This window comes from Malus sylvestris, chromosome 13 (assembly GCF_916048215.2).
Source record: "Malus sylvestris chromosome 13, drMalSylv7.2, whole genome shotgun sequence".
Classification (NCBI taxonomy): Eukaryota; Viridiplantae; Streptophyta; class Magnoliopsida; order Rosales; family Rosaceae; genus Malus; species Malus sylvestris.
This window is the reverse complement of record NC_062272.1, coordinates 12,062,920-12,184,087: the sequence shown is the minus strand read 5'-3', so window position 1 is coordinate 12,184,087 and position 121,168 is coordinate 12,062,920. Positions and strand designations below refer to the sequence as shown.

Here is a 121,168-nt window from a genome sequence, read left to right as displayed (position 1 = left end):
CTGAATTCATAGCTCATTAGTCAATCTAGCCGGAGTCACTATAATGACCTATACGACACTACACTACACATAAGTCGGAACCACTAAAAAGGGGTATGTACGACATATTGGGTGTAATATAATTATGCTCAATACTACTTTCTCATGATAGCTGGGCGATAAATCGCTAGTCACCTACGAGTCGAAACCACTTATGATGGTCTGTACGACAAGACTGTGCACCTAAATTGGATCCAATATGAGCATATGGTGCAGAAGGTGACATTAATAATAGGTATGTACTCTATCTCTAGCTAAATCACAATCACCCTAGGTGCATGTTTAAGAGCTCAATGTTTCTCAATTAATCACAACCGTTATTCACATTCACAATTCCTAAACTCACTTGGGCCTGAGCGTCCATAGCACCACAATTCTATATTATGCATCATGTATCAACTCATATACAGAATATAAATTTATATGCATGGCATTTCAAGACATACTTTCATTTAAACACATTTTCTGGGAAAATATCAAGTATATAAGTATATACTAAAAACCAAAAGCCCACTCACTAGTATGTCGAAGGGTTGTAGCCCCCGAGTCGCCCTTGACTGCGCTCGTCCTCGGGATAAGCCTCCCTTATGTGCGAAATAACTATAAAAACGTTAATTTAAAGCACATAACCAATACTAGCTAATAACTTCTCATACATTACTCAAATGGGATGTTTGAATATATCAATGTGATCTACATAACCTCACAAACATCCCCATATTTTTAGAAATTTTTTCCAACCACCCACGCGCGGGCACGTGCTAGGCACACTGACGGTAACCCTAACGACGTTAAGGAATATTCCGTCCAAAAACAAGCATATTCCGTCAATTATTAACGGCGTCATCTAACGCCGTTAGCACATTCCGTCAAAACTGACGGAATATACCCTCATCTTCTCCAACGAGTCGCGGGACGCCGTGACTTCGTCGGTTTCTGGGTTTAATTTCGAAACCTTATATCTCTCTTGTTTTAACACCAAACTTCATGAAACTTGAACCATTTTGAAGATCTCATCAAGACGAACAAAACCATACTGAGTCGAGTCCGGAAACCCACTAGAAAAAGCCTTAATATTCCGGCAATTCTTAAAACTCGTGGTTCTCGATAGTCCGATGTCCAAAATCTTCCAACGAACCACTCCTAGCCTCGTGAGGACCTCCTTAAGCTACCTATAAGCTTGAAATCCCCAAAAACACAAGATTTTACGATGGCATGAATAGTACCTAAATCGGAGTTTGAGAGAAACTAGGGTTTTCGAATGAGTTCTTACCTAAAAATGGTACCATTCAACTCGTACGAACCTCAGGAACATGATGGTGTCCTTTAAACCCTCGATCTGCAACTTTCCACTAGTGTTAATGTTGATCCGTACGTGAGGGAAGGAGAGAGAGTGAGTCCAAGGGAGAGAGAGCACGGGAGAGAAGAGAGAGGAAGAGTTTGTGTGTGTGTGAGTGGTTCACGTAGGTCACCAACCAAAACCACAAAAACTAAGTTCTAATTTGGTCCAAAAATTAAGGAAAATGTAAGTTTGGACCACCACTAACATGCATATTACACACCACCACACCACGTCCAAGGGTAAAATGGTCAACTCACGTCATCGATAATTTATTTCGGGACAGGCTATGACACATTTAACAGTTTATTTTAATATGTAAGATTAAAAAAAAAACATTAGTTTCTAGTTAAGTTTAGTATCTCGAGACACAATTGGTTATAAATCAGCCATATAATATATATGTATGTATATTCCTCACTTGAGAGAAAAATATAGTTGATATTAAGGGGCCTATGTTTAATATATGTGATTGAATGTGCTAAAGCATTAGAGTGTTTGAAAGTTTTGTTTTGAAATATGTTGGAGTTTTGAATCATCTAGTATTCAGGATAATGATTACCTTGAGCTTTTAGAAGCATGTTATTGTTGATGCGTAACTATATATATATATATATATATATATATATATATATTTGACCTTGAGTTTTCAATAAATATTTAACCCAAAAATTAGAAACCGATTAAATGGCCTGGATCGATGAACATATCTTTCTAAATAAAAATTCAAATATTTTATCAAGTAGCAAACTAATGCGTAGTGTTATATATATATATATATATATATATATATATATATATATATATATATATATATATATATATATATATTGAAGAATATTAATTGATCTACAACCATGCATGATTCTTGTTATAAATTGACCATCAAATAATTGGGAGACATCACATATATTCATAAATAATATCGCCGTTAATACGATAATGCATGTTAAATGCATTTATAACTGTGTTTAATTGTTAGAAAAATAAAATTATGACAAATTTCTTTTTTAATTTTCAAGTTGTTTAAAAAATAGGTAGACAAGTAAAAAAGAGAGTAAACGGGTAAATGGGTACACAATTATGGTTAAATGGGTATGCGGTTATGAGTATGTTATACCGTTTATAAATGGTTATGGGTATGGGTATACCCGTTTATGCAAATACCCAACAGGTAAACGGTTATGCGGGTAATAGCTTAAACGATTATGGGTAAATAACAGCAGTTATCCGTCCACCGTAACCATTGTCCATCCCTAGTTATTCCAAATATGTAATGATACACCAATGTGAGTTTGCATTTTAGCATGTCACAAAGACATAATTTCATATAGGCTCTATAAATGAGAAATAGGTTGGTGTTTTGTGTCATAAATGGAGTTGTAGATGCATATGCACTAAAGAAAAATAAAAAATTTAAGTGTTTGTACTAAAGAAAAGTAATAAACTTGTGAAAGATATGTTAAAATGAGCTAAATAACCCTAAACACAAGTCATGTGCGAGTCACATGACTTATATTGGATGGTAAACTTAACGGAATTAGGGTGAAATGACAAATTAATAATTTTGTAAAGTTGGTATGACAAATTGCTTAAAATTTTAATTTATATGACAAATTAAAAAATATGAACAAGTTAATATGACATTTCAAAAAAGTTTCCAAAATTTTTTTTTTGCTAACTTCAAAGGAGACGCTCTAATAAAGGACTTAACAAAAGTGTGATGTTTACACGTATAATCCATTAAAAACTATTATAAGATGTTAGTATGTTTTGTTGGCTATATTGTTTCGGAAAGAGATCATCTCCGGATCTCTTCCACCAAAACCTTCAGATCAAGTGATTCGAACCTTTGAAATTTGATCCAACGGCTAAAAACGTAGGCCCTTTTTAAAAGTTATAATAATTTTAGTCGTTGGATCAAATTTCAAGGATCTAGATCATTTAATCTGGAGGTTTTTGTGGAAGAGATCCGAAGACGATCTATGTCCTATTGTTTCAAATGACATGCAATATTATATATGTAATACACACACACACGCACACGAATTCACAGTAAAAAGAGCAAGAAGATCACCGCTTGCTTGTTATTGACTATAAACTCATCATCGCTTACTTACCGACAAATATTATATATAGATATATACATATCAATAAACAAAAGAGACGTCTGCTTTGTAGCTAAATGGCATTCAAAATATGGCAAGGGTGGTGTTTAGATTAGATGCATGATGCCTTATCCTTCTTGTTGCGGGCGGTCGACTGTGTTTGTTTTCGCAAATTAAAGTTTTGGTTATGCTCCCATTCATGTCGGTTCATGTATCTGATATTATATAATATAATAATAATATAAGACCAGTACATATATATATTTATATTATACTCATAACATTCTTGTTAGTGATTATTTTAATATCGGTATGTACGAATAAGTGTAATTATACAAGTGATCATTTACCACAGTGGTGAAAAGATATTGAATCATTGCATGATGGTGTAGGTTTAAACTTCATCGGTAACTAATTTAACAAAATATATCGTTTGACAAAAAAAAAAAATGCAATTATAGGATATGATTACGTAAGAATTAATAAACTAAGTCAAGGCAGGACATATAATATGGCAGGAAGGTGATGGTGATGACAGTAATTATCGTAGTGCGGGATAAACTTATGTTATAGGATAATAATCAGTGCTTTTACATTAGAGCACTTCTTCCCCTAACAAATGTGCTAGCCTAAAGTCTATTTTTTAGGTTACCCTCCAAAAAATCTACTCCACCCCATCCAATAGGCTGGCCCAAAGTGGAGGCCAGCTTTGAGCCCAGCACATAATGGACTGAGTAAGAGACTAGCCTACATGACGCCAAGTTGACATCAGGCATGTGAATTTTTTTTTTGCCGTTGGCGCATGGGCGGGTGTTTCAGCATTAAAAAAAAAAGTCAGAATCTTACCATGGGCCACGTGTCCACTTTTGGACTGTTGGATTTCATTTTTTAAAAATCCAATGGTCCAGATTAATAAACTTAATAAAAAATTATAAAAAATGTTTTAAAATATAGAAAAAATTTAAACGATTATATATATATATATATATATATATATATATATATATAAATACCTAACCATCTTATACAAAAATTGTACTTTCGAAAAATGACATGTGACGTAACAAGATTGAAAATTCTATCAAAAATTAAAAATAATTTTTTTTATTATTTTATAAAAAATTAATAATATTTTAATATGAATTGACTAGACTTTGGACCAGCTCATTTTTTAGGAATGGATATGTATTTGGCCAATTACTATTCAATTACTATTCATTTGGGTGGATTATTGGATTTTGGGCTAGCTCATTTTTTAAGAATGAAGTAGCTCTTAGGAGATACACTTTTTCCGTTATGTATAAACAACGTATTTTTATTGTAAAAATTTAATGTAAAAATGTGATTTTTCGTTAAAGTGAACAGTACCAGAAACTATTCGTTAAAGTTCCCTTAAAATAATTTATTCAAATTAGAATTTAAGAGGATTTAAAAGATTTTTTAAGCGGTATATTCGATAGGATTTGTAGAATAGATCCAAATATACTTTTGACGATTGTGTTTGATATCTTTGTGAACTTTGATAGATTTTCAGAGACTTTCTTTGTCATTTAAATATCCAAATAAATTTCTTATACCATCCCAGGACCGGATAAATATGATCCAGTCCCTCTGGAAATGGGACCCGGATATTGAGAATCAGATGGAATAATTTGGAAGATCAAACAAGTTTCTTTGACAACCAGGTTGTCCAATGGTAAATGACAGATTGCGAGACTTCCTTCAAACTAAAAACTAAAGGTATTAGGTTCGAAATCCGTTGCTGGTGTGGACGCCAAACTTGTGGCCAAGAGAGGCTAAAATGTCTCAGTGGATCTCTCTGGCCCCTGGAAAGAGTGAATAATGTGGCTTGCCACTAATTATCTCATTTAAAAAAAAAAAACAACAAGAAGTTTCTTTGGCTTCACTGACAAAGCTGATTGAGACTGTACATGCATGCATAAGTTTATATATCCTGACCTCTGACGAGGAAACATGGAACTAAGAGTTGAACAGAAAGTGTCCATCTTGAAGGGAGTAAAAGATTGTAAATTTCTTGAAGGGAGACTGGAGAGAGGAGGTGGTGCTGCTGGGAGGAGGGCTGAGAATTGGGTGGGGGGTCAGGTGATGATTGGTAGACGTGGACAGCCGCCGGTCAGGTGCGGTGGGGAGGGGAGGAGGAGAATTCAGTGAAATCTTCGGGGAAGGGTAAGATGTTCATAGACTTTGACCAAAAAGAAAAAAATATCCATGTCCTCCGTACAAAAATGAAAGAATAATTATTGAAAAATCATTACAAGCAGAAAAGTACATCCATCGCTCCCAATTTAGAAACAGGAAGAAGAAGCTGTTGAGCGTTTACTTGTCTGCGCTTACTGACCGTTGCAATCTAAGTGACCAATTTGGACACGGGATCCGGTAAAAAGTTGAAACCTATGTGGATTCTCTACACCAACATTATAACATATCGTATAAAAAGTATGAAGTGGCAGAGAATAGGTGAAGAGTTTTACTTTGAAAGATTTCCATTAGCATTTTCCTTACCATAGGGCAGTTAGTCGTCATGCCTAACAACCCATTGACACTTGCATACCCAAAACATTTTTCACTCAAGACTAGGTTCCTTTTGCCACCAATGGTAAGTAGTCAAATGGTTTCCCCATTTTTCCTACGAATCAAGGGATACCTTTTACTTTTTCTTCCTCTTTTAGATTTAGTCAAGGAGAAATGAAGATGGTGGAGGAAAGGGGACAGTAGAAAAATTGTGAAATGATTCATCTAAAACGAGTACATTATAAGAAAATTAGACCCTGAAAACAAGTATGAAATTTTCATTCTCAAGTTGTTATACAAATTCTCCTACATTCCTACCTCTAACTCCTCAATTCTCCATCTCTCGTACCTATTACATTCCCTTTTATCTTTGACCACTTAGACCACTTAGAACTACGGTCTAGTGGTAGTCTTTTTCATTGGTAAGTGAGAAGTCTTAAGTTCGATTCTTGCCAAAGGCGAATTTGAACCACATTATTGCTAGCTCATTATGAGGCTGAGCCCAAACCCATATCCCATAAGTACGAGTGTCCACTAATACCTATATAATTTGTGAAAAAAATATGAAATAATTAACTTCCAATATTGGAAAAACACACGGTCACAAGAAGACTTGTCAATCTTAAAATCAGTCAAAATGAACATAAAAAGGTAATTTGTCTTGTATTACCCCCACAACAAAAATAAGAGACAATTGCTCCCAAATAAAAGAAAACTTAGAAAAGGGCTTAAGTATTCTTAATGGTAACCATCAAATTAGATCACGAATTCAATAATTTGGTACGACTCACATCCTATACTAGTAATGTAGGTTAGAAAAAAAGAAAAGAAAAAGGAAAACGACAAAACACTCTATGTTTCTTCTTTTACACACTATGTTTAATCATATTCGTTGTTTTCGCTTGATTTCTTCAATTCGATAATCATAAATAAACAACATATAAAAAAAGGAAAACTAACCAAAAGTCCAAAAAAACTTCCATTTTAATGAAAAACCATTTTTAAAGGTATAGTGAATAGTACTAATTAAAGGTAAAAATATGATTTTTCGTTAAAAGTGAACAGTACCGAAAATGTTTTGTTAAAACTTCCTATAAAAAAAACTTTAAAATGTATGTGAAAATCAACTTCCAAAAAACTATTCCAAAGTCAGTTCATGTACACGCAAGTTGGTGAAGCAAAGAGGACAAAAAGATAAGAATAATGCGAGCTCACAAGGAAACATGCATGAACCAAGGCAATACTCACGTCATTCAAAATCAAAGTGGGGGGCCTTAAAGCTAAAGATTCTAAGACAGTTGACTAACATTGTGACCTTATCCACCATTATTTTGTTGTTAGTTTACGGTTAATCGAATACAATCATTACTGAAACTGTTCTTTTGAAGACGAACAAAACGCTGCAAAAGTCACATTTATGATATATGTTTATGTCACCTGTCTCGGCTCACCTTCTCTGAACAATTATCACCCGCTTCACTACCAAAGGACTTATGGAAATTAAAAATACCATTAAGTTTAAGTTGTCAATTAACTAATACTAATATCACCAATTTGCAAAAATAGGATAAGAACAAGTCTTCACAATTATCTAACAAAATCAACATATAAAGTATCGTTTGATAACTATTTCGTTTTCAATTTTCAAAATCTTAAACTGAAAGCTGCTTTCATAGTACGATACAAACTGCCACAAACTACATTATAATGTATGAAGAATGATTGCTCAAAACTGTTTAGTACAAGCAACAGGAACTCTGTAAACATGTATCCCTTGCTGGTAGTGACATTCAGAAACAATGTAGAGCTCAACGTAGGACATTACAAAGCCTATCCAATGGTTGAAGCGGCATCGTTAATTTAGAAAAACCATCCACGAAACACGAAAAAACCACAAATATAAAATCTAAAGCAAAACAAAATTTCCTTCACGATGTCATTCAATTTCAACGTGTGCATCATTTCTGTAATGCCATTTATTTGGATTTTTCCTTATAAAAGGTTCTTAAACAAATAACAGCAAAAGGCAGGCTGCTACTTTTCATCGAGGAAAGCTCCAATGACAAAGCTAACACCATAGAACAAGATAAGGGACCATAGAAAAAGAAATAAAGACGAGAAGCCATCATCAACTTGCCTCCCATTCATCCCCCTCTGCCCTCTGTTGGCTTAATTATCCACCTACACCTAGTGAGATCTATGACACCAACTTCTTACCAATGATTTCAACCACAAACACACACTTAAAATCATGCTTCTAGAGTCGTGATAAAACTAAACTATTCATTCGCTTTCTTTATTTACTTCTCAGCACCGTGCGGCTCGACTTGTAAGCTCTAAGACTATTCCTCTTGCTCATTGGATTTTTCCTCACCGTCCTATCCTACCCTATTCCTTTTACTAAAAGAAAAATCTATGCAAGATCGGTGTTTGCTATTTCTAAAATTTCCATCATTCTAAATCACAGCAATCATAATATACAGGAAGAGTAATCGTTTTTAATATCAAAAGCCATACCTAAAATCAGATAGAACAACACTTCACTCCAATACTACGCACTTTCAAACCCATATGACATCGTAGATACTTGAATCAATCTATAGTGCATATCAGACCTAACTCCTAAGATACCAATACCACAAAGCAGCTCTTGTCAAGACTTGCCCATTCAAATTTAAACAAAGAGGTTACAGTGAACTACTATCGTCGAGAACCTAACCTAAGAACAAAAACCTAGACAAAAGCATCACCAGGACTGGACCTAAGTTTACCATAAGCACGGCAACTTGTTCTATCTCCGCCTCTGGATAGGGGTCTAAAGCTCTAAACATCAGCTTTTTACCCTAAAAAGTCACACTTTGAAGTGCTTACCCTCAATACTTTCCAAGAAAATCTGCATAACTTATCATCACAATCCTCTGGCATTATACAACCCCAGTATGCTTCTAAGCTCCACCTCGGGATGAAGGTCTAAACATCAATATCTTACTCTAAAAACTCACATTTTGAAATGCCTACAATGAATCAATGTTTTTTCGAGAAAATCTGCGTAATCTATGTCCCAATCCTCTGACATTGTACCAGTCAGTATGTTTCCGCCTATTTCGAACACAGAACTTCATTTCATATTCCTAAAAGTTAGCATTAACTCATACTTACACAATCATGAATTTCGAGCAGAGATCTTATTCAAAGGAAAATTAATTATTAACAGAATCAGACCACCTATTCATAACACCAATGGCAATATATGTACAATATATACAAATTCGAGCATCGAGGAAAACCAAACTAAACGCATAAATTAGAACCGAATTCTTTCCCCAATCCATACATTAAGCATTGAGAACGAAACGGTACCAAATCAGCATACCGAAGTCAATCTCATGGGCACCTTCTCCCTGTGGGCGTCTCCCAACCCATCCGCCAATATTCGAATCACCCTCTTGAATGCGAAGTGCACGCAATTCGAAAGCGCAATCCAACACATCACCTCGTAGACGAAATCGAACGCCGGATCGGACGGCGAAGACGACGAGGGCTCATCCCAACTATTCCCTCCAAACCTATCGAAATTCCAACCCCCGCCGCCGCCACCTCCACTGCCTCCCCATCCTCCGTTGAAAAACGGACCATCGCCGCCGAAAAACCCGCCGTCTTCCTCGCCTCCGTCGTTAGAATCGTCGCCGCTCGAAGGTCTCCGTCTGGTGCGGCGTTTTTTGCGGAGGAGGGTTCGGGTTGCGGTTCTGGTAGAGTTGGGCCGGGCACGCGGCGGAGCGACAGCGTTGAAGGAAAAAATAACGGCGTAGATCTGGGGGACTCCATTGGAAGGCGAAGGCTGATCGGGATGAGTGTCGGTGATGGAGATTTGATTGTTGGAGGTGAGGTCATGGCGACGAATTAGGAACTTGGCGAACCCTAGGCCCTGGGCGGTGGTGGCGACTGTAACGGTGTCGTATAGAAGAGAGATATCCATCGCCGATGACTTCGATTTGTGGGTAAAGTGAATTTGGCGGAATCGGTTGGGAATTTTGGAGTCTAAAAGGGTGTGAATTTTGGTTGGGAAAATTTCCGGGAAAGTGCGGGAAAATAAGGACGGTAAAAGGGAAACGATGGGAACTTGAGGAAGAGTAGAAGAAATTGGCGACAGCTGTGAACGGCCAGGTGTTATTCCTTGGCGGGTGGCTACGGTACAATTTTGACGTCGGCGATGGATTTCTCGATTGAGTAAATTGCATCCAACTTGGATTGGGTTTGATGACAAAAGCCCGAACAATAGATTGGGTCTCTGAAAAAGAAATGTTAACATCTCTTTTAAAAGTGATTTTTTATGAATTTTTTGTTATTTCACAATTTAACGTATAAATATTGTAAAATATCATGTCAAAAACATGAAGTGGTATACAAGCATACATTTAAGAGAGTTCTCTTAGCATTTCTCTTTTTAAAATAGACTAAAACATAGTATGAAACTAATGTTGGCTCTTTACGACTCGAGATGGCTTTACATTTCTGATTCCCTAGTTTCTTCATTTCTATTTGAAATTTATAAAAAAAAAAAATTAGATATACTAATAGCATGTTTATATACATAGAACTGGAATAAGAAGAATGTAGAGTAAACAAAAATTAGCTTATAAAAGAATCATAGTGAGCATGAAACGAAAGTGAGCATTTGTTGTTGAATCATGATAAAAGGGCATAAGTAATGGCTCGACATAGGTGGTTCGAATCAAGAAAAATTAAAGGTATTCGTTGGCATCCGAAATGCTAAAGATATACAAAAGAGTGTCGAAAATTAAAATTGTTGCTTAGATACATTGAATAAAATAAAAGTAATTTACATTAAAAAAGGGATTTGTCGTTTTCACTTCATCAAATCATTATGGACTCCTCGAAATGTAATTTATCTCTTATCATTCCGTAAAAATTTAGTGCATGATGATCTTTTTGCAAGGCAAAGTGAGTAAACACTTTCCAAAAAAAAAAAAAAAGTGAGTACACACACCGACCAAAATTACGGTTTACCCGAACCTTTACTATGTGGGCTAATGGGCTCAAAGAACTGGGGCCAATATATTGGGCTTTAGGGAAAGTAGCTTTGGGTCGATGGTAGCCCACATTTCCAAAATCGTAAACAACTCACTAACTCAGCCGCTTAAAACCCTAGCCTTATATACTCATCCCCGACCTCCGATACAGCCTCCAACTCTCCTCTTTCCCGTAAAACCCTAGAGGTAGCAGCAATGGTGTCGCTGAAGCTCCAGAAGCGGCTTTCCGCCAGCGTCCTCAAGTGCGGCCAAGGAAAGGTCTGGCTCGACCCCAATGAGGTCAGCGAGATCTCCATGGCCAATTCCAGTATGTACCCCTCTTTTCATTTTTAGGGTTTCTTCCAATTCGTTTCAATTCGAGGTTTTTTGCTTATTTCTTGGGTTTGGATCTGGACATTTTGGAATACGATTTGTTCGAATTTGGATTGTTGCACCGAGTTGATTTCGATTGGGTTTAATAGGAGAGTATTTATGTTATAAAAACGGTGTTGAGTTGATTAATTTACCCAATTGATTAGTATAACTAATTGATTTAGTTTAGCAAGAGAAATGATTCGAGTGTATACTGCATATCGTCGATTTTTGAAATGATCGATTAAGACCATCCAATGTGCTTCCGTGTTATTTGTCGAAAAAGTTTGCGTTGCGGTCCGCCTTCTCACAGTTAAAATCTGATTGTTTGATAATATCTTCCTGTAATGTTCCGAAAGCACTGCACTTTATGAGATTAATTGATAAGTTAAAGTCCCGGCTGCAATAGTTCCGCTATATTTGTGATTGCACTTTTATCACCATTGTATACACAACCGAAGTAGTGCTTTATACATCTTAGTTTTTTCCATTTCTCCATTTCTCCGCACTGGTTTCTTTTGCCTCTGGGTTTGTTATAGACTTTGATGTGATTGATGATAATAATAACCGATTTTCAGGGCAAAACATCAGGAAATTGGTTAAGGATGGGTTTATCATCAGGAAACCAACAAAGATCCACTCCCGTTCTCGTGCTCGGAGAATGAAGGAGGCCAAGAGGAAGGGTCGTCACTCTGGTTATGGTATGTTATTCTTCAATTGATTCAGCAATTTTTTTGTCATATGATGGTCATATTTCTTTCTGCAAACCATCTTAGTTCAGTTAGGTTTCTTTTTCCCATACTGTTACTAGGAAGGACATTGTAAAGGATATGACGCGTTCTTTTAAATTTTCCAGGTAAGCGCAAGGGTACCAGGGAGGCAAGGCTGCCCACCAAAATCCTCTGGATGAGGAGGATGCGAGTATTGAGGCGCTTGCTCCGTAAGTACCGAGAGTCCAAGAAAATTGACAAGCACATGTACCATGACATGTACATGAAGGTGAAAGGTAATGTCTTCAAGAACAAGCGTGTGTTGATGGAGAGCATACACAAGTCAAAGGCCGAGAAGGCAAGAGAAAAGACTCTAGCTGACCAGTTTGAGGCCAAGCGTGCGAAGAACAAGGCTAGCAGAGAGAGGAAGCATGCTCGCCGTGAAGAACGATTGGCACAGGCAAGCTTAGACATTAAGAAAATCTTTTGATTGCCCTTTTTTGTGCTGAATTCATGCTGATAGTTTGTAACACACGTTTTTGGACATTAATTTTTATTTCTGTGTCTGGATGTTGCAGGGACCTGTAGAGAAGGCAGCACCCGCAGCCGCACCCCAACAGTCTGAGTAAGTTTACTTGAAATCTTGTGTTAACGCTTATACATTTGTTGGACACAAGGATCATGAAATGAAACATTTCTGTTCGTTTCTGCAGGGGAGGTGCGAAGAAGGCAAAGAAGTGAGTAGCGACGGGACCTTTACTCCGAGCACTGAAGAACCAGAAGTCTAGACATTATTGCTGTTAAGTTTTATTTATATACAGAAGTTTTATTTTGTGAGCTACTCTAAAGAAACCGTTAAACCTTTTGAGATCGAGTAGTACATTTTCTTATATGTTGAATGCAGTGTTGGTAACTTTGTTGAATATATCAGTCAACGCGTATGTCTGCTAATTTTCAGAATGCAATTTGATTGAGAATGGTCCTCTTTCCGGGCTAAAGAATAAATGTCATTCTTTCTAGTTACATTAAGCGGTCTAGATACAAATGACATCTCATGTGAGTCGAGGAAGGGGGGGCGGACATCATCGGCGTCGATGCTGTCTGGAAGGAGGGATCGATGCCCATGTTGTGGTTGAATGTTGGGGGGTAAAATGTGTGTTTCTGTGCTTTGTTTGGTAGACTCAGCAAATTTTATGAGATTACACTATAACTCCCCTTTTTGTTCCTTGTTAAATTCGCCTGCGATTTCTAAACTATTTTTACCGCTGATTCCGATATTCCAAAGTTAGAAAACGAAAGTGCATTTCTTGGCCTCAGACCATATCTTAAAAAAGGTTGAACATTGATAGGACTGCATTTCCCACATTTGTTTCTGAAACATGCACAACATTCTAGTAAGCACCAATAATTTGACCAACAATCTGGACCAACCAGTCTTTTATAATTCATTTTGGACTGTTAGATATAAATCCCAAACCAAATCATTACAAGATTTGGGTTATCTGATAAATTACATGGTAAGGATAAGATTAGATTACGCCACACGATGAACCAGCATGCTCGTTTTGTACTCTTTTTAGCACTTTTGCTCATGTACTTTGAAGTTTGTAACATAACTTGCATATTCGAAATTTGGATATAATTTGAATAATAAAATGAAAAGCGTTTTATTAGGAAAAATGTTCTATTCCCAATATAGATAGAGGTGGTTTTGATGATTTGTAAGTACTTTCAATTATTTCTAAATCGCTTCTAAACGTGTCACATAGATATTGAACTCTACATATATAAAGAATGTAAAAAGATAATCACAAATTGAATTTGATATAAACTATGGATGGCAATTAAATTAGATGGGACATGGCACACATAGTCATAAGTTGGTTGGTATTGTTGGAAGCGTATACAAAACATGCTTCTTATTGTCCGATTCTTAAAGTCGACTCCCCACACAACTCCACACGTATAAACCAATAAAACTCGAAGTTTCCACTTTTGAGGAGAATTCGACTCCCTCCCTCCTTTTTTTGACCGAAATAAAGACTCGTTTCTTTTTACATGTTTGCTTGTGGCGAGTGGTGACTCCCCCCAATTCCGTCTCGTTATTTTGTTTTACTTTTCGTTTTATCATTCAAATTATATCCTGCAACAAACAAATTACAACAAAAGTGGATCAAATTTTTCAGATCAATCTCCAAGTGATCGAAACCGGAAAATGGAATCGGAGCAGTTAATCTCCGGGGGCGGATCCCGCTACCTCCAAATGCGATCGGAGTCGGCCATGTCGCCCTCCTCCTTTCTCTGCCGTCTCTCGTCCTTCGAGCCCGCTCGGATTTTCGACGAGTTGCCCAGCGCCACCATCGTCTCCGTCTCCCGTCCCGACGCCGGCGATATCAGCCCCGTGCTTCTCTCTTACACCATCGAGTTCCAATACAAGCAGGCACGCAACTCCGATCTCTCTCGCTCTCTCTCTCTCTCTCTCTCTCTCCACGCTTTTGCCTGATTCTCTGTTTCTGAATTTCAGTTTTCAATCTGAATTATGTGTTTGGATGCCGAGAAAATTTGGATAAGAGCAGAGAAAATCCGATATCAGGATGTTAAGTAAAGAGAAAGTCGTTAACTTTTAACTATAGAGAATCTTCTAGAATCATTGCATTTCTGTTTACTTTGTAAAATTGAGGTGTTATTTCCTAATTGGGTCCACTCATTTCGAATTTTGGCTTCAATATCAAGTTGTGAAGTTGCTAGCTTTGTAGATTACTGTTTAAGATTATCATGTACTAATTATGTGCTTTTATTTTCTTTTAAACCTTAGTTTAAGTGGCGATTAGTGAAGAAACCATCACATGTATTCTTCTTGCATTTCGCATTGAAGAAGCGTGCATTTTTTGAGGAAATTCAAGAGAAGCAAGAGCAGGTCTGTGTTTTTTGATCTTATCGTCTGAGTTTGTGAGCGGAAAGCCAGTTTGCATTTTCACTCTTGTATGCAATTGGCAGTTAACTGCTTATTTCGGAAAGTTTGGGATTTAATCTCGTTTGCAACATTATATTAAAGGTTAAAGAATGGCTTCAAAATCTAGGAATAGGAGATCACACTGATGTGGTGCAAGATGATGAGGATGATGAGACTGTTCCCCTGCAGCACGATGAAAGCGCTAAAAACAGGTCACTACTTGTTAAATTTATATTTGTTGTGTACGTTTTTCTGGAATTACTGTCATAAATCTTATAGTTGCATCTTTTGTTCAGAGATGTTCCATCTAGCGCTGCTCTGCCAATCATCCGGCCAGCGCTGGGTAGGGAGCAATCCATTTCGGAGAGATCTAAGGTTGCAATGCAAGGGTATCTAAACCACTTTCTAGGAAACATGGACATTGTGAACTCTCGAGAGGTGTGCTTGGTGCTGTTCTTTCTAAATGTCAATCACATGTGTCGATTTAAATAATTAGTTTTGGAATTGAAATTAGCTATAATTAATGGTGGTTTTTGAACGTCCTCTGCCTGCTATTTTCAGTTTGCTTATTAAATGGCTAAGCCTCAATAATTATGTATTGTAGGTCTGCAAGTTCCTGGAGGTCTCTATGTTATCATTTTCTCCAGAATATGGCCCTAAGCTAAAAGAAGACTATGTGATGGTCAAGCATCTTCCGAAAATTCCGAAGGATGATACTACCAGGAAATGTTGTGCATGTCGTTGGTTCAATTGCTGTAATGACAATTGGCAAAAGGTAAGAAGTCCTTTTGATAAGTTATCTTTTATATTCACTTGTAACTTGAGCACATTGGTGACAAAGTTATGGTGGTCAACTCTCCAGTCATATTAGTAATCTGTCTGTGAAAGTTTAATTAACTCAGAGACCTGTGATTTCTTAGATACTCGACAAAATATAGGTTTTTTGTTGGTAGGAGTCCAAATGTAGATTTGAATCAAATGACAGAAGATTCTATTATTTTTAGACAACAGATATACAAGCTTAAGAGATATCATATGCATAATCTCCTCATCCTTTTTAAGTCTTTAATTTAAGGTATGTTTCTCACTTGTTATCTTCGTATTACCATCTAATTGATCCTGTGCAGGTTTGGGCTGTATTAAAACCAGGATTCTTGGCCTTGCTGGCGCATCCTTTTGATACCCAACCTTTAGATATAATAGTATTTGATGTACTACCAACCTCAGATGGCAATGGGGATGGCCGGGTATCACTGGCAAAAGAAATAAAAGAGCGGAATCCTTTACGGCATACATTTAAGGTCAGTGTTAGTTGGCTTTTTTTTTCCTGGGGTTATATCTGATGCTCCAGATTTGTTAAACTGCAGTTCCTGTGATTTCTTTCCTGAAATTCCAGTTAGGTCTGTGTATAAATGATTCTATCAGATGGTCGTGCATATTGCTTTTACTCTGGGCAATCTATATATTATGGTTTATTATCATTTGGATGTGAATTCTCTAGTAGAATGCAACCATATGAGTTATGGTTAAAAACTCAAAAATAAACTAGGAACTTGGACTGCTAACTTTACCCCTGTAAGAATATTGTTCTTAGTTAATTATAAATAAAATGCACAAGTTGCTGGTGCTGACAAATTTCTATGTTTGCAAGTAGACCTTTCCCCCAATTTTGTAGTCTGTTGTTGCGGGCACTATCTGCCTAATGAATGAATATCCAGACAATCTTTTGATAAGTAACGTTAAACTTGAAAAGGTGGCTTGTGGAAGCCGGAGCATTAATTTGAGAGTTAAGAGTGGTTCCAAAGTAAAAGATTGGGTTGCCTCAATCAATGATGCTGGACTTAGGCCTCCAGAGGGCTGGTGTCATCCTCACCGCTTTGGCTCTTTTGCACCTCCGAGAGGCTTGACTGACGATGGCAGTCAGGCTCAATGGTTTATAGATGGTCAGTCAGCATTTGAAGCTATTGCTTCTGCAATTGAGGATGCAAAATCAGAGGTATGTTCTTCTCAGTTTGCTGGGTACCTTTCAGATGTATATCATAAGTATCATTTTTCATTTTTCTTCTGTTTGATGAATGAAAGTACCATGCAGATATTTATTTGTGGCTGGTGGCTGTGTCCAGAACTGTACCTGCGGCGTCCATTTCATGCTCATGCTTCTTCTAGACTTGATTCTTTACTGGAAGAAAAAGCTAAGGAAGGGGTTCAGGTGAACCTTACTTTCAAGCAATCTTTAACTCTAATTCTTTACAGGATCGTCATCTATGAATTGACTTCAAACTCTATTTCTTTGCATGTCCATCAACTGTGAATTGACTTAAACACGGTTCCTTGAAATAAGGTTTAGACGTTATTTCTAATTTTTTGACACTGAAACATGTCTGCAGATATACATTCTTCTCTATAAAGAGGTAGCTCTTGCTCTGAAAATCAACAGTGTTTATAGCAAGAGAAAACTACTCGGGATTCACGAGAATGTGAGGGTACTACGTTATCCTGACCACTTCTCAAGTGGTGTTTACTTATGGTACGCGCTGTATTTGCAAATCAATTTGTAGATTTTGTATTACTTATTCAGAAAGTCTCTTGGAACTCTCCTATCATGTAATCTTTTTCTGCTTCTGATATTAAATACTTGTTACATATAGGTCCCACCATGAAAAACTTGTCATTGTTGATTATCAGATTTGCTTTCTTGGAGGATTGGATTTATGCTTTGGTCGTTACGATACTGCTGAGCATAAAGTGGGTGATTGCCCTCCTTCGATATGGCCTGGAAAAGACTATTACAACCCAAGGTGAGCTTCTTGTCTACTCTGGGATTATGCATTGACAACTATCTGCAGATAATGACAGAAACATGATATCTGTATTTATACATATTTATTTTTCTTTGCTTTGTATCTTTTATTAAGGGTTTAAATTCATATGTTACCTAGCTCTAGATCTTTTCTGAAATGATTTCATTGTCGTGAAATATGGTTTTTGAAATATAACCCTGTCAGGGAATCTGAACCAAATTCGTGGGAGGATACAATGAAAGATGAGTTGGATCGTGGAAAATATCCTCGTATGCCTTGGCATGACGTTCACTGTGCCCTTTGGGGACCACCCTGCCGTGATGTGGCTAGACATTTTGTTCAGCGCTGGAACTATGCAAAGGTTGATATCCTGCTAGGATGGTATGATTTTGATTTATAATAAGTTATGTGCTAAGTTGGTATTTATTCTTTCAGAGAAATAAGGCTCCAAACGAACAAGCAATTCCACTACTTATGCCGCAGCACCACATGGTCATTCCTCATTACATGGGAAGAAGCCAAGAGGTGGAGATTGAAAGTAAGAACGCTAATAATCACAAAGAGCATAAAAGGACGGATTCCTTCTCGTCGATATCATCCTGTCAAGATATTCCACTTCTTATACCCCAAGAAGCTGATGGGCTGGATTCTCCAAATGAACACACAAAACTAAATGGGATGGACTCTCCCCATGATCTCCTTGATCAGCCAAGCAGGGTTAGCAACAATCTTGCTTTCCCTTTCCGGAAGTTAAAAATTCCACCAGTAGGTCCTGATACGCCAATGAGAGGCTTTGTAGATGACCTAGATTCTCTGTCTCGACACGGAAAAATGGCTTCTGACGGGGTGGCACAGTCTGGCATGAAAGATCCAGAGTGGTGGGAAACACAAGAACGGGGCAACAAGGGTGGTTTCACAGATGAATCGGGACAAGTTGGCCCTTGTTGCTCGTGTCGATGTCAGGTGAACCAAAACTCCTTTGTCTTTTTGAAATTCCATATTATTGCAAATGTCATTTCTGATTTGGCTTCTAATTTCTTATTTCCCATCTTCCTATTTTGATGTTATTTATGTAGTGATATATCTGTCATAAGTGTCAAGTTAAATAACCTTGAAGAACCTACTGCTTAGAACAATGTTGTAGGAATTGAACCAGGGGAAAGAAGGACTATAGAATTTTAATCAAAGTTAAGTTTCCAAGGGGACGTGTACTCTATAAACCTCCGGAGGAGGTGATATTCAGAAATGTCAGAGGGTTTAATCATTTAATGCGTAGTAAATGTTTCTGTTTTCTTACTGTTTGATTGTGATAATGGACCTTGCATCCTGCATGTTCCTAACAACATCTCACTTTTAGGTTATTAGAAGCGTCAGTCAGTGGTCAGCAGGAACAAGCCAAGTTGAAGAGAGCATTCACAATGCTTATTGCTCTCTTATCGACAAATCAGAGCACTTTATTTACATTGAGGTAAATTTCTTTCTCATTTTTCTTCACTTTGCGATGATACAAAAGTAACGAAACCCATACCTAATGTATTTCAATGTTCTTATGTAAGTATGTCTTATGTAATAATTTAGACTTACTGATATATCATATATTTCAGGAAGTATATGCTCAAAATAAAGAGTATTTTAAGCCTTCTCGACAATTTGACAAGCATTATTGCTGCTTGAGATTTTTATTTCAAAAAGAAAAATTCTGCTTGAGTTGAATTTGCTAGTAGTCATGTATGATATTTCTTGTCCATTCGTCAGCGTTTAGTCTATATTGAGAACTCCCCTTTCTTTGTGGATACATTTTTGCACTATGCAGTTTCTGCTTTCTGATCTTTCTGGATATCCTGCAAGGGACTTTGGTGATAACTATTTTTCTGACATCCTTTTACTTTTTTGCAACTTCTTCCCAGAACCAATTTTTCATATCAGGTCTTTCAGGAGATGAAATTATACGGAATCGTGTTTTAGAAGCATTATTTCGCCGTATCATGCGAGCATACAATGATAAAAAGCCTTTTAGAGTTATAATTGTGATACCGCTTATACCCGGCTTCCAGGTTCCAATTCTTGTCAAAGTCCATAACATATTGTATATATCTGCCCATATATTCCTTGTGCTGATTTTGTGGTTGAACAGGGGGGTCTGGATGATGCTGGTGCAGCATCTGTAAGAGCTGTTATGCATTGGCAATATCGAACCATTTGCAGAGGACATAATTCAATATTGCACAATCTTAATGAAATTCTTGGTGCAAAGATGCATGATTATATTTCCTTCTATGGCCTTAGATCTTATGGTAAACTCTTTGAAGGCGGTCCGTTGGCCTGTAGTCAGGTATTTCCCTATCATCAATGTAACTTTGTGCCTGCCTATGCATCTCTTTCCCATCTAAAGATATTGGTAACATGTTTGTCAAATTTTATAGCTTCCACCTCATGAATACGTCATCATTATATTATTATTGGCACTGCAGATCTATGTGCATAGTAAAATTATGATTGTCGATGATTGCACAACTCTAATTGGATCAGCTAACATCAATGATAGGAGTTTGCTTGGTTCAAGAGATTCTGAGGTATCTCTTCTGCTCTGGTTTCTCCTGCATTATCTTATTATACATTTGATGGTGCTTTAAACCTTAAAGATGCAGAGTGTGTTTGTTATGCTATGAAGTTATGCATGGCCTAAGCGCACAAAATGACTTGTTAAAGCATTTATTCTGAATAAAATGCAACATAATGCTGACTGAGCGTATAAACCCAGAATTGTTAATGTAGTACTATTTCAGTATATACCGTCTGTTGCGTAAACATGACTTTTCTTGTGCTCCTCTTCTACATGCATGGTTGCTTCCATTAACCGTCATTATTTTGTATCTTAGATTGGTCTACTTATTGAAGATAAAGAGATGATTAATTCATTTATGGGAGGAAAGCCATGGAAGGCTGGAAAGTTTTCATTGAGTCTTCGCATGTCACTGTGGTCTGAACACCTCGGTATTCGTGCCACAGAGGTTAGTAAATCTTGTTTTGTTCACTTCTTTTCTTCTTCGTCATCGTTAATTCACAGCTGTAACGATAATGATATTGTGAATCTTAAGATACCCTGTGTCACTTGTCTGATTGTCTTTGTACGTTTTTCATTGTGTTGTCAGATGAATCAAATAATCGACCCAATTGTCGATTCAACTTATAAGGACATCTGGATGGCAACTGCAAAGGTGAAAAAAACAAGGAGAAAAATATCTTGACGAGCAGATGAATAAATAATTAATATATTGGAGTTTAATTTTGTTGAAGTTATATATTGCTTTGTATCTGCAAGTAATAACAATGTGCTTTTTTGTTTCTTTGTTAACAGACAAATACCACAATCTACCAAGATGTGTTTTCTTGCATACCAAACGATTTTATACATTCCAGGTACATGCATCTTATGTCTTCCTCCTAATCCCTTATATTTTCTCACTTGCTAACAAATTGTTTGCTCCATCTGGCCACGGGTGACTTCACGCAGGGCTGCATTCAGGCAAAGTATAGCCTTCTGGAAGGAGAAAATTGGGCACACAACTATCGACTTGGGAATTGCTCCCGAGAAGATAGAATCATATCAAAATGGGGATGTGAAGACGGCAGAACCCATGGAGAGGTTAGAATCTGTGAAGGGCCATCTGGTTTCTTTTCCTTTGGATTTCATGTTGAAGGAAGATCTACGACCTGTGTTCAATGAAAGTGAGTATTACGCGTCTCCTCAAGTATTTCATTGAACACCATTTTGAAGTAATTCGAGCTTTTACTATCTCGGGCCGCCCTCCAACATTGGATACGTGCACATATTGCTTTGTGAAAGGAAAATATTTGTCGGGCGAATTTGTAGATTAAAGTTATAGAAAAAGAGGAGAAGGCTGAAGCCCTGCATATGTCACTGTTTAAAGAATGTAGTTAGGAACAAAAGTCTAATAAAATCAATTGATTCTTTCCGCAGTTTCTCGTCTTTTGTACTGATTGAGCTAACATACTGCTTGTTTCCGCAGTTTCTCGTCTTATGATTTGAAATACTTGGCTCGTGAAAACTAATCAGAACTTTTACCAATTTATCAGGAATTAATGACTTGTACTAGTTTTAAATTATGCGCATGTTCAGTTGGTTAAATTGTCCTTTAAGAGTTATTGGAGCCCCACCGCAGAGGGCGAGGCTTTCAAAAATTGACGAGCACGTCCACCGAAGTAGGGTGGAACTAGCACGCACAGAGTTGTGTGTTCGAAATAATAGGTGTTGGCACGACCCGCCGTCACTTTCGATCATTGACGAGTCATCCTTCACCCCTGACAGGACAGGTTAGGAGTAACGTTTTGCGTATCGCTTTACTTATAGCCAACTTGTTAACCTTCCACTACATCACCTCCCGATGTGGGACAAAGTTTGTCTACAATTAAGAATGTTGGAGTTGCAACTGTTTCTGTTTGGTGTGTTATAATGCAAGTACTTCAAAGCAAAAACGTTGACAAGGGTTGTGATTATTCTAAAACCGTGGGGTGTGGTTACAATGTCCCGCAGTATTGAATGCCCCAAATTTGTAGCCATATGATTTTATCCTTTTAGTAGCAATTAGATCTCAATGTTCAAATATGGTCATTCATTTTCTGGGGTATTGTAGACATGGTTCTAAAAAACGCTAGGCGCTAGTCTGACGGCCGGCTGGGGCCTAGCGCATACGCGCCTGGACAGGACTAGGCGGATTTATAATTTTTCATAATTTAATTAAATTTATTATAACAAAAACTAGTTATACTTAATAAGATGTACTATTTTATTAACTCAAATTCAAAAATTAATAAGATGGTAAGCATATATAACAGCCCACCCCACCTTTTTTTTCCTCTTCTCCTCTCTCTCTTCTGCAACATCATTTCCATCTATTAATTAAAAAAGCCAAATCATGCAGCTTATATGCTTTACCTCTCCCTCCCTTTAATTATGGGTGCCTCGTTTTCATCAACTAATTATAACCACATGAGCTGTTTTATACTATCATACCTCTCCCTCTATTTCTTTTTGGTATTATAAACATCTTCGTTTCCATCACCTTCTCTCTCTTCAACAAAGATGTTGCTTGTTCTTCTCCTCTCCCTCTCTTAGAACCAGGTCGTTATCCCCATCAGATCTCTCCCACCGCCTCCACAAGCTCCTCCAAACCTCCAACTTTCATTCCAAAAGCCCGAAAGAATTCCAAAAATCCCAACGAACAAACAACGTCCAAAGAAATTTAAGGTAGATTCTTTGAACAATCAAGTGGGGTTTGTATGTGTCGCTGAGATTTCCAGTTTACTCTCTCTCTTCTCGTCAGATAGCATCGAAATAGAGAACCGACGAGGATCCGAGAGGCCGCCTAGACCGCCGCCTACCACCTCCGAGACCGCCTAAATAGCGCATAGGTGGCCAACTAACTCCTACCCAATTTGATGAACGTTTTAGCATAAATCCCGGCAGCACTCGACTGCCCAGGGCCTAGGCGGCCGCCTAGGCCAATTTTTAGAACACTGATTGTTGAAAAATTGCAATCTGTGATGCCAAGAAAATGAGGCAAATCCTACGCCAAGTGGATAATTGACTGACCAACTAGCTCTTTGTCTAGTATTATTTCTCTTCTTAATGTTAAAAGATGTCTCAAGCTCAGTTTCTAACTCACCCCATTCAATAATAAAAAAATAAAATTATGTAATAAGATTCCTCAATCTTTATCCTTATGGGTACCATTTTCAGAAGGGTGGAAGTGCAACAAAAATGTTGTTCATTCTAAGCCATGAAATTCATATAACACAACTTAACAGGAAAGTCACAAAGGCAAACTCATAGCATTAAATCCTTATGCTTCTTTCAGATACAAATTGTTGCTTTCGAAGAATCGATGTATCAGTTTCAAGTTCAAAAGCATTAGACAAGGCTGGGTTTAGGTCTTAGGGTTAGCATTTAGGGTTTAGATTTAGGGTTTAGGGATTAGGGTTAGGGTTTAGGGTTTAGGGTTAGACAAATTATTTGATGTGTGGTTTCTAAACCCTAAACCCTAACCTAAACACTAAATTGTAACCCCTAACCCCTAACCCCTAAACCTAAATCCTAAACCCTAAAATCCTAAACCCTAAAATCCTAAACCCTAAACCTAAACATTAAACCCTAACCCCTAACCCCTAAACCCCAAAGCTTGGTATAACAAGTTATTCCACACTTTGTTCTCTCTTGGGTTTTCAAATTCTCAATCTGACTGCTCATTGTTTGTGAAGTTTCAACCATTACTGGTCCTAATCCTACGTTTGCAAATCTTTCATAACTAAGCTTAGCCAACCTTTTCCAATAAAATACTTGGGTGCTCTACATTACTTCTTAGGCTTAGAAGTACATAGGACTTCAGATGGAATTTTTCTTTCTCAAAACAAGTATGCACTAGATCTTCTTATCAAGACACATATGGAAGGGAGTAAGCCTTGTACTACACCTCTTGGCACTCAGAAACTTGATCATAGTGATACTATGTTGTCTAATCCACATAAATGTAGGTCTATAGTTGGGGCTTTCCAATATTTAACATGAACTAGAACTGACATCTCTTTCGTAGTTAATCAACTATGTCAGTTTCTTCATTGTCCAAGGGACACTCATTTTTGAGCTGTGAAAAAAATGTTAGGATTTTTAAAAGGCTCTATTGATAAAGGTATGTGGTTTTTTTTTTTTTTTTTTTTTTTTTTTTTAAAAAAAACAATCTTCATGTCACTACTTTCTCAGATGCAGATTAGGTAGGATGTGTTTTTTACAGAATAAGTACTAATGGCTATTGTGTTTATCTGGGCAGCAAGCTTATCAGTTGCAGTGCAAAGATGCAACATACTGTTGTTCATTCATCCACTGAGGTTGAACATAGATCTCTTGCCCACACTTTTAGCAGAACTCACTTGGATATGCAAAATTTTCAAGGACATTGGTTTTCCTCTTTCTAAGGTTCAAGTCTTGTGGTGTGACAATGTCTCAGCTATCTCTTTGGCATTGAATCTTGTTTTTCATGCTCGTACCAAACATGTTGAGATCAATTAACACTATAACAGGGAACTTGTACTTGCTCAACTTCTGAAGGTTTAGTTTGTTCCCAGTCACAACCAAATTGTAGACATCCATAGTAAATCTTTGTCCAAGGCTAGATTTTTGTATCTTCAATCCAAGCTTTCTCTTGGTTTCCCCCCGTTCAGCTTGAGGGGTTATAAAGACACAGATAAGCAGCCTAGTCAGCAGTCCATGTTAGCAGCATGGTCATAGCTTAGTGCAGTTAGTATGTTTTAACAGAAATGTAACTAATCATAGTTAAAAGTTAATTAGTTACATTTGTTTAGCTTACTAATCATTTATTCCGAAATGTATAAATATGCCAATGTAAATTCATTTCAATCAATGAAAGATATATTTCTAAGAACAAGCCCTTTGCCCAATCGCCCCGTTGTTTTGGAACTGCTGGAGCTTATTTCTTCAGCCCAAAGACCGTTAAACCCAATTGGTAGGGCAGTTGCCCTACTGCTGGAGATGCTCTTAGTGGATGGATACCTCGTTTATCTTGATGCCTTCAATTCATGGTTATGTGCTTGCTCACAAACCTGCCTCGTTTATTAGTAATGGGCAACTTCAATCATTTTGATGCACCAGTTATGATTGCCTCACTACTTTGATGCCTCATTGGTGGTTTTATTGCTTCTCGTTTCCTTGTTAGGCCAAAAAATGGAAAGTACATTTCTGTATGAGATTCATATTGCCCAGGTTAGTTGGAAACCTTTGAACTGGATTTTATTGGCTTAATTCATGGTGCTTGATGCTTTGATTCACTCGTGTTTCAGGATTTGATCTAAGAATTTGATTAGCACAATTGTATTAGGCTGTCATATTATGTGGTTGATAGCACTCTACATCAACTAGGAGGGCATACACTTATATATATACACACAGCGATTATAGGAACCGAGGATACAAAATCCTTATTTACCCCGATTCCTCCACTCCAGAGTATTTTGAGACCAAATGGTTGGCTTGTGGCGGGGATGAAGCGTGAAAGAATAGGCAAATAGCTGAGATGTCGTCCATTGCGATGCCTCGTTTCTTAGTCTTCCATGCAAGAGAGGCACATCCCACCAGTCTTTTAGCTGTTTTTTTCCTATCTGGACATGAGGAAACTATTTCAACAGCTTCTTGGTTGGAGATGACATCCCATACCTGAAATCGGGAAATGCAAAATGAGATGAAACTTTCATATGTATATATATAGTTTTTTCTACTCATCTATGCCATGCGATTTTATCAAACTTCTAAGACTACCAACCATACAATTACTTGTCATTCGTGCAACGCTTGACAGAAAATACTACTGTTTTGTTTAATTGATTGCAGATTTGTTCAAGGCACTCGCTTTCTATTCGCATCTCCCTACTCACAAGAGTAGGGTATGAATCTGCGACCGTTACTCGTGCGTAGGGAGATAGAGGACAAGGGGGTTATGAATCCGGGATAGTTAAGTTTCTGGCATATTTTGAAACCAATAATTCCATCTAGCAATTTGGTCTTGTTATTCTTAACCAATTTGAACAAAGTTAATGGCATATTTAGAGGAAATGCATACCCCATCTGTTGCTAGAATGACAAACTGGTCGCTGCTGGTTATGCGTCTTTGAGTCACGTCAGGCATTGAGATGAGCCCGAAGTCCTTCACACAGTAGTCACCAAATGCTCTTGATATTGCCAGTCCTGGTGTTTTACCATTTGGCATCCACACCCTATAAGTCCTTGGTTCATCTTGTAAGCAAAACACTCGCCCGTTCGAGCTATTTATTCGCTCAGCCTCCTCTGTAATGGAAAAGGACCCTCGAATATTAAGAATATTATGCTCATTTGTATATCCATGAGACAAATAGAGAAAAAGAGAGCTGACGAGGTAAGTTGGGTTTAAAGTCCACTGTAAGCTGGAGGGCTGCCAAACTGCCATCTTCAGAAACGGAGGCTAAAACAGCCCGAGAATCACCGATGTTTGCAACGATGAGATTTTCACCCTGAAAGATCATTGATCGGGACATTTTTGGGTTACTTCTAATTGAATTCCTATAATCGAGATGGCATTAATCTAAATCCTATGTTGAGAAAGCATTGTAGTCTCTCGTGTCTAGCTAAACTACCCGTACATGCTTTTTTTTCTCTTCCTAAAAACAGTACCAAACTACTCATATACAAAGTTCCTATATTTGACACTAGCTTCAGCCCTAGTTGGAGAACCAAGGATATCTCGTAGAGATGCTCGATGAAATATAGACATGTTTGTGAAGATGTGCTACCGTGAAGAGAGAATCGGAATCTTCTGATTACCTGCTTAACAATTGTCAGTGCCGTAGTGCCACTCCAGTAGGAATCGAGTTTGGAAGAATGCTTGAGCTCCGTGTCAATGGCAGCATAGGTTTTCAGAAAGGATTGCTTCCACATATCGAAACCATGGAGGTTTCTGTCCATCTCCATTTCAAAATCCAGGTCAAGTGATGTTGAAGTGAGAGTCTCTTGCCAATTGCACAACAAGGAAGCAGGCAAGGATTCCCTGACCCTTTTGCTGACAAGATGACCCCATTGGCCATGTCCATCAAATATCCCACAAAATATCATGTCTTCTTGGCATCCAAATTCCTGCAACAAAAAATCCAATTTATCGAAAATACTGAAAATGGTACGCCTTATGGATACAAACGATATACTACTTTAAACTCATCTAAACTAAAGGAGGGGACTCCAGCTTGGATGCATATGGGGAGCACATCCGCTCTAGCTGATGCAGCTATGACCGCATCTGCGAAAATAATGTCACGTGACTTTGGACCTACCTTCCAAATGGTTAAGCAATCCTGATTGATCCCCTTCCGGCCTCTCTTGGAGCAAACGGAGGAGAGAGTGTTGGACCTCTCAGACATAACCATGCCGGAAGAACTCGAAACGCGTTCATTCTTTTTGGCTTCCTTTTCCAATGCTTTTGCAGTTTTCCTCGCAACATCGCTAGGGCAATTCTTCGTTTTCTTGCCCGATTTCGTTCTTCCCAACCCCTCAAGAAGAGATGGAAATAACACCATAGCCCCTAAGTCCAGATCGATAATTACACACTTGAAAACAAAGTATCTATAATTCTATAGCTTGAATAGAATAAGGTACAACAACTCTAGGCTCTCATCAATCATCATGCTTTGTTTAAGAGACATGCAAAGGATTTGGAAAGATAAAAGTGATTGGTTGCAAATATATACCAATAAAATCCGAAAAAATAAAAATCATTCTTCAACATTCCTTGGCAAAGAAGAAAGAGAAACAAAGCCTTCAATATCGATAAGTTCTTACTTTGTACGGTATGAGTTGCTGGAATATGATTTCCGGCCGGCGATCGTCCACGACGAAACAATCAAACAAACACTTGCAAGAGGCGATGGTCCACGACGAAACAATCAAACAAACACTTCCTCTTGCTTATACTCCATTTTCATGTACTTCACCTTCTTCTGTTTGCAAGCTCTAAGTAGACCTACGCAAAAGCATGCTTTGAGTGCAAAATTACTATAACGCCAATACCGTGGCCGCCATGTCATGCAGTTGTCATGGCTCTTTTGGACATTCTAGAGAGAGAGAAAGAAGAGAGAGAGAGAGAGAGGGTGTTACATCAACGTATTCACATACATCATTTGCCTGCCCACTTCAGCCATATGATATGCTTTTAGTTTAAGCTATCACAAACAAATAAATAAATATATACTGCATACGTGTGGCTATGTGGGTTTGGAAGCACTAGCAAGATTATCATTAGCTAATCAGCAATATTCTACACAAAGTCGGTCTTAAACAAATGGAAAAAGACCTGTTCGCCGCTGTGATTAGAAGAAATCAATATTGATGTGGAAGAGATTAGATTGTGATTAAAGATGTATTATCTTGAAGATTATTTAAGTGCAAGAGTTCATTACAAAGTTGTGATTGCGAAAGTAAGTTTATTAATCAAAGAGATTAGGTGAATTGCCTAAACCGTCCAATGAGATTAGACTATATGACTCTATATATGATTATGCAAGTGATTAAGAAACAAAAAAAATATCAAACCAAATCCAAGGCTATTAGAGAGCCACTTGTGCTGGGGGACCAAATTTACACGTCAAAGATAGTGGTCAAACGAATTACATGATCGTGACCATACAATACAATCAACGTATAAAGATGTTAACACCTACAAAAAAATGGTTTTCTTTAGGGATAAAAAAAGGGTTATTTATGGGAGAGTGGATATGTGCATGCTAGATTCTTTTTGTAGACAAATTTGTAATGTTCGATGAAACCAGGGTGTGGTGAGATTGCTTTTTCATGGCAAGTGTAAGATCAAATTATTCGTCATATTTTCTCCAATCCGGTGAACTACAATTTTTCACGTTATAAGAATATATGGTGCATGCTAGTCGATATTATTGATATTGTTGATATTTTGATCTTAAAATGATTATCGAGTATTGTTTACAAACTTGATTGAAGTCCAGTTAATTGCAACATAAAATGACTAACTCATCACAGCAGAAAAGAAATACAAGCTTATTTTGGGATTTAATTCCATTCTACCTATGTGGAATTGAAGAAATCACAAATCTTGAAGGAAATGAAGGAATTGGTGTGCACCAAATAGTCATTCTAATTAATCTGATTTCTTAATTTTTCAAGTATTGAATTACAAATCTTAATGCATAATACACACTTTTTGTATTCCATGCATTAGTAACCAGAAGTAGTGGTGGTTAGTGTTTGGTGCAGTGCGCTTTTAGGGTAAAATCGAAATCGAAACTGAAATTTATTTCGGTTTAGGTTGTTGCAGTTTTGGGGTAAGAACCGAAATAAAACCAAACCATTAGTTTTGGTTCAGTTCGATTTGATTTCAAACGATTTTGGTTTTGATCTATGCCTCACCGGTAGGCCCATTAAAAGATTTGCATTAATACAAGTATAAAACATTCAAACAAATTACAAAGTTCAAAACCTAGTCATTTGCAAACTAAATGCTTTATAGCATTAATACAACCCAATTGAAAACAATTCAAGATCACCATCACCATACTAAAATTCAAACAAAGTTCAACATCAAAATGCCTTATTCATTACTTTAATACAACCCAATTGAAAAAGTAAACTACCATACTTAAATTAAAGTTCAAACAAAGTTCAACATCAAAATGTATTATGGCATAAATATTAGTACAACGAAAAAATAAATTGCTCATGCAATTCACCAACAAAGTTTTGATGCTTTAAATCGCTCAACCCTTTATTTTTCCCTTTCCTTTTAGAGACTTTACTCTATGAAGGTTTAGGAGGCTTTTAAGCTTGTGAACGGGCTTGAGAAGACATTCAAGTTTGAGAAAGCAATACTTGGGAAGACCTTAGACCTTGTGAAAGTGAAACCGATGGATGAGAAACCATTGAACCTTACCTTGTGAACCAGAAGTGTAAGATTACCTTGGAACTTGTCATTCTGGTTGTGATTAAGAGTAAGAGAGGCGATGCCTAAATTCGAATGAGTCAAGGCCAAGTTACGATGTGGATGAGTCCATATTAAATGTATGGACTCAACCAAATAACCAATTATATTATGACACCTAATTGACTATTAAAATAAATATTTTTTTATACTATATGGTGTGGTTAGTTTTCTGTTCGGTTCCAGATATTAAGAATCGAAATCAAACAGTTTCTTAAACTTGCGGTTCTGTTTTATACGTGTATCGGTTTTGGTTTTCAATTTCAAGTGCCCACCCCTAACAAAAGGGAAGTCACGTATAAAAATCTGATAAAAATTTTGATATCGACACAATTTTAGTAAACAGAAAGAAATAAAAAATCCGATAAAAAATTCAATATACTTAGAGCAACTCCATTGTTGCTTATTGCCTTGGGGATAGGCAACCCAATCCACACCCCTCCCCAAAACACTCCAACTCACTCGAGCAATTGAGCTCAAGGCAAGCTCAATGAAAAAGTCAGGCAAGAATCGTCTGGCCCAGCACCCTACTTATATGACGCAAGGTTGAAGTCATCATGACATCAACCACAATTTAAATTATTAAAAAATTAGAAAAAGTTATTACAAAAATATATAAAAATTTATAAAGAAACTAATTAAAGTATAAAAAAATTATAATTATTTTCTATAAGTACCTAACCATGTTCTTCCGCTTTACACTATATTTCAAATACTTTCAATCAATCTTTTATTATTATCCGAAATTAAAAATAAAAGTTATCTTTTATTATTTTATAAAATAAAAAAATACTAATATTTTGGGGTTAATCTTTGTTTACTACATGAAGTTTCATGGTTTTCAACATTTAGTACATAAAGTTTTTTTCATCCCAGAGTCATACCTAAAGTGTTAATATTTGAAACTGTCCCAAAATTAACACTTTAGGTATGACTCTGGAACGAAAAAAATTTCATGCACTAAATGTTGAAAACCACGAAACTTCAAGGTAGTAAACAGAGGTTAACCCAATATTTTAATAAGAATTGCCTAGGCTATTCAATTTAGAAGTGAAAATACATTTGACCAGTTATTATTACTATGCATTAAGATAATTAAGATGCCTATTATCCAGGAGAGCCTTACCGCACTGGAAGTGCTCTTATGCTTTTGCAAACCTTTTTTTTTCTTTTCTCTTTTTTTGGCAAACCTGTTGTATAAAAAATCTGAAATTGACGGGACCTTAAAAATCTGAAAATGTCGGGACCTTATCCTCCAATAGAAAGAAAGATAATGGTGGGGCTGGCTGGGGATTTACAGTGCTGAATCCGGATGATTTTCAACTTGCAAATTTTGTGGTGGTGGATTCTTTGGATACAGAATAAGCATCCAAGTTGGGTCTATACCAAGCATGTGCGGAAGCTTGGCCCCAATAACATCATTAACAGCTTAAAGTAAAATGGCTGATTCCAAAAGTGCTTCTGTCATTTTAACTTATCATGGATGTGGATATAAGCAGTTATACCCATAGAACAAGAAACACGGATATAAAATCTAACTGTGCAGTGTGCACTCAGATAGGGCATGCAACATAAATGATCTTGCATTGATTTAGTCTTTTCACATGATACAATTACTGGATTCATCATTTTCCAGTTCCCTGATCAACAATTCCATCATTTTCTTATACATAGGCATGTAGTGATCATTAATCATCGTTCTAGAAAGTCGAAGCTTACTGTACAGTTCTCTACGTGTCTCGTATATACGCACTCGCTCTTCAGCCGGTGGCCCGTTGTCATCTAATTTAGTAGGATAGGATGAAGGGACTGATATAATGTGCATGATTCTGCCAGGGGGATAGAAACGATGGTTCTCTGAAACATCCGAGGAAGAGATCGGCGTGCTGCTTTCTGCAACGTCAACTAGCATATCTTCTTCCTCGGTTATTTCCTTCACTGCGGCAGCTTCTTCCTCTCGGGCCTCGACATTGACTTCATGCTCCTGCCTCTTAAGCTCCTTCTCCAGTTCATACCACAACTCGCCTTCAGTAATGTCTTCAACAGAAGATGTAGCAGTATTTCCATCCACTGGCAAAAGCTGCTCCTCTTCATCGGTATCATCATGGCCTGATCCACCACTAGAACTAGAGTCTGAGTTATTCAGCATTGGGTCTACGATTACTCCATCGTGAGATTCAGAATCCTTTTCACATATAATAGAAGATTCTTGCAAATCGTCTGCTTTAGAGTTTGGTAATTGGCCCACATTACGGCGACGTGCACCCATGCAAGACCATGATGATATAGATGAATGGGTTCTCACAACAACATTCTGTGCACGCTTCATCACAACCTACAAGTTGCAAAGCATAGCCTGTTATAACACAAAGTATGAGCAAGATTGGGATACAAAGGATGCAGGGTGGACACTGGACAGCAGTAACTGATGTTCAATAATGATTATTAAACAAATAGACCAGTATAATATAATTCAAATGAGCCAATTAGCACCATTTCAGTAACGGTTCACAAGTACACTGTACAAATTATGAAACATAGATTTACCTGTGTGGTGCTGGATACTGGTCGCAATAGTGCACCTGCACCAGCAACCCTCGCTTTTGCACTAGCAATAGAAGGTAGACGAGAACCCAGAGCAGTTGCAGAGCGATAAACAACATTCAAAACTCTGGTCCTCTCAACTTGATCCCGCAAATCATTTAACCATGAGGAAGCTGTGACCTGATAATGACAAATTCTCATAAGAATTCTGGAAATGTCTAACAGATGAGAATCAAACTATACTCATTATTAGAAAGAATGAATGCTATATGCATCCACTTGAATATGGTAAAAATAAAATACCTCAGAGCGGAGGTCATCAACAGAAGCTGCTGAGAAAGTAGGAACCAGGTCGGAGCCATTGATTATAGTAGTGATGAAGTGCTTGCCAGATTCTGCCAACTCCCATGTTATACATGCAGCTGAAAAATGAAAATTAGGTAGGTACTTGAGCATTTTCTACCAAAGCAGACAAAAAAAGACTCAAGGAAACACTTTTTTGAAGCAAAGCACAGATACCAATACACCAACCTATAAGCATAAAACGACACCCCTACCCACACACATTATCTGTTCTTCAAAAGTAACGACTCAAATTTAATACCTTATATCTATTGAATTTATATGTGCATTTCCATGAACAAATGGATATGAGAACCATTAACAAAGAGAAATTCAGCAGACATACCTGGAGCAAATGTAATGCAAGTGCTTGAAGAGAACTCTTTTTGTTCTCGAAGAATATATGTTAACAACGCAGCTGTACCACCACCCAGTGAATGCCCAAGAACCTGATATGCACATATCAACATTACTTAGGCATAAAACATGTATAAGCAGGAAAGCGATAATACAGCTTTTGATCAATTTTGAAATGTAAAATCAGTGACCAAGTGGCATGCTTTATTTAAATTAAAGTAATGGCATTTACCTTTACTTTGTAATCAGGATATTCACCAACAGCCTTAAGCAAGCAAGGAGTACTAATCTTAGCAATCCAACGGGCTGCAGCAACCATCCCACAGTGAGCATACCCTAGGATTAAGTTGCTTATTCCACCATCATGCAATACCGAATGGTGGAAAGGGGCCACTGCACCAGTTGCGGCAGTTAGTGTATCTTTGATGCTATGTGTACCACGTATTAATAGAAGGAAGCATTTTGAATTCTTATCATGTATAATTGTGAAGGCAGGCTTCAGAAGCTGCAAGCATATTGTTCTAATTAATAGATGAATCAATCACAAATTTTAAAGAGAATAATAAAACCAAAAGCTGCCTTCTCACAGAAACATAGAATTGCGAGCACCATTGTTTGCCACATGACAACTATACTCCAAACACAGTGGTTAATATGAATAAATTCTAGGACAAAACTCAATTCTCATTAATCGACCACTGAAGTCCATCTTTTTTGAATTTTTAACATCGTCACTCCATTATCACAGATATCCTTCTTTCATTTTCTGCATCAACTTAGACTCTTGAACCTGTTTCACTCTTACTTATGAAGTTGAAAAATTCGGTTGTGATCAAACGAAGGGCTTGTGAATATGGTATTGCTATGAGCCTATGACGATTTTGAATGACCAAGTGGGAAATGATGGATTTTAAGAATGTGGGCAGCTCTTGTTTGAATCTATGGATTTGCGGAGTATACTATTTTGGAATTCTATAATCCAAGGATTTGTTTGTATGTGTTACTTGCTTAACCACAAATTTGAGCGCTTAGACAGTTCTGCGGTACTAAATATCTACACAAAAATGTCTCAAAATATAGCATCTGTAGCTCGAATTTACGGAGCCAACCTGCCACTACTCTTGGTACCAAAAGGAATACGATCGATCCACATCAGTCCGATTACCAGTAGAACAATTTTGAATAAAAACATAAGCAAATGTAGACAAGTTATGAGCTTACTAACCCCGGCCTTGGGCTTCTGAAGAAGAACATCTTCCTGAGAAAAACCCCCGGACTCTAAAAACACCGGAAACGGTTTCTTCGAAAAGAGCATACAAAGCGTCAGCAACTTCAAGTAATAATTTAACTCCTCAACGATTTCAGACCCTTTGAGCTGCACACTACCACTACCAGCATACACACTCGCAACTTGTAAGTTACCCTGCGAATTAACCAAAAATTCAAGGACTTAATACTCAAATAACGAAACTTTTGCAAGCACAAGCAACAAAAGAGCGAAAATTTGCAGGAAAGGACTCCAATTTTGAGCGAATTACTCACCTGCCGCCGCATGAGGTAGTTAATACCGAAGGCCAAGTCGCCGATCGGCCACTTCCCGAGCGTTTCGGAGTAGGTGAACCGGAGCGTATCGGACAAGGTGGTAAGCGACTCGACCCACGTGGCGGGCGCTTGAGCCGGTCGCCGAGAAAGCCGTTTCCTCGCCGATCTCATCTTTAAGAGATTTCCACTCCGATCGCCGTCGTCGTCCCCGTCTTCCACCCCGCCCTCGTTCGTTGCCATCCTCCGATTGAGCACGCAGTAAAGAATCACGGTGGCTCCGGCGGCGGTCGCCATTGTTCCGCCGCCATGGAATCCAACGGTCGAGATCGAAAGCTTAAAAGATTGACAGCACTAGCAAATTAACTCCGGAGAAACCAAAATTGATAAAATTCCAATAAATTGATCAGAAAAAACAAAAAAGAGAGAGAATAAAGAGGGAACTGCGACGGTGAAATCACGATTAAGCCTCTAATAATTGGCGGGGTGGTGCAGGTAACATATTCTTTTGAATAGGGGTATTTTGGTCACGATAAGTTTTACGTTTTGGGGCGGAGGAAGGGCGCGCTGCGCGCACGTTATGGATAATGGAGTAATTTGGGTTTTGTTTGGGGTGGGTAGATTTGGCAATTAGGACAAAAGGCAAGGCATCAGAGGATTTGAGGCTAGTCCGTGTTGGATTTTTTTTTTTTTTTTTTTTTTTTTTTAACAAACGATATTATATATATTAAGAATGAATGATAAACTTAATTTCATAATGGGCTAGTAATAATACGGTTTAAATTCGTCTTTGACGAGAATTGAACTTAAGATTTTTTGTAGAGCAAAAAATAATCAATAAAATTATAGAGGTGATACATGGACTTTTGGATTAAAATGACAAAATTACCCTCGAGGCACATTGGGATTCTCACGCGCATGCAACGGACAATAACGACTCAATCAAGGAAGAGTTAAAGGTGATCAAAATGGTATTTATTCAAATCTCTCTCATCACCCCTCATCAAATCCTTATTCAAAAGGTCCCAACTTTTCCTATTTAATTTGGGATTAATTACCAAGTTAATTGCAAGATATTATTTCACATAAATCTTGCAATTACACTCACAATTTGACCATATATCCTATTTTTCAAATCGGGCCGGTCACTCTCCTATAAATATTCTTATTCTCCCACTAAAATTCTAAGTCATTCTCTATCCAAAAATTCCTAACATACATTCTTTTTCAAATTCTAACTTTGGCATCGAAAATTCTTCGGCCAAAGTCCCCCCATTCATCGTGGGCGCATGAAGCTTTTGGCCTTAATCTTAGGTGTTATTATTTTGCAAGTGCATTTTCATTAAAGGAGAAGACGGCGGAAATTTGTATCCACAAATTGGTGCTTTCATTGAGAGCTTGATTCACAAGCTCGAAGAAGACTTTCGCATTCAAAGTTTCTAATTTCTCGTTCATTTGTAGATTTTTCATACGTTCTTGTTCCTAGAATTTTCTATAAAATTATTTGAATAAACGTAAAAGAAAAGTACAATGACTAGAAATTCAGAAACCACAATGAATGGAATTTCATATGTTCAAGGATTTGGACCACAATGATCCACAAGGATCAACGCAACGAAGAGTGGAGCGACACCACCCCTACGGGGCATCACTATGGCAGCCACCACGGTAGCAACCATGGCAGCAACCCTTGGCGAGCCCACTGCCCACGGTGAACATGCCACATCGCAACAGCAGGCCTAGGCACGCACCACAAGACAGCCAACCCAGCGCAAAATAACCCATATTCAACAGGCCTACGGTGTTGCAATGGCAACTGAGGCCCAAGCAACTGCAGCAATTGGAGCAGCCTAGCATGCTTCAAAGCCGAGCCCAAGATCAGCAGGCACAAGCCACGCCGATGAGAGATGAAGCCTAGTGCACACGCACTCTCGCGCCCCAATCCACGATCTAGCCCACTCTCGTGGCCCTCTAAACAATCAAAACTAGTTCAACTGTCCCAACTTCAGATTTCTAGGCCAACGATTGAACCGGCGGTATTTTCACCTCATTTCTCTGCAGATTTGACATCTCTTAACTCAAATCTCGCGCCTAGAGCCCATTACACTTCCATTAGACAAGGAAACGCATACCGTCCAAGCTTTTCCAACCCAAATGGTGAACAACACTTGTCCCGACAAGTCATAGAGTTGACAAGTGCCATCGCGCAGCAGACGACCTTAATGAATCAACATATAATGTCGTCTTAGCGCACGGATGAACGTACACTCTCGGTTAGGCCCACGGATATTTATACATTCATGGTTGGGACCACACTTCGATAATTAACATGAGCAACCTTCTAGGCGAAGCTAGGCCCACAAGGAGCATCTTCCACCTGACATAGGAGTAAGTAGCACGACGAACAGAGAGAAGCAGTCACTCAATCCGACTCAAGTTCAACCGGCAGCCTGCAATAAATTTACTCGTCTACTAGGAACATACCACGTGCACCGTAACAGCGGCATAGACGAGCCGAATGCATGGAAGAACAACCTAGACCAACAGGTGATGACCAAGGGCAACCGAGAGCTCCGCTACCCCCAACAAAGGTAAATTCAAGAAGAATTATAAAGGCTCATAATTGAGCGATTGAGTGATTTCTAATGCAATGAGGTCACTGATAAGGCACTACGATGAGACATGACCAACATAAGCAGGTCACCATTCACAGACGAAATCGAGCAGGCAGAACCCCCAAGCAAGTTCAGCATACCACATTTCACATCATTCAAATGGGATGAAGACCCAGAGAAACACCTGAAGCATTACTGAAACACAATGATCCTTTATCAAAACAATTATATTCTCATAGGCAAGATATTCGCCATCACTTTACAAGGCGAGGCATAAGATTGGTTTCATACCATGCCGCCACAATTCATCTAAAGTTTCGATGAGCTTACCTTGGTTTTCACCAAGGAGTATTCATCCTACTGCTCGATCAAGAAGAAGTCGGACCATTTGTTCAACGTCAAGAAGAACCCAAAGGAGTCGCTTCCCTACTATGTGAAGAGGTTCAAAGCAGATAAGGTAAAGATAGTCGAATGCGATAACTCGATAACTAGTACAACTTTCCAAAAAGGACTTCCAGCAGACCACCCACTATTCGAAGAATTGATCATGAAAAAATATTTAACTCTCGTAGACTCTTTCGCTCTGGTAGAGAAACATGCATTTTGGGACGAGGCTCGACGAGCAAACAAGGCACCTGAGCTGCCTCGAAAAGAATCGGCAATAGCTCAAAAGAAGGAAGACATGAAACTGTACAACAACAAAAGCAGGCATGAAGCCAAACGTATGGACTGATCCCCAACTAAAGCAGGCCCGGCACCCATGAGTTCTCAATCCCGATCCACTAAATCCTCCACGACATCAAGAACGAACCATAGTTCAAGTTGCCAAAGCAATCAAATGGAGATACCTCCAAGTTATACCATAACAAGTACTGCATATTTCATCGAGGTCCCGGTCACACAACCGACGACTGCTCCACTTGGAGGAATTACCTAGAAAAGTTGGTGAAATAGGCAAGGTCGACAGATACTTGGACAAGCCAGCTACGCAGCCTAAAATGAACGCAGACATTGATGAAAACCCGTCAACCAAGATAATTCGAATCAATAACATCTTTGCCGAATCTGAGCACTTGGGGGCCACTAATAACTCCAAGAAGAGGAAGATTCAGCAGGCTCTATTAGTCTACCAGGTCCAGGTAATCAACACCCAACCTGAATCTATCTTTGGCTTCACCGAGTAGGATGTTGAAGGCGTCAACTTCTCACACGACGATGCACTAGTGATATATGTCTAACTATCCCATGCCATAGTCGACAAAATGATGATGGACAACGGCAACACAGTTAACCTACTCATACTCTCAGTTATTCAGCAGATAGGCCTAGAAAACATAATCATACATCGAGCGAAGGTACGCACTGGATTCAACGGTCACACTTCAGCTGCTATCGGTAAAATAACACTCGACATGAGAACACCCAGTGGTTTCAAAACAGACGTTCATAATAGCTAGTGACATGTCTTCCTATAATGGGATTCTAGGTCTGCAATGGCAAGAGAGACTGGGTGCGGTAACCTCTATTGAGTATCAGAAAATCTGATTCCAAATCCCGGGAGGAAAAGTCGGAGAGATCAAGTCAAACCAGGCCACATTTCAACAATACATTGTGCAAGTACTAAATGAGTGAAATAATAAGTCATTTACCCTCATAGAGGATACTGAAATGTAGAAAGACAACTTTACCTTAACCGAAGACGGGTCAAAAGACACTGATCACATATTTCTTGACCCAAAGTAGCGGTCGGACCACATCAACAATTTGGAGGAGGCAACAAAGCCCAACCTCGTTGATGCACATTCAAGCTAAATCCGAGCGATCTTGAATATGAAGTCCTCTGCTACTCTAAAGGAGATTCAAGGTCTGACCAGACGAGCAGCCTTACACAACCATTTCCTCTCACGGTCCATCGATCGATGCAAGCCTTTTTTCAAAGCCAATAAGAGGGCACAACGAGACAAATGACATGATGAGTGCGAAAGAGCTTTCCAAGACCTAAAGAAGCATCTAACATCACCTATCTTACTATTTAAGCCGGAAGTAACGGAGGACTTATACATCTACTTGGCAGTTTCAGAAGTAGCAATGAGCTCTCCGAGCCCCACTACATGGCTCACGGCTGCTACCATACTTAACATGTTTCACACGCATCCCAGATGAAATAGTGTGCCTATATGCTTCAAGGAAATCTCTGAACAAGTCATCGAAGCTAATTTTGAAGTAAGTAGCCTTGAAGTAGCCCACTTTACTCAAAGAGCTGCCTTGGCAATACAATAACGACACACCATCATCACTCTTATAGCTTGAAGAAGACATACTCGAAGAAATGCTACAAAGACGCAAGGAAGAATCGTTAGATGACTACACACAAAAAAATAAAAATTAAGCATCAGGCCCCACGACCCAAGGACAGTAGTCAAGGGAGCCCAGCCCGCGCTGGCTCTCATCTCTCCCTCTTGGCCCAACACGCCAGGCATTCTCTCGGCCCAATCCAAAAGGATGAGGGTTGGCGCCCCCACTCCTCTCTCTTTCTTACCTCTCCCACACTGGCCCAAGCCCAGTGGCCTAAAGCTCAGCACCCCAGCACCTCACAGCCTCGACCCAAGCCGAAAAGTCCTGACCCGAGCTGAGCCCTAGCTCGCCCTTATGGCCTACGCCATTGCACCCAGACCTCAACCCACGCCGAGTCGCCGCCGCACCATACCACCCACGGCAACAGTGTCATGGCCCTTCAAGCCACCTTTTCACACATCCTCGACCCCCGTCGAGCCAAATTTCAAGGCTCGAGGCTCCAAAAAATTACGAAGACAATGCAAAATTAATTTTTTTTCTTACCTTGGTGCGGCTTGAAGATGAAGAAAGCAATGAAATACGATCCTTTGCACGGACACGTGTAGAAGATTGCTAGGGAATGAGGAACAAATATCCTCTAACTTTCTCTCTTGTAGGGTAGAATAAATTGCTCCCTGAAGTTGATTTAATCATCTACTTAAGTTAGACTTAAATAGACTTTGGAAGTAATTTATTTCCCTTTCCTAGAAGGATCTAATTTCCAATTAATGTGGAAATCTACATCAAAATAGGAAACAATCTTACGTTTCCTAAAGCAAGGGAAGATTTTTGCACCTGCTATCATTTCCTGTGAGCAACCCAATAAGTGTGGGGGTATTTCTGGAGCAAAAAATAATCAAGAAAATTATGGAGGTGACACGTGAACTTTTGGATAAAAAGGACAAAATTACCCTAAAGGCACACCGGGATTCCCACGCGCATGCAACAAACAATAACTGCTCAATCAAGGAAGAGTCAAAGGTGATCAAAATGGTATTTATTCAAATTCCTCTCATCACTCATCATCAAATCCTTATTCAAAAGGTAACTCCCAATTTTTCTATTTAATTTTGGATTAATTGCCAAGTTAATTGCAAGATATTATTTCACATAATATCTTGCAATTACACTTACAATTTGACCATATATGGTCGGCCCTTATTTTCCAAATAGGGCCGATCACTCCCCTATAAATAGCCCTATTCTCTTACTAAAATTCTAAATCATTCTCTACCCAAAAATTCCTAAACACATTCTCTTTCAAATTCTAATTTTGGCATTAGAGATTCTTCGGCCAAAGTCTCTCATTCATCGTGGGCTCGTGATGCTTTTGACCTTAATATTAGGTGTTATTATTTTGCAAGTGCATTTTCGTCATAAGAGAAGACGGAGAAAATTTGTATTTACACTTTTCACTTAGAAGTAAAGAGAAATATCACTAGATAGTAGTATTAAGTGATAACAATGCGTGTTGGTTTAGATGGAGAAATTTTTTTTCAAAGTTGTATTATTAAGTGTGGAGTACTATTTAAACACTCGATATTTAGAAAAATAAAAATTTTACTTTATTTATTTATTTGTATCATCTATATCATATGTGTTGATGACTTTACCTTTATTAGAAAAAATGGTAAAATAAAAAGTAAATGTAGTACTACTCTTAAAAATCTCTCGTTAAGATGGGCGGGGTAAAGACAAAAGGATAATGGGGCCCACGGGTTGAGGAAAGAGATGGCTGGATCTGGATCCAACCCATCTCAATTCTCATGTGTGTGTAATTTTGTGCGCCATGGAGGTGAATGTTTATTTTATGAGGTGACAAGGCCCAAATGTTGCTAGGTTTGGTCACCCAATTTGATCCTACTTTGATAGACAGTAACTTACGTGTAGAACAAATACAATAGAACGATTTGGTTTTGATTCTTTTCTAACAAAAATCATTGAGGAAATCGAACCACATTACCATGTCAAATCAATTACTGTCGGTTGGTGTTCGATAATTCATACTTGCTACACATTTTTTGCATTTCCAACACGTGAAGTCATCCTACAATTCAGCATGTCATCAAACTTCAAAGTTCAGTAAGCCCTTTAAGGGAAGAGATTCTTATTTAAAAAAAAAAAAAATAAGGATACTCTGTTGACCGTTAGATTTAGTTTTAATGAAATTTTGTGGTTGAGATTAAATCACAGGCCACATAATTTCATTAAAGCCAAATCTAACGGTCCAAAGGGTGTTCCCATTTTTTTTTTAAATGAGGATCCCTTCTTTTAAAGGCTTCCAACTAATATATTACATCGCTATGTTTAATAGCTTTGAGATTCCATTATACATTATTATAGCATCTCCAATGCACCACCAAAAAATTTGGATTCAAATCTTATATTTGAGTGTAAAGTTTTCCAATACACCACAGTGGTGTAAATGTGTTGAGTTATTGTATGACGGCGTGGATTTGAACCCTGTCAGTGACTAATTTAACATCTAATCTAACAAAATCTATCGTTTGACAAAACAAATAATATGAAGACCACTTGATTGTGTTTTCTCCTACAATTCAAACATTCAAATCTTAAAACTCAAAATGAGTTTTAAAATTTTAGTCTTTGCATTGGAGAATGAAACCAAAATACATAAATCCACCATCTTTTTGGAACCCAAATTTAAGAATATATGTCTAGAATTTAAGTATTTGCATTAGAGATTATCCAATAATGAGTACCATACGTAAATAAAATGATAATGTTAGAGAGACTAAACTTGGAGATAAAATTTACAAATTAAATTATGTGTCACTAATATGAATGAGCGCGTTTATCAACGCTTAAGTAATAAAACAATCATTAACTTTCATGTCTTTTAGAGCATCTCCAAATGAGTCCAAATGAGATGCCAAAATATTCACATAAGCTATAATAGTAAAAAATGACCAAATTAATGTTCTCAAACTGAAATTTCAATTTATATGTGACGATGACATAAATTAGCAACACGGTTCTCATCGGCTTCATCATGGTGATGTACAACTCGCTTGTCCTCCAACTTCAAGTTTCAGCTAACCTCGCCTAACAAACACAAATCAAGGCCAAAAACTTGTCGTGTTAGGTAAGTAGTGCATGTTAGAGTATGAGTGTGATTCTCACAGTTTAGTAATAATCATTATTCTTTCAGATTGGTATAAAGAGGTCTTAATGTGTTTATAAGAGTTAATTCAACTTTGGTTTGGATTGAAACTCTACTGTTGGCTCAAGAATAGAACTCATACTTGTACAAGGATTTGGTCTTGTATTCCTTGTAGGATTATTATAGGGTAATCCAGATTTTGTAGTATAAAAACCATAAGCCCCTGCTCTCACAAATACACGCTCTTATTGTTCCAATTACCTATAACTTGGAGAGCATTAAGTTTTGCATAAAGGAGAAGGTTGTGTGTAGAGGGTGTCTTGGTATGTGTCCATGTGACAATTGAAGAAGATTGTGTGCAAATTACATATGGCCTCTACATTTACAAACATGTCTGCAGGTATACTCTTCGATCAACATGTTTTATATCTTATTTGTTTCTTGTTTACATCGTTCAAGTTTTGTGATTTACTTGATCAATCCTTGTGTTCCTGGTGATTATATTAAATACTTGTTTAATCTTACATGTGGTAGCAGAGCCAAAGGTTTTTCATTTAAATTCAATCTTGAATGAATTTTTCGAATTTGCAATGAACCAATTGCGGACTAAGTTGATAAGTATAAACCTAATTTATGTGACGTCGTTTTGTGTGAATAATTTTTTATTAAATGACTCTTGGCTGCCCAAAAGAAAACTCGGTTCTTTAAACTATTTTTAAAAGTTTTATGACAATTATCGATTCAAAAGAAGAAAACAACCAGCGATCTTTTGATCATGTCTGCACACATCTTCATCTTGTTTGTCTCTAGAAGATCCGTGTAACTGATCTGTTAACATCAAATCTCACCAAAATATAATTATATATTTCTGGTCACTATTGCTTCCGTTGCGTTGTTAATGATGTCTGCAACTTATGGTATTTTCTGTTTTTCTGTTCTCTCTTGTATTAATAATGGTCATAAATATAGAGATATGTTCTGGGTTCTCAAACCATGATGTTGTACAATGCTTATGAAATATTTACATACTTTATTTGCATTTTATTGACCCGCATGCTGTTTCTTTTGGTTTTTGATGTTTCAATTGAAATCGCGTCTGTAACAATGGCAATTCACTTCAATAATCTGCAATGGTACGAGGTCCATGGGAATTTGGAGTGATAGCAATCCGCGTGGTTGGGTCTCGAGCATTGATAGATAATTTGTTTCATTTATTTGGAGCCGAGGAATTGCAATCGGGTTGACGAATATGGATTCAATGATGCATTCAGGTAACTCAGTTCATTGTATCATGCATGGTTAATTGTTCTCTTATATGCATGATTATAGTGTGATGAGTTTGAGCATGATGAATTAGGGTTTTTGCGAGTATGCCTGTTTAATTATATATTGTGAGGGCATGATTAAACTCGAAATCCCTATGGATGCCAACTTGTGATTTATGTGGGATCTCTGAAATCATCTTTTGCTGCATAAATAAGTTAATGTAACATTTAGTCTATGTATACTCTTTATTTTTCATTAAAGAGTCTATGGTTCTGATTAAATTAGTCTTGGTGGAGGATAAAACTTGTTCATATATAGCACCTATCGTTCTCTTTTGTCTGTTTGTTTTGGGACATATATGATGAATATCAATTTGGAATGGAATCAATCTGACTGCACGAGTACTCCATGAATTGATATTGTCTGGGCAAGTATGCTTAATGACCAAGCGGTTCTAATATTAAACTAATGGAATTTGGATGCCATTGTTTGTATTTATGATACATATAATTAAATGCATTGGTTTGTTTTGAGTTATAAAAAAAAAATTGTAATTCATATCCCCAGTTTTGGTTAGACTACATATAATATGTTTTGGGGGGTGTTGCCGTATATATGAATGGTGGAGTTTGGAATATTTGGATTCGATGAATGTCAATCTTTGCAGTGTATAACTGAAAACATGTGAAGGCTCTTGTATTTATACCTTGTATGGAATGACATAAATTGTTTTGGTGAAACCTTGTTGGCAAGAATGCATTCTATTTCGCTGTGATAGTGAAACTCATCGATTGGCAAGATTTGGTCTGGAATTTTCATTTCTCGTTTGCTTCCGCTACTCTTAATGAAAATTTGCTGATTAATTGGTATGTATCCTTTAATTCATATCTGATGCGATCTCAAAGTTCATAAGATATTAATTTTGAAATTTTGACAACTTATGGGTTTTCCATTGATTGGAATTGTTTGAGATTTTGAAGCGTCAATTAGTATTTTTGAATTGATTTTTGGACTAGATTGAATTATGATACATGTCGATCTTGTTAAAGAATTATTATATGTAAATCATATTGTTGAAAAGTTGAGATCTTGATTATCTTGTTTTAATCAAGATAACTTGTGCTTATATATCCAAACATTATCAAATTTTGGTTGGTCTTGCTTGATGGATATTGAACTAGATATTGAACTAGTTAAGATCAAATTGAATGCAAAAATATGGTGCTTGCTATTCTGATTTTGATCATTGTTGAAACTGGTGATTTTGGGTTTATGTGAGATAAGTTTTTCCGAATGGATTGTGACTATCTTTTGATACATAGACTGTTTTGCATAATGGTTTAGGTGTATATGACTAAACCGAGATTATGCAATAGGTAAGGAATCGGGAACCAATTGGTTCATATCTCCGGTTTCTTTATCGGCTGTGCAGTATATTCTGCTTATGCTTAAGTGGGAGAATCATATGTTCAAATGTAAGCATAAGGCTAAGAGTATTTAGGCCAGCCATTATAATTCATATGGATGCTTAAAAACCAGTTTATGGTTTTATTGAAGCAATTAGTTGAGTTATTTGTGTTACTTAATTTGTTTAAGTAATGAGAAGGATCCTATTATGTTAGCATTCAAAAGGAAACGAATTTGGTTTCCATATGGATTCTGATTAGTCATTCATTGTATTGGAATGATTTTTAGTTAATATAGTTGGTATTAACTTATACTTAACTTGGTTGTGTTGAGTATGGTCTAGATAAGTGGGAGCAAATTGGTTTGGTTTTGCTATAATGGTTCACATAATTACAAAGTGCAAATTAAGTATGTTGTAACTTTTGAATTAATTCTGCGATGTAACAGAAAAGATTCTTAAGTTCAATACTTTAAAATGCATAGGTAAGTTGTATGTGAGGTTAAGCTTATGTTATCCAAAAGATTTGGTGATATGATAAAGTTGTTGATTGATATAACTATGTTGTTCATACAATTATGAATCATTTTAAGAGCCTATTGTCAAGAATGTTTGGTATTTTTTATTTTGGGCTATATGAGTGGGAGTAGACGTCTTGGTTTACTCTTGAGCTTAGATACATTGCTATAAACATGAACTAGACATTGTGATTTGTAAGTTAAATTCTTTCAGATTGGTATAAAGAGGTCTTAATGTGTTTATAAGAGTTAATTCAACTTTGGTTTGGATTGAAACTCTACTATTGGCTCAAGAATAGAACTCATACTTGTACAAGGATTTGGTCTTGTATTCCTTGTAGGATTATTATAGGGTAATCCAGATTTTGTAGTATAAAAACCATAAGCCCCTGCTCTCACAAATACACGCTCTTATTGTTCCAATTACCTATAACTTGGAGAGCATTAAGTTTTGCAGAAAGGAGAAGGTTGTGTGTAGAGGGTGTCTTGGTATGTGTCCATGTGACAGTTGAAGAAGATTGTGTGCAAATTACATATGGCCTCTACATTTACAAACATGTCTGCAGGTATACTCTTCGATCAACATGTTTTATATCTTATTTTGTTTCTTGTTTACATCGTTCAAGTTTTGTGATTTACTTGATCAATCCTTGTGTTCCTGATGATTATATTAAATACTTGTTTAATCTTACAGTGCATTCTCAAAAGAATGTCTAAATCACCAACATGAAATAACTCGCAAATAGCTAATTTGTTTTAGCCTTCCAGGTCGCAAAAATATGTTCAACAAAAGGATTGAGTCAACTGACATTTTGTAGTGTTGAGGAGAAGCCAATAAAGAAAAATCTCAGGAAGGGGTCATTGATCATAGTTGAAGGGAAAATTATTTTTATTGACCTTCAAATTGTTTCGATTGACATATGCCAAAAAAATGAAATGGTCATTGATTTGTGCCCGAAATATAAAAATTTCTTAACACATGAGAGCTAATTAGTCGTTTTAACCAATTCTTTTTGAGTTCTTGTCCTTTCTCAACTAATTTAGAATTAGACTTAAATTAAGAAGCTTAGGGCCCATTTGATATCATATCCAAAAACTTTGATTGTTCCTAAAAATAATTTTCAAATAACATCACTTAAAAACAGTTTTTTTATTAAATCTCAAAATTTCAAAAATCTGTTTGGTTGATTTTTAAAAATAAATTTTTTAGTTTAAATTCAAACTACCTTGAGCAGAAATTGGAGGAGAGAGAGAATTGGGAAAGATGAGAGAGGAAATAGTTGGCGAGGAGAGAGAAAGACAGGGAGAGGGTGAGAAGGTGAGTGAGAGAGCAAAAAATTACGGTGAGAAGGTGAAGAGTGAGAAGAAAGAGAGGGTGATGGGACAAAGGGTGAGGAAAGAGAAAGAAGACAAGGTGTGACGTGGGGAGAGAGGAAAGAGAGGGTTAGGAGAGAAAAAATAAAATAAAACTAATGAAAATGGTTTGAAAACTTTGAGTTTTAACGATAAGAACAAAATAAATGATAAAATGAATAGTACCAGATTTGACTTTTTAGTGTAAAAATATGATTTTTCATTAAAGTGAACAGTACCGCGGGCTTTTCGTTAAAACTCCCATAAAATAAAGGGTTAGGGGAGAGAGCAAAAAAAGATGTTGAGGAGAAAACAGAAAAAACTTTATGGCCTGTTTGGTATCCTATTTGAAAATTTTTATCATTTCTCAAAACATTTCTTAAGAACATTTCTTAAAAACAATTTTCTTTAAGACTCAAAAATGTGATTGTTTGCAATTTAAAATTTTTAAATCTTACGACTTAAATTAGGCAAAGATATCTAAAAAGAGAGAGTCGCAAGAGAGGGAGAAAGAGGAGAGAGGAGGAAAGAAAGTAAGAGATGATTGAAGGAAAGAGAAAAAAGAAAGAGGATCGGACGAGATAGAGAGGAAGGGGAGTGAGAGAAAGAACCGAGAAAATGAAGATGATGGATTGGAGGAGAGACGAAAAAGGTCAAAAAAAAAAAGGAAAGAGAAAGAAGAAAAGAGAGAGGGAGAGAGAGATAGATTTGGAGTGGGAGGGGATGAGGGAAAAAAAAGAAATGAGTGAGTTTAAATTTAAAAACTCTTTCCTACCAAACAAATTTTTAAGTTTGAGGGAATAGACTATATTTTTGAGTTAATCTTGAGTTCAATTTTTGAAAATAGTCATACCAAACAAATTTTTAAGGCCTAAAACTTGAAAATTTTTTTGAGTTTAAAAAGTTGGATTCAAGTAGAGTACCAAACAAGTCCTTAAAAACTCACTTTTAGTATTTTTAAGAAATAGCATATGTTTTTAAGTTAGTTATGAATCCAAATTTTAAAAAGAGTCATACCAAACAAGAATTCAACACCTAAGACTCAAAAAGTGTTTTTCAATTAAAAAAGTTAGAGTCAAATATGATACCAAACAAACCCTTAGTTATTTGAATGAAAAAAAACCCAAAATAACATCCCAAAATACCAAACCTTTGGTTTTGAACTCTTTTCTTCCTCCGGTCGTTTTTCGTATTTGAACTTCTTTTGAAGTTCAAGACATGACTTGCAGCCTTCCGGCAACAAAATGGTCATAACAAAAACCCCAAAACTTCTCTTTTCTTCATTATTTTGGCATGAATTTTTTTTTACCAACAATCCTAGTCTGTGTGCTTTGATGAGCTTTATCACTTTTTGTTGTAGACTTGTTTTATTCTAATTGTGGTTGTTCCAGACTAATCAACTTGTAGATATGTCTCAATTATTTGAAATATTAAGGCTAGTCCGATCCATTGACTAGAACTAATTGTGCTTATATAGTGTGGTGTTGGCTAGGTTATCCTGTGTATTTATTTCATGTAATTGAAAATAATAATAATAATTTGAATATTTAATTAACTGTCAGTAAAAGGTTGGCCATAAATTCTTTTTATCCAGTTTGGTACTATACTTGAGTTTTATTAATGTCTATTTGAGGTGGTTGTCCTTTTTACCTAATTTGGTACTACACTTCAGTTTAACCAATGAGAAGAAGCTGAGTTATTTGAAGGAAGAAATTAACCCAATATAACATCGCCCAAATACCTAACCTTTTGTTTTCAATCTTGAAAAAAAACAAAAAAAAAATCACTATAAGGAACTTTGTCAATGCATATGTCACTGAAAAATTCGTATATGCATGTTTGCTTCAAAACTTCAAACTTTCTAACTTAAGCAAATGTATTCAAAGCTCGAAGTGTGGCTACAATATTTTGCAAAACTTGTGTCCGGAGAAAACTTTTTCCATGATTTTATTTCCATCACAACAAGGGATTTACATTTAGTTGAATGATGGATCATTTTTAGTAAGCCTTAGCCATGGACCATGGTCAAATTTTGGGTCTACATCCAACAACTTCATTAGTTTCATTGTTTGGATATTTGGAAGGAAACTTATATAAAATGACATTGAGCAACATAAAATGCATTGAAATAATCCCAAAAGGATAAAACCAATGCACTTGGTATTGACCTATGTATTAGCCCTAATGGGATTGGAATTTCCTCCAAATAAAACAACCGATCCAATTCACAAAGAGGCTCGCCAATCTCAAAACAAAAGCTCCAAATCCAAGACTTTTGATGATTTAATTGGCAAATGAAGAACGGCAAAGATCAAATTCCAAACGCCAAGATTGCTCATATTAAGAAAGATTCCAGGAGAGAGGGTGGTGAAAGAAACTATTGGCAATTTGGCATCGGGCAACGAAAACAGGGCGCCTTTTCAAATGCAGATTCATACCCTACCACACCATAATCTACTCCTTATTAAATTGTTTTTATGATTACATTGATATGTTTTTGCACTAAGAAAAGAGAGAGCTCGGCTAAACCATACAATCGACAATCTAATTTAGTATCAAATTTGTCGTTTACGAGATTCAAAACATATCACTTTTAAGTGAAGAATAATATCATCAGACCGTAGTACTGAGTATCTAATCTTTATTAAATTTAAACTAAGGCTAAAATTCTAATCTTATATTTAACAGTGATTCATGCACACGTAAATAAATATTCTCTACTCCGAGTTCTACTACAAATGCGTGAACAAATATCTTTTTACATTTACCGGTTGGCGCCATGCGTGCATGGTCAAAACTTTTCGATGTGGTTGCAACGTAGATGAGCCTAAGCTTTTCTTTAAAACTCATAACAAAAGAAAAGAAAATTGAGAGATTAAAGTCTAAGGAAAATGGTACAAGATTTCGATACAATTAAGGACCCTACAGGTAGAGTTGCAGGAAGCTCTTGTTTACCTACTCTTGATTACCAACTAATACCAAAGTTTCAACAGGGCATTATCTGTGCAGTCGACTACATATTCTTCCACCTACTAGCCTCCTTTCTTCACGTGCAAGTTACTTCTTATTAGATTCAATATCAATGTTAACTTGCATGGCTCCTGTATATTGAAAGGAAAAATGTTATGGAAATTACATTATTATATGTTAGTTGTATGCATTATTTGATGAATAATGCTAAGTAAACTTTATTTGTAGACTAAATTTACATTTCAAATGATGTGTCATCAATAAAAAATAAACATGTTAATCAACACTTCAGTAATAATCCAATCATCAACTTCCATGTCGTTTAATTTGTAAAATTTTGTCTACAAATTTAGTCTCTCTAGCATTACCCTTAATTGACACATCACATGATGCATTTATGTAGTATAAATAAATAGTACGAAAGGAAAAAATAAAACTTGAGCGCAAAAATAAATGTTCTTAACTAACTAAGTTGAGTACGTTTTTGTTGCCTACCTACTAATTAAAACTCTCTCTGGGACTGTTCATCATGAGTTTCAACTTATAACCCGCTGCACCTTTTGTAGTTGCAATCTACTACTGCAAACAATCAATCTTCGGGACCCTCCATTTATATACAGCACCTTTGGTTGGATGAGTTTATTTTAGACACACTGACATTTGTAAAACAATAATGTTATTCATACCATGTTTTTGTACCACATTTTCATACTATCTTAAGTGGGCATTTGATGTGGACAGTCACATCATTTGAATTAATCAGATTTTTAAGTTTAGTTCATTATTTAATAAACTAATAATTAAGAAAAACTAATTAATTAAATGATGATTGTGGTATACGATGAGTCTTTCTCATTCTTTTCCTTGGGTTTTGCAAATTTTTAAATGATGTGGCTGTTCACATCAGATGACACCTAAAATGGTATAAAAATGTGATATAAAAATATGGTATGAATAACATTACTCTTTGTAAAATGACCTCTCATTGCTAACTTCTTCTACCAAGAAACCAACAATTACCAACATAGTTTCATTGTAGCCACAATCTCCACCAACCATTTGCTTCATCTTAAATTCTTGCTTTGGAACATGTTCTAATTCTTGTACCATATTACTAACAAGTGAGAAGTATCACGATGGTCATTCAATTTTATCGGATGTTTTAAAGGCAATGAGATATGTATATAGTCATCAACTAACTCTTAATCTCAAGGAAAGATGTAAATTGTTTTGAAACAGACAATTTTCACCTTAAAGTTCTCTCTTTAATCTATCGATACAAATTTAAAAAAAAATTAAAAATGCAAATAACATCTCAAGATTTTGCAACTTTACCACCTGAAGCAAAAACTGTTTACATGTTTGTAAATTCTAATAGTGATGATGCCACAAGAGTTGATAAAAATACATTTGCATCTCCAATTTTACATCTTTGCATTGGAGTTACCATGATCCCTGTCTTTTCAACTAGTTCTTATAATTAGATACATGGATCATATTGTCCTACATATATGTTCATTAAACATCTTATATTTTTGATTGAGATTTTAATTTCATTCATACACGATTAATTTAAAGTGGTCATATTCAAATATTCAATCAATATTTCCATTTTTTTCTTCTCCCAAAAAAAAAAATCAAATACATTATTGGAAATAAATATACCATTTAATTACAAGGTAGCAAAAACAACAAAATATATATACCATATAGTAAAAATCTCAACAATCAGATATGGGAAGAAAAACAACAAAATATATCTACCAATTCCTTTTGATTTAAATTTGAACCTCAAATACTAAGCTAAGGAAAATACGGAAAGGACCATACCACCTCAAAATTGATCCACGTGGCAAGATTACCGGACGACCCCTTCTTATTCCCTCGCTTTGCCACCAACTGATATCCACTTTCAAAATTCACACCCGCAAATTTTGCTCTTTTTTCTTAACCGCTCCACCTCCCTCCCTCTCATCACTCCTCCCTCTCTCTCTCCAACCCCAACACAACAATTCAATTTCAAGCATTTTCTCTTTCTTTTCCATTTTCTCCGTTGGAGAGAAAAAAATGGGGCAGGATTCTGATTTGAAATCCCAGCTGGTGACTGAGATTTGCTCCGTTTCCGCGCGCGCCATTGCCTGCTCTCACCGGCATGGCGGCGGCAGCAGCCCTGTTCATTCGTCTTTCGTCGATTGGTATCGCCTCCTTCGAGTACGTTTTCTTGCACCTTTTGGATTCAAAATGTGAACCCATTTTTGGGATTCTTCTTCTTTCTTCCCTTGTTTTATAAATTTCGAGTTTGCTTGTAAATGTTTGTGGGAATTTGGAAATTCATAGGTGGAGGAAAATGCTGGCGCGGATGTTATAAGAAAGAGATATCATGAACTTGGTAGGTTTTTGTTGGTAGGTTTTGGGCAAAAAGATTGGCATTTTACATATTTCCAAGATATCTGGTATTATTGCTTGATTGGTAATGTTGGTTGGGATTATTATTTCTTGTGCAGCTTTACAACTTCATCCAGATAAGAACAAACACCCAAAAGCTGAAATTGCATTCAAGCTTGTTTCTGAGGTTAGAATGGTTCTCCTTACAATTTCCACCATTTTGATTGTGTGTTGTTACTCTATAACCATATTGCACCCCTGTCCACTACAATAATGAAAACTTTGGGACCTTGGATAGTGATTTCCAAACTCGCTTTTCCTTTTAATGCACTCTTCTACGTTGTTTTTTCGGTCTTTAGATTGAATAAATTAAAGAGGAATGGACAAAAAAGGAGAAGCGCAAAAGGAGCAAACGAGATTGTGAAATCGCCTCTTAAATAACACTATCATTGCATCACTCTCCTCAGATATCACTATTGTTATAACTAATTGGCAATACGACAATGTATTGATATTTTATTTGTTTCATATCAAACTATTTAAGAGTATTTGCTACCGATATAACGAGACAGTATGAACAACATATCGAGATCATATAAATATAAGGAGACTATTTGCTATAGTCTATTTGACAGCAATTTCCTAAAGCTTTATGTTGGTAATATTATGCCTCACTTTAATTGGGGTACAACCGTACAAGCACTTTGGTGAAGGGTGAGTCCCATGTGACAACCTGACAGCACAGATTGGACGCCCAACAACATATTCATGTGCTATGGTGTGACTGCATTCAATTCAATTTATGAACTAACTCAAATTTCTGATTTTTTTTAATTGTTTTGCAGGCATATTCATGTCTCTCAGATGATGCAAAAAGAAGAGTTTTTGACTTGGAGAGATGGAGGAGGTTCTGCTCTGAGTGTGGCACAATCACCTACACAACAACCCACCACAACTCCCCAAGCACTGCCAATCCCAATCCTTCTTCACATCACAAACCTTACAATCCCACAAATTCAAGGCCTTGCAAAGTAACCAAGGGACTGAAAGATGTCAGAAACAGATTCAGAGAGGAGGTAAGGGTGATAGAAAGCTGCTTGAAGGCCAATGCAGCTGCAGGAACACCAGGAAAGCAATCCTCCTCCTCACTATTTACTCCACCTGCTGCTTTGGATGCGTTTCAGAGCAGGTTCCCAAGGGAATCCCCTGTCTTCAACCCATCTGACCATAAGGTTCAGGGATACCCTCATCTTCGGGCTCGAATTTACGAGAAGCCGAAGAACTTTTGGCAGTTGAGAACTGGGCATCATGTACTGAATTATGAGCAGGGTAGAGGTAGTTATGATTCTCCAGTGTTTGAGGTCAGATCGGATAGTGGGATGTTTAAGAGTAGGTCTACTTGTGTTCGTTCATGACTGATTGATTGATTAATTGGAAAAAGATGACAGGCCTCTTTTTAGGCTCATTCAACTTTTTCTTCCTGCATTGTTTTGATTGCTAGATGATTGGTTTCTGTTTTCGATTAGACAAATAGTCTACGCTGAATTAATCTAAATTGCGAGAAAGAGATTCTGAAATTGCGCAATTATAGAAACTAACAAGGACAGGGGTCGCTAGGTCATAAAAGCTCTTATTTTAAGACGATAGAGACAATTGCTTCCTGATCACCCAATGATAAACCTAACCCAAATCATAGAGCTCCAGGCAAATATGAAGCGGATGGATACAAGTTATGCCTTGGAATGAAAGACAATTCCGAATCCGCTTCAGTGACGGGTGAGGCGGTAAGGCTTCCTGCACCTATGTAGTCTAGATTAAATTCATAAAGGCCAACGGCAAGCTAGTATAAAAGTGGTAGAATTATTCCAAGTATTTGATTCTTCCCCCAACTAAAGAGATCTTGGCGGAATTGCTACGTGTGAAATTGAGCACAATTTTATCGTTTCTCTTCCTTTCTCTCCTCTATAGAAAGAGAGGATGAAACATGGCGTGGTGTATTCGATCATCGGGTCAGCAAGACGTAAGTAAGATATCCCCCAAAGCGGAGATTGTGCTCTACCAAACTTGAGTGCAAGACATTTCAAGGATCTCATGAGAAATAGTAGGTAAGAAGTTGATTGCGTATAGAGTATTTGGTTTTCGTTGTCAAGCATCATGATCTAGCAACATTGCTTATCAACCAAATAAGCATCACGTAATGCGCTCGTAACTCAAACTGATTAATGCCCGAAGTTGTGTGTTTGAATCCAACCTTCCTAACATCGCTTGAATAAAACAAAATAAGCATCTCAAATAGTAGCCCTCCCAATATGTTGAACGCACAACAATAACTCGCTAATCAGAGCCAAATTGTGTAAAAGTTTGAGATTGTACCAACCACATTACAAACTGTATAAATATAAGGTGGATTCTACAAAATTTTAAGCTGGCCTTTAACTACGTTCAGTCAAAAGAGTTACGCTCAAGGCAGGCTGCCGGAACGGAGTTGGTGTCACTTAGTGTTTCAGCTCAGGGACTTTACCACAATTTCCTCATTCTTTCTTTCCGGTAACTACTTTTGGCTCAGGAACTTTGAGAATGCCACCATCTATCAACTTCTTCAACTCTTTATTTGCCAGTTGATTGACCTTAGAGTCCGAAGATTCTAAGAATGCAGCAATCACCTTCCCACTGCAATCCCAGAGAAAGAAAAAAATAAATTAGATCAAACGACCCGGATAACTGCAAATCTTATACAAAAACACTTCACGAGCTCAGAGAAAAAACACGAAAGTAATGCTCTAATTGATTCGTAGTTGTGAAATCCTCCTCTCACTATCATGTTGGTTGGGTTTTTTTTCCCCTAAAATGTTGAGTTTGAAATGTTTTTCTCTAAAGTGTAATATTATCGAGACTTAGGCGTGAAAAGTTGAAGAAAAGAAAATTACAACTACGTACAAAAGAAAGAATCACATGCTTTCTTATGCACATATCATAATACAGGGAAACAAGACAAAGAGGCTGACCTGTGACCTTGGGCCCACAAATCACACTTTCCTTTAAGTGCCTTGTTCCACAAAGTGGAAGCAAATGTGGGGCAGTCCAAGATTAGTTTTCTAATGGTCCGACTGGAATGGAAATTTTCAAGGATGTGTTCCTCTTTTGAGTCCTCTTCGGATTCTTGGGATTTAGGTTCTGCGACAAGAGATGCTATAGCTTCATATAGTTCATTCAACTTGTCATCCAAAGTTGGGTGGAGAATGCCGCCAGCACCCCCAGTTGCAACCTGCAAAGCATTCAAACGCAAGAACACACGGAAGTGTTGAAAATTCTCAAACATTTCAGAATGCACATTTGACAAGCAAAGCACGGGAATTGGATGGAATGCTAAAACGTTTTCCATGGTTAATATATCTGCATTAAATGGAACTAGTGAAATAGGTACCTCATATATGACTTCTTTGCCAAAATTTGATCTAAGTAATTCCCCTGCACTTGTAATGCATACATCAACTAGCTTCTGCAAGGCATACCCGATCAAAGTCAATGTCTTAGTATAAAAGACGGTCAAGTTTAATTTAAATCAATTTCACTAATAATGTCTATGTTCAAATTGGAATCTGTTTTGTATTAAAAGCAACAAACCTCGGCCAACCCACTCTGGACTAACAACTCTTGCCTTCGAACGGCAGGATCCTTTTTTCCTCCCTCAACTGAGTGGAGGCCATCATCAGGATTCATATCGGCTTCATCCAATTCCAAATCACTATTGGCCTCTTCACCAGATTTGTTAACCTTTGAAGATTTTGTTTCAGAATTGTCTGGTTCAACCTGAGAATACATAGAAACAGAGTAAGTTCTCATGCATAACGAATTACTGGCCACATACATTTCTATTTTCTACAAAAAGAGAATATGAAATCTACCTTGTTGGAAAGTGAAGGGATAGACAAACTGAGGGAAGCCAGGTCATCAGGAGTCAAATAACGTGAACAATTTGGATGAAGTAGCTGCAGTAATGGGCGCCTTCCATTCTGAAAGATTGCAATAGAAAAACATCTTTTAGGAATGTAGAGAATAGTTGAAATAGGACCACTAGAGACTGTAGATATGAAAACTTGATCAAGCCTTTATGCAGTAGAAAGAAATGACAACCTTATCGAGAACAAGATCCTTTAGGTTTTCTTGAAGCTCATTAATGACAACCTGTAATAAGTAGTATCTGAATTAGAAAGGTTCACCAGAAATCTGTATATACCACAACCCCCTCCACCCCCCAGTGAAAAAAATAAATAAATAAATAAAACCCTATCTGCAACAAACACCACAAGAAAAGCAAACCTTTGTAGTAAGCTTTGTGTCATCAACAGTTGAAACAAGGCAAACAAGCACCTGGGAAGTACAGAATTCATTCATTTTCAGATATGCAAAATATTAGAGTAAGCTGTATGAAGACAACTTAAACAATACAAAAAGAAGTATCAAAATAAAAAAAATTAATACACAATATCACAGATAAGTGCTAAAGTAACATACAGGAAAAATAATAATAAAGTCTCCTAAGCTTACCATGCTTCCACCTTGATCAAGAGCTATTTTATGAACGTGGCCTTTCATTCCTTTAATTATCTTCTTTCTTTCCTAAAAACAAGTCATAAAATTAAAAGATAATGTAGATTAGTAGCCAAAATTCCAACACATTTAGTCAACTGACATCAATTTGCACTTGATATGATAACAATCTACCTTTGAACTGCCATGCTTGACACAGAGCATCCCAACCTTGGATCCATCCCTTGTGTGGATCACCCGAACAAGAAGTGGACCCGACAACTGTTTAATTACATCTGTGGCAGAGAACTTAAAACAAAAAACTAGATGTTTAGAAAGGAGAGACAAAATGACAAGTAAAGGCCTATATCGTAATTGTAGGCAAGATTCAGAAAATGATAATTTGCAATTAATATCTAAACCACACCTGCTCAGCTATTGTGAAGTACTCTATCAACACCCTGTGTACTATAGAGTGATCAATTATTCCTTTCTCTAAAATTGGTTGAATCACTGAAGTCATGTGCCGGAAGACTGAAGATTTCTGCAGATCTAGCTTTGAAATTATATCTAGTAACCTGAATTTGATACAAAGTGCAATGAGAATGTGATAGCATTACATTCATGTAAAATGAATATACACAGCTGTTCCTTTACCTGCCCTCATTCTTCGAGACCAAGTCCTTAAACAACTGAAGCTCTGTAGAATATAGTTCCACCAAAAGCTCTTGCTTTTGAGTTGCATTTCCCAATTGGTATGCGTGCTCAACGACTATATGAGGATTTAGAAAAGTAGTAATAATATTATAACCGCTTAGAGAGTGATAAGGGAAACAAAAAAGGTTGGTTGGATATTGTATCTCCAAGTACTGCAGAGAGCATCTAACATACCTACAGAACCAACCATGTGACGAAGAAGGGAAGCAACATGTCCTCGGAGAGAGGAGATAAATGCCGCTAGCTGCTTTTTGGAGGCTGCCGAATAAAGCATAGGTAACAACTTAATAATTTCTCAGAAAACAAAAGGGTGTGCGCTACCAATGATATTCAAACTATAATAGTTTTGTATGAAAGTCAAAGAGTACAACTTTCTACATATCTACTTCCAAGCTCAACCTTACCATTGTCTAACATTTTGGTCACCAGATGAACAGCATATGTGTTGCATGCAAGAGTTAGAAGATGTGGCTGAAGCTCCTCAAAAACTGCATCCTTTTCCGCTTGTGAACAGTACTTAACGCAAGTCTAAGGTAAAAGGAGCACGTAAGTACAGGCTACTAAAAGAAAACAAGGACTTAAAACTTCAAATCATTTGATAAATGAAGATAAAAACCTGCAGAACACGAGAAGACACATGGGAACTTGCGATTTCAGGAATTTTCCCCTTCATTTTCTCTAACGCTTCACTCACCAACCTTACCAAAGTTCATAGATAACAAGAATAAGTAAATGAAGAACATGGCTTTACAGAGAGATGATTGAGGTAGAATTGCAATAGAACTCGTTTCAAACTACATACTTGGATCGATCTTCTTTGGATATATTTCGTTGCCGCATCTTCTCCCACAGATGTGCAAGCTCCTATGAAAATAAGGGGCAAAAAACAAGGTTCATCCCATTGCCACAATAAGCTCGTAGTTCGAGCATTTAAATGGGATTAACGAAGCATGAATTAACGAGGCGGTACTAGTTTCGAACGCCTGGTGCACATTTTTGAAAGTAATCATAAAAGGCCAAGTTTCATCAACCGATTAACATTCAAATTATGTCGCACAAGCACCACCAATACCTACTGATATTTTCCTTTCCCTATTAATCATTTGCAAATTGAAATGCTTATAAAAAGAAAAAAATTGGAGTGAACAAAACTCACTTGCTCTAAATTGTAATGACGCTTCCGCTTCTTCTTCCTAGCCTCCGCAAGTTCCTGCAACAATAGCCGCAAATCAAAATTGTTGATTTACCATTAAAAAACAAAACTTCAGCAACATATTCTTATTGCAGGAATCAAAAATTCCAATTTCTTTGTTAAATTGATCAGATATCGACCTTGGCCCGGAGGCGGCCCTCTCGCTTCGACAGCGGAACTTGTTTCTCATGATCGAGTCCTGGTTCTCGGGGCTTGAAAGGTTTGGAGGGTTTCTTGAAGTCGGTGCTTCGCGGATTTGAGGGCTTGGAGTCGAGGAGCTTGGTCTTCTTGGAAGAGGAGCTGTGGGTCTCCGGCTTATTGCCTGGGATTTGCTTCCTCTTCTTCGGCGAGCTCTTCTCCTGCTTCTTGGCCGCCATTGGAGTACTCTGGAGCTCTCAAATTCTCCCCTGTCTTGCGTTCTATTGAAGGGTTTTTTCAGGGTTTTGGATTCGGGTATGGGCCGAGACGGGTTTGCGTGAACAGTATATGGGTTTCCCGGCTCGCAGCCCATATAAGTTGTGAATTTCAAAAAATTAATTATTACCTGAACTTATTTTTTTTTAACAAAAAAATGTTTGGGCTAAAATAGGAGAAGTTTTTTTTTTTTTTTTAAAGTATCTATCTACTTGTATAACAACATGCGACAGGTGTAACAGTGTTCTGGGCACACTAAAATTCTCTCTTAGAATAAGGAGTTAAAGAAATCAAATTAATCCAGCTATCATTCGAAACGAGAGAGTCCATGTGTTTAATGCCCATTGGTGTAGATCAATAGTGAGTTGGTATTTGGGGAACCTGGAAATTTTTTTTCTCTCTTAAATACGGCTAATTTTCTGTTTGAAAAGTTTAAAAAGACATGTGTTATTTGACCATAGCCAAAATTGGAGAAATTTTGTACCAAAAAAAAAGTTGGAGAAATTTTTTATCTTGAACGGAAAACGATTGTACACCACATGTTTTTATATAAATGATAAATTTTTTTATTTTTTTAAGCTATTAACCTTTTAACATACATATTTCATCATTTATATGTATTATTAATTTTTTAACACACATATTTTATTATTTAAATTATGTACTACTCGGTGTTCCGATCATAATAAAAAAAATCTTAAAATGAGCCAAAATGCATTTAACTTTTCGGGCTTAGCTGGGGATTTGTCCTTTTCGGGGTGGGATGTGATGCCTCGTGCTCCGGAAAAAGAAAAAGAAAAAAATATTAAGAAGATGCAATCATGTGTTGCTGGCAAGAGATCCAAGTGGAGGGCTTGCACGCAGACACCCGACAATGAAATGGGATGCGATGGACGTTACCCCGTATATTCAATCCCATTTTATTTTCAGCTTCGATTCCGGAACCCACACCCCCTTTTCAGGACTCCAATCACCTACTCCCATCTCCCACCTCCCACATCTCCCCAACCCATAAAATACCGACACGTGTACGAAACACGTAAACTTCGACGACCTAGACTTGGCCTCACGATTGAAGGCGTCGTACCGGATAACAGCCCTAACCAAATGGAATCTCCTCCTTTTACGAATGATGACCCACTGCGCCTCGCAGTTGTCCCTCAGTTCCCCACTCGGTAGATAAGCTAACGTACTTATCACCCATCGCGCACTTTCAGTGATAACTTATCAGTAATCGCTGATATGTGGGTGCCGAATAAAGACTCTCTCTCTCCTCTTTATCTTTGTCTCCCTTTCTCTCGTTGGTGCTTCTGCACTGTTGTCGTTGAAAGCAAAATCATGGGACCTCAAACCCTAGACCCTTTCCACTCGCCCTAAAAAACCGATTGAAACCACCCCGCCCCCAGCCTCCACCCAAAACGCTGCCGTTTCCTCCCATTTCTCCTCCGCCGCGGACGGAAAGATTCGAACTTGAGATTTGAAATCGAGGGGAAGAGAAGCGAAGATGTCGTCCTTGAGCAGAGAACTGGTGTTCCTGATCCTCCAATTTCTGGAGGAAGAGAAGTTCAAGGAGTCCGTACACAGGTGGGCATTTGTTTTTTAGTTTTCAATTTTTGGGGGTTTTTTAATTTAATTTTAGGGGTTTATGGTTTGAAATTTGAATTCGATGGAGCTCAGGCTGGAGCAGGAATCGGGGTACTTCTTCAACATGAAGTACTTTGAGGAGAAGGCGCTGGCTGGAGAGTGGGACGAGGTCGAGAAGTACCTCTCTGGGTTCACCAAGGTCGATGAGAATCGCTACTCGATGAAGATTTTCTTCGAGGTTCGAAAGCAGAAGTATCTCGAGGCGCTCGACAGGTTCCGATTTTGATCACTTCTGTTTCTCTGTGTGTGTCTACATGTATGATTGTTTTATGGAATGTGTTAATTGATTCTGTTTTGGTGATGGGGTCTTTGTTGCAATTTGGAAATGAGGTCAGGAATGACAGAGCTAAGGCTGTTGAGATACTGGTGAAGGATTTGAAAGTGTTCTCGACGTTTAACGAAGATTTGTACAAGGAAATTACGCATCTTTTGACCCTCGAAAACTTTAGGTGAATTATGTTTTAGTTCATTTTTAATGTATATGTAAGTTGGGTTCCATAACATGTTAATGGGTTTATCTGTGGGTTAAAACTCATGGAATTTGGGAACATGAAAAGTGGGGAATAAAACTTTAATTTTAATGTGATGCAGAGAAAATGAGCAGTTATCGAAATATGGTGATACTAAGTCGGCTAGAAGCATAATGCTAGTAGAGCTTAAAAAGTTGATAGAAGCAAATCCGCTTTTCCGAGATAAGCTTGCTTTACCCACTTTGAAGGCTTCACGCTTGCGAACTCTAATTAATCAAAGGTATGCTGGTGTTTGTAATGCCTTTCCACTTTTGAATTTTGTATGAAGACCTTGCAGTCAATATCATTGATTACGGTTTGTAAAAGTTGTGAAGCATTAAATTATGGTTTGGGCAGTCTAAATTGGCAGCACCAGCTGTGCAAGAACCCAAGGCCAAATCCTGATATTAAGACCTTATTCATGGACCACTCGTGTTCTCCAACAAATGGGGCTCGTGCATCCACGCCAGTTACTCTTCCAGTTGCAGCTCTTGCAAAGCCAACTTATGCTCCTCTAGGAGCACATGGTGGAGTATGATCATATCCTTTGTCATAATTTTATCGAATTTCAACTAAGCTGATGTTCTGATATATCAATATGTTTTGTTTGTTACTGTCATGTACAGCCTTTTCCGCCGGCTGCTGCAGCTGCAGCTAATGCAAATTTAGCAGGATGGATGTCGAATGCTAATCCTTCCTTGTCTGTGCAATCAGCTGTTGTTGCCGCTTCACCCTTCCCTGTTCAACCCAGTCAAGGTGTGGTTTTCATTCTTCTGAAATTTAGGCTACAACAGCTTAACAAAAGTTGATTTTTTAGATCCAGGTTATTGTTTATTCACTTTCCGTTTTCTTTGTTTCAAACCACAATTTTAATAAGGTGACAATGTAGAATTAAGAAGAAAATATAGTCACTACTTATTTGTGTCAGTAACGAGTAGGGAGGTTAAAGAAACTCTTCTAGATTAGTTCTTTGTGCTGGGTCATTCCACCTGTTTATTGAGCATTATTTGCCTGTTTATTGAGCATTATCATACTAGTAAGAAGAATTAATTCAGTTATCTAATGTCCAACCAGAAGTATTTACTGTTGAGCTTGATTATCATTGTTTTGCTTGCTTAAAGTATAAGATAACAGAATATATTTCATATTTTTCAAGCTATTTGGTTATTGACAACAATTTTGCTGCCTGAACAGGTTCTGGTTTAAAGCATCCAAGAACACCCTCAAATGCTCTTGGAATGAGCGAGTATCAAGGCTCAGATCATGAGCAACTAATGAAACGCCTGCGGCCTGCACAATCTGTTGATGAGGTATTATTGGACAGATTAAAGTTTCTGCATAAGTTATGGATACCTCTTTCTTGCATTTTATGGTTCTGCATTTGGATGTTCCACTTTTACGAACTATTATAGAGCTTCCTACTTCATTTATTCAGGTCAGTTATCCTCCCCCTACCCAGCATGCTTCCTGGTCACTAGATGACCTACCAAGGACCGTAGCGTGCACTCTTCGTCAGGGATTCAATGTGATAAGCATGGATTTCCACCCTTCTCATCACACATTACTTGCTGGTAGGTTTTATTTACCGCGTAACATAAATTGTGCTTCACCCGTCTTAGATTGAAAGGGTTGTTGTTAAAGTTTTGCTTTTAAGCAGCTTTAATCTCAAAGCTGACTTAAGATTTATGTTTATAAATAGTTGGATGTAGTAATGGTGAAATTACACTGTGGGAAGTTGGGATACGAGAGAAGCTAGTGACAAAGCCATTCAAAATATGGAATATGACTCCTAGTTCTAATGCAATTCAGGTGTGTATCATTACTCAGTCGGAACCTTAAACATCCTATCAGTATTCTTTATCCCGTCATTAAAAACATCATATTTATGTGTGCTTAGTAGGTTCCATCTGTTTTCAAAGTAATGGTGTCTTCATGATATTTAGTTAAAGGTTAATATCAGAGGCCTGCACTACTTACGATTATTGAGCATTTACCACTTCTGTAAGTTGACTTTTAGCCTCTTATAGCTTGCTATGGTCAAAGATTCGTCAATGTCTGTAAGCCGTGTATCATGGAATCAAGATGGAAGCTTTATTGGTATGTGGAGCTGCAGTGCATCTCTAGCATAATTTGAATGCATAGTTGGATATAATTATGGGTATTTTTTTGTGTACAGGTGTTGCATTTACCAAACACTTGGTTCATTTGTACGCTTATCAAGGACCAACTGATCTACGGCAACATTTGGAGGTATGTTTTGATTCACTTTGTGCTAATTCAAGATCAAGAAGATATTTTTTGCCGCTTTACACTGATGTTTGGATTTGGTTTTCTTATAGATTGATGCTCACAGTGGCAGTGTGAATGACTTAGCCTTTTCTCATCCAAACAAGCAATTATGTCTTATAACTTGTGGGGAGGATAAGCTGATAAAGGTGGGGGACTAAATATTGCAGCTTTCTGTTGTTGTTTAACTTGATCAATATTAAATGGATTATTTGTTTAAAAACATAATAGGTTTGGGATTTGGCTGGAAGAAATCTATTCAGCTTTGAAGGTCATGAAGCGCCTGTTTACTCAATTTGCCCCCACCAGAAGGAGAATATTCAGGTAAATCATGTCCATTTGCTGAAGTCTGCATATGTGTTATGACCACTTAATGTTACTAGTTCTCAAATGACCGGTTGAATGTGGGTACTCTAATTTTATTTATACATTACATGGCCTGTTCAGTGGCGCTAGAGTTCATTGTGAATGTTCAAAGAACTAAATAGCTCGAAGTGGTAGACTTTCTCATTTAGTATGATATTGGTTTGTTTACCTTGAAATTCCTTGTTACTTGTACATTTAAATTCTTATATATCCTGTTATGCCAGTGGAATTTCACAAAAGTTCTTAGAAGATAACTAATTATGATGATTACTGTTATTATAATAACTAACCGAAAATGAGTGAGACAATGGTGTCACATCAAGCTGCTCTTGCCATTGTCGTAATTTTACCTTTTTATCTTTGCAGTTCATATTTTCAACTGCTGTTGATGGGAAAATAAAAGCTTGGCTGTATGACAATGTGGGCTCCAGGGTTGACTATGATGCTCCTGGGCAGTGGTGCACCACAATGCTCTACAGTGATGATGGAAATAGGTACACAAGAATGTCCACATGGTTTATGCTATAAATTACCTTTGTCGCATATTTTCTGTTTGTGTGATGATGTATGAGTTATAACTGATCATCTTAAATCTCAGATTATTCTCTTGTGGGACTAGTAAAGATGGTGATTCTTTCCTCGTTGAATGGAATGAAAGTGAAGGGGCAATAAAGAGGACATATACTGGATTCAGAAAAAAATCTTCTGGCGTAGTGCAATTTGATACAACAAAAAATCACTTTTTGGCTGTTGGTGAAGATAATCAGATAAAGTTTTGGGATATGGATAATACAAATGTTCTTACTGGTACAGAAGCTGAGGGTGGACTTCTGGTAAAAGTCCTCATTATTCAGACATCTATTTCCAAACATTATAAGTTGAATAAAAGAATCTATTGTTTTGAGATTTCATTCATTGATTATGAACGTTGGGATTGCTTCAGACTCTTCCCCGCTTGAGATTCAATAAGGAAGGAAATTTGCTTGCTGCTACCACGTCTGACAACGGAATCAAAATTCTTGCTAATGCTGAGGGTCTAAGATCCTTAAGAGCAATTGAAACTCGATCTTATGAAGCATCCAGAGGACCTATTGAGATGAAGGTTCTTATATCTGTTTCCATGATATGCTACCCCTTTCATTCATTTGTACATTTCTGTTTCTAGAAAATTTGATTTGCTCTTTGTTGAGAATTTGATGTGTTCATGTTCCTTGATCAGGTATCTGGTTCTTCCATGGTTCCGAATGTCAACCCAACCATTAATAAAGTGGACCGTTTGGATACAAGCTCTCCTGCCAGACCGACTCATATTCTTGTACGTCATTTAAGTTATATAATTCACATTCAAATTGTTTTGTCATATTTTTTTTTATAACTTAATTATGATTGACTGGTTAGCATCAGCTTGAAAAGCGAAAGTACGATTGTAGATTGTTAGTACTGAAATGTGGTAGCCATTGTCACCATACTCAGTTTAATATATTAACTAGGTGTATTGTGATTTATCCTTACCCTTATTTCTGCTCTAGCATCTCATTCTGCTGCATATTTGTTGTAGAATGGAGCTGATTCTATGGCAAGAGCTGATTCTATGGCAAGAGCCGATTCTATGGCAAGAGCCGATATGGCAAGAAGCCTGGAAAAGAGAAGAAGCTTAGATGATGTATCTGACAAGATTAAACGTTGGGAACTGGCGGAAATTGTAGATCCCGTTCAGTGTCGAGTGGCTACCATGCCAGAAAGTAAAGATCCTGCTAACAAGGTTGGTTTTGTTTTCTAGTTCCCTCTTTTGTTGTTCATGGATAATTTTATTAAGATGGTCTTACTTTTTTAAAAGGTTGCTCGACTTCTGTACACAAATTCTGGTTCTGGCATTCTGGCTCTCGGTTCAAATGGGGTGCAGAAGCTATGGAAGTGGAGCCGCAATGAGCAAAATCCAAGTGGGAAGGTGATAGTCAACACCCACATGAAATACATATTTCTCTTTTCGTTCAGCTGCATGTATTTCAGTTACATGAACATATAATGTGTTAGCAACTTTCATGAAAATGTATCTGACTTTTTGTGGGTTAAAAGGCCACAGCAAGTGTTGTTCCCCAACATTGGCAACCCAACAGTGGTCTTTTAATGACTAATGATGTCTCAGAAAATGTTGAAGAAGCGGTTCCATGCATTGCACTCTCAAAAAATGACTCTTATGTGATGTCAGCCTGTGGAGGAAAAGTGTCTCTGTTCAATATGATGACTTTTAAGGTAATTTAATGCGTATATAGTGCAGATCTATCCTACAACAGTTTCTATCAACTACTACGGTTTGTATGATTCTGCATGCATTGGAATGACAAGCGTGTTTGGGATGAAAATTTTTTGGTTTGCAGGTAATGACAACTTTCATGCCACCTCCACCAGTGTCAACCTACTTGTCATTTCATCCTCTGGATAATAATATCATAGCAATAGGAATGGAAGATTCAACTATCCACATTTACAATGTTCGACTTGATGAGGTGATTGATTTAAGAATCTCTATATCTATTAACATGTGATTGAATTGCTCTTCTTGATTGCCAATATGAATCGTGCTGCTCTTCTGTTAGGTCAAAGCAAAACTGAAAGGCCACCAGAAGCACATTACTGGTTTAGCATTTTCTGTCAACCTTAAAATCATGGTTTCATCAGGTGCTGATGCTCAAGTATGTGACGGCTCTTCTTCTCCTTTTGATATGCAAGTTAATGTTTACCAGTGATTGGATATGTAAAGAAAATGATTTTGCAGCTATGCTTTTGGAACATGGATACATGGGATAAGAAGCAATCGGTTCCACTTCAGTTGCCCGCTGGAAAGGCGCCTGTCGGTGACACGCATGTGCAATTCTATTCTGATCAAGTCCGATTGTTGGTATACCATGAGACTCAACTAGCATTATATGATGCGGCCAAATCAGAGTGCATTCGGCAGGTAATAGAACTTCTTGGATGAGTTACTTTTGTTTGTGTGCACAACAATCCCCTCATTTTTTTTTTTTTTAAATATTGCAGTGGACGCCACAAGATGTTCTGCCTGCGCCCATTTCTTGTGCAGCATATTCTTCAAGTAGTCAACTAGTTTATGCGGCATTTACTGATGGTAACATTGGAGTATTTGATGCTGATAGTCTGAAACTAAGATGCCGTATTGCCATGTCGGTGTACTTACCACAAGCATCATCAAACAGGTATTTAGCGCATTGAACTATGAATGGTTTATGAGGCGGCAATCTCATTCTATCAAGCATTATGTCTGATTTACCTAGATTTTCCCCCGTGTTAGTTTGAAAAATGAATTAGTTGAAGTAGAAGGAAGAAAAAGTTGTGCATCACCTCTTGATTAAGTTGAAAAACGAAAAAGAAGAAAAATTTGCCTTCTGTTATCACTAGAACCCTCCGTCGTATAGTTATTGATTATCTAAACTAGTTTCTTCCTGCCCTGCGACAGCCCATCAGTGTACCCGCTGGCTCTTACAGCACATTTGCAGGAGCCGTACCAATTTGCTGTTGGACTGACAGATGGATCTGTTAAAGTTATAGAGCCCTCGGAATCTGAGGGGAAGTGGGGAGTTTTGGTGCCCGTTGATAACGGAACACAGAACGGGTGGACAGCAACATCTTCGAGTAACAATCCAGCATCGTAGCGGCTCCATCTAGTGATTTCTATATCCATTTCCTAGAGTTGATTTGTGTTGTAATTGTATTGTATTCATGTACTACCACAGCAGACTAGTAGGGGGTATGTTATGTGCCTCACCGAATGTGTGAAGCACAGAGAGATCTAAGGTTATAGCAAAAATTCATGTATATTTATATGTTTATCAGATAAATGTGTTTAATTATTTCTTCAAATGTAGTAGTTCCTTCTCCCTCTGCTGCGTTATTACTTTCCCCTTTGCTTTTGCCTACTTATGAATGTCCAATACATAAAAACTGGAAACTTTTATATTTTGAATGAAGGGTTCGAACTCGTTACCTCATGTGCAGGAGCAAAAGTTTTTAACCATCTGAACTACAAATATTTTTGTACTTTCCTTGTATAGAACTCGTTGCATTTAAGAGAATTTAGTCATCAAACAATGACAAAAAATAAATTTATGCAGGTCGTTGGAATTTAATCTAACTTTATTATTTGTACTATTAGGTCACTATGTGGCATGTGCCTTATAAAACGATCAATAAATGGTTTAACTTGGTAGATCTTGACTTGTAGTTTCATGTCAATTTAATAGGAGGAGACAGCAACCAGTTCCAGTTTACAATTACATTATAATTGAAGAAAAAACAAAAGACAGCCAACGTCGTGGAAGAGATATTTTTAATTATGATGGGAACACATGTAGTATACTATTTATTTTTATGTAAGTAGTGTAAAATTTTACTTTTTAGGTTATTAATTTTTTAACACACATATTTCACCATTTGTATAATCACACGTGTTGTACTACCTCATGTATCGATTACACTGAAAAATCTATCGTTGTAAGACTTAAATTAGGTCGGCTAACCTTCACCATAGGGCGCACTGTTTGAAGGGTCCTGATTGGATAGTGGCCAACGATGTGTTCCCATCATGCCATGTGGGTCTTGACCAAATATAATGAACGTTTGACTGGGACAAAAATCTAGTTTGCAGGCCTAGCTAGGGTTATATTTGGATCCTAAGCAGAGGAACGTGGACGTTTGTTATTTGTCATGCATGGGAATTTATCTGAGTTCCCATTCGATTTGAGTACTGTTTGTTCCTTAGTCGTTGCAGTTGTATCATATATGTACAAAACTTAGACCCCAAGTATTATATGATGTGAGATGCCGTAGCTTGATCATCACAAATAGCTTAGATTTTGCATTTCACGATCATAAGTTAAGTTGTATCAACATCAGTCGTTTATAAACACGTAACTAATTATTAATTGTTGATGCATTATATAATTTATTACATACGTCAAAATCATCTTACTGATTGTAACACTACCTTTTTATATTTGTACATTCTTTTGGTGCTTGCTAGTTAATTATTCTAGTAATTTTTTAGTGTCTATCTAGACCTATAGATGGAGCATGGAGTTCGGTGAGGGTTTCAAAATACCAACAAATACCTTTAGTTAAAAAGAGTGCTAAAGAGAAAATGGCTTAATTATATACTAAAAGGTCCCAATAGTAAAAGAATAATTCTAGATACTACCAAATAATGTGTGACCAATTAAATTTGTACTTTAATTCAAATTAGAATTTAACTGATAATCGTAATAATTTTTTTAATAATTTTAATAAAAATTTATATGATGTAGAACGTGTTTTAATGCACAAACTTTGTATGAATGAATTAGCTATATATCAGTCAACTTATTTTAGTACTACACAATAGCATGCATATGTCGCATGCAAAGAGGTTGGTACGACATAAAATGCTGATCTATATCATGAAAATTGATAGTTTTAATGGTAAAACACTTATCTCGAAATGATTCGAGTTAAATTTGATCTTCTATTTTATTAGAATAGAAGAAAGAAGCTAAACATCGACAACCTTTTTGTGTTGCCAACTGTGAACTATATTTCAAAGTCTTCCTTTACCTTTGTTCAATATATACATTTCAAATCTTTAACCTAAAAAAACTGCGGCTGCATGCATGAAGATATTCTCACTGCCCCCACATCGACATTTCCTAAGCTCAACTTTACGGCGACGAAGAAGAATATGTGGATGCCTTTTGCCGATCTAGTAAAGCTACAAGATTGGTGCATGTTCTTCTTCTTCTTCTTTATATAAAACTCAGAGACTGAGAAATCTGAAAGTTGGAAATCTTTGGTGCACGTGATTTTTAGATTATTAATTAATTATTTATCAGTTTGGAGATGGGAGATTTGGGAAAAAATAGATCAAAACTTGTAGGTCAAAAAGTTGGACGATCAAACGAGGCAATGCTAAAAGGGGGTCTCTGGGTCATATAGAGAAACCCTAAAGAAGGAACAATAGTAGGGCCACCTTACTCCCTTGGGAGTAATTTGATCTTTATTACAATATGTCTTACAAATGCTACTGCTTTGCCAAAGGAAGAGCATCCTCCGAGCACAAGAGAAAAAGTATGATCATCATAACCAAACTTTTACGTTAATTAGATGCTTCCCAATGAAACTTCTCTGACATTTTGTACCTTATTGGACACAATTGAGTCATTTGATCGGATTTGTATCCTATCATGAGCAGGGGATCCGAATCCTCCTAATCAAATAACATGGACCGTTGGATTTTGATCCAACAACTACAATTATTATAACTTTTAGAGAGGTTCCTTGTTTGTAGCCGTTTAATCAAAATACAACGGTTCTTTTAATCTGGTCAGGAGGATTCGAACCCTCTGCTCAGGAGAGGATCCAAATCCCATTTGACCAACTATCTTTTATAAATTGTAGAAAAGTTGAAAGTTTCAAGGGTCAGTGTCACACTATTAATCACATCAATACCGTTACAACTTGACTACTTGCATAGCTCAATTGGTTTTGAGTATTATCATAAAAAAAAAAAAAAATCAGTACATTTAGTAGTTAAACCATTCAATATAAAAAGAATTTAACTTCATACGATTTTCCACAAAAACATAGGTTTTTAGCTACACATCTGGTGCAAACATGTCTTTGGATCGTGCTAGCTAGACACAAGTTAAACAAGCTTATACAAGTAAGAGGATGTACAACGTTATATAACTAAGTTAGACATAAGTAGGTCGTGAACACAATTAGTTATATTTACAAGATTTACAGTCTACTAGTATTTTTCTTCACTTGTAAATAAGAGAACATAAAAATAAATCTCACAAACAATGAGTTCTATACCAAATTATGAATAGTTCATTGTGTAGGTAAAATTCTGTCCCATGATCTTGTTGTATAAATAAAAGAATTGATCATTTATATTGTGAAAAAAACTAAAATAAGCTAATTTTTTTTTAAATATACTAAAAAATATCGTTAAAAAAAAAGACTCATAGAATTTCAACGTTTATTTCCTGGATGACAATATTAGCCGGTAAGTTAACAACTAACGTGGATTATAAAGTATGAACACCCACAACTTCATCCGTGTGAACATTTGAAAATTTTGCCCATTTCTAAGCCACCTGGAGATTGAAGACCAAGCTACCAACGAATCAGTAATTTTCACATCACCTTCTACATAATAATATAATTTCATACTTTTTCAGAATTTTTTTTTTTTAACAGACGATATCATTTATACTAAAAAGAAGGAGACGAGTTTTGCCTCAGAATAAACTAGCAATGATGTGGTTCAAACTCGTATTTGGCAAAAATCGAATACAAAATCTCATTTATAAGTAAAGATGAATACCACTAAATCGTAGTATTAAGTGGCAGAATATATTTTCCGAAAACAAAACAAAACAAAATGCACACCGTATTAAAAAATTAAATTAATTAAAATGACGTGTCACACAGAAGTTGGGCCCCTTGTGTTTGTGTTATGTTCTGTCGAGTGTCCAGTCGAGTAATTGAGGCCAGGCTAGCACCTTTGCCATGATTGACTTGCGGGCCCCACTCCCCCTCCCCCTCTCCCCTCTCTGCTCTGTCAACCCACATGCGGTCTCAATGCCCCATGCACTCCTTCACTTATTTTTATTCCCTCTCACCCGCCGTCTCACCATTCCTCCCCTACCACCATCCCAAATTCCCTTACCTGGCGCAATATTTTCGTGCAACTCCGGTAATTTTATCACCTCCGATTTTATTTTTGGACTTTGAATTAATCACTTTTCAACAAATGTAAGCAAATAAGGACGCTATTACAAAACTAGATATGCTCAAGCGATTATTTACTTAAATTGTACAGCAATTATTTACTTAAATTTAATATATAAGCTACATTATATTGACGGTTATGCAACTATAAATTACCATGGGTCACAAAATATAGTCTAAAAATATGATTCTACAACATTTTACAATTGAAAATGGTAATTTTTTGCCACTATTAGTTCAATTTCGCAATTCTGTACTTTTAAGTCAAATGCTTAATTTCCTTTTAGATGAATTCGGATGTTTTGGATTTATTTTTTGTGAATGGTGATTTCGATACTAAATTATTAAAGCATAATACTTTGTGTGTTTTAGTCCAATTTTTTTCGCCCTTTAGTGTATACATTGTTATGGAAATAATGCTTTTTATTATTATTATTACATCAAGAATTTACACTAATATATATTAGAAACTGAAAAAGAGTTTGAATACGAAACACTATAATTAAAGGATAGTGTTACCCATATATCTATTTTTAGTTCGATAACACATTCTTGTTTATTTTCTAATATTGATATTTTTCAATTTATTTGATCCGACTACCAAAAATTAAGAGAATGTATCAGGAATAAAAGTAGGAATGTGAATACCACTACTCTAACTAAAATGATAGCCGTAACTACCAGGAAATTTATAGTGTTTTTTATTTTTCCTGTGAAAATTACAGTGTCGCAAATGGAGGGCCGTTTCAAACATTCTGTCGGCGAGAGACGTTACTAATCAATTACTAATCATAATTGATTAAGGACGGTAAATATCAATTAGTGGCAATAAATGAGATTATTTTATTCTGATTTGTTTTGCTTCTATGTGCATGCCAGAGCTGGCATTCTGCAGTGTCTGCATTTTCTGCGATCCTTTTTTTACCATGTATTAATTTTCCATTTTCCAATTATAATTATAATTCTAGTTTTTCTTAGCATATATAAGTATTTATGCTTTGTGTCATTCAACAATTAATGCCTGTACACCACCACACGGTTAGAGCAATAAGGCAGCCCTTGCTCTTTGGTTGCTCTGCTTCTTCTTCTTCTTCTTCCTTGTCCTTCTCTGCTCTGCACTTCTACTGCTTTTTGGCCACTCCTGCTGCAGAGAGAGAGCTTTCACTCATGAAGATGCTAGTAAGTACGTTTCTTTTTTCTGGGTTTTTTACTCTCTCTACGTTTCTTTGCCAATCTCGAATCCAAAGTCTTGATTTTTCTGATTTTTTTTCTTTTTTCTGTCTGGTAAAAAAACAGTTGATCTGTGTGATGTTTGGATTTGATTTTCAATTGGGGTTTGTTTTGTTTTTTTTTAATCTACCTTTGAGTTTAATTATAGTTCACTCTATGGCTTGCATTGATCAACTCATAACCTGTCAAATGTTCTTGAAAAATCCCATGATTGCTGCTGAATTGTTCAAATTCTTGTTATTTGTACTGTATTTAATTTGATTTATTTGTTTGTCCAATGAATTTGTACTTTTTTCTAAAGTGTTCTGAGAACCAGTGGCTTTTTCTAAATTTCCACCGTTTTCAGGTGGTGCTTCTGCTGCTGCTGGCCGTGAGTAATGCCGTCGAAATTGACGGAGAAGACGATGAGAAACCGTGTGATAATAAACTGACATTAGAGCCAAGGCCGCACAGTGTGTCCATCTTAGAATTTGGCGCTGTCGGAGATGGAAAGACATTGAACACTCTTGCCTTTCAGAATGCCATCTTCTATCTCAAGTCTTTCGCCGATAAGGGCGGTGCTCAGCTCTATGTGCCGCCGGGGAGGTGGCTTACCGGAAGCTTCAATCTCACCAGCCACCTCACACTGTTTTTGGAAAGGGATGCTGTCATTCTTGGATCTCAGGTAATGCTTTACACTGCAATGAGATGCTGGTGAACGCTTCTGATTCTGCGAAATCAGTTGGAGATGCTTTCGTTTCTCGCTTTGTTGAAATGTTTGTGGTATTGCTTGTTTAGGATCCGTCTCATTGGGAAATTGTTGAGCCTTTACCCTCGTACGGTCGAGGGATTGAACTCCCCGGGAGGAGATATCGTAGCTTGATAAATGGTTATATGTTACATGATGTGGTCATAACAGGTATGAAGAATCTCTCTGAATTTCGTTTGCTGCTTTTAACATGTTCTGTATCCGCGCGGCCTAATTCTCATTTGCTCATGAATGCATAGGTGATAATGGAACCATCAATGGCCAGGGATCGGTTTGGTGGGATTGGTTTAGCTCCCAATCTCTGAACTACAGCCGCCCGCATCTTGTGGAATTCGTTATGTCTAAACACGTGGTGGTTTCGAACCTCACATTTGTAAATGCTCCCGCTTACAACATCCATCCAGTCTATTGCAGGTCTGTGAGCTAAGGCCACTGATGATTGCGCACTTGTTCTTTCATTTTTATTCATTTTTCGGTTTATAGAACATATTAATGTTATATTTATAATTGAATGCAATGCAGTAATGTACATGTTCTCAACATATCTGTATCTGCTCCTCCGGACTCCCCTCATACTGTCGGAATAGTCCCAGGTTTGTGACATCTCTTGACTTCCTGCTGTGAATTTATGTTTAAGTATTGTTCTTATCCCGAAAAAATGGAAGTAGAAATGTTGGATAAAATCTGAGCTCCCTCCCCAGTTTTACAAACATATTTTCTATGTGCATCCTGAATTTTCCGTTGTTGGAAATAACTGAATGCGAAGAAACTTTTCGGCAAAACTCAAACTAATTTTCTCTGGGCTTTCAGATTCTTCTGATACTGTGTGCATAGAAGATTGCATCATTGGCATGGGGTATGATGCCATTGCTCTCAAGAGTGGTTGGGACGAGTACGGTATTGCCTATGGAAGACCTACCACAAATGTACACATCCGGCATGTCACCTTACAATCAGCTACTGGTTCTTCTCTTGCCCTTGGTAGTGAGATGTCCGGTGGCATTTCTAACGTACATGTTGAGCAGGTCCGCCTCCACAACTCCATTAGCGGCATTCAGTTCCGAACAACAAAGGGTAGAGGCGGTTACATCAAAGACATCATCATATCAGATGTCGAATTAGAAAACATCTACATGGCATTTGGTGCCTCTGGCCAGTTTGGTTCTCATCCTGATGACAAATATGATCCTAACGCTCTCCCTGTTTTGGATCACATCACATTGCAAGACGTGGTTGGCACAAACATCACCATTGCCGGATGCTTCACTGGCATCGAAGAATCACCATTCACTTCTTTCTGTCTATCCAACATCTCCTTATCATTAAATTCAGCTTCGCCCACCACTTGGGATTGTTCATATGTTTCCGGCTCTTCTGAGTCTGTCTTTCCAGAACCATGTTCTGACCTCAATACCTCGTATTCAAATCCTTCCTCCGCCCACATTTCGCTGCTCACCGGGAATGGAAAAGCCGTGGTCTTATGATACCAATTCCGCCAAACTCCGGTTATACTTTTCAGCCAAAATCTACCATTGCCATTCAAAATTAGACCACATTCTTTTAAATAAGACACATATGTTCAGATTACTTGTTTCATCTTCTTCTTTTTCATCCTGTAGATTTGCAGTCTCGCATGTTCTTTTATATTCTGCGGATTATTTGTACAGCTTCATTTCTTCATTCATGTGTAAGCAAATTTTTGGTAGTGATGATGTAAGAGAACTTGGCTTTTTGTTTGTATTTTTCTGTTTAAATTTTCTTACTTTTTTCCCCAGAATGCGGGTGCGCGTGGTGTCCTAGTGTGCGAGTTTTTACTATGTTCCGGTGTGTCCTACGCTCAAGAAAATCCCGTTACTGTTAATATTTGCTGTTAGGGAAACATGTCTGGTGAGTCATGGTACGGTAAATTGGTAAATGAGGAAAAAAGTGGGGACAAGGATTGTCTGCCTTTCTAGTTGTGGTGTCCTGCCCTCTTATTTTGTGCGGTCACGGTTAAGTCACGTCAATATTTTATATTTTTATTATTTTTTGTTTTATTATCTCATTAAAAAATTAATATAAAATATTGACGTGGCTTAACCGTGACCGCACAAAATAGGAGGGCATGGAAGGGCACCACAACTAGAAGGCAGACAATCCAAGTCCAAAAAGTGGAAGTGGGGTTGAAGTAAACAAAGGGTATTTGTCGCCAAAGTTAAGACAGAAGGGGATGCCCTTTAAGTTTCACGTGGGGACTGTTTTGCCATACTCTAGCTCTATGGGGGTTTGTGTTAAGTCCTTGTTAGTGAATTTCATAAGGAGGCTCGTGGTTTAGGGTTTTGATCGATTGTCGGAATGAGGTAAACGATGTCCAAGGGTTGACCATTGTTATACTTCTCCAAGAAAAATATGGACGGTAAAATAACGTTGTGTGGAATATACTATATCTGAGTACAACGAAAGTTCTTTTTTCAACGTTTAAGAAGGTTTAAAGTTCAAATCTCATTATTTCTTAAGCGTTAAATCTAGTTGTACTTTTCTTCCTAGTAAGAACTCTTATTTATGTTTTATGATCAAAATGTTTCCAAAACCTTAGAATTTTAGTCGCTAAATCTAAAGGTTTAAACTTTATTATCACATTTTTTTCATGTCAAATGAATTAACATGTCAATTCACGAAAATTTGTCTATACCCCCTTTTTTTTCTCTTTTTTTTTTTCGCCAAGTCTATACCCCTTTTCACTCTTAGAAAAGAAAAGAAAAACAAGTTTTAAGTTATCTTTGTCTGCCGTAAGTCACAAGTCATAACCATAATACCTAGTACCTGCCAACAAAATTGGTTTACTAAGAATGTAACATGTTTTATCAATATGATTTGGTCCGAACCCATAATAATCACAAGTTCAAACACACAAATGATCTTGTCTTCTTTTTAAGGAGTGAATTAGGGAATGCTAATTGGACACACAGTAGTATGTATTTTGGAAAGTAAAATACAAGTATGTTGTGTTATTCTAACTGTTTGAAAAAACATCACCTCTCAATTTTGTACGTCCTGTAATTTTAGAGAAATTTTTACACACAATCATTGTCTCACAATAGCTGATCAACATATCATCATTGGGAATCGACATTGTGAACTATGCAATAATTCCACCCTTCCATAAAGTTATTTTCCCTGTATTTTAAAGATAAAATAGAATTCGGAAGGTATTTTACATGATATATGGCACCTTGCAAGTTGTATGGAATATGTGGAGTTTGTGTTTTCTCATCGAGAAACAAACAAAGCAACGCACGTTGTAGCATCCTTCATGCAATCGGCAAGATATTCCTTTATTTGGGATTGTATTGGTCCTGATTTTCTTTTTAATATTATGCTGAGGATGTAAACTTATCGATTAGACTTTATTTAATAAAATCTAATCTTTCAACCAAAAAAAAAAAAAAGTAAACGATGGATCCAAATAAAAAAAAAAACATAAAAATGGGCCGGTAGACAAACAAAGCCCAACATTTGAAAACAGCCCACATTAACAGCGAATGATGCCCTAAACGATCTTCAGCTGCCCTTACCCTCTTCTCTTCTCCACGTTCTGGGGTTCAGGGTTTAGGGTTTAAGCTCTGCACCTGTACGCAGCTCATACTTGTCCTCTACTACCAATCCCCAACTTCCGGCATGGCCTCGTCAAACATCAGAGACCTCCTGACGGCGTTCAGTCCGTCTCTGGACTTGTTGGCCATTAGCTCCGGCGACGGTCGAATCAAGGTACTTCTGTAATTTTATGGAATTTGGTTGATTTATTTCTCTATTTGTTATGAAACCCTAATTTTCAGTTTCTGGGTTTGCGTTAGATTTGGGATACTGTGAAGGGGCAGGTCCAGACTGAGTTTACAGACATTGTAGCATCGGAAGATACAAGCATATATGCTAAACGAGAAAGAGGGCACCTCTCAGTTGATTACACTTGCATGAAATGGTTCTCTTCCGAACGAAAGGTTGTGAATTTGCTTTCGTTTTAGATTAACAAGTAAGCTGTAGTAAACTTTTTTTGTGAAATTAATTTTATTTTTGTGCAATGCCGTCCATTGTTGCAGAAGAAGAGGAAGCTTGGTTCCTCATTTTTGGTTTTAGGAACCGGTGGCGGCGATGTTTTGGCGCTTGATGTGGCTGCTGGTCATTTGAAGTGGAGAGTTAACGATTGCCATGCTGGGTTAGCTCCCTGCTTAAACTTTCTTATTTGTCTACATATTATGTTAATGTATATAATGCCTTGTGTTAATGTATGTTTTTGACTTCTCAATCCACCTAATTAATCTTTCTGTTGCATGTTCTGTTGGTGCAGTGGTGTTAGCTCCATATCATTTGCAAGAAATGCGTCGTGTATTTACACTGCTGGTGCTGATGGGATGATTTGTGAAATTGACTCTTTGACGGGAAACCTGTCAGGGAAGTTCAAAGCTTCCACTAAGGCAATCTCCTCTATGTCTGTTTCGTCAGGTATGTTACATATGTATATGTTCATCACCCTACATCTTATGTTACTATTGCTTAGTGCATTGTTCTGCTTAAGGTTCGTGTTTGATACTGCTTGGTTAAAATGACTTTACGAATAATACTATCTGGATTCAAGATTTCATGATCGACTGCCAATATTTATTCCAAGCCAATGAGCATCCTCTTCCATAAACCAAGATTTTACCAGGATTGTAGTTTAAGAGAGATGCGAAAGTGAAAGCGGGGTAGCTTATGTAATTGGATAACCATCACTGAAAACTGTCTTGACTGGATTATTAGCAATGCCTTTATGTTGTCTAGGTAACTAATTAAGTTGAGAAACGATAACTAATGATGGTTATGCATGGCAAGCTGGTAACTAATGCTGGCCAAGAACTGATTTGTCATAAGTCAAAAATAGAGAAAAGGAATTCCGGTGGTGACATTAGTTCTAGTTGCGGTTCCTGTGGAGGTGTAGAGTTGGCCATTCAATATATATATATATATATATAGGTGGAGAGGGTCTTAGTTATTAGGTTTCAGTCAGATATTTATAGTGCATGTAATACCTCTCATATTCTGTCTGTTGTATGTTGAAGCAAATTGTAGTTCCAACATCCAAGTGTATATAGTAGTTAATGCTAAAAAAATGTAAGATTTTTTGCTAAAAAAAATAAGTAAAATTTTGCAATATTTGTCAAGGACCAGCTTCATGTGCGTCCAAATTAAACCATATTGTTAGATTGTGCCATTTGGTATTTTTCTGATAGTACATTGTGGATGGCCTTTTCTCTGCACCAGATGGGAAAATATTAGCAACTGCGGCTGCACAAGTGAAGATTTTCAGTTTGTCTAACCACAAAAAGATACAGAAGTTTTCTGGCCATCCCGTGAGTTTATGAATTTATTATATTCTCCTTTTTTCTATTACACTTTTTGCCTCTTTGGGTGCCTAAACATGTGTACATGTTAATAGTCTGCTTATCTTCAAATGATCTTTGTTGGTATACCATTGTTAGAATGTGATTAGTAAGGAAATATTTTTTTTTTTTATGAAGAAACAAATTTTTATTGCAATGAAACAATAAAAATACAAAAGCGGACAAGAAGTCCACAAAGACACAAACAAAACAAGATAAATAGCACCATCACCCATACATTTACAAACTATAAAAACAATACAAAACTAACTAATAGCTGCATTCTAGTTACGCCGAATTTCTGAAAAAGACAAATCTCTAAATTCTGTAGTAACTGAAGCCCACAGAGATGACCATAACAGAACATTATCCCACATATCCTCCCTTCTACTGCCTTCGTTGTTCTAAAAAATCTGCTTGTTTCTTTCCATCCAAATGACTCAAAAAATAGCTGAAACTATACATCCCCATAAGACCTTGATTTTCTTCCCCTTTCTTGATAATTTTTGTTCCTCTACCATAAGAGAAAAACAATGCCTAGGTAAAACCCAACTGATACCAAACTCCTTAAACAACTTCAACTAGAGATTTAAAGCCACCGGGCTGTGAAGAAACAGATGGTCAACATACTCTGAACTTTTCTTGCATAAAATGCACCAATCAGGTTGTAGACATGAGCTAGGTCGCCCTTTTTGGAGCATGTCACAAGTGTTAATTTTCCCATGAGCCACTAACCAAGTAAAGACCTTCACTTTATTAGGAACTTTAGATTTCCAAACCAGGCCATAAGCCTGAAAAACCCTATCAGCACAGCTTTTGAGAAGATAATCGCAATAAGATTTAACAGAGAAACTTCCTGAAGAATCAAGTATCCAATTTCTTGCATCAACCCTTAAGGGGTGAATGCGAACCTGATCCGAACTTGTCAGGAAAGATGACAATTCGTCTAATTCCACATCACACAAATTCCTTCGAAACCCAAAGTCCCAATTCAAAGAAAATTCAGCAAAACTAGCCACACTAGAAATACTCTTGTTATGAAACTTGGATAAGTTGAACAACCTCGGAAATGAGACTTGTAAAGATCTTTCGCCTAGCCAAATGTCTTCCCAAAATCTAATTCGATCTCCTTTGCCAAGAACAAAGAGAAAAGAACTATACCCTTGGGAAATATCCTTCCAAGGACTTCTACTTGTTCCAAACCGAACTAACTTGGAATCCCAACCATTGTCACTGAGACCATACTTGCTTCTAATCACTTTATGCCAGATGGAATCACTTTCGACTGGAAAATGCCATAACCATTTAGCTAACAAAGCTTTGTTTTTTACCAATAGATTGCCAATACCTAAACCCCCTTCCTCTTTAGGTTTTTGAAACTGTCTCCCAATTAATGAGGTGATCTTTCTTATCTTCACCAACACCAGCCCATAAGAATTTCCGCATTAAGCTTTCCAGATTTGTGACTACTCCTTTAGGAATCTTGAACAAAGATAGAAAATAAATTGGTAAACTTCCTAACACCGATTGAATTAAAGTTAATCTTCCCCCCTCCTGAAAGAAAGGCACACTTCCAGCTCTGCAATCTCTTTTCGACTTTTTCCACAATTGGGTTCCAGAAGGAGATAGCTCTAGTCTAGGATTACCTCCTAAAGGAAGACCCAAATACTTGACAGGCCAAGTGCCCACTTTGCATCCCCACAAACCAGCCAATCTCTCAAATTTTTCTTCCTCCGCATTAATACCCATTAAAGAGCATTTGCCCTTATTCAACTTCAATCCAAAGATAAAACAAAAACAATCTATTACTGATAAAAGATTAGTCCAACCTTGCTCACTGCCAGATAGAAAAAAGATTGTGTCATCGGCAAATTGCAAGTGAGAAACTTCCACATCCTCATAACCAACACGCAACCCCTCAATCAGTCCACCCTCGATGGCTCTTCCCAGTAATCTACTAAGGATGTCTACTGCAATATTAAACAATAAAGGTGAAAGAGAATTGCCTTGTCTAAGTCCTCTTGACACTCCAAACTTACCCCTTGGTTGGCCATTTATTATGATGGAAAAGTTGGTAGATTTCAAGCTAGCCCAATATCCATTTTCTCCACCTATCACCAAACCCTTTTCTTTCCAACACATTAACTAAGAAATCCCAATCAATGTGATCATAAGCTTTTTCAAAATCAAATTTAAACACAAGACCTTCCTTCTTTTTCACCCTTGTCTCCTCAACCACTTCGTTGGCCACTAAAATTGTATCAAGAATCTGCCTTCCTTTCACAAAAGCTCCTTGAGCCTGTGAGACTGTGCCACTAATTACCACCTTTAGTCAAGAGGCCAACACTTCTGATGAAATCTTGTATAAACTCGTTGTCAAGCTTATAGGCCTATAATTAGCAACACTAATTGAAATTGCTTTCTTTGGTATGAGATGGATGTATGTTTCATTTGTGACTGCGTTGATGAATCCGCTGCTATGAAAATCATTGAAAACCCTCACAATATCTGATTTTACCCCCTCCCAATGTTGCTGAAATAATTCCACTGTAAGACCATCAGGACTTGGTGATTTATCACCCCTACAATCAAACACTGCCTTTTTTATTTCCTCTTCTTCAAAAGCCCTCTCGAGCCATGTTGCTTCCCCTTCCTTGATTGGACTCCAATCAATGCCTTCTATAGTTTGACACTTCCTCCTCACATGCAGGTCTCTTTCCACCATTAGGGAGGCCAACATGTGTAAATCAACATATGTAGGGGTTGCATTTGTATGAATTTGAACTTAAGATATTTGATACCTGGAAAAATGTTTTATTTTATCGTTTGTGTCCAAAAAGTTCCAGCTATCAGGAGGGCTAACCTTCGTTTTATATTGTAGTGTTTTCTTCAGCCGTTCTTTTTTAATTTGATAATATTTTCTCAACCATTCATTAGGGTGCTGTTCGCTGTCTGAACTTCACTGAAGATGGGAAGTATATCCTCTCATCTGCAGTTGGTGAAAGGTATATTTCAGTGTGGAGTATAGCTGGTGGAAAAAAGCAGTCTGCAAGTGCTGTCCTTAAAATGGAGCACCCTGCTGTCTTCGTAGATAGCAGGTGTATAGACAGTGGGGAAGTTAGTGATGTAGGTCTATATGTATTAGCGATTTCAGAAGTTGGCATTTGTTACTTTTGGTTTGGACAGAATATTGAAGAACTACGGAATGCGAAGCCTACAAAAATTTCACTATCTTCTGAAGACATTTTGTCTACAACATACAAGGGTGCATTACCCACAATATTTGCTGCGGTTTTTCAAGGAATTGCGAAAGCTGCTTCTGGTCAGGTATTTGTCGCTTATGGGTCGCCAGTGAAGCCATCATTCCAGAAAATTTTGGTGCATTCTGGAACAGACATAAAGTTGAGTAGTTCCCATGATGGGGTTCTTCTACCAATGAGTCAGTCCCTTGTCAAATCTAAGAAACGACAAAATGTACAAAATAGAGGTAAGACTTTCTCACAACAAGTTTTCCCTCTTAACCACATTTAGTCTCATTTCTTGTGGATTCCCTGGGATATATAGTATGAGATACTGACTGATGCATTAGGGACCCTGCTGAGAGGAATCAAAACCATAGTTTTATTTTTCTTCTTTAGATGACGCATCTTGCATTAGCATTATTGTTCGTTTTTAAATTTCGCATGCCTGCTAGGATTTGATGCTGCTGATAACCCCTACATTTTATTCTGATTCTTGATTTTTGGCCGTCAGCTGACTATTTGTGCAATGATCCTACAGTTATTGCATTAGGTCGTGCAAATGCAGAAGAAGCCTTGCATCCAATGCCAAGGATTTTTGATTCACATGGGAAAAAGAAAAGACACGATAAATTGAGTTTTGACCAAGATGAAGAAATGGCTGATTTGGATGACAGCAGGGGTCACACTGGCCTTGTGAAGAGCAAAGGTGGGTGTTATAGTCACTCAGGAATGCATTTGAAACTTTTCTGTATGTATTAAAAGTAATCTTATATGGCTACCAAGGCTTATGTAGTGATGGCTGCAATATATCTGTTTCCACCATACAATACTCTATTTTGAGCGTCAACATGGCTTACTAAATGTTATTTGACCTTTGGTCATCATATGTTTATTTACTTTCCTATTGGAAGTAGTGCAGAAGATATCCTGACGGTGGTTTTACCCGTTTCATATGTTATGTTGGTATGCACAGATGGCATGGTAGAACTTGAAGCTGACACTGCAGCAATTTGCATGGAGGACAGACTGAGATCATTAGGGATAATTAGTAAAGTAGATGACCATACATTCAACTCTACACTTAATTCTGCAACATTTAAGAGTATTGATCTTCAGACTAATATGCCACAGAAGAAGGTTGGTTTGTTTAGTATTTACTTATGTGTGAATAGTGGCATGATGTTGTACTTTTATATTATTATGTGCACTTCCTGATTTCTCCCTCCCTTTATTTTGTCCTGATCTAAATATATATGATCTACCAGATGAGGGCAGCTGTACTGTCATTAGAACCTGGTGACGCATGCAAATTATTGGGAGTCCCTGTGGCCATGTGGCAAACAAGGTTTGTTCTTTCTGTTTTGGTCTTCTTTGGGTTTTCATTACATGCATGCATGCATGTAGAGTTATATGTCATTTTAAAGGTGTAGATTTATTCTTTATGCATTTTTTAGAACAGTGAATTGTTAGTTTGGTTTTATACAGACAGTTTGTGAATGCTTTAAGTTAACTTATGCATGTATCATGAATATATGTATTTTCTTCCGTGTGTGTTTTTTAAAGGATGGAAGAATTCTGAATTCCATAATATCTGGTGCGCTAATGTGTATCTGAACCTGGTCCGCGATTTGGTTTTTATGACTGTTATTGACAATTTATGCGATATAGTGATAGTTTGCTTTAATATTTTTTTTTATCTGTTTTAGAAAGCATTACAGTATAAGTTAGGTATGACTTGAATTTTAATCTTTGATTATCTCTAACAGGTCTAGCAGCGGGAATAATGTTCTTCCATGGATTTACAGCATATTGGTAAATCACAGTCATGATATCATGTCTCAAAAGTCTGAAACCCAGATGCTTAGCTCCTTGTTGAAGGTAAAATTTTGTGACCAATTCATACTAGTTTATTACCAGTCACTATTTGCTCCCTTATTTCATGTTTTTTTTTTCTTTTCATTTTAGTTAGAATGAGCGCTTGAAATGACGTGTTGCATGTTAAAGCAAATTTTAGCCTTCCGTCCTCTTTCACTGTGTATAAGTTGTAATCCAGTAATTCTGAAAAATAATATGGAAGACTCGACTTACAATTTCATTATAAAGTTTGTGGTCGACGAAGATCTTCCGTTGAAATGTTCCCTGTTGAGGACTATGGTAACCTATGACTTACTTTCGTGTTTGACTTGCAGTTTCTTACTATTCCCCACAGTGCTGCTAGGTGCCTGCTTTGGGCTTATACATATGATATACCATTACCCACTACCCCTTGATGGGCAAAGCCAATGCCTAGATGAATCTTTGGTTAGACTACCCTCAAGTCTTAAAGTGTTACCTCTAATAAAATGAATTTCCACAAATTCCACCTGAGCGTAATAGTTTTTGGATTTATTATCTGCCTTATAGGGACATAATCCAAAACTCTCAATACAAACTAGACTCGATCTTAAGTAATAATATGGATGAAGCGCTTAATTGATGTTGTTCTCCTTGCAGGTTACCAAATCCAGAGGGGCAGCTATTCAGCCTTTATTACAATTATCAGGTCGTTTGCAACTTGTGATGGCACAGGTATATAAAACCTCACATTCTAACTTGAATTCAGTAATTTTGTTGACCAAGTATTTTGGTTTTTTGGTTTTTATCTTTGATTATTGTTTTTGTTCTGTTTGAATAGATTGACAAGGCAACCCACACAAAAACTCAAATTTCATCGCACACACATGAAATGAATGAAAGCGAAGATGAGGATGATGTAAACGAAATTCATTATGGGGAAGAAGGCAATGATTCTGAGATAAGCAGTGATGATGATCAGTAGATGGATTTTGTGATGGGAGGTAATCAAAACTTTACCGTTATACATTCATTCTTTTATCTTCTGTTTTACTTGTTATGATGATCTTTGTAGAAAAAAAGTGTTTGTATGGAGATGACTTAGTGTACCTACACTATTTGTCTACTGTTTAATTGATTATTACACTAGCTTGCTTAAGTTTAATCACCGCACCAATCAGGTCAATCAAGTCTCGGGTTCGAGACTTGGGAGCAGCCTCTCCATAAATGGGGGTAAGGTTAGCCGACATTCACCTCTCCCAGACCCTGCGTAAAGCGGGAGCCTTGTGCACTGGGTACGACCTTTTAATGGGGTGTCTATTATGGTCCAGCCGATCCATGCTTAGTTTTTCTTGAGGATTTTAAACATTTTAGTTGATATTGAATATATGATGACATGTAACACGGTTTTGTTATTGGATTTCATGGCATATGGTTTATTTTGCATTTGTCTGTTCATAAGTTGCATTTCCTGTGCACTTGTACTGGATTTAGGACAAAAAAGCTTGATGTGGTGCAATCTGTTCAACATCTTTGCATCTGTTAAGCAGGCAAGTTTTAGTGCTCGGTGTCTCTCCCTGTCCAAGCTTTAACATCCACAGTTATGTTTTCCTCGGATTACCCCTCTACTCATTACCATGGTGAAGAAATTCAGATTTCTCCTAGATAACAATTATGATTTTTCTTTTTCTTCCTACATTTTCTCTGCAATAGCATAAACACAAGTGTATCACTGTATATTTTCTGCGACTTGCAAAAAGCACAAGCGATTTTGTAAAAATTGTGTTACCGCGTACTATTTATCTTGCTGCTAATGATATATATTAGGTGTTCAGTTCTTTCAGATCGGGCGCATCTAGTCCGAAATATCACTACTTGGTTATAAGAAAGGGTCTTTACACGTAACTGAAATTTCTTAGTATTTTTATACATATAAATCTGAAGTACGACTTCTCCGATGAATATTTAAACCAGGAGCTTCCTCTCTAGGGCAGAAGTTTGATCTTGGAAAATGTCAGTGTTGTAGATTTTGCGAGGAGAGAAACTGGAAACAATGGTTTTTCAGATAAACATTTTGGCGAAACACGGTTTCGGAAACTCCAGGTTGCAGGCAGTATGTATTAGCCCTGTTGGAGAGGGATTTAAGATCAGTTCTTTCTTCACTTACAAGCTTGGAATCTCATTCTTTCTTCCCATAACATCACATGATTATAAGAAAAAAGTATATTTTCCTGCTAATATATTCTCCATCAACTTTCTAGCCGTGATTCTTTTGGGGATAAACAGCAGCCCTCCTTTTGCACCATTCTCTCTCTCTCTCTCTCTCTCTCTCTCTCTACATTACGGTGCACGCATTTGGATTTTCGTCGCTAAAAATTGATGTGATGTTTCCGTTGCCGCTCCCGTTGACATAGTGCTGCTCCTCGTTGTAATGGTTCGTCCTACTGAAATGCTCGTTGTAATGGTTCGTCCTGCTCAAATGTGTGGGTTGTGGAGGCGGCTGGATGTATCGATATTCTGTAACATAAGGTGATGGCCTGTATGTGTTGTAGCTGTGTGTTACATACATAGGTGGAGGTGGGGTGTGACTCATTGTGGTGGGGCTCATCGGAGGAGGGCCCATTGTGGCGGGGGTCATCGGGGAAGGGCCCATTGGGGTGGGGATAGGGGCAGGCTCCGATGGAGGTCCTTGGCTGTTATGGTATCCGTTCCAGTAGCCATTGTAGCCTTGAGAGTAGCCATATCTGTAGCCATAATCAGGTGGGGGGTTACCGTGGTGGTATATGGTATGAACTTCTCCAACGTCTCTTCGTCTCTGGTGGTGTATTTGTTGCCCAGGGTTAGTCTCAGCAGCTACAGGTGTTGGCGCTGCTGACTCTGGTGCTGGCTGTTGAGGCGGTGGTGATTGTCCCGGTGGGTGGTGACTCTGGTGGTAAATTGTATGAACTTCTCCAACGTCTCTTGGTCTCTGGTGGTGTATTTGTTGCCCGGGGTTAGTCTCAGCAGCTACAGGTGTTGGCGTTGCTGGCTCCGGTGCTGGCTGTTGAGGCGGTGGTGATTCTCTCGGTGGCTCTGCTGGCGAGGCAGTTTCAGCTGGCGGAGCTGCCTCAGCCGGTGGTGGTGCTTCTGCCGGAGGAGGATTTGCCACCTCAGGAGCTGGTGCACCATTCTCCGGTGCTTGTTCTGGTGGCGGAGGAGCAGGCTCTGTTTGTTGTTCTGTGTGGGAACATATGGTGGCAATCTTCCTCGTCTTCTTAATCGCTTTTACTATCTTCTCCGGATCCGCCCACCCAATTATTGTCAACTTTTGTTGTGGGAAGTCAATGTAAAGCTCATATATACCTGCAGAAAAAGAAAAATGATTCTTCACTGAAAAACTAGAAGCTAATAAAAGCTGCGTTCTTAGTGTAAGAAACATACCAAAAACCAAAAATTAAAAAACATGGAACTCTTAATTTCTCACCATTGATGCCATGTAACGCTTTCTTTATCTTCTGCACACATCCGTTACAGTCCATTCGAACATGAATCTCCGTCACCCGAGGTTTCTGCATTTGACAAACAAAAAAATTAACGTAAGCATGGACTAATACATGTAATCTGGAAGTATGTGATTGCAATTAATTTAGGGGCATACCTCCATGAGATGCAATGAAGAGGGTGGAGGGAGGGAGAGAGGTAGAGGATGAATGAAGAATGAATTAATAGGTGGCATTTTATTTGTACACATCGAAAAAAAAGGGTAAGGAATAATAGAAAGCAAAGATGTGGGACATGCAAGGAATCTCCTTTTCGAATTGATTAATTTAGCCTGCAAACTTCATTGTCAAATGTGTTAAAAGGATGGAAGAAAGGGATGGGTTTTGTATGGACGATGGAATGCTGAGCCAAAGAGAATTTTCCTTTTGTGTGTGATGGAATGGATGGCTGTGTGCGATTGAGGGACGTCTGTCTTTTGAGATGATTAGGATATCCAAAACCGTCCATGGAGAAAAAAAATTAAAAGGGAGATGATCAGATGAATTTGTTTACATTTTCATCTAGTCATAGCTTTTGAGCATTGAATTGGAGTTCCACTAATCTTATGGAATCCTTTTGGCACAAGCAAACATCGACGTTCACACACATGCAAATGACAAAAAAATTAGGGTTGGAAAGCATAAACCTCCTTTCATTTTAGTCGTAAAGTTTGATGGAGATTGGAGAGTTGCAGATTCTTTCACAGGCTGATCATTTTAAAGGGTGTAACTCCAGTGTCAGTCTGGTTTTCGATGAGCTTAACCATTTTATATTATATTCTAACTAAAGATAATATAAGATTTTTATTCTTCTCGGGAGAGAGATCGTACTAAACCACGGGTAACAAATATTGCATGATTGTGTTTCAATGGCATACGGAATATTGCATGATTGTGTTTCAGTATAAGTTTTTCATTCTTCTCGGGATTAATAAAAAATTGAGGTCATATGACTTCTATCATTATAAAAAGAATCAACAGTATATCAACACGTCTATTGATTATACATGCGATTGTGGCTAAACATTAGTTTGGATCCAATTTTGGCGAATATTATATATATTATGTGGTACTGAAACACTGTCACGTAGTATAACTAATTCATTTATACATTCTAACATGCAAATTGGTTATTAACACTATTCGCTTCATCATCAAACTATCATCCACCTATATTATAACTCTTGGAGTAGTAATACCACATGCAAGTGTTTTAGTACCATACCCTAGTTCTTTTTATTTTTCTTAGGATTGATAAGAATCTTAGGCGGTATGGCACCTAGACGTACCAGTTTTGAAAGTTGTTTGACTTTGGTCACTGTGAGAAAGATACCAAAGAACACATAGTTTTCACTCATGGCTGATATTTCTGTTGGAAATTGGTACGACTTTTGCATTTATAAGTTTTCTAGTACATCCAGTCGACTTCCCTCAAGACGTACGGCTTTCTGCTATTTAGATTACTTGGTGCTCCTTGTTATCTAACTAAATTGCTTGATGCTTTTGAGTTTCGATTTTAGCCGTTCTTTTAGAAAAAAAGAGTGCAATTGTATTGTGTATTGGGGCTGGAAGTGACATATAATATATAGTAGCCAGCTCCAACCATCCAGCACCAACCAAGTGTCGGTTGAGAATCATATAACAGATGTATTATAATTTCTTAAAGGTTTTTTAGCTAAAATGGTCTTTGAAATTTGCATAACTCCTTACTTTGGTTCCTGAGATATCAAATCAATAGAAGTGGCCCCTGAGATTGTCCACCATCCATCATTTTGGTCATTCCATTAAAAACTCCGTTAAGTGTCCTAGAGCTCTTGGCCGGAAGTTTGGGCAATCTTCAAAACTTTGTAACTCAATCGTTTCTTAACCAAATTCGATCCATAATATATCAAAATGAAGATAGGAAAGTGTAGAATAAGATTATAACTATTTGGAAGCCCAATGTTTGCCGGAGATGGCGGAAAATAGCCTCAAAGTTGATTGGTCCGAGGAAAAACTGAAAAACTCGCCGGAAACTGGGTAAAATTTAAACGTTCATAACTTCTTCAATACTCAACGAAATCAAGTGATTCAAAACAAAAATCATACTTCTCAACGACATGAAGAGAATGATACATTTTTCAGCGGCTAACTCGTCATGATTTGGTCGGAAAACGGCTCAAAAGTGGCTGTCTTGGTCTTGAGTTAGCCACTTTCGAGCCGTTTTTATGCCAAAACATGGCGAGTTAGCCGTCAAAAAAAGGTATCTTGTCGAGAAGTATGATTTTTTTTTAATCACTTGATTTCGTTGAGTATTGAAGAAGTTATGAACATTTAAATTTTACCCAGTTTCCGGAGAGTTTTCCAGTTTTTCCTCGGACCAGTCAACTTTGAGGTTATTTTCCGACCATCTCCAGCAACCATTGGGCTTCCAAATGGGTATAATCTTATTCTTCAATTTCCTATCTTCATTTTGATATATTATGGGTCGAATTTGGTTAAGAAACAATTGAGTTACGAAGCTATGAAAATTGCCCAAACTTCCGGCCAAGAGAAGGACCAAAATGATGGATGGTGGACAATCTCAGGGACCACTTCTATTAATTTGAAATCTCAGGGACCAAAGTAAAGAGTTATGCAAATCTCAAAGACCATTTTAGCTAAAAAGTCTTTCTTAAATGATTGTTGTTAGATTAATGTGAAAAGACCCTAGTTTTCTTAGGACTGCATTTTGACCAAAAAGCTGGTTGTCGGCTAATTGTGTGTTATTATGAGGCCGTGATCTCATGGGGTGTGGAAGTGGGACTTTTAGGGTGTGTTTGTTTGCCATCGTTAGATTTCACTGGATTGGACTAGCTTAAGTGGGATTATTGTCCGGTGTTTGGCATGAGCAAGGATTGCTATTAATGAGACTAAGTCGGACTCGTTTCGACTAACCGCCTCACTAAGGGTCGCTATCTAATCCGGAGCTGCAACACGGTATTAGCTAGGATTACCATCCTTCTTCCCTTCGCCCCACTTTCGGTAAACTCTTCCTCCTGAAACAATGTCCTCTCTCTCTCTCCTTCTCCCTTTTGTCCTTCTTGCCTGGGTTTGGTCTTTGCTTTTCGAGTCACCGATTGATTTCTAGGTTGGGTTTTTCGAGTTGTCGTCCAAAGACGGGAAGGGTGCATATGTTCATACAAATTGAAGAAATTGAATTGCGGTAATGAAAGAAAACAGAAATTTTAGAAGAAAATCCAACTTAGTTAGGCGCGATCTGGAGAGAGAGAGAGAGAGAGAGAGAGAGAGAAATTGTCTGGATTGGGTTTGTGCAGTTGGAGTGGAAGTGAGGAAAGTAGGCGTGAGGAAGGTGGTTTGTCTAGGTTTCACAAACAACAATATCTTTTCTTTTTTTCAATTTTTTTTTGTCTTTCACATTTATAAATTCTGAAAAAAGAAAGGATTTTCCTTTACAATTTTTATTTATAGAGTGCATTTTAGTTTTTTAGACAAAAAAGTGAAGTTTTCATAATTAACCCATATCATGAGATTTGTAGCATTACTCTATTACACAATGGCAAAAATTTGTAGTCATAGTCTAAGCATGAGATTTGTAGCATTACTCTATTACACAATGGCAAAAATTTGTAGTCATAGTCTAAGCAAACACAAATCTGGTGAACAGTACTGTTTTTATTATCCTGCTTCTTAGTCCGATATTGCACCAAACACTTCACTAAGTTAGTCCAGCTTAGTCTAGTCTAAGCCTGTCCAACTTAGTCCCTGCAGCTAGTCCAGTCCGAGACAGTCCGGCGCAACAAACGCACCCTTAGGGTTTGACATGTAAAGTCGATTACTGTTTATTCTTATGGTAGATTTAGGCCTCCTTCAGCTGTGTGGAAAACAAAACAAAACAAAGCAAAAAAGAATTGGTATTGTTGTTTTAAACGTTTCTTGGTGGTCCTAGCTCATCTTAAGTACCTTTCTTTCCTTTTCCTACGAGCGACGTTGGGGGAGGGAAGCAGACGCGAGATGTAGGGTGCCAGGTTGAATACTCTTAATCATTTGAGCGAGAATCCACTTAATTGCTACTTTGTGCAGATATTTGAGGCCATCTTTTATGTTCTGAAGGACCAACTTAAGCGTGCGAACAATAAGAATCTCCAGAAGCAGCTTAACCCAAATCCTAAAGCTGAAGATAATTTCGTTTCTGTACACAGACTCCATGATTACTAGTGTAACTTTATATCCCAAAAGGGTCAAAACAGACTCAGCCAAACACTGCTTGTGTTCTTTGAGATCTTTCTGATTGAACAAAAAGATTGAAGCAGCTGGAAATATTGGGGATCAGAAGGAATATAAAAGCACGCTGGCTGGCTAAAGTTTGTGAAGAATATTGACTAGCTTTCCATTGAGTCGTTGACAACGTTTGTGAGATTGCATGCAGTGATGTGTTTACAAAGTCCATTTCCCCAAAGATTGAAGAAAATTGACTAGCTTTTGTGACGTCAAACCTAAGGAATATACAGGCTGGTGTGGTGGCTATGCTTTTGCTTAATGCAATTTTTGTCTGATGATTTCCCATTAATGACCAAAAACTGGATTCCAGTTTTGTACTAAAACAGATTATGTGAGTTGCTGGCACCATGAATTCATATTTTTATGGCCCTACACTAAATTAACCCAAACAATGGGAGGGGAGATTCGAACTTGGGTAAAGAGGGAGAGCGCACTGCTCTAGCCAACTTGGCTAAGCCCAAGTCTGTCGAGATGAAAGATATGAGCACAAATACTCAAGAAATCCACCTATATTTGGAACATATCCAAAGCATCTGAATGTTAATTTGGTAATTGGGGAAGACCAGCAGATCCTTCGATCTCTTACAATACGTTCAAGTAAATCCAAACAATATTCTTGTTTTATTAACCATGATGTCAACCCTTGTTGGAGGGTTCACAAGAATCCTAAACAATTAAATTGCAGCAATACTATTTATGGTTTGTTCCCACGTATATGTAGGACTCCATGACCTCAAGAATAAACATTTGGGTTCTCCAAGAGGTAGGCTTCCACAACTTTGTATATCCCGATAGCACTGTTCTTGCCTGCTATGATTTCCTCTTCTTTGACCTCAAACTCCCCAATGGTGTTGTATTTACTTGTCATCTTGCAGATTGAGCTCCCATCACTAGCTGCCTCAAACTTCACCTCATAAGCAATAGACTCAAGCTTCTCACCTAATGCATCCCCTTCAATCATAGTGTACTTGCACACAAAATTCTCTACGTCAAGTTCGTCAATCCGGTGCTTCACGTATCTGAAATGGCTACCTACATAGTAAACCAAACGAAATATTCACTAAGGCAAGACATAAGAAACGTTGCAGAACTGCTGAAACAAAAGTTTATCTGTTTGTGAATTGTATGTCAGATTGCAAACCTTCTGTGAAATTGACTTGTTCAATGCTTCCTGCTCCTCCATCTCCCTGTGTTACATCGACGCTTGCGATGAACTGGGGCAACAGCTTTGGTATCAGATTTTTTGAGTCTATGATCAAAGCCTTGAACATGCGCGCTGGGGCGATTGGGCAGAGGAACTCCTGTGTTATACTTGTCACACCCATAATTTGTAGATTAGTTGTAATAGCAGCTGTAGTTGGAAACCATTGGCAGCATGCATATATAGAGCTTAAGTTTGAGATGCGTGTGTATGTAGCTAGGTTGGTGTAATCAAAGTGGAAAACATAAAAAATTAGGTTGTAGGGTAGGGTTGTAGCTGCAGTCTTTGAATGCCTTTCAAAGTTGCAAAGTATTTTGGTCGCTAAGTTAGACTTCGGTTTCAAACTTTAAAGATTCAACTCAGAAATACATGTTTTTAAACATATGGGCGGCGCTTACAAAATCTCTCAGTAACTGTGGCATCCTTTGGATCCTTATGAGGTCCAAGCTTTCCCTGCATTGTAGTGAACCACCTTGCAGTACATAACATATTTACAGAGAGCGTGATATGGTAGTGAACCACCTTGTTAATCTAGGAAATAGCCGTGAGTTGGGGCTTAATTACTGTGTTTCATGACCCTCCTAATTGTATTAGGTCCTTTTTGGATGACAATTTACTACGTGTTTCTAGGCCTCATGTCATTATTTTCTTTATGGGAATTAGCCTTGTATCTCATCCAAAAGGGAGAAATATAATGACAGAGGTGTATACAACCGTGTTCTTAAATCAGCTGCAAATTTATGGTGTTTCTACAACTAGTTCCTTATTTGCAAGTGTTTTAAATCCTTTCAACTCCAGTAAATCAAAACAAGTAATTTACTAAAATAAAATGACTGACAGAGTCCAATTAAGAATTTCAGGTTAGAATTCCAATCTGTTTACCATCTGAGATTTGCTCCTCCACTTTGCTTAGGATGGATGCTGCTGAGATATTTTGGTTGAACTATCTTGATAAAAAATGAAAAAAGAAAAAAAAATGGATAAACTACTTGTACACAGCCCAGCCCCTGATTTAGAATCAAAATTAAATATTTATCTTAATCACAATCTTGTACAACAACAAGAAAGTCTAGGAAAGAAGAACTGGAAAAGCACTTCTGGGAAAAAAGAAAAACAACATGAACCATATTTTTGATATATTGTCCACAGCAGAATTCCCAAAAATTGATAAAAACTTTCTTGAAAATTTTCAGATGTAGGCGCGAGGGTGTGCCATGAGGTAGGCTTCCAAAACTTCATACATCCCAATAGCTCTATCCTTGCCAAGCTCAATGTCTTCTTCTTTGATCTGAATATCGTCTTTGGCTTTGTATGTGCTGGTCAAATGACAGATGCATCCTCCTCTTCCATACCCCTCAAACTTGACATCATAAGTTATGTATTCAAGCTTGTCCATCAAGTGATCCGACGCGTCGCTTTCGATGAATGTGTAGCTGCAGCTGAGGGCCTCCTTGTCCAAAGCATCAATCCTGTGCTTAACATATTTCATAGGACTAGCTGCACATCCCCAACAAAACCAACACAAAAATTAGATATTGTTTTCAGTATGTCGTCTTTATCTGATTGCCATATCGTCAATCTTTGGTTTAATTTTGAATTCGACAATTGAGATTTGATTGTGATCATTAATTTTAGCTAATTTGACTTTTTATGTGCTTAACAATTTACCTTCAGTGAAGTTGATCTGTTTGATGGTTCCAACTTCTCCTGAACCGCTAAGGAATTCAATACTTTTAATTGATGAGAACATGAGCTTGGGGCAGAGGTTGTGGGAGTCCAAGATCAAGGCGTTGAACATCCTCTGTGGCGTCACCTGAGTCACGAACTTCTGGCTGATCTTGGTGATTCCCATGTTTTCTTTTGCTTGATGAACACTTGGGGAGTTGGGATCAAAGAAACTAAAAAAAAAAAGGTTCTGATTTGTGAAAATATCAAAGAGGGAGGGAGGAGCAAATTTTATCAGATTAATAATTTTCGGATGTGAATAATGGAGCAGAACTTTAGGTGGTGGGCTGCTGCTTTTTTGCTTGCAAGTTGTTGGTCTGAATAATATTTTTTAAGTCTTATGAAACTCTAATGGTGGATCCCCGATGTATAAGTTGGACCAAATGTAACCTAGTGTGGACTTTTCGACAAGGGGATGGAATCGGGTAGTTCCTCTTAAAAAATGATCAACCGGATGACTTGTATTGACATGGAACTTCCATGCTCTGGAAGGTACGTTGTATGTTTTATATTTAGGAGGAAGACTGCTTGTAATGTTAGGCTTGCAGTGACATGGAATTTTCATGATCCAACTCTTCTTACTTTAAACAATAATCAAATCTTTGTCAAATTAGTATCAAATTCGAGTTTATATTCTCGTGTCACACGTTACTTCCCTTGCAATGTTCAAGTTTTGGTGCTAGTAGAGTCTAAACCAATGACCAATTATGTTTCCCTACTGATTGTTAAACCTCCGCCGTGACCTCTTCAACATTTGTAACACCTATCTGTGATGGAAAAACCTATATTATTACCATTTATCTCCATTAACAAGGGCAGAATTAGAAATTTTACGAGGTTGGGCTATTATTTCTTAGTTGGGCAAAGATCTAAATAGAGTTTTATTCCTTTACTAAAAGGGAAAAAGCTTCAACTGTTATGGGCCAGTTGATTGATTTTTGCATACCACAGCTTGAACTTTTTCAAATACGGCGTCACACTAAAAATTATATATATAACTTTAATCGGTGAGTAAAACACTGTAGTTTTGGAAGAGCAGTTCTATCGTTATCAAAATTGGCAGGGCAATTGAGTTATATTTGCCCTTGGCCCAAAAGTTGCTACTCCAACGGTCCAAAATTACTCAGGCAGGGGTGAGCTCCAGCAAGACAGTGGGGTTGCCCGCCCAACAATTACCAGGCCTTGAGCCAGCTGGCGAGAGATATGTCATGGCTGACTTTAGGCTGTGGGAACAGGGGCCCCACCCACGTGCTTCTAAGCACAGTACAACAAAATTAGCTTTATGTGTTGAAGGATACCGAAGGTTTAATAAGACATTATGTCATATAAAACATATTCGACACGACATTCAATTAATGTTGGATAACAAATAATTCATGTCATTTATATTTGACATGAGAGATAAATGTTGGATACAATCGACATAAACATGGTATAACCGCCATGATTTTTGAAGCACAAAATTCCTGCCCTTAACAAGAATTCCTAGCGGATAGTTTCTATTTTTTAAATATTTTAAACAATTCCTGGCTGTTATGAAGTTAATAGTGACGTTTATAACTGTCATAATTATATTATTTTAGTGTTCTGTCGATTATAGTAAAATTATTGTCATTTTTATCCGACATAGGTGGTTTATTTTATTATTTTCAAATTTCTATGCCGTCAATTTTTTTATTCTTCTTTATTATCTTCATTTCTTCTTCTTCCTCATCTTCATTTTACTCATTTCTTACTCTTCATCTTCAATATTTTTCTTCTCTTCACCTCACCGTAAGTTTTTCAATTCTTTTTACTCTTTTTGCTTCTATTCTTTTCATCTTCTATTTCTTCTTCCGCCAAGCACCTCGTGGCTGATTTGTATTTTTTGATTTGATTTTGCAAGGGTTTTGTTTTAGTTAGCTGAGTACATAAAGAATAGATCGACGATGAAATTCTTTCAATAATTCAAGTTTTGTTAATGAACTGCTTGATGTTTAAATTTTTTTTATTCAACACACAAGATTTTTATTTAGAGATTTTAATTTAATTAGTAAGATAAATTAGGAATACTTATGTTCAATTAATTTATTTTACTCACTTAAATTGTTATGTAGAAATTGTCATAGCCCGTCCCGAAGATGTGTATATTTTTATTCTTGATGATGTGAAATGACAGAAATACCAATGGACGTTAAATTGTGTGATGTGGTCTAAGTGTTGTGTATGGATCACTATTCTCAAATCCTAATTGTTTTGGACCAATTAGGATTAGGTATATTGTGTATTTTGGGTTGTTGACCAATTCTAGACCACACACACACACATCCATATCACCTTCTCTCTCTCTCTCGTACTCTCCCTCTCGGTTCACTCTCTCTCTCCCTCCCTTCTCGTACGAACAACTCCCAAACACCAACTACCATTTACAGATCGAGGGATTTAAAGTCACCATCGTCTTCCTGGTAACTCCACGAGTCGAATGGTACCCTTAGTTCGAGGAGAAGTTCACAGGAACTCGAGGAACTAGAAGCTCCGGTGTGAGGTACAATACCTTAACTTTGATCGTGGTTGTTTTAACGTGTTTTAATGGTTAAGAAAGGTTCTAAACAACTTTATTTAAGTTTTTTAGAAGTTTCGAGGTGTTTTGGACGTTGAAAACCCGAGAAACCATAACCCCGATCTTGAGTAATGTGCATGCACTAATTAATGCGTGGTTTTTAGGAGTTTTTAAGTTCATAGGGAGCTTTAGGAGGTCCTAAGGAGGCTCGGAGTGGATCGTTGGTGAAATTTGGACGTCGGAAAGCCCAGGTTCGAGGAGTTACAGAGGTCACCGAATTTTTGAGCTTTGCTCCGATGTGATTTCGTGAGATTTGAGGCTTCAAATAGGTATAACGTGATTCTATGAACTCTAAGCTTCATTTTGGTAGTAATTTCATAGGAAATGGTTGAGAAACGAGCGAGATTAGTGAGTTTAAAAATTTTCCCAGTTTCCGGCAACGACGACGGTCGTCGAAGTCTGAGGTTGAAGACGACGAAATATTCCGTCAATTCTGATGGAATATTCTGACGCCGTCAGTTAAAGGTAACGAAATCTGTTAGGTTTTAACAGAATATTCCCTAACGGTGGTTAGGGAATCCGTCAGGTTTAGCCGTGCGTGGGGGCACGTTTTGCCGTGCCCTTGTCGGCGCGTGAGCGTGTAGATCACTGTGGTATATTCATATACCCATTTTGAGCAATGTATGAGAAGTTATTAGATAGTTTTGCCTATGTGCTTTAAAATAACGTTTTTATAGTTAATTCGCATATAGGTGAGACTTATCCTGAGGACAAACGTATCCACGGGCGACTCGGGGATTACGACCCGTCGACATATCAGTGAGTGGGCTTTTGTTTTCAGTATATATTTATATACTTGATATATTTCCCAGAAATGCATTTTTAAGGAAAATATGCTTTGAAATAATATGTCAAATGCTTCTATATTTTGAATATGCATTGCGTGGTTGAATATATATATATAAAATGTGGTGCTGTGAAGGCACATGTGAGTTCAGGTAAGTTATGTTTGGTTACGTGAATCATCGATGATATGTGAAATGTGATATGTGATTAAGTAATGTTGAGCTCATAAAGCTGCACCTAAGGTGATTGTGAATTAGCCAGAAATATGAAGTACATGCCTGTTTATTTACGTCACCTCCCGCACTATATGCTCATATTGGATCCAACTTAAGTGCACAGTCTTGTCGTACATACCTTATTTATGATTCCGACTCGTAGGTGACTAGCGAATTATCGCACGGCTATTATGAGAGAATAGAATTGAGTATAACTGTATTTCACCCAACCTTATCGTACAGACCCTTTTCAGTGGTTCCGACTTATGTGCAGTATATTGCCGTATAGGTCATAGTAGTGACTCCGGCTAGATTGAGTTTGAGCTATGAATTCAGCCGTACAGACCACCTCAGGGGTTCCGGCTAATATATCATATTTCTATGAATTTATTCTTACCTGAATTGTTTACTCTATTATATCTTGGTATGGCATATATACATATGAATATGATTACGTGAAGCATGAATTGAAGTGATTTGATTTCAGATATATATATATATATATATATATATATATATATATATATATATATATATGTATATGCTTATATCTTGATTCTGCGAAAATTATACATGTTTTACAGCGAGGGGTTAGTTATGTTGATAAATGAAATGGTTTTGTAAAACATTTATTTTTGCCCACTCACGTTTTCTATTTTGCGCCCCTCCAGGTTCTAAGTAAGCTTGCTGCTGATGACTCGGGATTCGAGGCAGTTCTGACCTAGTTGAATAATAGTAGGACATTCATGGTACTGTGTAACTAGTACTTGTCCTACTGGACTGCACCTAGACTTTATGCTCTGAATTAGGAGTGTTTATTGTTGTAATTAACTCCTATCACTTTCTGTTTAGTAGTGTACTCTAATAATGTGGTTTTTAATTATTCGTATATTTGCTATCTTTATCGCTTCCATATTGTGCACATGGCTACGTCACTCTCACGTGACGGCCAGCATGCCTTGACCTCGGTCGGGGTGTGTCAGAAATTGAAATAAATATTATTTAAAAATATTTATGTTAAAATTGATAATATTTAATATAACATAAATTGGTAATATTTAGTAATGTAGGTATATATTATCTTGCACTTTAATTGCCAAGAGGATATACAAAACTTGAATTTAATAAATATTCAAAAGTAAATAAGCATATTTTTGTTAACCTTTTGTTGTTGTTTTTTTTTTTTAAATTTGTTTTACTATTATAGGTGTTGGAAATTAAAAGATTGCAATCGTGATAGAGTTTGGGGGTTAAAAAATAGGGATTGAAAGATTGTAGGCATCTTAGTTTCAACGTAATATTTTGCCATCGTAAAGTGGTAAAACATGGACAAGAGTTGGTTGACGATACCGTAAAATTTGGAAGCGTATACAAATGAAATTAATTTGTTTTTGGATCAAGCAGTTGCGAATGATGCTAGCCTTGATAAGTTTAGATGTCCTTGCAAAAGATGTTATAATCAATATACTTTTGTTAGAAAAACTATTGTCGAATATCTTGTGTTGTATGATATGGATCAAGATTGCAAAAAAGCTTCGTGGCGACATCATGGGGAGCCTAACATTGGAAAGCAAAATGTGGGAACTAGAGAAAATGAAAAGGAGATGGGTTGACTGATATTCATGATTTCCTTGATGATGTGATTTTCCAACCATTAACGGAAGAAGGTGTTAGGCCATCTACTGAACCCCCTATTGGGGAATGGTGTACGGAAGAGGTCGAAACTATTTTTAAGTTGCTTGAAGAGGTAGATTAAGATTTGTGGCCAGGTTGTAAGGAATTTAAAAAATTGGAGCCAGTTGTAAGATTGTATCAAATCAAGTGTTTAGAGGGAATGCCGGACGAGATTTTCACCACGTTACTCGAGTTAAGTAAAAGAATGTTGTCTTAAAGGGATTGTTTGCCTGAATCTTGTTATAAGGCAAAAACACTTATAAATGACTTGGTTTGACGTATGTGAAGATTGATGCATGCCCCAATAATTGCATGATCTGTTGAAAAGACACTTCAGAGTTGACCGCATGCTCGGTTTGTGGTAAATCAAGATATACAAATGCTAAAGAAGAGGATGGCTCTAGGAAAAAAATTGCAGCTAAGGTTATTTGGTATTTTCCTTTAAAATCACGATTGCAGCGGTTTTATATGTCAAATCATACGGCTGAACATATGAGGTGACACGCAACTGAATATCCTAAGGATGAGTTTATGAGACATCCTTCAGATTCTCTAGCATGGAAGCATTTGGATAATTTATATCTGGAGTTTACGTAAAAAATTTGAAATGTTTGATTAAGGTTGGCTAGTGATGAATTTAATCCTTTTGGGAAAATGAGGCAAGACCATAGCACATGGCCTGTAGTGCTTTCAGTTTACAATTTGTCATCCTGGATGTGTATGAAGCAATCAAATTTGTTGTTGTCTATATTAATACCAGGACCGCGTAGTCCCGATAAAGATATTGATGTGTACATAGGTCTATTAATTGACGGGTTGGATGAGTTGTGGGAGGTGGGCACTCTCACGTATGATGCGTATTCCAACCAAAATTTTACGATGAAGGTTGCCATCTTATGGACTATAAGTGATTTTTCGGCTTATGAAATGTTGTCGATTAGGATGGAGTACAAATGGATATAAAGCCTGTCCACATTGCATGCATGATAAAGAATCTATTTACTTGCCGACAAGTTGTAAGATTTGCTATTTGGGGCATCAACACTTTATTGTTGATAATCATAGGTTTCAAAAGCAAACCACAACTTTTAATGGTCAGCGAGAGCATCGTAGTGCACCAAGGCAGTTGACTCGTTTACAATGTATCGAAGAATTTTCTACTTTGAGATTTACTTTTGGAAAACCAAACAAATATGCTTCGATTGGGCAACGCAGAGGAAGAACCGAGAGCAGTAAAAGTAGTAAGAGTCAGTGGAAGAAGAAATCTATTTTTTATGAACTAGGAGGCATCTGTTGATTAGACACAATCTTGATGTTATGCATATCGAGAAGAATAACATTGCTAGATATAGATAAAAATTCTAAAGATGGATTGGCTGCACGTGCGAATCTTGAAGTCTTGAACATAAGACATAATCAACAACCACGAATCGTTTTTCCTGGGCTAATTTTCAAAACCATTTTGCTGTGCCATAAAATCAACGACCATGATTATCCAACAGTAAAAAATCTTAAAAAATCCAAAAAATTAAAAAAAATTACCAAAGAATACCCAATTTATTTTTTCTATAAATACCCAACCATCTTCTTTATTCCCCACACCACAACTCAATATTTATTTTTACTACAATTTCCTATATTTGTTTTCTACTTCCCAAATTCTTTTGTTACCAACAAAAATGAGTGAGAAGGCAAATTGGTCGTTAGAGGAAGACATTACTTTGCTTCATGCTTAGGTGCTTGTTACTCATTACCTGATCACGGGAATGAGATGAGAGTACAATAAACGTGAAAGAAGTTCATGCACAATTTGTCGAGCATATTCAAGGCACATCCCAAACTGAGAAATCTATGTCGAGTAGGTATAAACATCTGTATAAAGATTTGAAAGGTTTGCATGACACACCCCGTCCCGAAGGAGGGCATGCTGGCCATCACGTGAGAGTGACATAACCATTTACATAGTTCGGAAGCTTTAAAGATACAATTACTAAGATATAACACCCGGGGGTGAATCCTACTTTTGTGAATTCTGTCAGAACACCGTTGGATTCCTCGTGGCCACCAAAGCTCTGCTAACTTGAACCTGGAGGGGCGTAAAACAAAATTGAGTGGGTCAGTAAAACAAAGTTTTTCGAAAACATTTCATTTAAAACATTTATAACCCCTCGCTGTAAAACCTGTATACTTTCCCAGAAAATAGTATATATATAACCATATATAATCTCAAAACTCAAATCACCAGTCTTTAACACTTTTCGAGAAAATAGGCCATGCTATGCATCAAAACATAATAAAGATGCATCAATATAACAAGTGAAATAAGGAATCAACCGGAGACCCTGCAGTTGGTCCTGTACAGTTAATTCTATAGCTCAATATCCAATCCAACCGGAGTCACCACTGTGACCTGTACGGCACTACTCTGCACATAAGTCGGAACTACCTAAAGTAGTCTGTACGACAAGAATGGTGTAATAATACGCTCTAGTGCTTCTCTCATCAATCATCTGTGCACATAATCTAAGGTCACCTACCAGTCGGAACCACCTCTAGTGGTCTGTACGACTAGCATATCGGAACCCTCTCATGGTCTGTACGACATGCACCTACTTGGATCCAAGGTGAGCATGCGGTGCGGGTGAATAATATAAAGCACTAACACCAGGGGTGCATGTTATGAGCTCTCAACACAATTCACATCATCAACAAATCATATGATTAACATAAAACTCACCTGATACTCACATGTGCGTCCACAACACCATTTAACATATATGCATCAATTACTAATTCACATATTTCATATATATGTATGCATGGCATTTTAAAACATACTTTCATTTAATTTCAATTTCTAGGAAAATCAGTAGTATATAGGTATAAACAGAAATACTGCCCACTCACCTGGAGTTCGCCCTACAACTCCCTAGCACCACACATCAAGGCGTCATGACGATCGGCGTCTAGAACAATAATCAAATCCAACCTCAGAAATCATATCGATAGAATATATAACTTATATAAAACACGTTACTACGTAGTTCGATCCGGAAGATCTGTAACTCAGATTTCCAATCCATAACTTCCAGAGGTCCATAATATATCTCTAGAACGATATCCTAAAATTTCCTTACCATCCAACGGTCGGATCTCCGTCAATTGTCAAAACCAAGTGACGGTTAACATTCTATTTTATGAACTTACAATTCCAATTCCGGAAGATCCGTATATCAGATTTCCAATCCGTAAGTTCCTATAATCCTCAAATATTATGTATTACAATGTATCAAAGTTTGGTGACGATCCAACGGTCGGATCGTCAATTCACATTTTCACCTAACCACGAAACGTAACGAACTTAGGTTCAATTACTCAATTTACGTCCATCAATTATTAAAACTGAATCTAGAACATTAAACACATGCTAAGAATGACATTGGCGGGCCATTGGCCACGTGCCGCCGCGGGTGGCGGTCGGCCCCCCCGGCTCGCCAGAAAATTCAACTATTTCTAAAAATTACCAAAATTTGTAGATTTGAAGATCTCAATGAGTAGAGTAAACTTTATACCTGAGGCCAAGGCCAATTTGGCTTGGAAAGGCTCCAATTTCATCAAACCCGTGAAGAACCGTAGAAATGGGTGTTTTCAATTCGACCTCCAAAACCACTCCAATGCTCCAACTAATGCTTGGGCTTTGTTCCATGTCCTAAGGGAATGCTAATGATGTTAGTAATTGAAAGAAAACGTTTCAAGATTTGAAGAATTTGAACAAGAAAGTCGCGGCACCCACGGGTGCGTTCTTCACCAAACCACCATCAAAGGCCTAGGTGTTGGTTGGGAGTGGTACCTTGATCCAATTTGTGAGAAATCCGGTGAAAATCGTCGGAAAAATGGAGATGGGCGCGCGGGTACACGAGTTGGGGAAAACCCATTTCTTTCTTCTCTCATCCGCTTCTCGCCCTTTCTCATTTCCTCATTTCCTCATTTCTTGCTTTCTGATTGGCCAGTCTCCTCTCTCTCTTCTCCCCATTCGCCAGCTCTCTCTCCTTTCTCTCCCGGAGCTCCTGCTCTCTTCCTCTGGTTGGGCAGTTTTTGCCCAATCTCTTATTCTTCTTCTCTTTTCTTCCCCCTTTCCCGTCACATACACACACACACACACACACACACACACACAAAACCTTTCTAGATCTTTTTATTTTTATTTTCTTTCTCTTACATCCAAGCCATCCATTTCAGATTTCCTTTAATCTGGGCCATCCAAATTTTAAATAATAAAATTCATAAAATGTCCAAACTTCAAACTTTAAAATCTTTTTCGTTATAACTCCAAATAACGAACCGTCTGCGTCCACGCTTCCGTAGCGACGAGTACTACGAGGATAAGTCAAGAAAACAAATCTTAGATGGCACAACACAACGATTAACCTCGAATAATGCGCGTGCCTCAAAGGGCATTTTTGTAAAATCCTATATTAAAACTTTAAAAACTCTTAAAATCAGGGACGGGCTGTCACATTGCAAGAAGCCCTTGCAAAAACGGAAAGAATTTATCGAAGTGGCTATAATGTAGCCAGTAAAGTAATAACACTTTCTTATTAAGTCTTTAAGTTTTATAGTCATCTCAAGGAAAATGTGAATTTTCTTGGACAACTTGATTAGTCTTAGTTAGTGTTTAAAAAAAAGGAAATTTGATATAAGTTTAATTCTTTTAGACATCAAGTAAGTAGAAATAGTCTAGTTTATTAAAATAAGTCTAATTCATTAAATTTAATTATTTTATTATCAATGAATATCTCTTTAATGATAAGATCTACTATAAAAATTAATTTTCTTTCTAATTATCTCTTCAATTTTCTTTCTTGTTCTTCCTCTTGCATTAAACCTCATTAATAGGTTTCTTTTTTAATTTTTATAATCAACCTATATCATAGGTTAATTGTATTTATCTACCTATATGACATATTCTTTTTTATAATCAATTTGTATTACAGGTTAATGTGTCTTGCTTGTAGATAATTTATGTTTTTCTACCTTTTAGTTGTGCTTCATATCTCACTTATAGGTACAATATATTCATATATTTTTTGTTTGAGTGAGGTTATAACGCCCCGCCCAGAAATATTTATTTTCGGGAAATAATTCCGATGATAGGCCCAATTCAAACTCTTGTTTATTTTACTACCATTAAACACTACTCTTTATTTAACTTTCCTAGGTACTAAAAAAAATCTACAACCAAAATTTACTTACAAAAAACATAAGACTTTATTTCATCTTATGTATCAAATTTCTTTTCTTAAATCAACTTCCCAACAAAATATAATTCTCAATTATTTAAGGCTGCATCTAACCCCGATTAGACTGCCTACGTACCCTTGAGCAGGATCAAGCCTTTTGTAGTTCACCATTGATCCTTTTATTCATTTCCGAAAATAATCTAATAACGGCAATAAGCTACATTAGATTTCACAATCGAACCACACCAAATGGGTACCAACTACGGATTTAAAATATAAAAATTCGCATGAGAAGATAACGTCGGCCCACTAGCCATGCGCCACCGCACATGCCCCCGCGGGTGGCGGTTCCGGTGAACGGAAACCCAATTTTCTGATTAACTCTAAAAATTACCAAATTTTACAGGCAAGTAGAGTTCAATGAGGGGAACAACTTTCATACCTGGGCTGAAGTCCAATTCAGCCGGGAAAGGCTCCAATTTCGCTCAAACTAGTCGGAAATCCTAAAAATGGGTGGCTTCGATCCTTCACCTCCGGTGTTCGGCTGCACCTATAGTGGTTTGGGCTTTGTTTCTGACCTCTAGAGGAATGTTTTGGTGGTGGTAATTGAATGAAATCGTTTCAAAAATGGTGGATCTCGGGCAAGGTTTCCCGCAACACCCATGGTGGGTTTTCCACCAAACTTCAACTAAATTTCTTCTGATTTTTTGGTGTAAATGGTAGAAGGGAGGTTGGGTAGGTATTTCCAAGTGATGGATGGCGACAATCCGCCGTGAAACACTGCGAATGGCATCATATTGCTTGTCCCCAGGTCGGGTCGGGAAGAACACTCGTTCACTTTTTTTTTTCTTTCTTTCTTTTTTTTTCTTTTTTTTTTCTTTCCCTCATTTCCCTCCTTTCCCATTGGGTAGCCCCTCCCTCATTTTCTCTCCTTTCTTCCTGTATCTCCTTCGTCCATCTCACTTCCTTCCTCAATCTCAGCCACACGTGGCTTATCCCATTGCTCTAGATTTTCTGGAGCCTTCCAAATTAATGGTAAAATATCTATTTTGCCCTCCACTTCAAATGTCAACAACTTCTTCGTTATAACTCTGTTTCACAAGCAGTTTTTGCCTACGCGCATGTAGGGTCGTTCTCTATCCAAATATGTCAAGAAATCCAATAAAATATATGAGGATAAAATACGTCCTCATATCATTACGTTAAGCCAGCTAGAGGCATTTTTGTCTTTTCTACTTGACGATAAATTTTTTTCCTATGCACACGTAGGGATCCTTCTACATCAGCTTGACACAATTTGGGCAGGTACTATACCACCAGTTATATCTTGTGTCAAAGCGCTTGATGGATGCTCTACACAAAAATGTCTCATCCTGTAAAATATTTTAAAACCATTTGTATAAGGATGAACCATCATGTATATGGGTTTCACTAAAAATGTAAAAATTGCAGTTGTAAATTTTGACCCAAATATAAGAAGTTATATAAAGCTTCCTACCTTATATAAATCTGGATCAAAAAAAGTTAATTCATCAACTGTCACTATCCTGGCAGTCTGCAAAATTTGAGATTCATTCACTTGTCTCGAAGACGGTGCCAATAGTTTTACAGCTTCTGTGTTGTTAGAAAACCTGCATGATTTAAAACATAATATTATTTGAATAGCTTTAAAAAATCTGTTTTATTGTAAAAATAATAAAAATATCTTCATTTTTTTAAAAATAATTGTCAATGCACTCACACTGATTTGTACGCATTTAGTTCCGGGATGTCTGGATCAAGAAAGAAAAGCGATGAGGTAGTGCTGCTCAACACAATCTTGCATGTGGATAAAAAAATAACGAAAATAGCATAAGCAAAATATAAATAAACAATTCAAATAATTGGATGTAAGTTTAAAAATAATATCCAAACGTGATTCACAGGATTCCATGTTTGCCTAAATAATCTTAACATGTTGTGCAATGATTTGTTTGTTCACAAAGATTCCAATTTGAATAAGCAATTTTACAAAAAGGAAACCAAATTATGAAAATAATGAAACAACTTACTGAGCAGCACTACATTTAAACAGTTGCAAGGCAATGCCTTAAAAAGAAAGGAAGCATGCGATTTCAAATTAGAACAATACTTCTATTCAAAAGCAGCTAAAAATTAATAAACAAACAAACAATTGTGTTTCCAAATGTGAATAGAAAACATAAACACTCATTTTATCATTGATAATAAATTATGTGAAAAACTCATTAGAGGTAGCAAATATTTCGAAATGTTGTGTTAACAGCTAATTAACATAATCTATAGGAGGAACCAGAACAATAAAGATACCAAACAGGTTAATTTTTTTATTGAGTTAGGTACCAAGGTACAACTTCACTTTTAGACTTGTGAAAACAACAATTGTTGGTGCAGATAATGTCTCCATTGACAAAGAAGAAAAAGTCTTTGCAACATCTGCCCATAATGTAATCTTCATCTCTTCTTTTCTATTGAAAAATAAAAATTTGAAACGGATATTCAAAAGCCAGGAAGAAATTTGTTTAATTTGTTATGAGTAAAGTAAGCACTCAACATGATAAGTATCATATAATGGTTTAACAATATTGATTTGTGAGATAACATTTAAAAATTTTGTAACGTGGATATAATAGATAGATAAAATAATTTAGAATCACAGAAAGCATAGAGAAGAAGCAACATGATGTTTTCAATAGCTATATCACACTTATGTGCAATTCTCTGATTAATTTGCTTTGGTCCAACTCTTGCACACCAATTACATGACCAATGATATCTTGCAATTTAACAAACAAATATAGTGGAAGTGTTAAAATTCATTTTACAAAATAAAGAAAAAAGTTTTTTAATGCATATATATACATATATTGTTACCTGTAAGGATATCAACCATGTTGAGGCGAGGATGAAGTGTGTTATAATCTTGCAAAAAGAACCGGTGTCTATGGATAGGCGGAAACACACTAGACAATTTTTTGAAAATTGTTTTCCTAGTGAACACAACTTGGGTATCATGTGGCACAACTCTGTATTGACCCCTCATTCTATTCGTACGGAAACCCATAATTTCATAGCAGCTTCCAGCTTCTATCTTCGAAGCAACAATTTGATAGTCCAGCTCTGTTGTGCAAGTTTCAATCACATATTTCTTTGCAATCGATCAGGGTGGAAAAACAAAAAGAAAAAAAAAATGTTACAAAAGAAAAAAAAACGTTACAAATGCAATTGACAAACACAATCAAAATATGGATTATATTTTGTATAAGATAAATAGATAGGTATGCAGTTACAACACACTCTATTCACAGGAACAAAATTAAAGTTTATTATCTAACACGTAAAAAAGAGTCAGAAACAAAAATAATATATTTCTTGTTAATTATCTTTGTAAGCAGTTGTAATTAAATTACTAAAATAATCATTTCTCACCATTTTATCAAGTAATATAGAATGAAAACTGTATATTTTTTAAGAGCTGTTAATTATCTTTGCAAATAGTTGTAATTAAAATATTGAAATAATGTTCTCTCACCATTTCATCAAGTAATATACAATGCAGAGCTGTATATTTCTGAACAGTTCCAGGGATTGTCGACTTCCATATCCTGCAAATCCGAACTTTTATCTTTGCTGCCTTTACATATGGTTGCAATTTATCAATAGGAGTTGGAGCTACGTTTTCCATTTGACCTGCTCAAATAAAGCATAAATTTTATAAATTTAGAAATTCTTACAATGCAAAGCTTTAAACATAAGAAGGGAAAAAAAATGAGGCAATGACAAAATTCTTAAAAAAAATTATCTTGTACTGAGAGTGAAACAATTGTGGGCACATAATTGTCGACCATTGCCAAATATCTATTTGTCTCTATTTACAATGCATAGTCATTGGTTAATCTCATAATGAAAACGATACCATACACTAATTTTAGCAAAGCAGCTAAGACTTTTGTCAACTATGTTTAACAGCACCAAACCAAGCCTTAAAATTTCACACAGCCTAAAGCATAAAATATATTTCCACCTATTTCAAAAAGGAATAATGTTTTAACATGAAATTCAACATAAAAACTTTAAAAGCAGTCAAATAAATTTTAACTCGACTATAGACATAACGTGTACAAACTAAACCGACAATGTTAAAAATAGAAAAAAACAAACAAAGAAAAACATATAACACATCAAAATGCTATTAATAATATATGTTAACCATGAACAACACAACCTTATCTCTTTGCATCACTGCAAGACACTCTATTTATAAATATTTACAAAGCTCTATTACTGAGAAAGACCAACACCCCTTTTTTTCTGCACCATGATCAGTTTGAACGTTCACATTTATAAAAATCACAGCTTTTTCTTCCAATTTTTCTCCCTTTGCCTATTTCAATTAAACTTATTTTTTCACTTGGTTCAAATGATAGAAACTTACTAAAAGACACAAAATTTAGTTCAACTATAAACAATGTCATCCAATGAATTACATTAACCTCAACTAAATCATACCGACACAGATTGAAAATTAGTTTATAGTAAACAACACAACACACTAAATCATACAATCTACTATCCTTATTTATAAATATAATCGAACTACATTTGCATCATCCAACTTCTTTCTAAGCAAACAAAAAAAACTCATCTTGCTCTTCCAACAGTTATAATTAAACCACTGAAACAACACCCAAAAAATAGAAAAAATTAAACAAAAGCAATCCCCCCACATCAAATTACGTGGTTTTCTAGTCCAGTCCAGTATAGCAACACCAACTCACATGTACTGCAATCATTGTTAAAGACTCACTCTTTAAATTTATACATCTTCAAATTAACAGAAGCAAATAAAATTTGAAAAAAAAACATGAATTAAGCCATGATAGCAAGTAATAATCAATAAGCAAAAAATCCACCCCTGCAAAGAAAAACCCCAAATCTAAACAACCATTCACAACAACAAAATTTAAACCAAAGAGGTATCACAAATTAAAATTAACACTCCTAAGCACACAACATTGAAAAAGATAATCACTCACTCTCAACTAAACAGCACAAAACACTATCTTTTATAGGACTTTAAAATTTTTTGGAATGATAAGCGAAGAACACGCAGAAAAATGGAGATCGGAAAAGCAGAAAAAGCAAGATTCCAGAAAACCAAAATTAAAACGCAGCTGCAAATAAAAAATCACAAAAAAAAATAAAAAATTAAACACCCACACCGTCAAGAGATGAGCGAAAGAAGTTACCTTTTGCAAGAAATGAAGGTAGGTTAGAGCACAACTGAGGTTGAGAATCCTGACCGAGAAAAGTACAGATGTAAAAAAAAAGCAGAGAAAAAAAGGGAGAAGGAGATATGCGAAAGAGTAAAGTGAAAATCAAAGGAAATATGGAAACAAAATGCATTGATGATTGATAGGTGGAGAGAAGGAGTGGTTTTACAGTGCAAAAAAAAAAAAAAAGTAACATGGGGGAAAGGAAGGAGAAATGGGATGATCGACAGGTGGAAAGAAAGGCTGCTTTTACCGTGCAAAAAAGCAAGATAAGGGAAAAGAAGAAGAAACGGGATGAGCGTCATTTTTGACATTTTACTGTTAATAAACAGTAAAATTGTCAGGAGTTAAACTCGGCACATGGTTTGTGGCACAAAAAAAATATAAAAAATTACAAAGACCCACAGATGATAGACAAAGGATCATCAACACGTGGCAATCAAGGGCATAACAAATATTTAACTGTGCAAACCAGCAGCAAAACGGCTAAGCAAACGAAAAATCAGGGGCATTTCCGCCCTTTCACTATTGCTGAACATTGCCAAACTTAACTAAGTTTTAGTATATATAATATAATTTATGTAAATCAGATTGCTCCAGATCAACTTGCATTATATATTTCCAAGTTGCTTCTAAATGTGGAAAATAGAATCTTAGCGACTTGAGCGTATTTATTTACACCTAGCCTGTCGTGACTGTAGCACTTGAGCGTATTTATTTACACCCAGCCTGTCGTACAGACCACTTTAGGTGGTTCCGACTTGTGTACAGAGAACTAGTTGATGAGTTATAGATCCAGCCGTACAGATCATGTTAGGTGACTCCGGCTGGCTTACCATTTCATATTGGTTTATTTCACCTGGCTTACTTATTTCTTAATGAGATTTGACATGGTATATTTGTGGAATTGTTATTTCGAATTTGGTTTTGAGCTATAAGCATGTGTGCTATTTTCTGGGAATTATGTAGGTTTTACGGCGAGGGGTTACTACTTTTGATAAATGAAATGGTTTTGAAAAACTTTGTTTTTGCCCACTCACACTTTCTGTTTTGCGCCCCTCCAGGTTTTAGATAGGAGTACTCGTTGGTGGCTCACGAGGAATTGACGGTGGTTCTGACATATCATCACAAATGTAGGATCATCTTTGGTATTGTATAATTAGTATTCGTTCTGCTGAACTACATTTAGGCTACTTACGCTCTAGTTATGTGTAGTCACACTTATTCTCATCTTTCACCTTATCTTATCTAGTGTTTTAGTCTATTTGGTTTTTTATTTAGTCGCATTTTTTATATCTTATTCTTCCGCACTACACACATGGCTACGTCACCCTCATGTGACGGCCAGCATGCCTCGATTTAGGTTGGGGTGTGTCATTGCAAAATTTAGGAGATCTGCATTATATTCTGAAAATTCTAATATAAAACTGATTTCAAAATTTTTGATAATTTCGACAATCCAAAATTTCGAAATTGGAAATAATATTTGATTCTGAAATATTTTTGAATTCGCATTGGAATGCTTATTTCCAATTCGATTCGACCAAAAATTACCCCTAATGTCGACTTGCCTTTTGTATGATTTTTTCCATTATTCTTTATCAGGTATCTTTCGATTCATGCCCTGAACTTTAATTTTAGCCGATTATTCCGGTGGACTTTTATAATTAGCTAATTTCCTCTAACATTTAATTAAATTTTTTTTTATCCAATTTTCTATTCATTTTGGTCACATGGAAAATGCTTGAGGGCAATAAAGTAATTATATTTTTGATGTTGACAACATATTCTCTTCCGCTAATTCTTTTTTTGTCGAACTTCTCTTCCGCTAGTTGACTCCGTACAATTTCTGTTTGAATTGGCCATGGTAGTCCAATTAACAACTGAAAAGTATTGGTTTTGTGCCCAAATTATCAAAACAAAACAACATTTTTGCCTTCATACAGTTACCATGTGATGTCTACCTGACCTAGATGACTTGAAAATTGGATAAAAAAAATTCAAAGTTTATTGTCAATGAAAATATTAATTATACAAGTTCAGATAGATATTCAGTTAATAATAAAATTTAAAAAGAAAAATTTGGTAGCTCAATACAATTTCGGGGGAAGAAAGCGACAAATAGGTCTCCTTCATTTATGCAAACCCAAAAATTTATCGGTTGACCGAGACTGAAGCACGGGCTCAAGTCACCCGATCTACCGGCCAAGAAAGTCATTTAAACTTTTAAATAAAATAATCATTATCAAATTTGTTAGAATTTGCATTTGGTCACAGTTGAGGATGGAATCATTGGATGCACCAGGTCATAGCTCACCAAACTAGTAGGACCCAGCTCCTTATTATCTGTTAAGTTTTTAATTTTGGTTGTAATATCTCTTTGAAGTATTTTATTCCTAAACTAGTCGGTTCATGTTCGTCTACATCGAAAGGTATAAATATCCGGTTTAAAGGCAAAATTACTGTAGATCTTTAACTACTTTAGTTATAACGAAAGTTTATGATAATTACCAAGAGTATCTCCAAATATGATATTAAATAGTACATATTAGCAAGAATAGTAAAACAAACACAATATTAGTGTTTTTTTTTCAATCGGAATACCAATTCTTATTTAGCATAAAGTAGATTGACAGCAAAAATAGTTATTGTTAAATTTGACAACAGCTTTAAAGTAATTTTAATTAATTATTAAAGTTTGTTTATTAGTTTGTTTATTGGTTTAAAACGTGTTGACTTGACTGACCATACTTTTGGGATCTTTTGATATGGGTCTAATTGGACTAAAAATTAGGCCTATTTCAAAAGTTAAAAATCACTAAAAATTAGACCTATTTTAAAAAATGGGTTATAAAATTGGACCTTTTTCCAATTTTCCTACTTTTTTATTGGTTCACAACATTTGTTATAATTTAAAATTTGTGTATAAAATTCTACGAATAAAACTTTAAAAGATATTAAAATTCCTGTTTAGAATTTTCTTTTGGGATGGACAGCAGCAGTAGGTTAAAATTAATTTAGGTTATCATATTTTTCCAACTAAAGTAAGTATCACCTCAAATTTTGTGAGTACTAATTTATAATAATACTACATTCACAGTGCCTTATCATGTCCAACTCTTGAGCGGATGTGATCGATTTGTTTTTGGCGTAGTTGTCCGAATGGACTGAAGCAAAATATCAACTTTTCCAAGTCATTTGCTTTATAGTTTTAATATAGGGAGCGATCATTGAAAATTTCTTCGTGCCTCTTGGGGCTGCAGGAAGTTGGATATTTGTGGGCTCTGGTTATGCTGCAGAATTTGGGACAAAATCTGGTTTTGTTAGATAATATTTTGAAGACTTAACAGAGGATTAGGAAAGGTTAAGAATTTTTCTCATTATTATTTGTCATGTTATGTGAAAGATAAATATGTAATTATTCAAATTAGTAAAATTCAAATTATTTTTTTGTCAATAGAGCTAAACCAATTTTAAGGTTTCCAAGAAGTTACTCAAAAATAATAATAATAGAAGAAAAAATTATTACTGCAGATCAATGTTTGCAAGTGAGACATCAACTGATTAAAAAGTAATTTCATTATATTTATAGAAGATAATACACTCCGTTCAGTCTGCAACTTTTTTCCAAACAAAGACATCAATAGCAACAAGAAGATCATCACAACCATAACACTTATTTTTCAAGCCCAAACTGCCCAAACCATGGTTATTACTTTTGGCTGACGTGAAAAAAACATACAAAGAAAAGCCACACAACCTTCGACTGACCATATAGTAACGGTAACACCCAAAACACCATAGATACTTATGATTAATTTAGTTGTATGCGTCGGGGTGGTCCTTAAGGTAGCTCTCAATAAGTTTGAACAAACCATGGGCCTTCTCTTTTCCAGCCTTGACGTGCTCTTCCTTGATTTCAATGTTTCCCTTGGTGTGGTAATGACTGATGCTCTTGATGGTGGAACCACTTCCACATGCCACCAACTTGGTCTCGTAAGATATTTTCTCGATGGTGTCTGTCAAAGCATCTCCTTCAATCAAAGTGTAGGAGTATGAGTAGCTTGCTTCGTCAATTGAGTCAATCCTGTGCTTCACGTAGCCGTACTGGCTGCCTGCGAGACAAATAAAACATATAATATTATTAGACTCTGGATACTGATCACATATAATCATCTAGAAATCCACAAATACTGTAAGTCTAACAACATCAACATGTATACGTGTTAATAAAATTTGTTAAACGAAACCATCGAAATCATTAACCGTGCTAATTAACTGACCTTCACCAAAAGTGATCTTCTTGATGGTTCCGGGGCCACCGTTTCCTTCAAGGATTTCAGCTTGCTTGATTGCCTGGGGTGCAATCTTGGGGATGAGGTTGTCAGCATCAAGGACAAAGGCCTTGAACAATCTTGATGGTGGAATCTCAGAGGTGAACTCGTTCTCAAATGTGCAGACACCCATGATGATTAAAAAAAAGGTTGGAAAATGAGCAAAGGAAGGATGATGGTTTTATTGAAGGTTGAGAGTATTGTGTTGGAGATGAGTATTGGGAGGTGGTATTTATAGGATTACAGTGGGGCATATTGTCATTTGATCATCCGATGTCTCCAAATTTACAAGGAATTTAAAATGTTTATTACAAATGGGGAGTGCTATCCACGTATCTCATTTTACTTCATACACATTTTTGATTAATTTTTATCAATTGATTTTCTCCGATTCATCCGATCCGATAATTAAAAATTAAAAAAATATGTAAAAAATCAAATATGATATATGAATATCACATTCCATTACAAATTTGTGTCACTGGTGCGTTGGATAAGTACTCCAAGTGACAATATTTAATAGAAATTTGACTTGGTCAAATAAAGCACCTTTGAATTGATTAATAAAAAAATCCAACTGGTTTTTCATTTTGATAAGACGGTGAGAGTGTAGACAAGAAACTTAAGGCTTCTAGATGCATGGTTAGATTATTAGCTTAAATTATTCCCGATCGGCCCCAGTTCTGGCTGTGCGTGCATATATAGTTTCTAGGCTGCTTTTGCAGATTCTAATAACAGTCGGAGTTTTCAAAAAAAAAAAAAAAAAAAACTAATAAAAAAAGTTTGAAAATTTTGAATTTTAATGATGAGCATAAAATAAAGGATAAAATGAATAGTACTAGGATTAACTTTTTAGTGTAAAAATGTGGTTTTTCGTTAAAGTGAACAGTACCGAATGCTTTTCGTTAAAGTTTCCAAAAAAAAATTATAAACCGTCGGCAGTTTTAATTAGATGGCAAAAAGTAGGAATGTAAGATGGAGATGATGCTTTTTGAAAATATCATGTTTGGAGCCTTAAAAATCATCAGATACAGTTCAAGGGAAAAAAGCAACCAAAGGATAAAAAAAGTACACACATTCACATGTTGTCACAAAATTGACCAACAATTATAATTTATAAATGTTAAAACGTTTTGGGTAAATCGTGAAAATGGTTTCTGAAATTTGAATAACTCATTATTTTAGTCACTAAAATTCCAAATCAATAAAAGTGGTCATTGAGATTGTCCACTATCCATCATTTTGGTCATTCCGTTAAAAACTCCGTTTAAGTGTTCCCGAGCTCTTAGCCGGAAGTTTGGGCAATTTTCAAAGCTTTGTAACTCAATCGTTTCTTAACCAAATTCGACCCATAATATATCAAAATGAAGATAGGAAAGTGTAGAATAAAATTATACTATTTCAAAGCCCAATGGTTGCCGAAGATAGCCGAAAAATAGCCTCAAAGTTGACTGGTCCAAGTAAAACTTTGAAAACTCGCCGGAAATTGGATAAACTTTAAACGTTCATAACTTCTTCAATACTTAACGAAATCAAGTTATTCAAAAACAAAAATCATACTTCTCGACGAGATAAAAAGAATGGTACATTTTTTTACAGCTAAATCACCATGGTTTGGCAGGAAAAAGGCTCGAAAGTGGCTGTCTTGGTCTCGAGTTAGCCACTTTCGAGCCATTTTTCGGCCAAACCACGGTGATTTAGCCGTCGAAAAACATATCATTCTCTTCATCACGTTGAGAAGTATGATTTTCATTTTTGAATCACTTGATTTCATTGAGTATTGAAGAAATTATGAACGTTTAAAGTTTATCCAGTTTCCGGCGAGTTTTCAAGTTTTCACTCGGACTAGTCAACTTTGAGGCTATTTTCCAGCCATCTCTGGCAACCATTGGGCTTTGAAATAGGTATAATCTTATTCTACACTTTCCTATCTTCGTTTTGATATATTATGGGTCGAATTTGATTAAGAAACGATTGAGTTACGAAGCTTTGAAAATTGCCCAAACTTTCGGCCAAGAGCTCTGGGATACTTAACGGAGTTTTTAACGGAATTACCAAAATGATAGATGTGGACAATCTCAGGGACCACTTTTATCCATTTGGAATCTTAGGGACCAAAGTGATGAGTTATGCAAATCGCAGGGACCATTTTAACAATTTACCCAAACGCTTTTAGTTTGGTTTGGCTAATTATCATCGTGGTAATTTTTTTTTCTCTTGTTTAATTTGGGAGAGGATGAGCGAGGGGGGCTGAAGACTTCTTTTTATTTCAAAAATGGCAACTGGCAGTCAACATTGCCTATCAATTTCCAGTTGCTTTCTGAACAATTTCCAGTTGCTTTCTGAACAATTTCTTATTATGGAGTAAATTTATTATCTTGCGTTTGAGAATAGAAGTAAACTCCTTATTAATTTACTTGGAATCAAATAGTCGTCACAAATGTTGAATAACTAATGGTACATCTTATTAGTTATACTTGGGATGGATTTGTACAAAGAGAAAAAAAATCCAAAGTTCGTGAGATAAATTTTGTGACTGATAAACTAGCTAACTTGAGTTTATCGTGTTTACCTAGTTCAATTTATTTCGATCAAACGATTTATCTCTTGTCAACATCTCTCAATGGTAAACGATGTAGGGATCTTTAGACGAAGTGATATTTTATTATAGTTTCTCTTTGTTGGCAGCCCCACTGTTAACAAAAAACAAATTAATCCAAAGTTATAGGCTAATTTAGAGAAAAATGAGATTGATATAATAATGCAGAGAAACCAAAATTCAATCGCTTCATTCATGCGTGAAGTAATTAGTTGGATTAATGGAGTAGTTTGCATTACCAAATACCACATATGGACAGCAACAACGTGTCTCACAATTACAGCTGACCATGTAGATTCAAAATTTTATCTCATGCATGTGACCAATTAACTTTGCCTTACCAGAAAAAAAAAAATCAATAAAAAAAGGAGTAATTAGGTTTTCATCATTATTTTTACTACTCTATTGATTAAAACCTTATTATTTTTCAATTTTTGATCAAGGTCCTTTGTATTAATAATATCATTAATTATTTCAATAATAAAATATTTTTTAATTCTAAATATATTCATTTAATATTAAAAATGTTACAATTAGTATATTTATATTTATGGCTAAATTTTTTATCATATATTTTTATTTTTAGTTTGTACCCATTTTTAATTTGCAACCCTTTTTTAATTTGTACCAATTTTCCTTTCAGTTTTAATTTGTACCCATATATTAATTCCTTTTTGTGCCCATATTTTTTAAAGTTTTATTTGTATTGTACCCATATTTTTTTATTTATTTGTACCCATTTTTATTTTTGCTAAATGTACCCATTTTGAAGAATGTACCCATGTTTTGATACAATAATTTTTTGGTTATTTTTTATGAATGTACCCATGTTTACACACACACGCACAATAGTATATTTATATTTTAATATTTTTAATCCCACAAATTATGGTTTTTTATTTAAAATCTCATTACTATAAACAACTATAAATTTTATTTTTTAATTTAAAAAATATAGTAACGTACATAGAAATAAATTATCAATTAATTTCAGGGATTTGGATCAAAAATTAAAAACCAACAAGGTTTCAGTCAAAGACTGTTCATAACTAGGGACCGCATCCAAAGTCTCCCATAAAAAAATTTGGGCAATAATTCTGCCGAAAGCTGAAGGAAGGTCGCCATACAAACAGGATTCAACATGCTTATAACATGCATGATAATGCTTTCGCTTCTTTCAAATAATAAAATCAATCAATTATTATTTTTGTTTTATTAAAATTTCTACCACCTATATATAATCACGAATTCAATATATTTGTACAACCAATTACTAATTTTTGTATTTCGTAGAACCAATTAGTAATTTTTTTGTTTCTCTATCAACTAATTATAGTTGACTAAATAGTTTTATAGGAAAACTAATGAAATGTTCAAAAAAACTTTAGCTTTAATAAAAAATAATAAAAATGTGATTTTTCGTTAAAAATAAATAGTTGCAGAAGTGTTATGTTAAAATTCTATAATTTTATTGGTACAATAAACTTGAACTGGCTTAACAATATAGATCGAGTAATGATATACTTATTATATATTTTAATAAAAATATGGACCACTAAGACCATTTCCAAACCTGGGTTAAAAGCGAAATTACCCCCCAAACACTCTCCAACCCATGTTAAAATTTTAGGCTAAATGCCAAATGTTATTTCTGGGCCAAATACCCCCCCAGCTTTTCCCTCGGGCTAAATGCCAAATGTTTATCAGAATTTAAATTTTTTTAGATTAAAATGTTCATAAAATTAATTTACAATAATCTACATATTTATTTATTTTTAAAAAATTGATTTAAGAAAAAAATTAGCCTAACTTCATTCTTTAATAATTTCGGTCTAAAAAATTTGACTTTTAGCCCAAGGGTTGGAGATGGTCTAACGTCCCATCTTTATTTTTAAAAAATACTAATATTTGAAAAGAATATCATTTTTTATAGATAAGCTCCTGTAAACAATTTTGCAGGTTAGGCATGAATATAATCCGGCCGGCAGTCTTGATGGGACCTTTCTAAAACTAGTCAAATTTTACAGACTTTGTCAATATTTTAGGGGTAAATTATACTTTCATACCTCATGTTTGAGGTCAATTTCAATTCTTTACAACATCTTTAAAACATTTCACTTTCATACCTTAAATACTATTTTATTTTAAAATAATACATCTGTTACATTTTCCATCAATTGATCTGTTAAATGCTGACGTGGCAGCCACATATATGCCACGTGGTTGCCAAATGTCTGCCACGTGACAAATAAAATATTTTTTTTAAAACCTGAATTTTCTCAAAAAAAAAAAAAAAAAAAAAACCCACATATGCAAGAAGAAGAAGAATAGGGAGGAAGAAAGAAAAAGAAAAAAAAAAATTGTCCCTTCCCCCCCCCCCCCCCCCCCCCGACCCAGAAGAAGAAGAGGGAGGAAGAAAAGAAAAAAAAAAAAATTTGTCCCTCCCCCCTCCCCCCCCCCCCAACCCAGCTACCACCCTCACCTAGCTACCAAGAAGAAGAAGAAGAGGGAGGAAGAAAAGAAAAAAAAAATTGTCCCTAAACCCCCCTTCTCCAAGCCCAGCCCTCCTCCAAGCCCAGCGACACAGAAGAAGAAGAAGAGGAAGAAGAAGAAGAAGAAGAAGAAGAGCAAGAAGAAG

At 36.7% G+C, this 121,168-nt stretch overlaps 15 protein-coding genes across 23 annotated transcripts; 6 read left to right on the top strand and 9 right to left on the bottom strand.

Annotated features, from left to right (window-relative positions):
- Positions 1–9,203: 9,203 nt before the first annotated feature.
- LOC126597635 (uncharacterized) lies at positions 9,204–10,434 on the bottom strand. Its single transcript, XM_050264442.1, has one exon. The coding sequence runs from the start codon at positions 10,325–10,327 to the stop codon at positions 9,383–9,385; it is 945 nt and encodes a 314-aa protein (XP_050120399.1). The 5' UTR covers positions 10,328–10,434; the 3' UTR covers positions 9,204–9,382.
- Positions 10,435–11,198: 764 nt separating this feature from the next.
- On the top strand, positions 11,199–13,055 carry LOC126596277 (60S ribosomal protein L19-2). The gene is made up of 5 exons (XM_050262805.1): positions 11,199–11,376; positions 11,999–12,121; positions 12,277–12,590; positions 12,709–12,755; positions 12,844–13,055. Exons 1-5 carry the CDS (start codon positions 11,265–11,267, stop codon positions 12,869–12,871), a joined length of 624 nt encoding a protein of 207 aa, XP_050118762.1. The 5' UTR covers positions 11,199–11,264; the 3' UTR covers positions 12,872–13,055.
- A 1,042-nt stretch (positions 13,056–14,097) lies between these two features.
- Positions 14,098–21,865, top strand: LOC126596276 (phospholipase D zeta 1-like). Of its 2 annotated transcripts, XM_050262802.1 has the most exons (20): positions 14,098–14,570; positions 14,946–15,047; positions 15,186–15,295; positions 15,380–15,521; positions 15,688–15,858; positions 16,211–16,384; positions 16,837–17,079; positions 17,176–17,292; positions 17,471–17,610; positions 17,732–17,881; positions 18,089–18,245; positions 18,320–18,847; positions 19,242–19,352; positions 19,792–19,938; positions 20,019–20,216; positions 20,356–20,457; positions 20,764–20,895; positions 21,037–21,102; positions 21,243–21,304; positions 21,399–21,865. In XM_050262802.1, exons 1-20 carry the CDS (start codon positions 14,346–14,348, stop codon positions 21,646–21,648), a joined length of 3,327 nt encoding a protein of 1,108 aa, XP_050118759.1. In that variant the 5' UTR covers positions 14,098–14,345; the 3' UTR covers positions 21,649–21,865. The 2 variants fall into 2 exon arrangements, with proteins under 2 accessions (XP_050118759.1, XP_050118760.1); XM_050262803.1 differs by lacking the exon at positions 14,098–14,570 and having other exon boundaries at positions 14,944–15,047; positions 15,211–15,295.
- A 3,893-nt stretch (positions 21,866–25,758) lies between these two features.
- On the bottom strand, positions 25,759–28,618 carry LOC126595537 (probable protein phosphatase 2C 34). Its single transcript, XM_050261815.1, has 6 exons — positions 28,278–28,618; positions 27,773–28,020; positions 27,270–27,578; positions 26,842–26,959; positions 26,533–26,756; positions 25,759–26,129 (listed from the first exon to the last, which is right to left on the bottom strand). The coding sequence occupies exons 2-6, from the start codon at positions 28,013–28,015 to the stop codon at positions 25,899–25,901; spliced, it is 1,125 nt and encodes a 374-aa protein (XP_050117772.1). The 5' UTR covers positions 28,016–28,020; positions 28,278–28,618; the 3' UTR covers positions 25,759–25,898.
- A 3,386-nt stretch (positions 28,619–32,004) lies between these two features.
- Positions 32,005–35,696, bottom strand: LOC126597291 (uncharacterized). Its single transcript, XM_050264072.1, has 7 exons — positions 35,230–35,696; positions 34,913–35,110; positions 33,920–34,192; positions 33,677–33,779; positions 33,292–33,410; positions 32,992–33,168; positions 32,005–32,779 (listed from the first exon to the last, which is right to left on the bottom strand). Exons 1-7 carry the CDS (start codon positions 35,521–35,523, stop codon positions 32,045–32,047), a joined length of 1,899 nt encoding a protein of 632 aa, XP_050120029.1. The 5' UTR covers positions 35,524–35,696; the 3' UTR covers positions 32,005–32,044.
- A 17,029-nt stretch (positions 35,697–52,725) lies between these two features.
- Positions 52,726–54,666, top strand: LOC126595649 (uncharacterized). The gene is made up of 4 exons (XM_050261950.1): positions 52,726–53,022; positions 53,149–53,200; positions 53,316–53,383; positions 54,042–54,666. The coding sequence occupies exons 1-4, from the start codon at positions 52,879–52,881 to the stop codon at positions 54,609–54,611; spliced, it is 834 nt and encodes a 277-aa protein (XP_050117907.1). The 5' UTR covers positions 52,726–52,878; the 3' UTR covers positions 54,612–54,666.
- Positions 54,667–55,476: 810 nt separating this feature from the next.
- Positions 55,477–60,076, bottom strand: LOC126597188 (pumilio homolog 24-like). Its single transcript, XM_050263958.1, has 17 exons — positions 59,776–60,076; positions 59,600–59,653; positions 59,246–59,307; positions 59,060–59,141; positions 58,848–58,971; positions 58,618–58,701; positions 58,384–58,498; positions 58,154–58,304; positions 57,922–58,035; positions 57,745–57,816; positions 57,517–57,567; positions 57,331–57,381; positions 57,102–57,209; positions 56,821–57,006; positions 56,621–56,695; positions 56,202–56,461; positions 55,477–55,866 (listed from the first exon to the last, which is right to left on the bottom strand). Exons 1-17 carry the CDS (start codon positions 60,010–60,012, stop codon positions 55,728–55,730), a joined length of 1,965 nt encoding a protein of 654 aa, XP_050119915.1. The 5' UTR covers positions 60,013–60,076; the 3' UTR covers positions 55,477–55,727.
- Positions 60,077–61,332: 1,256 nt separating this feature from the next.
- Positions 61,333–68,733, top strand: LOC126596454 (topless-related protein 2-like). The gene is made up of 25 exons (XM_050263041.1): positions 61,333–61,633; positions 61,727–61,906; positions 62,029–62,142; positions 62,285–62,443; positions 62,560–62,734; positions 62,829–62,958; positions 63,397–63,512; positions 63,638–63,773; positions 63,902–64,011; positions 64,230–64,299; positions 64,379–64,452; positions 64,542–64,637; positions 64,720–64,812; positions 65,221–65,348; positions 65,453–65,687; positions 65,798–65,956; positions 66,074–66,169; positions 66,413–66,616; positions 66,692–66,802; positions 66,931–67,107; positions 67,233–67,361; positions 67,452–67,547; positions 67,631–67,813; positions 67,894–68,069; positions 68,330–68,733. The coding sequence occupies exons 1-25, from the start codon at positions 61,554–61,556 to the stop codon at positions 68,523–68,525; spliced, it is 3,423 nt and encodes a 1,140-aa protein (XP_050118998.1). The 5' UTR covers positions 61,333–61,553; the 3' UTR covers positions 68,526–68,733.
- A 4,866-nt stretch (positions 68,734–73,599) lies between these two features.
- Positions 73,600–76,357, top strand: LOC126597723 (probable polygalacturonase). The gene is made up of 6 exons (XM_050264533.1): positions 73,600–73,818; positions 74,216–74,533; positions 74,647–74,767; positions 74,857–75,031; positions 75,140–75,210; positions 75,428–76,357. Exons 1-6 carry the CDS (start codon positions 73,633–73,635, stop codon positions 76,099–76,101), a joined length of 1,545 nt encoding a protein of 514 aa, XP_050120490.1. The 5' UTR covers positions 73,600–73,632; the 3' UTR covers positions 76,102–76,357.
- Positions 76,358–78,155: 1,798 nt separating this feature from the next.
- LOC126597048 (uncharacterized) lies at positions 78,156–87,197 on the top strand. Of its 4 annotated transcripts, none has more exons than XR_007614117.1 (13): positions 78,156–78,364; positions 78,451–78,594; positions 78,694–78,809; positions 78,942–79,096; positions 79,895–79,983; positions 82,951–83,500; positions 83,794–83,961; positions 84,229–84,392; positions 84,521–84,600; positions 85,022–85,133; positions 85,445–85,556; positions 85,749–85,823; positions 85,930–85,968. XR_007614117.1 is itself a non-coding variant. In XM_050263806.1 (13 exons), exons 1-12 carry the CDS (start codon positions 78,275–78,277, stop codon positions 86,071–86,073), a joined length of 1,887 nt encoding a protein of 628 aa, XP_050119763.1. In that variant the 5' UTR covers positions 78,157–78,274; the 3' UTR covers positions 86,074–86,092; positions 87,063–87,197. The 4 variants fall into 4 exon arrangements, 3 of the variants coding, with proteins under 3 accessions (XP_050119763.1, XP_050119762.1, XP_050119761.1); XM_050263806.1 differs by lacking the exon at positions 85,445–85,556 and adding an exon at positions 87,063–87,197 and having other exon boundaries at positions 78,157–78,364; positions 85,930–86,092; XM_050263805.1 differs by lacking the exon at positions 85,445–85,556 and adding an exon at positions 86,639–86,926 and having other exon boundaries at positions 78,157–78,364; positions 85,930–86,092.
- LOC126597049 (extensin-like) lies at positions 87,177–88,847 on the bottom strand. Its single transcript, XM_050263807.1, has 3 exons — positions 88,726–88,847; positions 88,552–88,636; positions 87,177–88,430 (listed from the first exon to the last, which is right to left on the bottom strand). The coding sequence occupies exons 1-3, from the start codon at positions 88,816–88,818 to the stop codon at positions 87,424–87,426; spliced, it is 1,185 nt and encodes a 394-aa protein (XP_050119764.1). The 5' UTR covers positions 88,819–88,847; the 3' UTR covers positions 87,177–87,423.
- Positions 88,848–93,464: 4,617 nt separating this feature from the next.
- On the bottom strand, positions 93,465–94,238 carry LOC126595590 (major strawberry allergen Fra a 1.07-like). Its single transcript, XM_050261875.1, has 2 exons — positions 94,008–94,238; positions 93,465–93,898 (listed from the first exon to the last, which is right to left on the bottom strand). Exons 1-2 carry the CDS (start codon positions 94,189–94,191, stop codon positions 93,600–93,602), a joined length of 483 nt encoding a protein of 160 aa, XP_050117832.1. The 5' UTR covers positions 94,192–94,238; the 3' UTR covers positions 93,465–93,599.
- An 840-nt stretch (positions 94,239–95,078) lies between these two features.
- On the bottom strand, positions 95,079–96,162 carry LOC126595589 (major allergen Pru ar 1-like). Its single transcript, XM_050261874.1, has 2 exons — positions 95,736–96,162; positions 95,079–95,564 (listed from the first exon to the last, which is right to left on the bottom strand). The coding sequence occupies exons 1-2, from the start codon at positions 95,917–95,919 to the stop codon at positions 95,257–95,259; spliced, it is 492 nt and encodes a 163-aa protein (XP_050117831.1). The 5' UTR covers positions 95,920–96,162; the 3' UTR covers positions 95,079–95,256.
- A 6,761-nt stretch (positions 96,163–102,923) lies between these two features.
- Positions 102,924–111,836, bottom strand: LOC126595581 (uncharacterized). 5 transcript variants are annotated; one of them, XM_050261862.1, is made up of 9 exons: positions 111,574–111,836; positions 109,857–110,014; positions 109,199–109,472; positions 108,048–108,078; positions 107,805–107,937; positions 104,860–107,679; positions 104,639–104,775; positions 103,974–104,032; positions 102,924–103,152 (listed from the first exon to the last, which is right to left on the bottom strand). In XM_050261862.1, exons 1-6 carry the CDS (start codon positions 111,791–111,793, stop codon positions 107,584–107,586), a joined length of 912 nt encoding a protein of 303 aa, XP_050117819.1. In that variant the 5' UTR covers positions 111,794–111,836; the 3' UTR covers positions 102,924–103,152; positions 103,974–104,032; positions 104,639–104,775; positions 104,860–107,583. The 5 variants fall into 5 exon arrangements, with proteins under 5 accessions (XP_050117819.1, XP_050117818.1, XP_050117817.1 ...); XM_050261861.1 differs by having other exon boundaries at positions 104,917–107,679; XM_050261860.1 differs by having other exon boundaries at positions 104,639–107,679.
- Positions 111,837–115,158: 3,322 nt separating this feature from the next.
- Positions 115,159–116,149, bottom strand: LOC126595591 (major allergen Mal d 1). Its single transcript, XM_050261876.1, has 2 exons — positions 115,881–116,149; positions 115,159–115,712 (listed from the first exon to the last, which is right to left on the bottom strand). Exons 1-2 carry the CDS (start codon positions 116,062–116,064, stop codon positions 115,417–115,419), a joined length of 480 nt encoding a protein of 159 aa, XP_050117833.1. The 5' UTR covers positions 116,065–116,149; the 3' UTR covers positions 115,159–115,416.
- Between the last annotated feature and the right edge of the window lie 5,019 nt (positions 116,150–121,168).

Excerpts from the sequence above, each read along its gene's own strand:
- LOC126596277 (XM_050262805.1), top strand. The coding sequence starts at position 11,265 with ATGGTGTCGCTGAAGCTCCAGAAGCGGCTTTCCGCCAGCGTCCTCAAG. Across the intron at positions 11,377-11,998 it reads GATCTCCATGGCCAATTCCA|GGCAAAACATCAGGAAATTG; the intron begins GTATGTACCCCT and ends ACCGATTTTCAG. Across the intron at positions 12,756-12,843 it reads GCCGCACCCCAACAGTCTGA|GGGAGGTGCGAAGAAGGCAA; the intron begins GTAAGTTTACTT and ends TCGTTTCTGCAG.
- LOC126595589 (XM_050261874.1), bottom strand. The coding sequence starts at position 95,919 with ATGGGAATCACCAAGATCAGCCAGAAGTTCGTGACTCAGGTGACGCCA. Across the intron at positions 95,565-95,735 it reads ACAGATCAACTTCACTGAAG|CTAGTCCTATGAAATATGTT; the intron begins GTAAATTGTTAA and ends GGGGATGTGCAG.
- LOC126597723 (XM_050264533.1), top strand. The coding sequence starts at position 73,633 with ATGCTTTGTGTCATTCAACAATTAATGCCTGTACACCACCACACGGTT. Across the intron at positions 74,534-74,646 it reads CTGTCATTCTTGGATCTCAG|GATCCGTCTCATTGGGAAAT; the intron begins GTAATGCTTTAC and ends TTGCTTGTTTAG. Across the intron at positions 74,768-74,856 it reads ACATGATGTGGTCATAACAG|GTGATAATGGAACCATCAAT; the intron begins GTATGAAGAATC and ends ATGAATGCATAG.
- LOC126597048 (XM_050263806.1), top strand. The coding sequence starts at position 78,275 with ATGGCCTCGTCAAACATCAGAGACCTCCTGACGGCGTTCAGTCCGTCT. Across the intron at positions 78,595-78,693 it reads GGTTCTCTTCCGAACGAAAG|AAGAAGAGGAAGCTTGGTTC; the intron begins GTTGTGAATTTG and ends CCATTGTTGCAG. Across the intron at positions 78,810-78,941 it reads GTTAACGATTGCCATGCTGG|TGGTGTTAGCTCCATATCAT; the intron begins GTTAGCTCCCTG and ends CTGTTGGTGCAG.
- LOC126595581 (XM_050261860.1), bottom strand. The coding sequence starts at position 111,793 with ATGTTACTTTTTTTTTTTTTTTGCACTGTAAAACCACTCCTTCTCTCC. Across the intron at positions 109,473-109,856 it reads GTATATTACTTGATGAAATG|AAATATGTGATTGAAACTTG; the intron begins GTGAGAGAACAT and ends TCGATTGCAAAG. Across the intron at positions 107,680-107,804 it reads TTGATCCAGATTTATATAAG|GATGAGACATTTTTGTGTAG; the intron begins GTAGGAAGCTTT and ends AATATTTTACAG.
- LOC126597049 (XM_050263807.1), bottom strand. The coding sequence starts at position 88,818 with ATGTGTACAAATAAAATGCCACCTATTAATTCATTCTTCATTCATCCT. Across the intron at positions 88,637-88,725 it reads CTTCATTGCATCTCATGGAG|AAACCTCGGGTGACGGAGAT; the intron begins GTATGCCCCTAA and ends TGTCAAATGCAG. Across the intron at positions 88,431-88,551 it reads AGCGTTACATGGCATCAATG|GTATATATGAGCTTTACATT; the intron begins GTGAGAAATTAA and ends CTTTTTCTGCAG.
- LOC126595649 (XM_050261950.1), top strand. The coding sequence starts at position 52,879 with ATGGGGCAGGATTCTGATTTGAAATCCCAGCTGGTGACTGAGATTTGC. Across the intron at positions 53,023-53,148 it reads ATTGGTATCGCCTCCTTCGA|GTGGAGGAAAATGCTGGCGC; the intron begins GTACGTTTTCTT and ends GGAAATTCATAG. Across the intron at positions 53,201-53,315 it reads AAAGAGATATCATGAACTTG|CTTTACAACTTCATCCAGAT; the intron begins GTAGGTTTTTGT and ends TTTCTTGTGCAG.
- LOC126595590 (XM_050261875.1), bottom strand. The coding sequence starts at position 94,191 with ATGGGTGTGACAAGTATAACACAGGAGTTCCTCTGCCCAATCGCCCCA. Across the intron at positions 93,899-94,007 it reads ACAAGTCAATTTCACAGAAG|GTAGCCATTTCAGATACGTG; the intron begins GTTTGCAATCTG and ends TTTACTATGTAG.
- LOC126596276 (XM_050262802.1), top strand. The coding sequence starts at position 14,346 with ATGGAATCGGAGCAGTTAATCTCCGGGGGCGGATCCCGCTACCTCCAA. Across the intron at positions 16,385-16,836 it reads CTTTACGGCATACATTTAAG|GTGGCTTGTGGAAGCCGGAG; the intron begins GTCAGTGTTAGT and ends AAACTTGAAAAG. Across the intron at positions 17,882-18,088 it reads AAAGACTATTACAACCCAAG|GGAATCTGAACCAAATTCGT; the intron begins GTGAGCTTCTTG and ends TAACCCTGTCAG.
- LOC126597635 (XM_050264442.1), bottom strand. The coding sequence starts at position 10,327 with ATGTTAACATTTCTTTTTCAGAGACCCAATCTATTGTTCGGGCTTTTG.
- LOC126595591 (XM_050261876.1), bottom strand. The coding sequence starts at position 116,064 with ATGGGTGTCTGCACATTTGAGAACGAGTTCACCTCTGAGATTCCACCA. Across the intron at positions 115,713-115,880 it reads GAAGATCACTTTTGGTGAAG|GCAGCCAGTACGGCTACGTG; the intron begins GTCAGTTAATTA and ends TTTGTCTCGCAG.
- LOC126597188 (XM_050263958.1), bottom strand. The coding sequence starts at position 60,012 with ATGGCGGCCAAGAAGCAGGAGAAGAGCTCGCCGAAGAAGAGGAAGCAA. Across the intron at positions 58,499-58,617 it reads TCACATGGTTGGTTCTGTAG|TCGTTGAGCACGCATACCAA; the intron begins GTATGTTAGATG and ends ATCCTCATATAG. Across the intron at positions 55,867-56,201 it reads TTGTGGGCCCAAGGTCACAG|TGGGAAGGTGATTGCTGCAT; the intron begins GTCAGCCTCTTT and ends CTGGGATTGCAG.
- LOC126596454 (XM_050263041.1), top strand. The coding sequence starts at position 61,554 with ATGTCGTCCTTGAGCAGAGAACTGGTGTTCCTGATCCTCCAATTTCTG. Across the intron at positions 65,349-65,452 it reads TACAGTGATGATGGAAATAG|ATTATTCTCTTGTGGGACTA; the intron begins GTACACAAGAAT and ends CTTAAATCTCAG. Across the intron at positions 66,803-66,930 it reads AGCAAAATCCAAGTGGGAAG|GCCACAGCAAGTGTTGTTCC; the intron begins GTGATAGTCAAC and ends GTGGGTTAAAAG.
- LOC126595537 (XM_050261815.1), bottom strand. The coding sequence starts at position 28,015 with ATGGTGTTATTTCCATCTCTTCTTGAGGGGTTGGGAAGAACGAAATCG. Across the intron at positions 27,579-27,772 it reads ATTGCTTAACCATTTGGAAG|GAATTTGGATGCCAAGAAGA; the intron begins GTAGGTCCAAAG and ends TTTTTGTTGCAG. Across the intron at positions 26,757-26,841 it reads CTTTAAACCCAACTTACCTC|AGGAGGCTGAGCGAATAAAT; the intron begins GTCAGCTCTCTT and ends TTTCCATTACAG.
- LOC126597291 (XM_050264072.1), bottom strand. The coding sequence starts at position 35,523 with ATGGCGACCGCCGCCGGAGCCACCGTGATTCTTTACTGCGTGCTCAAT. Across the intron at positions 35,111-35,229 it reads ACTACCTCATGCGGCGGCAG|GGTAACTTACAAGTTGCGAG; the intron begins GTGAGTAATTCG and ends GTTAATTCGCAG. Across the intron at positions 33,780-33,919 it reads ATCCTGATTACAAAGTAAAG|GTTCTTGGGCATTCACTGGG; the intron begins GTAAATGCCATT and ends TGTGCATATCAG.